The sequence below is a fragment of the Synchiropus splendidus genome, chromosome 14 (genome assembly GCF_027744825.2).
Source record: "Synchiropus splendidus isolate RoL2022-P1 chromosome 14, RoL_Sspl_1.0, whole genome shotgun sequence".
Classification (NCBI taxonomy): domain Eukaryota; kingdom Metazoa; phylum Chordata; class Actinopteri; order Syngnathiformes; family Callionymidae; genus Synchiropus; species Synchiropus splendidus.
Window position 1 is genome coordinate 7,512,423 of NC_071347.1, and position 129,838 is coordinate 7,642,260.

Genomic DNA, 129,838 nt, shown 5'->3' on the forward strand with positions numbered 1-129,838 from the left:
AGAAGTTTTTAAAGGGAAATAGCACTGCTGAGTGAACTTTGATTTACATTGACACATTGTGACATGAAGGCGATGGCATAGAATCAAACGTGGAAGGATGGAAATCATCTATGACTGTGTCAAAGCAGATGGACCCCAACAGTAACAGCCACTGAATGGTCCACAGAGGAGCAGCTCTGAGGAGACGGACTGTTCCATGAAGAGCTCAGTGATGCAGAGACGGCGGCCATAACAGGCTCCATGTTCACTGCCCAGGAATTATCACATCAAACTTGTCTGCTCACCGGTTCTGACAGGACCCGGTCGGAGCCATAACAGCCGGGCACAGCCACGAATAACTGTGCTGACTGTTGTTGTGCACCAGTGATTCACTCCACTTTCACGTTTACCAGCAGAGCTGTTATCAATGACGCCAAAATAGCAAACGCAGCAGCTTGTTTTTTTTTTTTTTCCTAAACTCAGGGAGTTCGAGTCGCAACCCTGTCACAAACAGCACAGTGCGGAAAAAAAGATTTAAATCCTATTAGTTGCATAACTAAGTTAGCTACAACCTAAAGAATAAGAGCGAGGCATCTAAAACAAGTTCAAGCTGGAACGTCAGTGTTCCATTCACATTTGCCTGGTTTAAAGAAGGATGTTATGTCAGAATGAACATCTGGCAATGTGTGCATTATGACAATACATTATTTTGAGGTTAAAAACCAAGTTATACCTGATACGCTGGAGATTCAGCGAAACGATCGCAAGGGTCTACTATTCCTGTGTATGATGCTTTTTTTTTTTTTTTTGCTCAAATGTTTTATGGGACGTGGAAACAGAAGAGCACACAACTTCAAAACTAACAGCTGAAATGCTAATCTGAACTTTTTACCCATTTATGCTCTCTTTGCGTACGATATTGTACCCGTCCGTTTCAAACGTTACCTTCACTGACACATGCTTCCATGTGATCTTTGCGTCGGCATTGCTGTTCACCAATAAATCCACCAGGGGGTGCAGTCCAGCCTCAATAACAAACTCCAAAACCAACATGGCGACTGTGGAAGAAGTATTGATAATGTACCTTGCGCGAAAGAGGAGGCAGCATTGTAAGAGATAGTGGTCGATGTGCTCAGAGAACAGAGAATTTAAGCCATTGTTAAGTCTCATTTGAGCTACATATCTGGTAGTAACCGCAACACGGCCCCGTGGTACTGCTCCATTTGGTCGGTATCCGTAAGCTTTGTGGAAACGTGCAGAAATACGAATGAAATGATCGCAGAGCACAGACAGAAGGCTCCGTCCATATGGATCGATACATACGTGTGAGCGTGAATGGGCCTTAAGAGGTACTGATGGGTAGATGAGGTTTCATGAAACAATGCCTTCATCTTCAGAGGCCACCAGGTGGCGCTGTCTGCTGTAAAATGTCTGGATTTGAACAACTAATTCAATGAAACCTCACATCATTTCTAAACCAATAGCGCCATCTAGTGGCCTCTAAAAATTAGGACACTGTTTCATCAACCCTGCGATACTGTTTCATGATACCTCATCTGCCCATCAGTACTTATAGGTACTTACATAGCATTGTCAGTGTCTGGGACTGATGTGGAATGTATCACGCACAGAAGCTTAAAAATATGAATCATTGCAAGCGTTGCAAAAACACTTTAAAAAATATATAAACTCTGTATGTGAGTCTTCTCTAAATCTGATAAATGATGTATCATCTTTGATTTAACATAATCCATTTATATTCTCACGAAAGCAAGTGCTACTCAATCTGGGTTCAGTGAGACTGTCACTGTTTAGGTATGCAAGGGAGGATAAGAAAGTCCTGTCACCATGGCAACATCGCAGACTCCCTCAGGAACAGTTGGATAAGAGTCACAATAGCAGAGGTTTCATTCTCCAAATCTGCAGTACAATCGGATCAATCAGTAGCTATGGTACGGAAGAGCTGATCTGATGGGATCAGGATTCATCTTCCACAGGTTTTGTGTGTGGAAGTTGTGAGTGAGAAGCAGGCGATCAATAATGTGTTTGGACCTCAAGTATCCAGACAAGAGAAGACAAAAGAAATGGTCAATTTGGGTGACAAAATCTGAAAATGGAGATGAAAATAACTTCATATACATTTGATTTTAATTCTAAAATTAAACATTAAAATAGCGTGGCTATGTTGTTATTCAATAAGAAAATTAAAATGAGAAATGTTTTTTCTTTCTTTTTTCTTTTGAATCTGTGCAAGGACAGAGAGAGGAGCAGGAACTTGGCTTGATGTGAGGAGGAGCGCTGAGGATGAATCCCTAACTATTTTGTCCTCTACATTCCTATTTCGAGACACAGGCTTCTTGTTTACGCTTTTTGTGAAACAGATAGGACCAAGTTCAACATCTCGGTTTCCATCAAAGTTTTCACTCCATGTGCACTGAGGCGAGCGTCTGCACCGCTGCGTGTCTCCAGTGTGGGATAGTGAGAGGCTCCACAAAAGAGGCTGAGGAGAGCAAACATGCAGTATTTATGGCTCGAGGAGCAGAAGTGCTGACCGACCTGATGACTGGTGGAGAAGGACCAGTGATGCAGATGTTCCACTCCACATGGCTCACTCACCGCAGGAGGGTGTAAAAACAACATGCAGCATAGATCGTCCCACGAAGAGCAAAAACTTCATATGAGATAAACGTGAGAAGACAGTAGCTCAGCTCTCACAGGGTTAAACATCATAGGGAATTAACATCTGTCATTGTTCAGATTGTGGAGATATGATACTGAAAAGTATTAAGTTTATGAAGTTATCTATGACAATTATGATTTCAACATTAAAAAGAAACTAAATATTTCACATTACGAATGTTATTTATTGGACCTGAAGTTGCAAGTGCACCACTGAGTTATTGTTATATTACACGCACACAGGTTTGTATTCTTATTTTTTTGGGGTCCGCTCATTGCCATAACCCTTTCCCCAGCCACTCACACAAAACCTTACCATCCAAAACACACACATGGTTAACCAGGACTCTGAACTAAACTTAAACTTACTTATAATGACTTACTAAGTTTTTAACTTGAGGTGTCTGGCAAAAGGTCTCCATAAAAAGGTGTTCCCAAGAATTGGTCCCCTCAAGTATTACGAAGAGGTTAAGAGAGTATTATGGGCAAATATAAAAGAGACTTGGGCTCAGACAGAGGCAGGACTGCAAGATATTCTGTTAGTGTTGCAAGGGCGGCAGTTTCAGACAGCAGGAAATTAGGAAATATTCCTGCGTGGTGGGAATTAAAATGTGGTGTTTTATCTGGTGTGGTGTGAATGATTTATTTACTCTGGGACTTCTGACTTTATAATACACATATTACTGCATCCATCTGGGAACCTCATCAATGGTTGGGCAGTGAACTGGACTGGAAGAAAGAAGAGTTGGACGGCTGAGATGGTGTGACAGCTGAAGTGCCAAGACCAGGCGAGGCACGTGCTGGTGATACAGAGCTCCTGACTTTCTCTTCTCAGGTTCAATTTCAATAAGGTCGGTTGCATCACTCGCTCCTCTCTGTGTGTGTAGCATTGTTTCTCCAGCTCTTGCATCGCTTGCTTTTCATTAAATTTCATTTTCTTTTTGTTGTCACGGTCACATCCGCAGCCTGATGCTGAAGTCATTTCAGATCAGCATTCAGGTGTCGGGTACGTGCAGCTGAGAGGAACTCGGAGCCACAATGGGAGATGAAATGGAGCTACTGCACGTGGAGTGTGAGATGGAGACGGTGTGGCGTCATGTGAGGTGTGAAGCGTGTCAGGGTGACCACTGAAATCCACCTTTACGACTCTGAACTGACCTGAAAATTAAGTTCACACTCTCAGACAGGTGGCGCTTTTAGTACTTTTTTAATACTCACTGAGCTAACTGTATTTTTTCACAACATTTAAGTTTTCATGTTTTATTATACTTCATTTTTTTTTTAATGAGATTTTTTAAAAATGGGCGTGTCCTGAGTGTGAGGCCACCCATGTGACCACCAGAGTGAACTGGCTATCATTGAGGACGTTTACATGACACCTAAAAAACTGAGTTATATCTTAAGTATATTGTCATCGGTGAGCACATTTTTGCCACGATCGTTCCTCATAAACAAACAAACGTGGCATCCCATCTTTTCGAAATATTGCAGTTACACTCTTTTACCTGCGGCGCCGCCAAAAACAAATATTGAGCCTTAGCATTAGAATTAGAATCGTCAGAAATAATTTGATACAAACTGAAGGAATGGATGCGGATTTAATAAATACCAGAAATGTTTTCATATTTCAGCCTTTCAGAAAGAAAACTTAGCTCACGTCTTAGCCAACACTTGTTTTGCTTAAGTAAAGATGAAACAATAAAAACAATTACAAATAAATAAGTAGTTTATTTCATAACAAGCACAATAACATTTTAGGTTGAGAGTTAACAGTTGAGTTACTTCTGATAAAACGAGTAACAACGTTTTATCCTTCATTAACATAAGCCTTTGAATTGGAGAATCTTGCACAGACTTTGTGATATAAAAGTGTGTAAATACATATTAAAAATGCATTCATGCTTTACCTTTAAAGTCCAGTGCAAACAATCAGCAAGTTGAACCAAAGAATAATGAGTGAACATTTCTTTACAAAAGCAAAGTCAGTGCAGCATAATTTCCATCTCAATCTGCCACACTGACATTTAAAAAGTGACTCACAAGTGTGAGCGCCAAGTAAAGTGCAAGTGACGGGTTCTCGTTCATCTTCTTCCGGAAGTAAACAGCGTTTGTACGGCAAGTAGTTTCACCAGCTCCAAAACCAACGTGACTGCGCCATCTGCCGGCAAAGAGCTGTCCCTGCACCTCCCTTTAGATGTCGCTGCAGCCCAGAGGGAACCAGGCCTCCTTGTTCAGCAGCTCGTCCCGCAGCTTGATGCAAGTGGAGGCTAGAAACGACTTCCTGCTCTTCACTGCCACTTCCAGGACTGTACCGTGCAGCACAGGGACGTGGTTGTACTGCAGCTGCCGATCAAGGTAGACATGTTTGATATGGCAAATACACGACAAGGCACACATACTCGAGAGTAGGCTTTCAATTGGTATGATTCTGTTTAGGAAGACTCAGCCACAAACAAGTCAATGACCAGTCTATGATAACATTATGACCGCCTTGCTCCCAGTCTGCACTGATGCCTCCAGCTGTCACAAAAGACTACAGTAGTTCTGGTGGATGAAAAGGTTGAGCAATAGCAAATACTTCTGCTGTAGTCTGGGCCTCACTGACCAGAGAGTTCTGCATCTCTGCTGTAGTTACAACACATGATTCCAGGTGAAATTTAACATCAATTTTGTTCATCACATAAATGTTTTGTTGTATAAGCCCTTTTATCTATTTATTTAACAAATGCAGTGTCCCCAGCTATTGACAGATAAGTACTTGTTTCAGTTAAAACAGAAGTCATAGCTGATGTGACTTAATAGCCAGTGGATTATTATTATTATTATTATTATTAGATAATAAACGTTTTTCCTCACGACAATCGTGACCTGAAAATCTGATATGTAACAGTCCTACTTCCAAGGAAACTGCAGAAAAGCCTCTGTTACAATGGAAAATGTACAATACTGTATAAGTAGCTGGAGATACTTTGTTATGGCTGCTTTGCCTTCATTTATCATGTATGTTTGACATTTACTGCAGACATTCTACTCTTCAAAACAGAGGTGGATCTATACAGGAACACATCACACTCTGGTTCCAGAATCAGATATGATATGAAGCGCGTACCAGCTCATTGAAAGTGGGGTTGTCGTTGTTCCTCACGATTTTGGTCTTCTTCTTGGACAGCTCCTGAGGGTCCAGTCTCAGACGGGTGACCACGTACGCGTCAGGGTTGGAACCGTTAGTGTGTTTCTAGCAGCAAAACTCAGTGATATGTCGGGATGCTTCAGACGGAGGAGAATGCAGAGTGAGACCCAAACTTCCACTTACGATGTCCTTCAGGTGCTTGACCAGGACTGAGAGCTTGGAGTCGGCGTAGGAAATGAAGAGCTGAATCTGAGGTCTGTTTTCTGCACATCACATCAACTCATCTTAGTCTGTAATTCACTCGACATCTCTTCATAGACCTTAGAAGTTACCCCTAGCGGCAGCTTCCTGCTCTTTCTCCGGACCGTCCAAGAACAAGCTGCAGACGTACTCGTTCTGCGGGCGACAGGTTGTGAGACGTTGCTGTTGAGATACATAAACAGAGCTGGACCACACCTACCCCCTTGCACGGTCCCTCAAATAGCTGTTTGAGGTATTTGTTCAGCTGAGACATCCTCTTGCTTTTGGTGATCGAGAATAACTTGCGAGGAAATCTGAAAAGCAGGTCGATAGGATTCATCAGGGAGGCTGAGTCATTCACAAAAGCGAGGCTTGGTGTGTGTTGGGAGCCTTTACTGAGGCAGTGTGGACTCGATAAAGCGCTTCTGCAGCTGCCGATGGATCTGCTCCAGCTGCTCGAAGGTCATCTGGCTGGTGAGGAAGCCGTCGTCAATCGTGACTTTCAAGTCAAAGACCTGTCGAGAACAGAGCGCTTTCACACCCCGAGACTGGAACTGCACCTGTGGTGTGGGCCGTACCCATTTGTCTTGTTTGTCAGTGCTGCAGCCCTGGATGGTCACATCCTGTATGTTGGTGTTGGGCCCCGGAATCCCATTGTGTGCTTTGGACTCTTTCTTCCCCTGAGCTATGCTGTGAGACAGGAAGTTGAGCTTGACTGCGACGCTTTCCATGCTCTTCTTGATCTTCCTGCGAGAGAATCAAATGATTTCCAGTGGCAAAATTGCTTTAATTCATTCAATCATTCATTCACTCTAATCTCCTTAAAGGAATGGTGGGTGAGGGAGGAAACTGGAGAGCACCAGGAGAACATCCAAACTCCACCCAGAAATGTCTACTCACATTATTCCCTATTCTTACGCTCCTGTGTGAGTGCAGGTAACGAAACAAGGAAATTACTTTGTGAAAAAAGACGTTGCCTCCAGGTCCGTGTTGTTGGGTCGGAGGTTGTCCAGAACAAACCGCAGGTCCTGAGAGTCCTTCAGCTCCGGCATTCCGGCGTTAAGCATCTGGAAGTCACACGCACAGAGACGGAGGTGGTTATGTGCACGTCCTCACCCACTGTAGAAAGCATCTCTTGACAGTGTGATGTTTACCAACTCCAGCAGACTGAGGATGAGAGCAGACCGCCCTCGGATGATGTTGTACGCTTCGCAGCAAAGCTCCACAAAGAAATGAAAGTGCTGAGGTTTCTCTCCGCCGGCGGTGATGAAGTGCAGCATCTCTGAGGTGAAGATGAACGGGGCACGGTCCCTGGCGGCGACAGAGATTATTTCAGTAGCACAGAAGCCTGGCGACATTCAAATGAAGAACGTGTTGGTCTTGCCTTTTCACCATCACAAACATCTGCGCGTTTCCCAGAATCTTGCCGAAGTCGATGTGGAACATGTGTCCGCTGTGCTTCAGCATGATGTTGTCGTTGTGACGGTCGCAGATGCCGAGGATGAAGGTGGCGACACACCATCCGGCACATGAGTGGATGAAGTTCATCACAGCCTGAGCAGGGACAAGGTTTGCTAACTCTCACGAACAATGGAAGAAAAACTCTCTGCAACCTTTTCATAGTCATCCTTGGTCCGGTTGTACATGCTGAACCATCTCTTCAGGGTGTCTGCGCGGAGGGTCCCTTCCAGGCCCCACTCTTGCTGGATGTTAGCCAGAGTCACTGCGTCTGGCACCACCTCTATGACGCCTGAGGATCACATGAAATGAGTGAGTGAGCACTAAGATTTACAGAGAGAGGTGAAACTGACCCTGAGCTCTGCCTGTCGACAGACACCTGAACGTGACCATCCGCAGGTCCAGCCCTTCCTGGAGCCACACGCGGTCCATGATTCGGACGATCTGGAGCACGAGCATGTCCTGCCGCAGGTCATCGCTGGTCTGATCAGCAGAAAAAAAGTGCTTCTTGTCCCAAAATTCATGACTTTTGTACATTGCAGGAGGACTTTTAAAGATCATACAGACCGTTTCTGATCAAATTTGAATTCAACTTAATTTAAACGGAATCACAAAACCATTGCGTCATCAATATGTGTTGCAAAATTATTATCACAGTTTCAGTGCTGGGTATTTTGTTTAATGAAATATATATTGGAAACAATAGTTTGAACACATGAATCAATTACAATTGCAGAAAAAATGATTGATATTAATTTTTACCATTCAGTTTAATACCTCGACCGCTTCTAAAAGCTGCCATGAGACCATCAACTATATTCATTTTGCTTTCACGTCATGTCTCTTATAAACATACTTTTGGGGAAAAGCAACTGAAGCCTTTTTTTTAAGTGTCCAGTCAAGCTGGTTTGTCAATCATGGTTTTGTAAATAATTCACAAAACCATATTTTGCCATGATTCATGGATGTTATGCAACTTGTTGGCATCTTTCTGTCAGTTAACTTTATTGTTACTCTCTACGTCGTGAATCACCAAAGTGCATTCTGGGTATGACAGGCCTGGTCATGTGGCCCCCTGACGCCCGACTCGGTTTTTGGATGTTTTTGCGGTGATACTGCGGTGATAATGCTGTTATACCAATATATATATATATATATATATATATATATATATATATATATATACATACATACACACCAATATATCCACCGGGGGGAGCAGCCGAGAGTCGCAAGTTTATGACAATGACAACTCCAAAACAAACATGGCGACTGCGGATGAAGTCTTGAAGATGTCCCTCTTGCACAAAAGATGAAATAGAGGCAGCATTGTAGGAGGCAGGTCTGAGAGGCTGTGAAATATATCGTGACTGAAGGATGGAGAATTTCCACCATTGCTATGTCTTCTTTGTATCTAACTATTGCTACACACCAGGTAGAATGGAGTCGGTCAGTATTCAAATGAAACGTTGAGCATAAACAGGCCTTAATACTGAACACATGTCAGACGTTGGAACTTCAGCTTATCTTGAGAAAGGGCACAAAAGCACTCACTCAATACATTGGGTGAGGTGCATTATCATAGCTGTAATAAAAGGGTAGAACACGTCACCAGACGGAGTGAGCAGACAACTAAGAAAGCCAATGCTTTCGCACCTTGCAGATGATGCTGACGTTCTTGGCCAGAGAGTCGGTGCAGATGAAGGAAACACCAATAGGAGCAGTGTAGGAGCTGTAGACCTTACAGGCCTGAAAACCAGAGTTCAAAGTCAGTGATTACGCTGAAATACCACACGGGTTGTGACGTTTGATCGCACGACCTTAGCATTCTCACCTGCAAATCCACTCCTTGTACGCGGACGGCAGCATCCAGGGGAAGACAACAGTGAGTTCCGCTGCTGAAGAAGTCTTGAATCTTTGACTTTTCTCTGCCCATGATGTTCTGGAGACCAAAAAAACTGCCTTCAGCTTGCTGCTATTAAGAGAGAGGTTGACCAACAGACAACCTTCCGCTTGCTTTTGTCAGCAGTGCGAACAGTCTCAGCCACCTCGACCAGCACTGACACCAGCTTGGATTCGTTGTCCAGCTCCTCCCTCAAAGCCTCCCCACAGCAGAAACGCAGCGCAGCACGGATCTTACTGTACCAGCCGTAGTAGTGATGGTCCACGAGAACATCCTCCAGCAGCCTGAAAGTGCAAGTGTGGCTTGGTAAATGGCTCATATTGAAATGGCTTGGAGAAAAAAAAGTCAGCATCAGCTTCAAAAGCATCAGATGTTGTCACCAGTAAAGTTGTTGGGCAACACGGATGTTCTTCATGGATCTCTCCAACAGCAGCATCACCAGCGGTCCATGAAGTTCCCACTCACTCTTTAGTGCCTGCAGCATCACATGATGAAGATGAAGATGATGAAGAGACGGATAGGCATCACCTATCTAGCGGCTCACTTGAACAAGCTGAGGCAGGAACTGCTCCAGCTCTTCATCGGAATTCTCTTCAAAGTACTGGACCGCAGCTTTCCGCACGGTCTGATCGTGGAAACTGTCACAAGGGAAAACTTGCTGGTCAGAAACGGTCAGAGCTCGCGCCGCTGCGATGTGAGGAACCTGTCGCTGAGCAGGAAAAGAGCCTCTTCTGGTCGACTGATGGTCCAGTTCTTTAAAACAGTGTAGAGCTCTGTGAGGTCTTCAGGCTGCCACCGGGGGGCGACACCTAGCAGCAAGTGCAGGAAAGTGTTGGCTCTATTGCAACAGTGGCGTTTGTCCCACAGAGACTTCCTCTGGTTTGGAGAGAGACTGGGAACAAAGGAGGATTCATCACTTGGCTTGTTAAACAGCGGAAATGTCGGCCTCAGAAGTCCACATAATCGCTGAAGGCATATTTTCTTAATGTCACAGACACAAAAGTGGCCAGTGTTAGGTTCAAACTGAGCTTCTGTTCATTCATAAGATAAGTGGAGCCTTGGCTTAGTCCTGAAAAGTATTTCTAACCATGAAAAATGTCGCTCCAACAAAATCATTTTTTGATTTCTCACTGAACACCTCAGGCCTTTTGTAGGAGCTACTGTTGCCTTCACACACTCACAATCGAGGGCAGTGATGGTTTGAGATCTCCAAAATCTTCCTCTGCGCATCTTCACATGGCGGAGAGAAATCAACCGACCCTGGCAGGGCGATCGGCCTCAGATACCTCCATTGATGTTCGGCCCGAAACTCCAGCTGTAGGAAAGAAGCACAAATAAGAATTATAATATTAAACTTTTTTGGGATCTGTTTATGTCTACACTCACCTGCATGATGACCCCGGAAGCTTGTCTGAGGCCGTCATAGAGGGCAGGAGAAGGAGGCGTGGGGGGCATGGAGGATGAGGACATACCTAGTAGGATGGTTCCGTTCACCAGAGTCCTGGTTAGAAATAAAAAGCACAGAGCGACTTTAGTTTGAGAATAATACTTGTATAAGTCAGTAGTGCTGACAATACAAAATACACTTTTATGGTCATCACATGATGATCTCAAAGAATGCTGTTCTCAAAGTGTTTTTGCAGGCATTGCATGTAGACTTTTGGAGACAATGTCCACGTTGGTAACAACTTAGTTATAACAAGACTTAACTGTAATAAGAGGTAGACTTAACAGCTTCTAGCTAAAGGCCATCCACTCTAATCTAAGTTGTAGTTATGATTCATTGATCAGGACTACATGTTGGACATTGAAAACATTGACTCTTACATTATCTACTGCTCAGGATTTTTTTTTAACAAGGAGCCGTGTAACTTTTGCAGCCATGTTTTGATATACTGTACTTGTTGGTGTAGAGTGGCAGCACCGCCCAGCACAGCAGGTCCGGAGTCTTCCCTCGCTTGCTGCCCAACAGATGGAATGTCAGCATGGTCTCAAACGGCAGCTTGTTCACCTGGACAGGAAACACCATCCTGAAAGGAAGTCACGTCTTAATAACCTCCCTCAAAAGAAGCATGAGCTGAAGGCTCTCACATGCGGTTGCACTGGATCTTGTTTCCTAAAGCCAAGGCGGTGCTGATGTTCTCCGAAACACCCTCCGAGCACATCTCCGTCCTGACGTACGTCACCTTACAGGTCACGGAGAAGGACTCGTAACTTAGAATCAACGAAAACACATTAGAAACATATGCTTGTGTTATGATTTTTTTCAGATCTTCATGACAAGCCCTACGATGTCATCCAGGGGGGCTGCAGTTGGTAGAACGAGGCGATGTTGAACTGGAGGATTTCAGGGTTCTGTTCTATGTCGCAGATTGGCCGGACGTTGACCTCTGTCTGACAACGGAAGTCGGACTGGATGTTGTCAAAAAACACCTGAAGCACTCTTTGAAGAGCCATGTGAAGCACGAGCATCGCTTGCACACAAAACAACAAATTCATGGTCGGACAATGAGGACTTCAAAATTCAACACATTTCCACAGTCATGTGCAGGTGTTAAAATCAGTATCGCACATGTTTAAATATACAATACAATAATAATACAATATACATAAATACAATACAGTTAAGCATAAAGAAGTTGTTGATCATGACTCAAGAGTCAAGTTGAAATTACATTTTAAAATAAGGTTTGAATGATACAAAATATGAATGTGTTAATGCTGCATTCATGCAGACTGAGAAAAGAAATCTTATTTTTAATTTATGAATTACGTCGTAAAAGTACACACCACTAGATGTTGCTGTAATTCAGTCACCACATAATTCTGTACGATAAACGTGTTGCATCAGTTAGGTTAGCAAGGCCAAAATCATTTCTCTTTTTGATAAAAGAGAGAATGAGAACTAGTATCTTCGAAGTGTTGACTTCAAACTATCTGATTTAGTCTCTTTCAACAGCCACTCGCGATGGAAAGATCTCTCTGGACATGAAACCCATGTCACTCCTGAACACCAGAACAATCATATATATGGTGTTTATACTTGCACACAAGTGTCTAAAGCTTTTTTTTTTTTTTTTTTTTAACTTTCCCATGTTATCACACCAGAAGTCTGCTTCGGGTTTGTATTACATAAAAGAGTGAGCCAGTCAGAAGTGTCCAAACACATCACCACATCATGTGTGCTTTCTCATGTAAAGTAATAAAACAGCCTTGCCACTCGGCATCCTAGCGTCTAGCAAGGAGAAATTATTGTAGTAATCCACAGCAAAAAAAAACAGGTTTTGTCTGACAGTGAAACTAAAAACAAACTGATTTGGTCAATGTGTTATGTTAAAAAGAAGCAACTCACCACTCTCACACTGAAACATTTCGTCACGAGACTGTCGAAAAAGAAATGTTTCTTGTTATTATTTTAAGTTTCTACAAACAATTAACTCAATATGATGGAAATCTTTTCATTTAAAAAAATGCAACAATATTACTTTAAAAATACAAATGATGTAGAGCAGTTTCTAATGCAGCATCGTGCTCCTGTTCATCCAGAAGTGTCATGACAAATCAGCTCACCAGAAATAGCGAGTTGACTCTGTTGATGCCTCCAATGGCGTCCTCCAAGTCCTGACACGAGAGTCCACACAGAAGATTACTGATGGTGCGAACCGCCTCCACCAGGGCGCTTATGTTGGCCCCTGACTGCAGATGAGAGGACAGCTGGCTTACTATTTCAGTACCTAATGTGCCACAGCGTATGCTACTGATGCCATGAGATAGAACCAAAGGGGCCACTTCACGTTTGCTGGTCAAACAAAAAGATCCGAAACTGGCGCCCCAAACTGTTCCCAAATCAGCTTGACAGTGCAGAGAGGACCCACTCATCCACAAGAGCGCCCCCTCTCGACATCATGTCCGCTCAGATTTTCAGGATATCAGAAGCCAACCGTGATCCCAGAGACAACAGGCAAGAATGTCATCAGCTATTTGGTGGCGTATCTGCGATCTCATTCCCCTGTGACAGATTGCATAAGCCTCTGCAGCGGAATTGTCGGATCTGATCACCATGTGTTCCCACGGTAGGCGAGGACCAAAGGGATGAAGAACCCGCTGCACTGCCATCAACTCCAAATATAGTATCTGAGGTGAAGTCCCCGACAATGTTCCTCCAGTCCCCCAGAAGCTTGCTGTCACACCACCGAGGAGGCACTCTATGTTCCAAACTGGAGACCACCAAACCACCTATGTGATGTGCTCAAGTGATGAAAACCCAGTTCCACCACTGGAACTGCACAATGGCCCGTGAGCGTGTAAAGGCATTTGCGTTGAGTGGCAGTCCTCATAGTTTCACCTGACTTCTCACAATCTCTGAGGCCTCTTTGTTGTAGCACGCCAACACATTATTCAGGCTCAACCTGAGGGACAAGCACACAGAGTTAGTCGATGATGTGTCTGTTTAATAAGTTGGTCATCTGACCAGTAACAATTTTTAACGCTTCCAGGAAAGTTTGAGTGGACGCACTTGGACACGGAGAAGATGCTGGCAAAACGCAGAAAGTGGTAGAGATGGAACACGGCCATGTCGTCCTTCTCCTGAGAGGAAAGAGTGTTAGTAGACTGTTTCAAATGCCTTCACATGCGATTGCCAAACTGGAACACTCCATGAGTGAATTATTAAGTCTAGCTAGCGGTCTAACAAAAAATAAATCTCCCTGTGTTTGGCATCTTTATTGCTCCACTTGCTTAATACTAATGCAGCAGCCATTTTGTGTGCGTTTATTCATCTGCGTGCACATACAACAGATGATTGACAGCTAACCTGTTCATCTTCTTTCAGAACCCTCACACAACGGGCCAGATTCAGCCACCAGGACAAGTTTCACACGTGGCTTATTCAAAAGCATTGACTTTTCATTGCAACAGTGACTGTGCCCTCGGTGCACTTACTGACATTGTGCTGCCCTGATAACAATGACAAGCTGGCTCACAAGCATGCAGGTATACACACACACACAAGCCGCTCCCTCTGAGTAAATGATCTGCCAATGGGAATTTGGACTCACAATTCTGGAAAGGTGACGAGTGAGGTTGTTGATGTTTAGCAGCCGGAGCGGGAGCACCATGTTGAACTTAGTGTAGTGTTGAACGGTCTCATGTGAACCCAGGATTCTGTCACTGGAACAAAAGAGGGGAAAATGCCAAAAAGCAATGTGACAGCTGAAGATAAATCCCTGTGCTGTTGAAGCAGACGCACTTCTGGAGATACTGCTCTGAGTTGCAAAGCTTCAGCACGTAGTGTCCATCGGTGCTGGGCGGAAGGTCCAGCAGCTCGACCACTTGATCAATCAGAGTCTGGACGCTGACGTCGACTGCATCAGAGAAGAAGGGTTAAAAGCTCTCCGGTCTCACCAGTGGATGTAAACCATGCTCAGGTGTCAGTCGTACTGGTGGTGGGGACAGGGAGCTGGTAGCTGTCATTGTCAGTAACAACAGTGACGTTCAGCGTGACCTGGTGCAGCAGGGCAGGGTGAACCGGGAAGAGTCGACCTCGCACCACACCCGAGTTATGAACCTGGTCCCAGTGTTTGTAGCGTGACATCAGTCTGACGGGAAACACAGACAGGTTACAAAGTGAAAATGAAAGCTCACTCTGACTCTAGAACAGTTTCAATGTACAATGAACAATACAATACTCAATGTTCATTTCTTTATACATAACATTAGCTTCTTCGTCACAAACAATCCAAAGAGATTTTTACACACTGAACATTTAAACCTTTCACACTATAATTTAGGTACACACTTGTTGCCAAAACATATATACATCAACAAAAACTTCCATCCACGCACTGTCTTGCCCTGAGAGTCGGGGGCTGTTTCAGGACTTCTGCTCCATCAAAGGAACCCAACCAGAACACTAAATTCATAGCCATAATCTGAACAGGAAACAGGACCTGATTAAATAAATTTGCAAATTAAATGTTCACATTTTTAGTTTAAACCAAGGATAGTTGAATCAGACTATTAAATGGATATTATTTTAACAATTAACTACCTTAAAATGGCAGATTACATATTAAAAAAGAAAGTATAATATGCTTTACCTACTGTATGGAATACAAATGGAATATTGAGAATATCACATTTTTTTCCTCTTCAGTTTGCAACCTCAGTATTGATTTGAGCTTCAGTTTACAGTCAAATGAAGTGGAAGCAATGGAATCAAAAATGCCACTTACTTAGTCGTGGATTCACAAAACAAAGCCGACTCTCTGGTGCTGCCCTCTGGAGTGTCGATGACCCTGATGGTCCATGGGTCCTTCAAAAGACACTGTTTAGATGCATCCTCTATTGAAGTTCATTTTTCAATTTCATAAAGTGGAAGACTCGACTCACATGACGGCCCACTTCAGTGTTGGAGCGAGTCAGCTGGGGTGCGTGGTCTGGGAGATCGAAGGACGTTGTTTTTTTCCCCAAGTTGCGTGGTCTTGGAGGTAAGGGAGGAGGCTTGCGTCTGACTGGCAAAGCCTCACTGGGAAACCGATGTCTGAGCAGCACAGGGGCAGCATTGGTGGCCTGTCTGGCATCTGCCGAGGCCCCTTCTCCATCAGGTAGAAGTCCAAAAAAACTGCTCTCGTACACAGGGTCCACAGTTTGACGGACAGTTGTTAGTGATTCATATGTGTGCTCCACGTATAGATCCTCTCTCAAAGGCTGAGGAGCATCAGTGTACAAGTCCAGACTCGGGAAGTCAGAAGCGTGGTCATGTGGATCCATTCTATTTCCTGAAAGAGACCTCTTGGATGTTGCAGGGTTCCTCCCTCAGAGTCTGAGCAGGAATACCCAACAAGTCAATCATTAGAACAGGACACCGTGAGGACATGTGCTGCTTTATAACTGACTGATTCAGACGTCTAAAGATCACTGAGCGCTCCAATCTGAGAGGGAAGAGCGAGGCTTGTGACGGTAAACTCTTGATCCTCTGGAGGTCAAAGACAGAGAAACATTCCAGCAGCAGCAAGAGCCTGTTCCGGTCGCATTATAAGCTCGATCAGACTAAACAAGTCTCTTTATGTTTTACACACAGAAGAGTTTATGTCTTTGTTATAGTTACTCACATGCTTCTACCGATGCACCATCAGAGCTCTTTCAGTGCGTCCTCAACACGAGAGCTGACGTCTTGACAGAAGCCAGTTTGACCACTTTCAATCTCCTCAGCCCTCCCACTCTCCTCAGCCCTCCCACTCTCCTCTCTCAGGTCCCAACAGCACTGACAAGCTGCCCTCTGCTGGATAAAAAGAAACTCAGACCTTGCTATTAGAGAGGAAATCTGTCCCAATATCAGTGTGTCATGATCAGGAAAGAGCTAAGGTAGAAGGCAAAGATGAAGCTATGGTCGCAAGCTTGGGTAGCAAGCAGAAGAATAAGTTCGCAGTGGACATCCAGGACAGAGTTTCTGTGTTATAAGTGTGTATAATGTGACCTATGGAACCACACAGATGAGCAGCAAACTTTACAGTCAGTTCATTTCCAGAAACAAGTTACACCTTCTCAGCATGTTTCACTTTGAACGCCGTAACAAACACGTTCCCGAAAGCAGCAGAAGTTATAGCTTCCTGGAATAAAAGCGCCGACATCACTGAACCACTCCTGACACAGGAATGTAATTTGACAGGTTGTATTATGTACACGTTGTGTGTATCCATCCTTCTTTTGCAAACCGAAATGCAGGGCACTGGATGACTTAGCAGAGGTAAGTACATTAGACTAAATACAGTCTGCTTTTAACATTTTAACTTCAGTTGTTATTGATCCAATCCCTTGTCAAGTCTCCAGCTGAGTACAGGAATCTGGTCATTCAAATCAGGTCTATTTCCGACTTGTACTATACTGATGAAGTAATGTTTCTGCTGTAAAAAGTACTTTTAAATAGAACCTCCTTCACACAGAATCTGGTATTTCATTGTTGATGAATGTAGTCATGAGATTATTTGTTTATTTTACTGTTAAGTTTAGTTTTCATTAAATCATTTATATTTTACTGCTTTTTAAATAAATGTCATATTCTTTCATAGTGAGAAGACAGTCCCTTAAAACTGTCTTTATTGGACCTCATTTTCCATTACAAAATTAAAAGCTTCATTTTTACCTTGGAGACTTTTCCCTTACAATCTAAAAAATATTCAGTTCAGAGTTCATTTGAGAGTGCATCTCAAGAGCTCACAGTTTTCTCTCATTGTGTTTCTTTTCTTTGTGCTTCATCATATCTGTCAGACCTCAGTCTGTGTCACAGATTTCTTGTTTAAACTGCTGTGGCCACAGTGGGAGGAGGAGCAGGGATCCTATCCTCCTTTAGCCATGAATCTATATCAGTGTGGATGTACAGTGAATGTGTATCAGTTATTTAGAGTCGAAGCAAATAAGCACCTTAAATATCTACTGCTGTTACACCACAGAAGAATCTTGGGTTGGGAGTCCATCATGGCAGTGGAAACAACAGCAGTGGCTCTGATCCGACTGAGTCAAGCGAGGCAGTGGGTGAGCCTCTGACAGCCAGGGGGCAGAGGAAACCTGGTGGAGGAAAATGAATTCAAATCACACAACTATGCACATTTCAACCCCAAATCCAGCCCGGAGGTATTTCGCTTTCTATACTCTTCTACCTTTCTTGTTCATCACGATGGCGGGATGTGTCGTGGCGATGGTGAGATTCCTCTCTGCTCCTTCTCTCCTCTGCTTCATGGACAGCACATGGTCTGAAATATTTGCTTGGTTGCAGGTGCTCTACATCAAGAGGAGGGTCAGGTAGAGCTGCGACCCTTGTTGTACAATAGGTTTTGTCGTTATTGTGGTGACCGTGTGTGTATTCTGAGCCAGACTGGATGAGCTCCGTCACAGACTGATTCCAATCTACACCTACGATCCATCTGAAGACCAGGACAAGTGGGAGGACATTGAAGGAGAAGACGAGCGGAGACTACTGGTACATTTCATTTGAGTCAAGTCAGGAACATGCACTCAAAAAAACAAACAGAAAAGGTCTTCATTTTGTCTTGCAACAGGAACCTCTATACAAAGAAGGGAAGCTCTCCTTTACCACTAACTATGGGGCATGAAGAAAAACAGAGGAATACAAGAAGTGACAGAAATGAATGTGTAAGAGGAACATGTCAGGTGGAGAAGCTTGTGGACAAAGTTCGGGAGGTCGGATGGTTTCGACACATGCAGAGCACAGATGTGATGGCATGAAGACGTGGGACTCAAAAGAGAAGACGCTATCATAGTCACAAATAAAAAAAATCTATGCTCACCCTCCTTGAAGGATGAAAAAAATGCACTTACCTTTTCTCTACATTTGTCAAATCTTAATGAGTGAATGAAGTTTAATCTAAACATTGTACATTTGTTCCATACAAATTTAGAAAAGGAATGAAATCAATTGACACAAAATTTAATATACCGTTTCAAAGCTACCACTGTTTGATGCATTGACGTTACTCTTAATATTGGAATAAAACGTTATTTATTGACATGTTTGTTTACTATCCTCTTTAAAAAATAGTCAAGTTGGATTATTATAGTCATGCTGGATAATTCTCTCAGGCCTGTGACTCGGGGTTTGATGCCTTTCATCCATCTTTTGCTCCTGATGCCCAGGATTCTGTGGTTATCAGCTGACTGAGACAGATACACTCTTGGGTAGAAGTAAGAGGTAGCATTTAACCTCAGTATGCACTTGAACGGAGGGAGGAAGGCCGAGCGCCCAGAGGAAACCCACTCAAGCTCAGTGAGAACAAACATTACTCATCATGCTGGACTCAAACCAGGGACTCTATGAGACTGAAACACCTGCTAACAACAAAGTAAACATACCATGGGAAAAAGCATGACGCAAATAATGATTACATATGTTATAGGATCAAAAAACGATGCACTATGAGGCAATGAAACATAAATATGCATCATAAATTAGGATAAAGAAAAAGGACACTAAGAATGTGATTTTATTCAATAAAACGAAGATGGCAAAATTAATAATAATGACAATATTGATAGCTAAAAGAATAACTCTCTCTCTCTCTCTCTCTCTCTCTCTCTCTCTCTCTCTCTCTCTCTCTCTCTCACTCTCTCTCTCTCTATATATATATATATATATATATATATATGAAAGTATCTTTGTGCCACCAGAATATTGAAAGTGTTGATATTTAGTAGCGGAATTCATGAATTCATTTTTTTGAATAAATATAATCATTTGAATCTTTTAAATTTCACAATTCAATTTTTTTCACTTTTTAAATTCATTATTTTAAAATTCTGAGCCTTTCAAATTCATGATAAAACATTTGCTATCAGACAATAGCAAGAAGGCTTTCAGCCAATCCTGCATCAGGCCAATGTCACATGATGTCACATGATGCCCTCACATCATCGCATCATTATTGTGAAATTTAAAAACAAAAAAATAATATTTATGTTTAAAACAATTATCGTGTTCAACTATTTAAAAAAATTAATACACATTGCATTTAGTATTATTGGTTGAAATTATTAAAAATTTTGGTTTCAACAATTTAAAAAAACAAATATTGAATTGTATTCAACTACCCAATACTTTGATGTAACAAATATACTTCCATATAAATATAACAAAGAAGAAGAAAAAAAGTGAGTAATTTATGATCAACATATAGTGGTACTGTAGATGTGAGTCCTGTATATAAATATTGTGCGAAGACCTTGAGGTCCAATGTGTTCAAGTTATCAGTGTCTCACATACGTCAGGAAATGTCTTTTTTGAAGAAGAAAAATGCTGCGATTTCACATGTATTGCTTGCCTGAGCTTGGGAGACACACCTGTGGCCTGTTGGTAATCAGCAGTCTGGCTTACATTTGGAGTCTCAGTTGCAGGTACGAGCAACCTTCACTGGCGGCTCTCAGAAGGATGGAAAAACAAAGGTAAAGATCGCCTGAAGGCATAACCACATATGGTTGCATCTCTTACTCACTGCTCTTCACTGTAGCGTGACAGTCCACCCACTGATCCCACTCTGGGCTCTGGCATCCGTCTTGCTGGCTCTGGTCCTGCCTGTCTTCAGCCTGGAGGTCCTGGAGTGTAATTTCTGTCCAATGCAACTGAGGGAAAAGCCTTGTGCTAACTTCACCACCCTCTGTCAGCCAAACCAGCGGTGTGCCAGCTCCAAGGGCTACTACGGCCCGGTCCACATCCTGTCCTCCCAGGGCTGCGTGGACAGCCGCCTCTGCGGAGAGGAAGAAACCACCCTCTATCGCAGGGTGGAGTACAAGGTCCGTCACTCCTGCTGCTGCAGAGACAAGTGCAACAAGACGCCCAAGCCTGAATCGCTGCTGAAGAAGCTGGTGGAGATGATGAGGAACATGGTGGAGTACAAGAACATCACTCAAGCTCTGAGAAAGGAGATGAGGGACTCTTGTGCCAACTATACGTCACCCAGCGAAGTGTAGAGTCAGCAGTTGAGACTGAAGGGGAGGCCTGCTAGCCTCAGGCGCTTTACCCAACCCTCATTTTAGTGTGGTTTCGATGCTCCAGAGAGACGAAGGTGGGCTTGTCAGCCATCCTCCTGGAATATCAGCAAGTATGTCGAATCAAATGTCACAGAATAAACCAGTCATTTCACCTGGCATTGACTCCTCATTCAGAGAAAATGATTTCTACAACTGAAAAGAGTCACCAGTCACTCAAGTCACACATGCGTGCATCGTATTTTTCTCGAATTATCTTTGCTAAATAGACTATGGAAACTCCTTGTTATGTAATAGATTATAGACACACACATCATCCTAAATCACTTCAGAAAGCACAGCTGCCTTGTCTCTCAAAGGCCAATTCATGTGGTCACATTATTATGGTTTATCACCACCAAGACCTGCATCTGTTTTCTCCCAATAATCTGCCTCCTGGTGGACATTAAACTACTGCTGTCATGCCTGAAAACTGAAGTATATTTCCAAACAGTCTGGTCAATGGTCCTGCATTTTGAATGAAGAACATGTTTTGTCAGAAAAAAAAAAAGTTCACCATGTGATTCTCTCATGTGAGTTAATCACCGACAGTCCAGCAGCAGGTGTGTGTTGTCAAGGTGTGGCCTGGCAGGAAGCAACAACTCAGAAGGAGGACGAAGGGCTTCTGCTTGTTTGAGTGAGCTGCGAGTTTGTAAGTATATAAAACTGATATAAATGTTGGGAGAACTCGGAAACGGCCCATTTCATTGAGTCAGTTCTTCTTTACAGAAGCTAGTGTTTCAACATGTGAGAAAGTCACAGCTGCTGGTTGCAAAAACCGAAAAAGTGGTAGAGAAAAACAGATTATTTTAACTGATGGTAAAATAATTTTCTGTCATCATTCCATCCCTGGGCTGAAGTGGAACTATAAAAACAAAACCCTGTTACTGCTCCCCTTCACACCATTTGAGTCTAATAGTATGGAAGAAACTTGAAGGAGTCCAAACTAAAAATAAAGCAGAGTCTTTAACTTGGAAAATCTGGCTGGATTTCATAACTGATGTCAATTGAAAGATGCTGATGGTGAATACAAACCAGGTCTTTGATTTCTGTGACACTGAAAAGCCATGACAGCCTCATGTTCACAGCTCAATAGGTGGAATAGCAACAGTTGTTAGAACAGAACACTAACCCAATCTTCTCTTGTTCTCAGAGCAGACATGTGTCGCCTGCATGTGACCCTACTGTCCGTCTACTTTCTCGTTCCCTCGCTGCTCTGCAAAAACCTACGCTGCTTTTTCACCCCGATTGCGGAGACGCACAAGAAAAATGAGTTTGTGAGGACGGAATGCCGCCCAGACGAGGTGTGCTTCAAGGCCATCGGTCGCTACGGCAAGTTTGAAGCCCTGTCAGGACGAGGGTGTCTGGCAGTGAAGGACTGCGGTCGGGTGGTCCCCTTCACGTACCGCGGGGTGGAATACACTATGACCTATGACTGCTGTGAGGGGTGGTACTGCAACGCGTGTGAGGGCCTGGCAGCTGAAATCTTCTCCATCTGTCTGGTAGTTCTGACTCTGTTCATTTTTAACACCTGACCAATGCTAACCTCCTGGGAGCTTCCTCTGCAGCCCCAGTGTGGAGCTACAGTGAGGGACTGCGACACCCAGTGAGAAGCTACTGAGGTGCTGTTTTAAAGATCTTAGCTGCATATTGTTTTATTGAAATTGTGTATGTCATGAGTGATACAGTGCAATGCAAACTGAACAATTTGTATACCCTCAATGGTGCTGGATCCATCCCAGGTTTCGGGACCAAAATGTTTGACAGAACAACCAACATTGTTTTGAAGACATTTAAAAAATCTATTGTCCTTTGTGTGAATAAAGACATTTTTAAAAACATGCTGCTACACGCAACCTGGAGGAGGCTGAAAAAAAAAGATAACTCTGTGAATATTGGGAGACAAACTAGACCTCCCACAATTCATGCTGCGTCAGCTTCCACAAAGCTTGACCTTTGGTCGACTAGATGGCGGTACTTCACAGTATCAACTACTTACACAAGGCTTTCTTTCAAGGTAAGTAGGCAAGCTGGTACCAATTGACACAGGAACGAAACAATGCACATGTAAATACTGAATTTCCAACTTTATAAGTGAAAAAGACTTGTTTTTCTATGCTATCTGCTTCATGCTTCTGCTTTGAGGCTCATATTTGTTCCAATAAAAACTTTCCTAGCATTATATAGTGTTACCAAACTGCAGGCCAGGTGTTCATTTGGAATGACAAAAAAATTATCAATATATTTTTGCATTTACAAAATAAATTAGCATGATATGCTTCCATTTGGTTGCAAACACTGTTAAAAGCCCATGTGACAACATTATGTGCAACTAAACAAATCTATATTTTATATATATTTTAGGGAAATGTGAAAAAAAAATGTCCATGTTTGTTTTGTTCATCTCAGGTATTGGATTACCATTTGTGAATTCATTTTGTCCAGGAATGATGGATACAAACTGTGATTTTGAAAAGTAATTCATTATGATGAGCATCAATTTCTGGGTCCAATGTCTCTTCAGAAGTTTGTTGACCTTTTGACAGTCACCTCACTGATGGGAAGTCCTGATTCATTTTCATTTTCATTGACATGGATCTGACTTTTGAGTGTCAAATATTTTAACATAATTCATAAATTCTCTGCTACTTCCAGCTGTAAAAATATTGTACATCACTAGTCAAAACACAACCACTCACACTTAATATATTTTTGAGAGAGGAAGCAGGCATTGCGTTTGAAGCTGATATAAAACTATGACAAAAAAAAAAGAAAAGAAAAAGCAGCACGTGCTTGAGGTTTGGACAGTTCTTTATTTCCCTTTTATAAGGCTGCTGGGTCTCCCCATAGTGGATATACATATATATACACAGGAGATTGCTTCACTGGAGTTACACTGAGGGCTGAGGGTCCATATTACACAGACTTCAAAAACGACACTAAAAGAGCCTCACACCTCCAGGTATCAGAAATCAGCAGGGGGTGGGTGGGTCGAGGTGGAGAACAGCACAAGAGAAGGAAAAGGGGGAGATGATGCAGAATGAGAGCCGGACTCGACTGCCTAATAACTTAACACTAGAAAATAACATACATTTCACGCACAGTGCATCTTAAATAGGTCACGTGAAGAACCATTTACCATAAATATCTGTTGTTTTTTTCATCGGGAAACAACATATATATAAAAAAATTCAACAAAATTATTCAGTCTTTCTTTTTTTCCCCTCCTTTCCTCATCGTGCAAATCTTTTGTTCCTTCCCGGAGTGGAAATTGGGCTTTTTTTTCTTCTTCTTCTTCCACTTTTACCTTCAGCAGAGGACAAGGAGACAGAACCCGGCGCCCCCCTCCCCTTCCCTCCCGACACCCACTTCTCAAAAGCTTATGAATTAGTAGAAAACGAACAAACAAATTAACAAAACACCACAGTCAACTCATCACAAAAAGAATGCACAGACACACGGAACACCAAGAACACGGTTTTCTTTGTTGTTTTTTTTTTTGTCTTTTCTCTTTATCTTCGTTTTCCCTTGTCAAGGTCAGCATCATAGTCGTGGTCTATGTTGGTCAGCGGCAGTGGAGCGGTTCCTTCCCCTGACGGCTCAGTAGATCAAGAAGGCCACTCTCCGATCAGCTGGTCAGTTCAGCAGTGATATAGTATCTCTCCATTTCACAGTGTGGTGGGAAACGCGGGGAGGGTGGGTCTGGGAGGACTGGGGAGGGGGGGCCACAAATGGAGACGGGACTCAGAGGAACCACGGCAACAATTAAAAAGAGTTTATGGCGAAAAGGAAACAACGGCTTCACTCCTTTGATCTGAGTTTTGTTCCTGCCATGACGATTTGGTTGATCAGATGACCCGAATATCAAGCACGGGGTTGAGGGCAGTCTGACTGGAATCCACTTCTAACTGGTAAAAATGGAAGTGTGTGTTGGGGACGAGATGTGATTGGCAGGTTAAAGGACGGCTGCTTCAGCGGCAGGTTCAGGCGCGCTGCCGCAGTGCCCGCCTCTTGCGGCTGTAGTAGTGGCGTCCAGCGGTCTGCCTGGCAAAGTTCATCATGTAGTTTTGCTTCCGTGTGCTGCAGGTAAACAAAGACAGTGAAGAAGGGAGGGGAAAAGGGGCGTCTTCATTAGTGACCCGGAGCATCAGGGAAGAACCCACACGTTCTCATGCACACACTTGACTCCATGCACGCTGGGGGAGGGGTCTGACGCTGGTTCTAAACCATCGCACTGTGATTCATGCTGGCGTTTTCATTCAACCTCAAACACTCAACGGCATTTCAGTGTCATGGTTCAGAGAACTAAGAGGGGACTCTGTAAATTTGTTCTGCAGTGATGAGAGGAAGCACACAGTTGAACTACAGATATCACGAGACAAGACAAACCAGCTAGCACGAGCTAGAGACTGAACTCTGAGTGTTTGAGGTCAGAGTTGAGAGCCATCGCTGGGAGGGAAGTAATAACTTTGAATCCTAAGGCAGCAAGAGGGGAGGGAGGGTCGAAATGAAGAGACAAAAGCTGCAGAAGATCGCTCTTGCTTAGCCTGTTCATTGCCTCTTCCATCCAGCAGGGCGGAGCCAGTGAGCCAGGAGAGCAGCCGGGGGGGTAGGCAGGGAGCCTCTGCGAAGCGGGGATGGGGGTTTGTGGTTCTTGGGGGATTAAGGCATGATGAAGGTGCATGATGGCGAGGGTGTCGATGAGGCGAAGCGGTTGAGAGAGTCTTTCTTTTGGTCAGAGATGAAGAGTGATGATGAAGAAGCTCCTGGCTCTGGCGACATCACAGTCACCTGAGGTTCTTTTGGATGAGGATGTCGCAACAGTCGATCAGAAAAGCCATGCAAGGGACTGGGTGGAGGAGGTTAGTCATGGCAACACGCCGACCAAAAGTTTGGGATGAGAAGTCCATGTTTCTCCCACGTCAGATCTGGTGTAGCATAACGCGGCTCATGTTGAGCTGAGCGTTTCATTTCAAACACTCTCGTCTGTCTGAATGAACGTATCAAGGGTTCCAGGACGCCTTCCTACGTCATCCACGCTCAACTTCTGTTATCACGTATGAAGTGTGGATTATGTGTTTGCAGTGGATCGTGTCCACGTCCATTGGAAATTAAAACATAACCATGTCTCGGTTGATGTTTTAACCTTTTTGCTGCCTGTCACCACCAAACTAGGACACACACAGTGTGTTATTTCGGTGAGAGAAACACTAGTTTGTTAAACGGTAATAGCAGAAACAAAACAGTCGTTGCACGAGTGATGGAATACATCACACAAATATACACAAACACAACAGCACAGACATTTGTGTTTAGCTTCGTAACATAAATGTCAGCGCCACATTGAAATTTCATACTGTGAGATATTGTTATTGCTTTGGGCAATTGTTTTATGTGTTTTGGTTTTAGCCTCCGCCTGGACATTGTGAGCAGCTGGCCGACCTGTCTGTGGCTGGAGTTAAAGCAGGGGCATGGAGATGATCGTGGTGATGAAGAGGAGAGCCGAGTGTCTTAAGTGATGGGGAGTGTGTGCCGTGTAGAGGAATAGAAGGGCGGTCAGGAGTGAAGAGAAGTTGGGGGGGGGCTGCATTCAGGAAGAGGCGGACAACTTACCTGACGCTACAGCCATGCCAGAGGGAGCAGAATACAGAAGAGAGCAGAGGTTAGAGCACGAGAGGGGAGAGACAGGAGGAGGGAGCTGCTGTCTCGCACAAAGGTCTGAGGGGGGCTGAGCCCTGGCCTGGGGAGGCAGCGGCCCGAAAAAGAAAGGAAGAGGAGAGAGGAGCGTGAGAGAGCGAGAGAGAGATCCAGAAAGGTATTAAAGAGTGACCAAGAAGGAGACGGAGGGGGAGAGAAGATTCAATAGAAGCAGGGGACAGGTGACAGACAAGTGGAAGGAGGAGTACCGAGCAGAGGTGAAGAGAGATATAGAGCAGTAATCCATCGGTTGTATTCAAGAAACGGACAGAGAAGAAGAAGGGAGGATGGGTTGGTGGAGGAAGAGAAAAATGACATGATGGGCCACAAGCGGAGAAGTGAGAATGAGGACATGTCGGGAACATCGATTAGCAGAGGTAAGCAAAAGAAACAATTGAGGGGAAGCCAGGGAACGATGAGTGAAGGAGTGGAGGTGTGGTCAGCAGAGAGAAATAAAACAACAGAGCACATGTGAGGAACACTTTTTTCAGCAGACACTGTTGAAAACCGTGCGGACAGCGGTTGTGGGAGAGATGGCGGTCACATAGGCCAGGGGGCAGCTCAGGTCAATGAGAGTGCGGGTGCGTGTTACGTATGTGTGTGCTTTTATATGGGGTTGTACGTGTGGACTGCAACACCTGGGACCACACTGCTGTGATGCTCACAGCAACATGCACCAACATAATCACAATGTTAGTCTTAGTAGGAGCATCTTTCAGTGTCGTGCAGAAATGTGTCCTTTTTACTATACACTGCCACCAACTTAAAAATGCATCGTTGTCTTGAAAAAATTGTTTTCTGGTGAAACATCTTCTGTTGTAGACTATTATGCTTGTGCATCAACAAAATTGTAATCGCGTCACTGAAAATAAAATTGACTTCATAACTTCATAACTTCATTGCCACTTTACTCAATGGAAAGACTTTTTGAATTCTATCTTCATTATGTCCATTTTTTTTAACAAAGGGGGGAAATAAACATACATTCATTTTTTATTGGTGGCTTTTTTTATGCCCACTCACTTACTTGTCAGAACAATCCTGCTCTGTTAAACAAGTTTCCTTTTACTGTTTTGGTTCACAGCCCTTCACTTTCTGATAAACAAAATGCTCAGCAGCAGCTAGTGAGTAATCTGTCTCGACCCACCATAGATGCTATGCTATGTAACATATCATCATATTCTCGGAAATATTGCCCAGTGTTGTCGTCAGCATGGACTCGGTTATGGTCTTTGGTGGTGTCGACTTCACAGACATTTTTGACCGATATATGAGCCATTCCATGTGTGAATGCACAACAGAAACATGTATTTTATAAAAGGACACACCAGCAATTTGCTATATCTGGCCATCTGATTTTCCAACATCTCAGAAAATGAAACAAAGGAACCCCAAAAAATAATGCAAACCTATTAGTTATAAAACAGTAAACTGCAAAACTAAAACGAAAGAACGTTTTCCAAATATTGAGCAAGTAAGAAGCACACATTTCTCTTGTTTTTGCATGAACACTGAATATGCGATGACTGGAAATTACCACAGTACAGCCACCAAACATAGCCAAGCACACAGCTCTATCATGCTTGCGTGACATCAGAAGCCCGGACAGGAACACAGACGACTGGCTGCTGCAGCTGAGCTTGCGTGATGAAGTATCTGTGAGTGTGAGCTGAATGTGTGTCAGTGTTTCGGTGGAGGGGCTAGTTCTACAGGTGAAGCCGGAGCGGAGGAAGATACAAGGGCAGATCTGGGCTCTGTTCGGGGGGCCGGGGCCGGCTGGGAATTGGGTACTCACAGAACAACTTCCACATGGTCCAGTGCCCACTGGTCATGTCCGGCACCGTCGTGGCGCGGCTGCCACCATCGCAACATCACACCTTTAACTCTTGCCTCACTGGAGAATCGATAGATAATGTGGTGAGCGAAAATGAGAAACACAAATCTCGAAAAGGTAAATCAGAAATCTTAGGGCATGTAAAAATATATATATCTCATACACGGTCAGTACTCACAGTGGAATGTTGTAGGAGACCCTTTGGGCCTTAATAAAATCTTTGGGCTGATGCTGCGCAATGACGTGCCAGCTGACCCCGTTGTTGACGCTGTACTGAAGGAGCACTGCCCTGTCTACAGTGTCTGCCTGATCAAGAGCAATGTTACAGCTGTCTGTCTGTGCCACGCTGCCGATCTGCAGCACAAACATGATCTTACTGCGGAACACAGAGAGGGGAGTAACGGGTTAATTGCCAGCATCCCAAAAGTTTTTCATTCATGAACAACAACATAGGTGCTGCACAAAAACAGGGTGGTGAGAAGATTGACAGATAAAAGAAAACATTCCCAAACAACCCGGACTGGCTTTACTCTTGAAGAAATGTGTGACATTGGAGTTAAAAACCAGTAAACACATACGTCTTGGTAGTACCTGTACCTGGCTCTAGTGAGGTCTAGTGGTCGTGTAACAGCCTGCCTCATCTTACAGCCATTAAAATAAAGGGAGTCTCCGTGGGCATGGGGTGAGAGTTGCCCACACCCGCTGCCCACTCCACCACCTTGGATCAGCTGCCAGCTCTCCTGAGACACGCTGCCTGACTCAAAGTTATCTTTGATGGAGCTCGGCAGGTCGCTGCTGGAGAGTGAGCAGTCGTCACCTGCAAGAGAGAAAAGGAGCAAAAGTAAATCAGAGAGATGAAATGATGACTGTTGTTGTCTGCAGATTCATGTGTGAGCAAGTGTTGGAATGTTCGGCCCACCGTGGTATCCCTCATCACAGATGCACAACGCTCCGTTTGCGCAGTAACCGTGACCACTGCAGATGCCTGGACAGGCCTCTCCGATGTAAACATGATCGACTCCCCAGCTCTGGCGCTCTCCAGTACCCTCCTTCTGTATCCACCGGAATTGAGTGGCACTAGAAAAGAAAGTGACTTATTTAGCACGACTGAAAATGGATTCTGACGCCAACAGCATCCACACGTACCCCGAGGACACATGATCAGGGAGTTGGACAGTGACTCTGGTCCATGTTGAGCTGTTGACCGGACTGTAGATTGTTGACTCATGGAACTGGAAGGGGGAACAGCCCACGTTGTTGACGGAGGAGGGGAGACACTCTGACTGAACCAGCTGCCATGAGTCAGACCTGACAAGAGACAGAAGGGGGAAAATCGTGCGACCAGAATACACATCGACCCGACAGTTTAAAAGGCCGAGTGATTTATAATGTGAGAAGTGAATTCTGACTTGAAGCCTCCTACTACCTTGCATCCTTCCTGTACTGCAGAAGGACAGAGTGGTGGTCTTCACAAGTGTCGGCCTCGCAGCCAACAACTATCTAAAGATGCAATAGAAGAAAACAACAACATTACAGTCATCGTTGCTTAAAGGAGGCCTATCATGCTCCACCATGTCTGAAGAGTTAGACACAGTCTTGGCAAGATGAAACGTCACCATAACAGGGTTGTGAAAGAATGATGGAGGTGGAAGCGACTCATATTTGTGAATGTGGGGATTTCGTGGGGGGCGGCACATCAGCCATTTTTGTAGTCCTTGCTTTTTAAACCAACTAAACCAAACTAAATAGGACTCAATAAATACAAACTTTTAAATATTTCTGATGCAAAGCCACTTTATAAGTGTGAGAGATCACAAAAGAACCCACTTAAAATGAAAGGGATACCTTAAACTGAAGGACATAGCCAGGTTGAACAATGAGTTCTCGAGTGGCCAGGATGTTGTGCGTCCTGTCCTGGTTCTTGTTTGGCCAGTACAGATGGAATGAAGGATTTCCACAGAAGCCAGCGGTCCTCACAGCGTTCGGATAGAAACTCCAGCTTTCCTCGTGAGACACTCCCTCTGGTGATTTCAAAATGTGTCATCCATCATTGCGCTCAGGTGGTGGGATGAAATTATCTCACCGTCATCAAACGTGTCGAGAAGGGTGGACGGATTGATGTCTGACCCGCCCACCAGGATGTTGTCTATGGCCCACTGGGCTCGCTCCAGGCTCGGGGTCGCCAACCCAGAGGAAATAGTAAACGGCTGCCACCAGCGTAGGCGTGTAGCATTCGTGAGCGCCCCCTCAGGGAGCACAATGTAGTCCCTCCTCACAGACACGTACTTCAAATAGTCCATCTCATGCAGCAGAGTCCAAGACACACCTGATGGGCAGAGAAGGATCAGAAGACTAGGAAATATAAATGAAATACACACTAGGGCGTTGATCTCGCACCTCCATCTGTGGAGTAGTCTAGCAACACACCCTCTTTGCGACAGGTGGGACGATGGCACATGGTCATGTTGTCTTCACTTCCGATTCTGGCCCAGTACTCAACAAATCTGACCACAAACAGTAAACACTTAGTATGTACGGCAAACCAATAAACACACTACGGTATGAGTTCAGGACTGACTTGGCTCCTCGCAGATCCAAATCAGCTGTGATGGCTTGTCTGGCATCAGCACCTCCAAAATACAGAGCGGTTCCCTCCACCAACACACCACAGTCTGTACAAGGTCGCCCCCCTTCCAGGGTCTGCCACTGAGGCCCGGCAGCTCCGTCCCAATCAAAGCGTTCTTTGAGAGATGCCTGCGAGAAAGCGTCACACGCTGCCTACTCTGTCGCTTCAGACAAGAAATATCAGCAACACACCTTCAAAGCTGCGCTAGCATAGCAGTTGGGTCCTGTAAAACCAGGATCACAGAGGCAACGTTGATCCAGACAGTCACCATGCCCCTCGCAGTTGTTCTCACACGCCGGCCCAATGTAGAAGTTCTCCACAGCCCACTGTATGTCTGAGTGCTGCTGGTAAAACCTGAACCGCACTGAGCTACAAAACAGATTTGAAAAAGTGAACAACACACATTTACTCTCAATGATTTATATGAGAACATCATGCATATTTAAATGCAAAAGGTTAGCCGGTGAATAATTGATCACGTAGCAGCAGTGATAAAGCATTAAATATGAAGGAGTGAACATTTAGCAGAGGACGGGGAGTTAGAGACTTACGTGCCGGCCAGGCTGTCAGGCAGTGGATACACCACCCGCTTCCAGCCATCGGCAGGGAAAAAGACGGAGGGTTGGGACACCTGGCCTCCACAGCGAGGGTCAGCAGGCAAACACTGGGGCACCAGGTATTTCCAGGTCACCCCAAAGTCCATGGAAAACTGAACATGGACTTGTCTGTCCGCGTGGCGGTCTGGAACACTGCAGCCAACTGCAATCTGAAGGCCACGGATGAGAGGTGAGCCTTGTATTTTCTTCTCATTATGGAATATATTTCTCTAAGTCATATTACAAGTGTTGTCATTTCCTATCAAGCAACTGCTGGTTACCTTGAACTGCATGACCCAACTCTTCCCAGGAATGATGTCATGGGTGACTGCATAGACCTCTCTCCCATCGGCACTGCCACAGACCATGACTCCATCAGGTGAGCTGCAGAAACGCTGCAGGGAGCAGTCCTCTGAGAACAACCAGTGATCGCTCACTGAGAAAAGAACACAAGCAACTTACATGAATTATTTCTGCGCTTATACCGGCAGGCCACGAGGTCACCTCTGGACCTCACCTATGGGCGCCTCCTCTTGCTCGCTGAGTTGATCCGTCCTGCCTGAGTTCTCGTCGGCAGGAGCTCTCTCGTGGTTCGGGAGAGCAACTCCTCCAAAAGTGTCGGAGATTTGCGCCCGCGGGTCTGAGCCAGCGATGAGCACATTATCTAAAGCCCAGTCACCGTGGTCGGCTCCCTCGTGCTGAGGCTGCCACCAGCGCACGCGCACTCCCTCTTGACGGGCAGCAGGGGGCAGCAAAACATTCACAAATCTGAAACAAGAATCACGACCCCTCTGTTTCCATTGACGGTGGCTGCAAATGCAGGACCTTTAAAAACTCACCCAGGCTTTGTGTACAAATCATAGAAAATCTCTGTCAGCAGATGCCAGTTGATTCCTCCGTTCAGACTGTACTCCAGAAGAACTCCCTGGTTTCTGTTGCTCGGTGGGATCATGCAGCCGTACATGAAGTAGAACTGGATGAACTCGGCGTTCGTCAAGTTTAGGTCCACCGTCACCAACTGACGGCTGCAGCTCTGGGCATGGGAATAAACGTGTCACAATTTAGAGCAGTCAACAGCGATAAACCTTTGTTTTGATTTTTAAAAAGGTGAGAGAATATAGTTTATAGATATGTTTACATATGTCTTGTTCACCTGTGTGTGGAAGGTATGAATTGATAAAGATCAGAACAATAAATTGACTTGTTAGGACTAGTTAAAAAGTGAAGAAAAACAAATAAGGCTTGAACTATAATCCATAAAGAATCTACATATTTTATTGACTCATATTGCTGGAGAAAAACAGTGTCAGACTTTAATTTAAATTTAATTATTGCTCGAGTCTTTCTGTCGCATCAGTGCTGCTGAGTTTGACAAGCGTCAGAGAGTAATATCCACCCAATAACTCTGATGACCACTGGACTCACGCCATCTGTCCCAGAGGTTTTCCAGCACGAGTCTCTTTTCTGATTCGAGCTACTCGGAAACTATCGTTGCTGGTCGTGCTGTCTAATGAGGCTCAGCTCTGGTTTGAGCTGAAGCTAAAACTTGTCTTCATACTGACTGACATTCCATGCATGTTTTTGCAGAAACTGAACAGAGGTCAATGTTTTTATCATCATCGATAAGTCTGTTTGAAGATAAGGCTGAATGCTTTGAGTGACAAAAACCTCTTAGTGAAAGCTCTGATCATCAATAAGGTCTCCATGATAAGACTCTTCAAACTTACAATCTTCTCCTCTGTTCGGGTCCATACACGCCTCATTTCTGTGATGTTTCTGTTTTTCTATTTTTTATTTTTTTTAATACAATCAGTATTGTGAAATAGAAATTGGTTTTATTTCATAAAACCAAGTACTTATATTCAGTCCTTTCATCCTTCCATACATTAAACTATTTTTATATGAAGTGCTCTTTGTGCTGGTAAATATGCTTACAGCACTGCTTTGGAACTTTTTTTTATTCACTTTTTGTGGCTTTTCCCTGTAAATATTCGAGATCATTTAGGGTACGGATTATGACACAAAGAGCAATCGAACAATTGATGATGCCTTGGAGTTTATATAGTAAATTCATGTTCATTCATCACTACTTACACCACTGAAGTGCAGTGCAGATCCTGAAGCCACAGCTCCACATACAGTGCTAAGTTTGCCTCCAGTGAGCATGTGCCAGTGGCCTAGTGACGGCGCTCTGCTGAAACTGTCCTTCAGCTGTGAGGGCAGGGGGGCAACAGGCTCATCACAGTACTCTCCACCCCATTCTGGGTCACATCTGGAAAACAAAAAAATACGTTTTATGACTCTAAAAATATCTTAAGCAAATGAAGAAGTGCATGTGTCTTTAATTCCAAATAATCAACAGTAATCTTTCATGGAAAAATAAATCAATCTTTTTTTAAAAAATGACTCACACGCAGGAGCTCTGCTGGCACCGCCCGTGCCCTGAGCACATATCTGGGCAGCCATCTCCGATGTAGAGGTTGTCCAGAGCCCAAGTCTGCTGCTTATCAAAAGGAGCCTGCTGGAACCAACGGAACCTGGTGGCTGGAGACCTGACAATTTGACAAAAAGACATTCAACAAAAGGAAAATACAGTGACAAGATGATTTCAACATGAATCACATTTCAAACAAAATCTGGTTCTGTTCTTAGAAGGTCTTTGAAGTCATGCTGACCGTGCGTAGGATGGGATTGGCAGAGTAACTCGACCCCACTTGTTGTATGTGTCAGAAACTAGAATTCTCTGCAGCGTGTAAGAAGAACAGTCTGGGCTTGTTGGCAAACAGTCTCTGACCACAGGTTGCCAGGTCAGTCCCAGATCCAGAGAGAACTCCAGCTCTACAGCTGCCGAGACAAATGAAAAGTCACTTCAAACTTCTATATCTTACATCAATTTGATAGTGGTGAGTTATATTTTTGTTGCTTACAGTAGCAGGAGGTGGTGACAGAGCAGGAAGCGGAGAAGTCAAACTGAATGAAGGCATCTTGACCCAGACTGATGTCTGTGGTCACGGCGTAGCGAGTGTTGGACTTCTCAATGAAGGCAAACGCAGGTCCATCAGAGCCACAAACAGGCATTCGTGTTCCTCCAGGGTTGAGGAGCCAAGAGCGCCCATCAATAGCAGAGAAATCATCTTCCAGTGGTCCCCACCCACTGGCACTGCCTCCAACCACCACCTGGTCAATCACCCACGGGCTGTAAAAATGCCCGTTGTCAGAAGGCTGCCACCAGCGTAGACGGGTGGAGGGAGTGCGGGCGCGCAGAGGGATTTCCAGGGCCACGAGGCGAGCTTGATTGCTGTTATTGCTAAAGAGGAATTCCTGAAGGAGACCCCATGTCAGACCTCCATTCACAGAGAACTGCAGCAGAACGGGATGGGAGCGAAGGTCCGGAGCTGCTTTCCCACAGCCGAGACGCAGGAAGAACTGAACAAACCTGTCGATAACATAAAGTATTTACACAAACTATACCAACAATACTGCATAAGAGAAGAGTGAAATCATGTTTGAACTGTGCCTGGCATTGGAGAGATCCATGTCTTTGGTGACCAGCATACGAAGACCATCCTCACTGAAGAAAAGATGGTTACCGCTGGACATTATACCACATTTCCTTGATGGCTTTCCACCACTCAGCTGTCTGAAAAGGTCAGCGTCAACAGCGCCACCTGGAGACACATTGATGATACAGGCCCATGCAAGTGAGTCATACAATAACAAATACGTTCCTAAAACTAATCACAATAACAAAGCTGATTTAACGCTTCCAACACGTCAACTAAATCATCAAAATATCGTTCTATCATTCTTCTATCGTTCATCATTCTAGCAACAGCATAGTTGGCAGTTTTTATACATTACAATAATGTACGGTGTTATGCACAAACGCTGTACAAAAATATATGTTTGGTGAGTTTGGGTGAAAAATAAAAATAAATGTTGAATCAAGGATGAAGAAGAAAGCCATGCATTAGCATTTAGCTTAGCAGTCAGGCTGCTACACCGCAAACCTCCCCCAAACCAGTCATTTGCAACCAGTCTGTGAATACGCGCTATCATTGTCCTGTACATACGTCACCAACATATCCCATGATACACAAAGTGCAATGAGCTCAAATGCATGTATAACAGTAGAAAGTAAACAGACAGTAAGGAGATGCGTTTGCCAAAAAAACAAGTACAGTTATTTAATACCACAGGCTTCTAGCTGAATGAGTGTTCACTAAAAACAACAATAGTTCTAAATAGTTGAGCAAAATGTTCATTCACCTTCAAAGTCCTCCTTAAGGAAATCCGGGTTGGGTGTGTCAGGTACAGAACAGTCATGACCGGAGTAGCCTGGGTCACAGTCACAGTGGGTGCCGCCTGCACAGGTGCCATGTCCACTGCACATGTCCTGACACTGGGGGCCAATGTAGACATTGTCGATCGCCCAAGTTGGCGGAGTGGAACCAGTAGAAAAGAAGCCTTGATACCACCGAAACCTGACAGACCTGCAAGACACAGACAATATTCTGATATGTGCAGGCACATGTAAAATTAAAGATCAAACTGAACACCCACCCACAGAGGCGCAGCTTCCCAAAGTGTATGACCTCTCTCCTCCAGCCCTGAGTTGTCCCAGGGAAGTAAATGCTTGCAGGATGGAGCTCTGTGGAGCAGAGCGAGGATGGTTGTGGCCCACCGGCACAGAGGGGTACCAGCAGGTGCCAGGTGGCTCCAAAGTCCCGTGAGAATTCAAGACGTACGGGGTTGACAGAAGAGCTCTCAGCAGTACAACCCACGTTGATCTGGAAACACAGACGTGTCAATGTGGTCAGCAAATATAGCACATGCAGGAGGAACAAAATATTCTATTGCTGATAAATATGTCTGCAAACAAAGAGAAAAAAAGAGAAATAAATAAATGATTTAGACCAGCGGTGGCCAACCAGTCAGAGGCCAACAGCCATATTTTTTTTTAACTGTGTTGCTGCAAAGAAAAAAATGAAATGAAAAAAATGAAAATGATGTGCACCATTTATCTTATTTTTACTTTTTTCTGCATGGCTCATGCCACCAATAGCTTTGCCCCGGTGTGTGTGTAAGGAACACTGCAGACTGGAGCATCTCATGTTGACTTTTCGCTGATTTAAACTGAGTTAAACTGACTTCACTGCTATCAACGTTGAATAATACGCGAAACACACGGCATACATTTTGTTTATTGTAATGTTAAATGGTGTTGATCATGGATCTGAGGAGGATCCAAGTCTGAAAACGGAAACTCTCATTCTGCATTGAATGGGGGGACTTGGTGCACATGGGGCGAAGAATACTATTTGTGTTTTAAGCCAATCATATTAAAAAATTTCAATAAATAATGCGTGTTTGATTCTTTAAAACGAACTCTCAATTACACGGTAACATACCTCAAACTGAATTATAGTGTTCTCATTCACATCAATGTCTCTGGTGGTAATAGAGTGCTCTCCCAACTCGCTGGAGACAAACACCATGGCTGACTCGTCCTCATCTCTGCATCACAGACACAAACACAATTTAACTTGAGACAACATGAGATTAAAGGGAGTATTACGGAGAATGTTGAATCAAATCTTGATGTTGTTTAAGCTCATACAGTCCGGTCTTTTGGTAGGGGCAGTAGAGGCCGGTGTTTCCGCCAGGGAAGAAGAGCCAGTTGGACTCATTGGGACCATCTTCGAAGCTGTCTATGACCACTGGTGGGTTGTGTAAGGAGCTGCCATCAATGATGAGATCATCGATCACCCACACCTCCTCCTTCTTCCCTGAAAGACAGACAGTCACAGAGAACGTTACAGACTTGCAGCTTGATCACGGCAACAAGTAAAAATGTAAAAATTAGCAAAGTCATCTTACCACTGTTGTACGGCTGCCAGAGTCTAAATCGAGTAGCATTGGTCTGGGCGCTAGCGGGCAGAGCCAAGTGAAGGAATAAAGTGTCTGTGGATGCTGGGAAATAAAACTCATCCAAAAGCAGCCAACTGATTCCTCCGTTCACAGAATACTGCAGCAAAACTGAGTGGGAGCGCTCGGGTATTCCTGTGAAGTGCACGGAAGTCATTTCCATTCCATTCCAGTTTCAGACACAGATGATTCAAAGAGGCTCTCCATACCTTTTGTGATGAATTTGAAGGAGAATTGGATATACAATGTGTTCGTACAATCCAAGTCCCGGGACACAATCATACGCATGCCATCCTGAAAACAGAAACCATGTTGGGTAACGTTTAGATTTGTCAGCTGTGCATTCGAGCTGTGAACAACCCCGGTGGTCCTGTACCCCTTTGAAGATGAGGGCGGTTCCAGATTTTAAAGGCTCTCCGCTCAGAGTTCCCCTCTCTGCGCCGTACACCTCAGGCCAGGTTTCCTGCTGAAGGTTTTCATTAAAGTCCTCCTTCAGTACGGACGGCAGGGGCACTGCAGGCACACAGTGAGCTCCTTCATATCCCTTATCACACCTAAGCATAATAGGAAAGACCAGACATCACATTACAATAACCACTAAGTACTGCTAACTATGGCAGCTTTCGCACTGAAGGAACCTTTTTAGTTCTCAGAAAGACTTTCAGGGCTTTGTTACTACAACTCCCCTCAAGACAGACAACATATTCATATTCCGTAACAATGCTTAATGCATGCGGAGACAGAGAAATCACTATACACCGTGTATATATGTGGAAATTAAGAAGCAAAAATGTTTACCCACAATTTGTTCATCTGTAGATATAAATTACTACAGCTTTTTTCTGGACATTTTTGAAGTGAGTGTTTTTGTCCCTTAAAATAAAATGACAGAAAACTGTGGGGGAAGCCCTGCGGAGCCAGCGGTGTAAGGAAACAGAAACAATAGGCTTCAATGTACGCTGCTTGAATATGACCATTTTTGCATATGTGGTGAAGAACTTCATCATCGAGTAAATAGTTCACACGAAACTCAGTTTACTCGGGTTGTAATTGGGTTCACATCGACAGTAACTGCAAATAACTTCAGTCTTGTCGAAAGAACCATGTGGCACGACTTAAATAAAGTTGCCATTCAAAAAAACAGCAGCAGCACTGTGACTACTGCGAGTGTGTGTTGAGACAAACAAAACAATAAATACATGATGCAAAATACAAAACAGAAGTTTAGTTGATATCAAAAAAATGTTTCACAGTGAACTAATAAACTTCAAATCAAAACTACAAAATCAAAATTTAAAACTACAATCATGACACACTGTCTCCACGCTCTTATGTTTTGGGGTCAGTGTCAAAAAGGCGCGAAGAGCTAAAAAGGTTCCTCGAACCTTTTTCATTACAGAACTAAAAAGGTTCCAGCAATGCGACAGAGGTTCATGCTAAAAAGCAACTTACACGCAGCGCCCGTTGTCACACAGCCCATGTCCAGAGCACATCCATGGACAGCCAGGCGCAAGTAGGACGTTATCGAGCGCCCAACCTTCCGCTCCAGGGGTGAAATGAGTCTGAATCCATCGGAATCGTGTTCTTGGAGAGCTTCAAGCATAAAGACTTTTTTCAGTAAATTTACCAACAACGTATCAAACCTGAGTCACAGAACTGTCCAGCACATACTTGGCAGCGCTGGGGAGATACACAGTGATCCGCCTCCAGCGTTTGTACTGTGTTGAAGTGTAGATGGAACTCTGAGTATAACCAGCACATCCAATGGCTGGAGGAACACACTCTGGCGTGATTAGAGACCAGTGACGGCCACAGTCTGTGGAGTACTCCAGCCGCACGCCGTGGGAAAATGAAGTGGATTTACTGCAGCCCATACTCATCTCAAACTGGAGGAAGGACGAGCCGGACACCTCAAAGTCCCAGCTCTCTGCATACCTGGGCTTCTCTGAAAGCAAATTAGTGAAGAACGTTTTCTTAGATGAGAAGAAAGCAACATTTTGCTCACGCACCGAAGAGAGAGGACATCCAACTGGGTTCGATCCTATCAATAATGCATCAAGCCTCAGAAACCGGAGAGTCAGTGCTTTGCTAATAACGCTGTGTTCTTGCTGACCCGCAGTTTTGTTTTAATGTGAGGGTGACTGTATTACCACCTTTACTGATGTGCAGTTTCATTACAGATCCATTCTCATTCATGCCAGTGAGTTAAGGGCCTTATTTCACTGACACAGTTTGATGTTTTAGCATCTCACCAAGAGGCCACTCGACAGTCGCAGCTGAGTGAGTGATGAGAAACGTTCTCACTAGTCCCACGCATCGTCTTTGTCATGAACTATCATGTCTGCTATGGACATAACCTGCCGCTTTTAAAAATGGAAGCCCTTATACGCTTGTGAACTGAACGCTAAAATATGACTCACTGTCTATTGCCTCAGAGTTGAAGGTCAGCGCCGTGTCCAAGGACAAGCAGTCCACAGTCACCTCTCCGCCTTGAATGCGGTACCAGTTGTGCCTCAAAGGCGTTGTGCCGTCAAACTTGTCGTGAAATCCTGTTCTGGAGCTGTCGTTCATACCAATGAGGACGTCATCAAGAGCCCATTGAGCAGAGTGCTTTCCTGTGGTGACAAACAAGTCAATTATATAGGTGCGTCACTTTTCTATGGATTATCATGGAACTCATGATTCATCTGTCTTGTCAAACTTGTGAATATGTATGATCGTACAAGATATTGAGACCCTGTCATGTTGTTTCATGATACACCTCACTTTCACGATGGCATTTCATGGAGAAGAGCTGAGTAATGGGAGGAGATCAAGAGGAGAGTGCAGACAGGGTGGAACGGGTGGAGCCTGTGATGAAAGACAAGCTCTGTAGGACAGTAAGGCCTGTCTTGATGAGTGGTTTAGTGACAGTACCTCTGACAGAAGGACTCTGGAGTCCCAAAGTAATGTTGTTTGGAGGAAAGAAAGTGAACATGTTGGACAAAGGATATTAGAAATGGAAGTAAAAGAAGGAAGACAACAACTGAGATTCATGTATGTTACAAATGAGAACATGAAAGGGACAGATGTGATCCGTGAGGTTGGTCAAGTTAGGTAAAGAAGCAGTCTGACTTGATGTGGTTATACTATACTATTAGTGGACACACTAACCTTTACCCTGAACTCCACATCCTCCCAAAGTTAATGATATTTTTGAAGGTTACCTTGGAGTGGCTGCCACCAGCGAAATACTGTGTAGGGAGTTTTGGCCTGTGGTGGAAGCTCAATCGTAACAACTTGTGGTTCTAAGAAGGAGCTGAAGTCCATCTCCCGCAGGAACTGCCACTGCACTCCGTTATTGGTCGAGAACTGCACAATGACACCTGTAACCGCGAAAGAGAATTTGTTATGTTTCCTTAAACATGGAGATGAGGATGACACAAGTTGGTTTGGGGGTAGCTGGTGAGGAATTACAGAAGACCCATCATTAACTCAACACATGGGTCTTAAAGCCTACCTTCATTGCGAGAACGTGGTCTTGTACAAGTTGGCCCCAAACTTTTGCTTCCAATTCGAATGTAGAATTGCACCAATCTGATGTCAAGAGAATCATACTTTAAAATGATAGAACAGATAGAACAAAGAGATAAAAAAAGAGGCAAGTAGCAACCTGGTATTGGTGGTGTCAAGCGGCACGGTACGCGCTTCTCTCCTCCCTGGGCTGCTGAAATAAAGAGCCTTGCCCTCACCGATTGTGCCACAGCCACCACCAATTTGTCCTCCACTTAGACTCTGCCAAAGTGGACTCAGCTTGCCCTCGAAGCCCTCAGTGAGCTCAGTGGGGCTCGCAGCTGATGGTACGCAGCTATCTTGTTCCACTGTCAGAGCAAAAAAGATTGTAACGTGTCTGATTCCTTTATCAAACATCTAACTACTTCAGTTACCTGTGTATCCCATGTCACAAAAGCAGACTCCAGATATGCAATCCCCATGACCACCACAGTGATTTGGACAAGGCTCGGAAATGTAGACTCCGTCCAGGGCAAAAGGCGGCGCTTCTCGATACAAGCTGCTCTCCTGGAACCAGCGGAATCTGGTTTTGCTGCAGAATGCAAAGTTCAATTCAATTCCATCACATCAATTCATCACAATGCATTTTAGCTCTGAAAAGCAAATACCTGGCAGCAACGTTGCGTGGAATGACCACCGTGACCCGGGTCCACTGTTCATAGTCACCGATGTTAAAGACTGTGGGCTCTCGCAGCTCACGGCCGCTGCCTTCACATATTCCTGAGCCAGGGGATCCAGGGTAGCAGCCCTCCCGCACCAGAGACCAGGTGCGACCTGCATCATGAGAGTACTGCAGCAACACTGGTGCCGAAGCACTGAACTCGGACTCACATCCAATGTTCAACTGCCAAAAAAAAAGAGTTTGGTTTCACATTCACCTGTCTCGAAGTTCAGCCTTCAATTTGGGGGTACCTTAAACTGAAGTGTGTATCCTGGCCGAAGGGAAAGGTCCCTAGTAACTGCAACCCTGTCACCATCAGAGCGCCCGAACACCATGGCAGACGCAGTTGGAGCACAGAAGCTGTTGTTGCTTTCCCTCTCCATGCCTTCGTTACCAAGCATGAGCCACACGCTCATCTGGTTTAGAGGGTAGTCAAATGCTGGCTTTTCATAGAAGTTCTACGATTAGGGAAAAGGGATAATAATCAGTATACTGTACATAACGTTCATAAATCCACCATTCATTGAAGCCTCCTACTAGGGGCTGATCACGAATGTCATGAAATGTGTTATAACCCTTTCAAAGCAGATTACATTTCTAGTGTTTTGTCAGGTAGCAAAGCGCATTACAATGGCTTCTGACCTGTGGAAGTGTCGGATTGGCCATTGGTATAATGTGCTTCTCCCGTTCAGAGAGAATTATGACATCATCAATGGCCCACTGGTCGTACCCTTCCCCAGAGTGGAGAGGCTGCCACCAGCGGAACCGCGTGGACGGCGTCTTGGATGCCAAGGGAAGCTCATAGTGGACAAACCTTTTGTCACAAAAGAAGCATCAATTATCAGCATGTTTTTTTTCACTTTTAAAAAACAGGATTTTGTGTGGCCCCTTACCGAGGTTTAGTGAAGTCAGTGAAGTACATTTCTGCTATGAGGCCCCAGCTGATGCCTCCATCGTTGCTGTACTGGAGCAGCACTCCCTCCTCCCTGCTGTCGGCCTGGTTGCACTCACCCCAGTCGCCGCCCACACGCAGGTAAAACTGAACAAACTCCGCCCACTCAGTGTCCAGGTCCCAGCTCATCAGCTGCCTCAGCCCAGCCTGACACAGCAGAAGAGTCAAAAGAGTCAGAGTCAAAATTCATTAAAATTAACATTGCTTTCTACTTATACTGTATGTGGAGTATATTGCGTTTCAAAAATAAAGCAGCTAGCGACTGTGAAGTCATAAAAACACAGGTGTCAGTGAAACATGAGAGCAGATTTCTCAGCTGTCTGGGTGCCTGCTCTTAGACCGGTGGACCTGGTCTTGCTCATTACTGATGTCTGCTGTTGCCAAAGCCTCAAAAGCAACACAGCATGGGAAAACTCTGCGGTGAACATTCCGGTAGTAAACGTTCCAATTCCTTTTAAACATTTGGCATCTCTGGCGGTCTGTATATAAAGGAGCTGAGGTTTCTAATTGTGATCAGGCCAAGACACCCCAGTGTAATAAACAAGCTGTCGAGTCAGTGCTGGATGTATTGAAATGTAGGGTAAGAGCCGATGAATGGAGTGCTTAACCAATTTGTGAGCAAAGAAAAAATACTGAGCCGTCCAAAAAAGCAATTACGACGCTTGTATTTTTGAGACATTATAATCGCAATACTCTTTAAATGTCAGCCTGAAGTGATTTTTCCTACCTTACTGAAATATAGTGACGAACCAGATGAGACAACCCCACATCCCATGTCAGGGGTCACCACCTCGCCGCCAATAACTTCCTGCCATGTGGCCAGAAGCGCATCTTGGGATTCAAAGTCTGAAAGGATGCTGGAGGAAAGAGGGGTGGTTGGCTGGCAGTCTGTCCCTGAGAAGCCGTCGTCACACCTGCAAGTGAAGGCCGCATGTAAATGGCTGCTGCCAATGTCCAACGAAAAGACGTAAGAAATGTTCGCAAAAGTCTGACCTGCAGTGACCATGGTCGCACCAGCCATGCCCATGGCACATGTTTGGACACTGCTGTCCGATGTAAATGTCATCCAGAGCCCACTCATCCTGCTCTCCATAGTAATTCTGGATCCAGCGGAACCGGGTGGCGCTGGACCTAATAAGAAATCAGACACACACTTATACTTTTCAAGCATCATTTAATATCTTGATAAATACGGAGGACTCCAAAAGAGCTCATCTATCTTGGGACTTATTATTTTGACTGGGTGCAGCAGAACATGAGTTATTGTTCAATCCGCTGGTGAAACAAAGGTCAGTTTTAATTCTGATGGAATGGTCGAACACAGAAGCCTGAACAAGACTGCTGTTGCGGTTGTGTATAATCATTTTCTGTTGGGTTGCATTCATATTTTCTGAGTGGCGTAAAGGTTATAAACATAACTTTCCCAGACTCTTGTTGTTAGATGTGACAAAGAAAACTAACTTTATCATTTATTATAACAAAATGTATATGTATAACATACATATGTTTCTATCGTATGCATTTTCAATTCCATAATAAACGTCATGATCATACGCATCATTAACAAAATAACTGAGAGCAGATAAGCTCATGATCTCCAGACTGCTTTGCTACGCTCCACATATTTAACTTGATTTTGCTTCCATACATATGAAAATGGAGCAAAATTCATGGCTTCATTCAGACTCCCGACCCCAATTAAAGGAGAATGATCCTTGTAAATGACCATCATCACTGGCGGTTGTGTCAATGTCACACATGTTTAAGCAGTTCACATCACAGAGCAGGAGTAAACATTCTCATGCTACGTTTTTGTAAATGATGTGCTAGCTTTCCATCTGAAGGCGGCTTGGGAGCGGAGTACACACTGGGGTACTATATACTGCTTCGACCCAGTGTGGGGTGTAAATAGATTTCACATGTGCCGGTGCAGTACAGAAACTGAAAAGGTGCAGGAATACATTCCTGCCTGGGCATTTACCATGTCTTCTGAGGCAAAGACAGAGTTATACGCCTCCAGTCTTTGAATTCTGAGGGATGGTAAACACTTGGGGCGGTAAACTCTGAGCAGCTCGGCATGCCCGGCAGACAGGCCTAGGTGAACAAGCGCAACCCGGTTAACAACAACTCATGCAGTTGAACACATTCACACATTCACTAAACACATACAACAATTGTTTATTACAAGATGTTAGCTTGGCTACTACAGATATACAGTATTTTGGGAGAGTTTCAACATAAAAACATCCTGTTAGTTGCTTGTGCCAGATAAAAAAAAAACAATGAACTAAACTACACTTTTAAAAACATCATCATTTCACAATATTTAATTATCAATATCCATACTTCATCAAACATTTCCCAGTAACCTATTAAAATAACATCGGTACTCCACAATAGTGAAGCAGATGGGTGACTCAGGATTTGGCCGACTGTTGAGGGTTCAGTTATTCTACCTTACCTCTTTGACCAGGTGCCATGTGAGGCCATGATTGGTGGAGAACTCGAGGCGAACTTGTGTGTCAATATGAGCTGAAGGATCCCGACCACAGCCCATGACCAACGAGAACTGCAGACTGTAGGAAGCGCCGATCTGCATGGACTGAGTTTCCACGTATCGGATAATGGAGCCCGGGCTGGGCTCGCCAGAGAAGCTAGACCACACACCAAATAGCATTAAGAAACTTTAAAAGGAAACTTTTTCATCTTCAAGTCAATTATATTGTCCTATATCACCTACCTGAGGGTCCAGTCATGCTGACAGTAGGGTTGGACATGACCAAGGTAGAACCCAAGACTCTGAGTGACGTCCAGCACATTGCTGAAGTCAAGACTTATGGCGTTGAACAACACGGAAGCCATGCTGATTTCATCCAGGGCCCACACGTCGTGTCCGCGTCCGGAATGGTACGGCTGCCACCAGCGGAACTGTACCCCAAATCTACGCGCACCAGGAGGGAGTTCCACTGAAACAATCCTGTAGGTGGACACAAGATTTAAGTAAAAAAAAAACAAAAAAACAGAACAATAGTTTAGTGTAGAGTCAAGCTGGTGGACACAGGGATAAATCCCGCCAAATCTAGTTAACTTCAGTTGAAATAAACAGAAAGCAGAGGTGGTTAATGACACAGAGCAGACGGAATGAGAACAGATGTATGTTTGTTCTTCAACCAGTGTTTTTTTGTGTCAAGAGTTGCTGACAATAAAGGATGACACTTCTAAACTAACAAGAGTTAAGAGTAAAGTGTCATGCTAAAATTAACCTCCAAGAATGAAACTGCCTACAGATTTCACATTCTTTCCTGGTACATACTGTAGAATAAATATATTTCAAAGGCCACGTGGCTCTTGGTGGACATCAGTTTCCATTCACATTCACTCAATTTTGAAATATTGCTTTATTAAAAAAAACTATTATGGAAACCCAGCAGCTCTGGTGGAACAGACAAACAATGTAGTTTGACAAAACAAAGGTACCTTGGCTCGTGGAAACCATGGTAGGCATAGTGCTGCAGCAGGGTCCAGGTGATGCCGTTGTCAGAGGAGTAATGCAGCAGGACCCCTTCTCCCGGTTGATCTGGGGCAGGACACGAGCTCAGGGTGCTCCGACTGCCCAACCTAAGGGTAAACTGTAGGTACCTGCAGATATAAGAGTGGTCAGGACAGCAGGAAAGAATACATGATAAAAGACACATAATGAAACCCAGGGAAGAATGATGAATAGATGAAAAGAAATATGGATTAAATATGGAGCAAAAGAAATGCCAAGGTCAAAGATCACTGAGATTTCTGCAATCTCTCCTTGTTCTACAGCTGTTTGTGAACAGTGTCATGTTTCGATTATGGTTTCCAGCATCTGCTTGAGAAGGCTAGTAACCTCCAGTTCCGCCGTCCTTGGCTGAGACGTTTCATTAACAGAGCAGTATCACGTTCAGGCAGCTGTTCACTCAACCAGCCAGCAAACTGGCATTAAATACGGCCATCAGGTGGCAGAGGCAGAAACACAACAGGCGTAATCAATCTCACACAGATGCCACGTCCAGCCTCATCATTCTTTCCCCGTCTTTTACTCTATATTTTATCCCTTCCTGTCAACAGCAGACCTGTTCGAGACTACAAGTCATCTCCCATCAGAACAAGGCCATTTAAAAGAAACTTCAGAAGGTTTTTATGTCTGATAAACATGGTGAGAACTTTTTTGACCTGGTCTCAGTTTCTCAGTTTCCTAATACGTTTAAGCAACATGAACTTGATGTCACTTTCAAAGTTACCTGGCTTGTGAGCTGTCCAGCGGGGCTGTTATCAAATGTCTCCTGCTGTCTCTGTTGAAGACCAGGGCCTTGCCACTGGCCAGCACCCCACAGCCGAAGCTGACCTCTGCTCCACGCAGTGAGGAAAAGCTGTGGTACGAGGAAAGACGGGGGCTGGAGAATCCTTCCGACAGGAACGCTGGGAACGTTTGAGACGCCAGTTCACAAGCTGGTCCACTGAAGCCTGGGTCGCACCTGTATGCAGGGAGAAGACATATGGTAAGACAGCTTTGCTGTGGTGAAAGAAAGTTAAGGAGCACTGTTTTTCATCTGACGCGTGTTTCTCTGGACCAGTGATTGTATCAATATTACTGTTCTTTCTTCATTTTCTATTTTAACATTCCACTTCCTCTCATGAAGACGTTGTACGAAGATTTATGGGAGAACTGATGTCTGAAAGACAACATGAAATAAAGCAGCAATATTATCAAACAAATATGTGTCTAACTTTCCCTGACTGTCAAAGCAGCTCTCTCTGACTGTCAAAATGCTCAATAAACCCGCTGCAACTTCATTGAAATCCAACTCATAACTCCACGGTCTGGTTCAGGAATCAGAAACAAGTGAGAACAGGATCCTCATGGAGACAAAAGTCATAATAACTCAGAAGTAAAGCAGGACCCCGACACACGATCAGAGCTTTGTTTGTCAAAAGGCATTTTATATTTCCCTGTAAGTTTAAAAGCCTGCACATTCCCCAACATAAAACTGAGTTAACAAGAACAAAGTGTGAGAAGGGGAAACTGATGATTCAAATCCATCAATTAATGGTAACAATTATACTGTATATCAAATTACTGCTAAATGAAGAGTGCTGTTGCAACCCATTAGGTGGATTATGAGCGTCTCATTTAGATAATATAGATCCAGTCAGTTGAGTTTGAAGTCCTTACTTGCAGCCAGTGCGGGAACAATGTCCTCTTCCAGAGCAGAATCGAAGGCACGCTGGACCAATATAGACTGACACAAAACACAGACATACACACAGATCACATGAGGTTTTGCTTCCGGAAATGAAGTGCTACAGACTGGGAACATAGAGTGTGAATTGTTTCTAACCATTGTCAATAGCCCACATGTTTTCCGATCCACTGCCATACTGTTTCCAGCGGAATCGCGTCGTCTCGGTCAGAGCAGCATTGGGAAGAGGAATGGAGATGCGGGTCCATCTAATGGGACGCAAAATAAAATAATGGTGGCCTTTGTAAAGGCTGCCTGCCAGCAAAAGTGAGTCCAACAATTCTTACCCGCTGTAGTTGTCTGAGGAATAAATGGTGCTGTGAGGTAGGTGGGAGCCAGCGCAAAGTTCTGGTAGGCACTCAGTATGAAGTAGAGACCAGGAACGTCCCTGATTGGTGGAGAACTCCAAACTGACACTGCAGAAAGGCCGATTACTTGAACACTGAAGAAACTAAAAGCCATAACTGTGCAGTCACAAAGGCTGTTATTTTTGACGTGTCATACCTGTTGGCAGGCTGATAGGATCCACAGCCAAGGTTGATGGAGAATTGAGCCACATGTGTGTGAGTGCCAGGCAGCACAGGGAGCAACTGCATGAAATCGATTGCCCACACATGACGGTTGGCACCACCATGCGACAGCTGCTCCAGACAAAACTGGGTGACTGGTGTTTGTAGCTCAGTGGGCAGAGCCACAGACACCACAGCAGGAGTCTGACAGGAAAAAAAAAATACATGGAGTCAATTAATTCAGGGTTTTCAGCGATATTTAAAAGGTCAGAATTATGGATAATAACTATCTCACCCTGTACGCTGAATAAGGCAGTGTATCCAGTATCACATTATCCCTCCTTCCTACAGACCTTCCAAAAAGAATGACATCATTTTCATGAGACTCTCCGGGATGACAGTCCCCACCACCTGCGGAAAAAAGAATTTCTTCTTTAAAAAGTCCCAATGGAACGTGACAAACACAAAGAAGCCTGGGTTGATGGAGCAACGTTTACCCATGGTGAAGTGGAAGCGAAGGTTTCCATAAGATGTGGTGTCGAGGTAAGGGGTGCACACCAGCCTCCGGCCTTCCTTCTCAAACACAAGGGCTGAGCCAGACTCAATCTCTCCACACTGAATCCCATACACAGCCCCCTCAATGTCCCAGCTGCAAAATAAGATACGCACAACGCTGAAACCTGTGACACACACTTGACTTTCAAAATCTTTAGTCCTTTTTTTATCGCTCAGAAACCCCACACACGAAGATATACCCCACAACGCAATGCTCCATGCACATAAAGATTCTGTGCCAACCAGAACCAAGGCGTGGCAAGGTAGATATCTTAAGAAATCACATGCGATGCGACCCATGCCACCGGAAGGAGAAGACTATACAGAAAGGAATGAGAATTCTCATGATGTGCATAAGTCAAGTTCCAATTCTCAACCAAACACAATTTTTAAAAAATAACATTGGTGTATCTGAGCCCTGGTTTAAGTCTCTGGAAATTGAGTTCCATCCTGGAAACACAAAAACAGTATTGTTTGACCAACAAGCACGCCACAAGTGGCACAACTTACTTCGATGGTGGGCTCTCAAAGTCCTCCTCCCAGTAGCTTCTTCCTTCCTCCCGGTGCAGGTCGATGTCTCTGCTGGTGGCAAAGCTGTGACCGACCCCTTCTCCACCATGGAAATACAAAGCGTTGCCCTCCGACTGGCAGGCGTGCTAGCAAACAAGAAAGGATATTTTGCCGAAAAATGGACGCTCCTACCTTTACAATGAAGCCACCAGCTTACCTTTACAGTAGCTCCTGGGAAGAAGAGCCAGTTAGCTGTGTCCGGGGGATCCAGGTTGTCCTCCATAAGGGGAGGCTTGTGAGCAGCATTGACTAGCAGCACATTATCCAGACCCCAGCAGGACTCATAGCCTTCCGGGCCTTGAGGGGTCACCTGAGACCAGCGCAGGCGAACACTGTCTCCTTTAGAGTGTAATGGCAGAGGGAGCATGTGAAGGACAGTGGTGCTGTTGGAGGGCGCTCTGGAAGAGAAGGTCGACATCGTGGAATTAGGTCACAGCTAAAAAGATGACTATAAAACCAAGATTTTCTTTTGTTAGGAGAAGGAGAGCAAAAGACCTGATTGTTTCTAGTATGAGCCACTCATCTGAGACGTTGGCACTTCCACTTATACTGTAAGACACAGTGATGCTGGGGTCTGAGTAACTGAATCGACAGGAGCCTGAACCTGTGACAGAAAAGAAAGGCATGGGACAATTTAGTGTGACGCCTTAAACTTTGGATGACAAAAATATAGGATAATAGGAGTTATGATAGTAAACTTGGAAAATATTGTTTGCCATATTCATTTAAATTAGCAGGCTGTCTTAAATAAAAGCCAACCACTGCAGATCTTTGCTGCAGACCAAAGACACTCTCCTTTCCAGGGGAAACTGTTTTCATCACAAATAAATAGTTAAAGCCCATCTGTAAGTCTCCTGGCAGATCTCAGCGAGCTCTTAAAATTGTGTCTGGGTGTATTGGGAGCTGGTCAGGTCAAAGGTTGCTAATGGAGAGAGATGGCTATTCACATTTTGCATACTTTATTTTTCTTACTCAGCCTGGGATCAGATTGAAAAAAGATGAATGCAAAGTTGATTTTTGTGTGTGTGTGTGTGTTGATACCAAGGAGAAACATGATGCAGGTCAATAAACCATTAATGAAATAGTTTTTTAGTCTTTTAAATAAGTTCCATTTAGGAAAGAACCGAGAACAAAGTGAAGCACGAGTTTGGCACAGTTGCAAATTCAGCCATGTAAAAATGTATTGGACCGTATTGGACATGCCCTCTAATGATAAACCGATCCAAGTTAAGGTAAAAATAACACCTGACAACACATAGGCATGTAAATGATAACATCTCCAAAACCTGCGTTCTGGTGTCTTTCTGCAACACTGTAAAAGATTTATGAGTCTGAGAGAGGCAGACGGAGCAAAAGACGCAAGGAACAGAACAATAAGGAAGATACAGATTTTCCACAAAGTGAAACAAGCACCTGCCACCCTTGCGTAGATTCCTTTTTGATTTCCATAAATTTCTTACCCAGTGAAAACTGAAGAACCGATGCTGTGCTGGTGTTCAGGGGTACGGTGATCTGAGGTTGAAGGGGCGAGGACACAGATCAGTTTTAGACACACCAAGAGACAAAACATTTGTATGATTACTTTTACTAAATTGAGAGCTCAAATTGAGGACCCCATTGACAGCATGTAAAAAATGTGTGAGTTAGTGTTCCAAGTTGCCAATAAGCAGCTTTGAGTGATGTGAATCTATACTCACAATAAACATCATCACAAACACTATCCATTAAATATGTTTTAAAACTACTGATGCAGCGTGTAATGATCAAAAGGCAACAGCGTGTGTGTGTTTGTGTAAATCCAGCGCACAGCTGAGCTTGTACCTACTCAAGTGGTTGAATATAAAGCAAATGAGCCGTAAAATGTTCAGTGGTTACTATGCGGTCAAACATGGTGGTTACCAGCTCACGCTCTCCAAGGGGCTCACAGAAAGTGACCGCTCTTCCGTGCATCAGGACGCCACATTGCTCACCAAGCACGCAGTTGCTGCACTCAGACCTACAGAGAGAAAATAAATATGAATATTGCAAGACGGCTGTTCATTTGGACTGATGAATAGATGAGTTATCACCTACCAGATGGCAGGGTCCAGCTCCCCTTCGAGGTTGGAGTCGAAGTCATCACGGAATACTGCGTGTTTAGCATGAACGTCCACTGTGCACAGTTTGAACAACAATATGTAAGTAGTTGACGCGGCTATGGACTTTTAACTGTATGTCAATGCAACACATTTGGGTAACAAACAGTGTAACACATTCAGCAGGTGTTTTTAAGCATTAAAGGTCCCATTACTGCTACATTCTTTAAGCCATGACAACAAAAGTGCATTTTGGTTCAGTAGCAAAAAGGTCAAAATGTATTTAAAAGGGTTGGGAGGTGTTGTGAATCACACATTGGGAGTGTCAATCATCATCTTTTTTAGTCAGTTTTACCAAAGACAAGCACATTTCCCCATGTCGGGAAAGTACCACATAGATCAGATTTGGGCAAACTGTTCCATAAAGAGCCGCAGTGGGTGCAGGTTTCTGTTCGAACCACTCACCTTTTCACCAACCAGGTGTCCTAGGAGTGTAATTGTGTGCGCTTGATCAGTTGGAACAAAAACCTGCACCACTCCGCTTTGAGGAAAGACTTGCCACCGCTGACATAGATGGATCGTCTGGTATGTTGATGCAAAATGATCATTTTTAAATAAACCACATTGTAAATAATATCATTGTTAGAAATGTGCCTTGGAAATACGTATCACATGGAGGAGTGGTGAATTCAAATGACACCTGGTTTACAATGAAAGGGATACTATTAGTCAATGCCTCAGTTGGGAAAATATCTTTGCCGGTCATACTGTATGTGTCTTTAATAATGTGAATTCTCCCAGATTTTCTGATGAATCTGAAGGTTCTAACAAAGAGGAGTGAAAATAAGTGTGAATTCCAACTCACCAAGACTTGGTCTGAGCGGTGACTCAGTTGGAGCTGAAACATGGAAAGAAGAATATGGGTCAAATAAAGAAAAAGAAAAGCAAAAGCAAAAGATTTGAGTATGATCTTTCTGAAACTGAAAGTGTTGCTTGCTTTAACAGGGTTGTTGCACATAGCCTGCCATCACTTTAGGAATCAAAATCCTTCTGACACCTGAGGACAAGAAAATCATCTTCTGAAAGTTTGTCACCGAAGGCAACATCCTTGTTAATCACACAGGAATATGGGCGCGCTCCAAAGTTATCAGAGACAGAAACTCTCCCCGGCCGGCCGCTGATGTTAATTCCTTCCAGTAATGACAGGCCGGGTGGTCATGATGAACAGTTCACTGCCAATTAACCACCACTCCCCCTGGAGGTGCCTGCTGGCTGTAATCTGAGGTCGCCGCTCAGCACACACACTCGCCCATTCATCTCTCCGAGGCAATGGCCCTCTGAGTGGGATTTAATGGACCAGGGATGCATATTTATGAAAAATACCAGCCCAACTTTATGAAAAACCAAATGAAATGCAGCCTGCTCTTCTAGTTCAGGAGATCGATCGGATATTTGATCACATTAATATGTAAGAAAATGTCAAACAAAACATATTAGAGCAAAAGCTGATGAAAAATTATGAATTATTTCTGCTTTACAGCTCAATCAGGAGGTTCTTATTTTCTTACTTAAGCTCAAGAATCAAACTTTTATCGGTGTCCCTGACCTTTATCTGATCGACAATAGATGAGCCACCTGGCACGTGATGCCTCTCTGTTAAGTGCATTAGTGTGAAGTATGAACCTCAAGATAAGACGGCGTAAGATGAAACTGCCTTCACTCATTGTTACGTTAAACTCCACAGCTAACACCCTTTTTCATATCTTACATTAGCCCTAAAAATATTCTACAGTGCAGGGGCTTAGTCGTGGGCGACCCAGTTACAAGTACTTCAATTATATCAAAAAAACAATACTGTAATGGCCAAGCTTTCTCTGAATTTCATTTTCAATATGGAAAGCTGTCCTAATTTCCTGGCCAAAAACCGGCCCATTTGGAATGGATTTATTTTTCACAGATTGGTCGTAAACTTTGGTGCTGACTCCAGAAGTCTTAGCTGGGTGGCTGGGATTCTTGACGCTGCTCTGTGGTCTACAAGCGCGGCTCTGTGTCGACGCCTGTAAAAGGCAGATCAAAGAAGCGACTTCCTCCTCGGCTTGCCCCATCAGCTCCGTCTTAATCCTGCATACGGTTCCCTAATATAAAGCATGTTTGTGCCATTAGAGGATCCCGCTGTCATGACAGTCTGCTTGTTAAACGAATGCAAACACGGTACAAGCAACAGTGAAATTGGTAATAGGAAGACTGGTGTCCATGACTTATACGACCCTCAACATCCTTGGCTGCCTCCAAAGTTTCTGTAGCAGCAGGTTAGCAATTACAGACAAGTTCTTTTAGTCCACTCCACTAGAGTCATTTGGTTCGCGGGAGATTTCGCCTGGATAATCCTTTACATCTTTTTTTTTTTTTTTTTTTTAACCAATTTCCATTTTCTTCATGCTACAACCCACTCCCTGCCCTTTTATCGCCACTGCTCAAACCAATCCTTCCAAGCGTTTCCCCTCCGTCTCTCTGCCTCAACCTCCGTGCAGCGGGAGCAGACTGTAACTCTCATTCCACTTGGACTAATCCCCTCTCAATTTCTTAAAGACTTCAATTACAGCCTCCTCTTTTAGAGGCTCAGCTCCTCTAATGCCTATATCTTCCTGGCTGGGACTAATACTCACACATACATGCAGAACACACACTCTTTAGACATACACACAGTTACGCACAACTTACCAAGAAGTTTGACTATTTCTCCAAATAGCAGAAGCTCACAAATATAAAAGGGAAGAGCTTAAATAAATACAACTTTGGGTGGGAGCTGATGAGTTGGGGGTGACACAAGTTTGACTAAATGAGCATAAGCTTTGACAGACTCCGACAAAAAGAGTGGGCCACAAGTCCTGTTAAAACTTCCCCCCGCTCCCTCTCCGCTCTAATCTCCTCCGTCTCTTCTCCTCTTCATAAACTGCTCCCACTCCTCAAACATTCCTTGTTCCATGCGCTCCGATGTCTGACTCACATCCTCGACAAACTTGATGAGGAAAAACGCGTTTGATGTCGAGTTGCTCTAACTAGCGGTTGTAATTACACTCTCACCAGGACTCAGGATGCTCTTGTTTTACAATAAAAATAGAAGAGGTGGTTTGCAGGTCAGAATTCAAACACATTTTGAGAAGCAGGGTCTTTGTGTGGGCTCCAATTGACATCATTAAAATAATCACACTGAGAAAAAGCCAACAGAGAACAAAGCCATGTGTTGTTTCACAACATCGCTAGTAATTCAGGGTGGTACTACTATATTGGACCTCTCCAATATAGTAGTACTGGCCACATGCCCTTCACCGTGGTTAAGTCACAGCCAAATGAAAAAACTGTTTTTTCTGTGTCTTTTTTTTTACATTTATTTATATATTATATATTCTTCCCCAGTTACTACTGAGAGTGAATTGAAATGTTAAATTTGAAGTATTGTTTTTGTTAAACAAAAAACTTTTTCCTCAAAATATCTTCATAAACTATATTGGGATGGAAGCGAGGGTGTTCATTATACTGTAAGGTGCCTTTATTTTGTGTAACCAAGATCTTAAAGATCATCCTACAATCAAGATATATAGAGGATCTTTCAATAATTATACAAAAAATGATATCCAAAAGCATATTTAAAGCACATAATGTTGTAGTGTAGTAAGACCTTTTCCTATTTCGTCTTGTTTTATTGTATTTTAGCAACAAAATGTAATTTAAGAATCTTGTTTCTGTCTGTTTCTGTCTGGCTTGGCAGCCCCCGTATGGTGTTTTGGTATATAATATAGTCACAATGGAAATGTATGTGTCCACCCCTGCACTACACCATCATCCAGTCAATTCCCATAAACTAATCGGACTAAAAGCAGACAAACACAACATCAATAAACAGAGGCATCAAGGTCGATAAAAGGGTGGGAGTAGATTTTGCTGCCTTCCTCAGATCATTTGTAGAATATATTATGTCTAATTTAAACTTTTAAACAGAGTACCATAGAGATGTTGAGAGTTACACTTACTGCATGTGAGTGTTATCATCTTGTTATTGGGATTGTACAATATGTTGAACCCACAGTATATGAACAGACACTGAGTTTATCCAAACTAAATTGATCAAGGGACAAAATTCAACAGAACGAGAACCAACTGATCAATAGATGCAGCTCCAATTTCTATACCTATTTAAAACATCTTGTAAATATTGTTTTAACTGCCTGGCTCTGGGTACTCAAGCAGTAATAGCAATAGAAGGTGTAAATCCAAATGTAAATCCAAGTTTCTCTAACTTAATATACAGTATCACCTTACAAAAAAATATGTACTTTTACAGGGTCTAGTTTTTATCATCAGTACTTAGTCAGTATGTAATAACAACTCGATTATGAACTGATAATAGCCAGACTGCTCTCAAGGTTTAATTCTGGCGAAGAATGAGGAACGGCCAGTGCTGGTAGACTGGGTGGTGAGAGGGTAGGAGGCCACCTATCCGTCCTCTGAAGCAGTGTTATCAGGTGTCCCTCAGGGAGCGATGGCCTCTCTGAGTTATATGTCTGTTTAATAATCCATCTGGGTTGCAATGCACTCGGCCTCGCACATAAAGATCAGATTTATTCCCTCGCTGAAAATGAGAAGACCTCAGGATGCTGAGATGAGAGAACGGAGTGCCGGCAGAGCTGTCAGGACATAGAGCTGATGGACGGCCTGCAGGGTCATTCCACACCCATAACTGCTCCGCCCCTTTGCACTAGCCACCAGACTTCAACATATTCCTCCTTCTACTTCACTGTCTTCTCAGCCTCTGTGAGTATTTTAGTGCCACAGTTCGTCAGTCTTTTCTTACACCCGCCATTATTCAACCCTGTCGCCATTTGCATTTTGCTGTATCACCGCTTGAATCATCTCTAAACACCTGTCCAAACAATTTAGCAACATACTGTCAGAAGGAGTGAATTATAACACTGCGCTTCATATTTTATGCAGTTAAAATGTGCAGCTGAGGTGTCAAACTTCCAATTTGTTGCCTTGAATGACTGCACAAACAACGACAGGCTATCAGGTTTCCTTTTTTGTTCAGAGTGATGATGGGCTGCTGACTGTAGATCAAAGCTAAAGTGAGAACGGGGAACGCAGGAAGAGACTTAAAAAGGATGCTGGCACTGCAGAAAACTAAGTGGGATCCCAACAAAACTACTCAAAATATTCCTCACTGCTGCCACATGCGGATCAGTGTGACAAGTTTTGTCCATCGAAGGACCCGAACACCTTTCATTGTCTTCATCCATCCTTCCGCTTCCTTACAGATATCTATTCAATAGATTCATAAGCCTGCTTTAAACAGCTTTTCAAAGCTTCAATGTTAAGTATATGAACTGTGAGGTGGGACGATCTGGCCTCCATCTTCTTTCTCTTTGGAATGCTAATGTTCAGACGTCGTTGAAAAGCCGACACTTCTTTGGGTATCTTATTTGATCCGGTTGGAAGGAGGACGTCCTTAATAGTGTATGCATATACACTGTACACACTCACATTACGAATAAAACTTGAGAGAAACATTCAGTGATGAACTGTTACCTATTCTAATATCGCCACTTTTTGTCGAAGGTCACATGTTCAAACTGAGAGAAGGAGAAGGTCTCAGACACAGAGATTAGTGCAGCCATTGAGAGTGATGGTCTCGACAATCCACGGGAGAAAATGATCAGAGCCTGTTAAGTCCTTCTGTTCTTCCATCTCTCTGCTCTCTCCTTTAGCCTTCTGTTGCCCACAGCCTGTTCGTTTCTCATTTGCGATTCAAATGTTCTGACACAGTTTAGCAAACCCAACGACCAGTGCCTCATTGGCCATCAGGGAATTAGCCTGCAACAAGGTCAGCTGCCCAATCAAATTTAATCCTTCGTATTTCACATTTTCTATTTTTAAATGGACATTTAATCGCCTGACTATGCGCGCAAAACTTGAATTATCTGCATTTTACGACCTCCGTCTTTCTCATTAACACGATCCTCTTTACTGTCATTGCTGCTAACACTTATTTACAACCCGCCGCTCCACGGCAGCATATCTTCACTAACATGTCACGGCTGTCAACCAGTCAACCACTTCCTATTCCAGTTACCATTTCCAACTCAAAGACCTTGACAAGTCTAAATCCTTTGCCAGCTGTACTTCTGTTAATGTGAGACTGCAGGACCTCGGCATTTTGTCACTGAGCGTCGTTGGCCGCAGACTTCATATTCGGGCACAAAAAGATGGGGCAGTGTGTCAGTAGTGGCGGGAATGAGTTCTCAGGCAAGGAGACCGTGACAAGCAGTGCTGCCGGATTCTCGCTGTCAGCCTCCAGGGCCAAACTGCAGGCTCCGTGATCCATCTTTTTCAAATGGCACTAGGCCATAGACCGGGGCAATGAAATCACACTCATAATGAAAAGTCGTCCAGGATTCTAGAAGCCTCCATGGCAGACGGGAGTAACTATCCACAGCAGGTCGGCCTCCGCTCTCTGCCTCTATGAGGAATATGAACAGAGCAGAGGAGATTTCGGGCAGAGAGGAAGCTTCTTCCCTGTAAACAAGCAATTATACCTCCTCAGCAGCCGAAAAGGGACCGCTCTGTCTGTCAAACGCCACTTTAAGCTGTCACAGAAAGTTGATATGAGCAGCGTTTCCCGTAAAGCACAAATCTTCAGTTGGGGGGAGAGAGTTAAAAAAAAGCAGCTTGGGCTGAAATTAAGCTGAAAATATAGGACATTATTAAACCGCTAACCATAGCTCTAGGGGTGTGGAAGACAGTCTTTAAGGAAGTCAGCATGTGAGTTACGAATGCAGATGGGGAGGTCACTAAAATCTTACTATAGACTATAGAACATTCCAGTGCAGAGCTATAATTGCAAGTGAAGAAAATGAAAATATACATACCTCCCTGCTCACAGAGTTGCTGCGCCAGAGCATCCTTGAAAAGAATCTGTCCTCTGTGTGTTGCTGTCGCTCTGGAAAAGAATAAAAGATGGACAAAGGGTCAATTCTTGCTTTGAAATTATTAGTGGCAGGAAAAGTTAATTACGATTAATTAATTACAACTTCATTACGGTTACTTAATTACAACAATTTTTTTTTTTTTTTCAATAAACAGTTTTCTCTCCAGACAACAGGGAACATTTGTAAGTGCAGGAGTTCCTGGTCCACTGATCACACTGATGCACAAGACACGTGGCAGCTAGGATGATAACAACAACAACAAACATGGAGGAATCCCTGAACAAAAGCAAACAAAAGCATCTGTGTCTTGTGTTCAGGGAGGTTTTTCACTACACAATGGCCAGGGTTTCCACTACTCTGAATGTACTTGAAATTCTTATAAAATTGAAATTCTGATACAGATATTTTCACAACATTAAAAGAGCTTTAGTTTAAATAAGGTGATGTAAAAACTTGAATATAGCCACCATCGTGATTTATTGTGCTATTGTCAAACTGAAGCAAAACAAAAGATATTTTGTTGTTTAAATGTATGTATGGGTCCATCATTTGATTCGGTCATATACCAAATTCATTCAAATTGAAAAATGTGGCTTGACTGAGATTAATTCGTCGTTTTTTGATAGAATCCCACCCCTAAAAATTGTGCAACCAGAATCTCATTTGGAGCGCACTTCTTTGACGGAGATGTCAGCTTTGACACACACAGCTAAATTCACTTCACAAATGTTCTGGAAAATGAGGCAGTCTCTGACGTGCTCGCAGCAACCTTGGGTTGGGTCAGGTCCTTACTATGTGGACTCCCGACGTTACATAGGCTTCTTCCCCCAGTCCAAAAAGTGACAACTATACAGTCTGTTTGTCCAAAGCAACCAAAATAGTAGGAAGTGAAAGAATGCATTTATTCAGAATGCAAAGGTTCAAACCCTGACAAGCACTTCAAAACACTGCAAGTGTACAGTAAACTAGAGATTAGAATGGTAAGATCATTGCATTTGCTGTGGTGAACCTACATTAACTGACCTTTGCAGTTGAACCACAATGGTGTGCATCCGACCCCTTTGCAACACTCCAGCCAAGCATGCAACTTGTTTGCTGGTGCGAAGGCACTTTGCCATTCATCTCGACTCATAAATTACCCACGATAATCTGCTCAATTAGTAAAGAGGAGTTGTTTGTGCACAGAACTTAGGAAAAAACATATTTAATTAAACACTTAGCTCAGAAGTGGTAAAGACAAATTCATCTTTGGTATTTTTGAATAAAACATGGCATCCAACAAACTGTGGACAGTAGTCTGAAATATTTAGACCAAAGCTCATCTAAAAATTATTTCTCCTTTAACAAATTTCAAAAGGAGATAAAGTGAAAAATGAATAAAATCGTTGTAATATTTTTAGCTAATTTTACATTTTTCAGTAACATTTTGGCCATTTAAGACCTTAAAAACTGAATGAACTGTGAACTGAATTTTTGCTGAGTCTGTGCCTAAGTTTGTTCCATCTTCATTTTCTAAGAACCAAACCCAAGTCTGATGCTATCTATCTATGTATATATGATGTAACTGTCATTAATAATCAATCTATGTATATATGATGTAACTGTCATTAATACATGCATTCTACACCAAAGCATGTGAGGAGCTCTTTCACTACTTATCCGCACAATAATGTAAAGTAATATTGATACTTAGGGATGACCACAAGACATCGCACCTGGGAAAGACACAAATCATTTGATAAATCGTCCTTTTGCATGAGCTAGTATTAAAATGGCCTTAACAATCTTTCAATTCATGACTGCGCTTTAAATATTGAACATTTACTTGGGAAGTTTTTGACTGAGTAAATTGCGGACAAATCAAAGCAAAAACTACACAGCACATTCTTAATCTTATTGGTACAAATGCATAATGGTTAGTCAATTCAGAACTGTAAGAAATATGAAAAAAAAAAAAACAAGGACTAAAAGTGATAAATGTTGTAGCAAGGGCAGCGAAGTGAGGGGTTTGGAATTGGTCAGGAGAAAAAATGAGACGAGGTTTAGATGGCCTTGCCCTTCATCCCATACAGTCTGCTGTCAAACATAAATGCATGCAAATAAAAGCAGGAGCTCTCTCTCTCTCTCTCTCTCTCTCACACACACACACACACTCACAGCTTTAACATGTATGCAGATGGACAGGCTGTCACTCAAAGAGCTCCCTAAAGGGCCTAGTGTGGGTAATTACCAAGCATGTCTTCCATGTTAGATTACATGTTGCTGTTGGCTATAAGTATCCCACAGGAACATGTTTGACAGCTCCCTGCTAATACACACACACACACACACACACACACCTATGCAAAGGCCGAATCCCACAGAAACGCGCACAGCATGGGGCCCACCAAGTTAGCTGACTTACCCTTAAGCAGTAAACGCTATTACAAGCTTTTAAGCAAAAAAAAAAAAAGTTTTCAATAGCTTTGTTTTTATCATAGGCTTGAGAACCAAAATCATCCCAAATTTCCATTTAATAAGAGGATAGCGATTCTCTAAAATCCCAATTATGAAGTCAATTTTTCTCCACAGAGCAGAGGAGTAATTATCATTACTCCTATGATTTTCAGCATTTTGCTCGAGCGTCTGAAGCAATACACAGTCATTTGTTGCTTTATCTTCTATGTTGAAAAACCAGCTGTGGTTAGAGAGCTTTTGATCAGGGATGGGGACAAAAGCTTTGATGAAACAGTAGTTAACACAAAACACTACCATGAAAAATCCTTCCACCATTGTTTCAGTCATGTGACGTCAGGATTTCATTGGCTGAAACAGCTGTTTACACCTCAGACCTTGCTTTGTTAGCGATCATCAAATGAATAAGATTGATCACAGAACTTAGAAAAAGATTTATACTCACTTATTTAATGTTGTAATTCAACACAATGAACTTTGTGGGCGATACATGATCATGTCATAGAGCACATTTAAGCAATGTACCAGAGAAATTGAAGCGAGTGTTCTGGACTGATGTGCACAACATGCAGTTTCACACTGGGGTTCTAAATGTTTTCCTGGCGAAATGACCATCATCCGTGCAGGACGGTCAAGATGTCAGTCAGGAAGATATACTCGATGCCTGTGCTGTAGCTAAATGCGGTCAATAATGGATTGACACCCGAACAGGTGATGGCTTCAGTGTATAGACTGCCATTTGCTGTGTGCTTACCAGGTGTAAAATGTACTGTAGAATACAGTGTCTCGAAAGTGCAATTCATGTAATGCATTACATCATTCTAAAATCCAGGCCATGCCTACTTATACTCACCCTGCCATTTATTATTCTCTTTAAATGTCAATACAATGCAGGACAGTTCATATTCATTTGACTCCGTTTTCTTGACTCAACCCTTTGCAATTGATCTCATTGTGATCTTTTGGTGTTTCTTCCATCCATCCATCTTCAGTGAACCCCCACTTCATCCTGCTCAGGGTTGCGAGGAGCGCTGGAGCCTTTCCCAGTGGATTTTTGATGTTGTTGATGATGTCAAATGTATGAAACTAGATGGAAAATCAACTCAAAATACCTGAACTGCTCATGAAAAGCTGTTTGTTATTAACCCCTTGGATGCCAAAATTGCAATGGGCAGCATCGCTGCTTTTAAACAAGTGCATTCACTATTTTGCACAAGTTGATGGCGCACACTTGTTACTTGAGTCTGTGCAACATTTGTGGGTGTGTTTCAAACAAGGTTTCAGAGAAATTAGTTTGAAACCCCAGTCAAGAAGACGATGGAGGCTGAACAAGAGAGTGAATTTTGCTGAATCAGATAGCGAGGATCTGAGGTTCCCTCATGCAGTACGGCAGAGGGTGACACTACTTCTGCATGTCCATCGAGGAATGAGAAATAAAATAAAATGAAATAACGGCAGACACAGTCTGCATGGGAAAAAATACATTGTTCATAGTAGAGGAAGCTGCTCAGTCCATGTTTGCGGTCCAGCCATCATCATCTTCATCATCATTGTTGTTTCATAGGTGAGAAAGGGTGTCTCCAGTGGATCATTTGTAAATGTTATATTGTGCACTATGGCCAGCACCAGGTGACGTCATAATATAAAAATTAAAAGAATAAATATTCTTCCATCCCACACTTTGGGTCACGAAGAAGATTCTGTTTACGGTATGCGGTATATTTTCTTCTATAGCAGTTTTCAAGCTATAGCCTTTTGAAATGGTGATACCAGAGTCAGATATTTCATTGAAAAAAAACTTACGTGGCACCTAACTACACATGCTCTGAAGTACTGAAGAATTTTTACTTACTTAAAAGATAAATGAGAGCAGAGTAAGTCACTTGTGTTTTAAACCAGCTTCGCCTTCCAGGAATAATTGTCTGAAAAGGGTGTGACCGATGTTCTGGAACCACATTACTCCCCCTCCCTATGTCTGTAAATGAATGAACTGAAAACAGCTCTGAAGAACACGCTCATTTAATGAAGCCTAACAGACGAGGGATTTGGGAGTTATTTGGCAAATAACCTGCTGATTAACGCGGCATCGCAGAGAACTGCGACTTGTAATGAACGACGCGCGGCAAGGACTCGTAATTGGAGAGGAGCAATTGACCTTGAGTACTTGGATGGCATGAATGAAACAATATTTCGCTGTAATTGAGGAGAAAGAAGTAATATCTAATAGTTCCTCCAGGCGCACGCTTTGAGAAGCCTTGTCAGACACAAAATACGAAGAAGACGTCGATGTGGTGAGTCTCAGCAGGGGAAGACGTTGAGCCCGACACTCCATAATGTTAGGAGTGGACATCCAGCAGCTGTATTGACTGACTTCTCATCTGCATTTGTCTGCTTGGCCCCAGGTGGATTAAAATAATGAATGGCAACAGCCTTGGGGAAATAAGAAAACATGATGGAGGAGGAGACCTTTGGGTAACCATACTCAAGAATTCAGGAAACACACATCGGCTGGGGGGAAAAAAGAGGCTCTGTTGCGGTGGCATGGGTGAGAAGTTGAAGAGAGGTTAGTGCATAAGAGATATAAGGGCTCCTGTCTCGTAAGAGGGTGTGTGATATATGAAAATTGGAATTATATGGCTGGACTGTGTCAGATTTGCAGCTTGACTTCGCTTGTGGTGGGAAAACTAGATTGGATTTATTCTCCCTGTCATGTTCCATATTCCTCCCTCATATTTCTGCGTTCACATGCCAAAATACGATCACCTAAAACCAATCATTTATATGCATTTTTTGGCTCGGTGCTGGGAGATTCTATAGCGATAGGCCTGGCTCTTTTAATGATGTGGGTTGGTCATTACCAAGTAATTGAGTGTTTAAATAGACAGGAAGATTGACAGGGGCTATAGGAGATCAATAAAAGTAGACTCATACTTGCAGGCATTAGACCTAAATAGGTCACCCGTCAGACGGATGCCTGAACTCTGACCCTTGACCTTAATATTGCATTCTTTCATAATCCTGCAAGTGAAGGTGGTGAGTGATGGAAGCTGCTGCTCTGAATTTGCATTATCTGAGGTTTCCATCTGAGGCACAATAGCAGACAATGGAAAAGAGGCTGGAGCAACATTTGCAGGAGAAATGTGAAAGCAGTGAGTGAATTGTGAAGGCTTTGTCAAGTTGCCACTGTTCCTCTAACAGGTGGTAAAACTATTGTGGATATTTATACTGAGTGCACCTCTGCATCCACGTGGAAGCATCCACAGTTGGCCAGCCAGAGGACTTGAAGTACAAATGTAAGACTACGTTGGTGTTTAGTGTGATTTTGGAACAGCAAGAAAACAGATTATTTTTTAAATTGCTCTGAACGTTTTTTCATCATTTACCTTTCGAGACCAAGATGACAGGAAATTATGAATAGCAATAAATTGCATCATTGTAAATAAATAAATGTATATACATGCATAAAGAGGTGTGTAAACAAGCATAAAAAATGTCAAAGTCAAAAAAATAAATATTTTTGTCAAAGACTGCTGTATATGTATGTATACATTTATATATTTATTTTCACAAATGTGAATATTCATACATAGAAATTCATTGGCAAAATTAAAATCATTTATGTATCACTTCATTTGGACATTTTTACATTTATTTATTTATACATTTATTTATAAATAGGTCACTTATCACCATTCAGACGGAAATAGCAAATTAGCTTGTAAAAAATGTAGAGGCAGTTTTTAACCTAAAACCTGTGACGTCCGTCCATTGCCATACTGCTCTCACAAGCCTCTCATTTCTTAACTTAACCATCCAAAACAAATGGATAACCTTAACCAGGTCTCCGAACCAAACTTACGTCCAATTTTAATGAACTAATTTTTTTAACCCTCTAAACCTTGTGAGTACAGGCCAAAATGTCCTCACAACACAAAATGACAGGACATGTAGAAAATAAAAATAAAAAATTATGAGAAAACAAGTAGTCCGGCGTCCTGCTCCAGTGAGTTCTGACTTCTTAGTTCTGTCTATGATGCATTTAAATAATCGGAATCATTATGACTCTTGTGCCCTATGAAGGATAATCTGTGCTTATCATCAACCTGTTTCCAAGTGACAAGCTGCGTCACTAGACTTCATTGGAAGATGATTTGTAATTTGTTAAACGTCTTGTCCTCACACATCCGACACTCTCTGCTTGTGAGTGTGTGATGCGAGTTGTTTTTACCACCACATATTTTTCTCTGCTTTTACAGAGCAGCCGGTGCACCAACCATGCCCAGCCTCTAGTTTTCATTTTGGACAGTTCTCGCTTGAGATTTTGTTTGCTTGGAGTATGTTTTTTTTTTATTGGTGAAATCGATGAACAGTCCCGTCATAGTCTGCTTTGCTCGTGAACGGTTTCAACTGAGTGGAGTGTAATATTCTCATCATATTTTCGAGGGGAGAAATGCATTGCAGGATAATGACCAGTATCAGACAAATGTAATTTTAAGACTGAGATCCGCGGTAACAGCTGGCAAACGCTTCCCACTCCAATCACAGACAACAGGATAAAACAATCATGTTTAGTCTTTTTTTCAGTATCCAGTTGTATCAAGGAAACTCACAAAGTCTTTCCCACAATTGCACGAACACCTGCATGCCGCTACACACTCATCTGTTTCTCGTGCACTGGCTGTATTCTGTAATTAAAATCTCCAGACCAGCAGCTGCATGGATCCCACAGGGAGACATTATGAAACAAGAGCAAGAAAATGCACACACGTACACAGGCATGCACACAATGGTCATCGTGCTGATGCCTTGAGGCTTAAAGTAACACAGAAAAGGAGCAAAGAATAGAGGGGACTCTTTCCATCCACTGGAGGAAGCTATTAACCATTCTCACCTCTGGTAAGTGCAGCCAGCATTCAGCGCAGTTGAAAGTTCGGGGGAGACATCAGCGGGGACGGAAAATAATAGAAAGTGGGGCACTGTTCGGTGACTTTTCATGTCAAGTCGTCCATCATATAGCCCAGGGCAACTTCAGTCATTATCGGGTGCTATTATTATTATTATTATTATTATTATTATGTGTATTTCAATAGGTTTCTTGTTAAAATAAAATAAATTCATAAATATACATTATCATTTAGTCTTCAATTATTTTAACAGGCCAACCACTCACTCAACCATTTCTCTTCTAATCGCCAGAATATAAATTAAATAGTGAGATCGCTGTGTTCATTATGATGCAGTCTGAGCCTTTCATTGCTTCCCCTTCTCCTTCTCTCCCTCCAAGGCCTCATCTGCTCCTTTAGTGACAATTTACAGCCAGACAGAAAATGAGTTCCCGCGAATGGCCACGTCACGGCTCTCCATTACATTCCTATCGGTGATCTGTTACCAGGAACACTCCCACAATATGGCCATAAAACTGCTCTACCACCCCAAATTATTGTTGGGACGGCGCGTGGCTGTGAAGGACATGGGCTGTCTGAGTCCTTACTTCTTGGACTGAGGGCCACTGTGAGATGTGGAGGAATACTAGTGAATGATTTATCTTTGTGTTCCGCGATGACTACTGCACAGCGCGCCATTCATTTCCATTATTGCAATACAACATTGGTTTTGTTGATTGAACTCCTGAAAGGATTTAGATTTTTATGATGTCCTTGAACACAAGTAAATATCAAGATAACTTTTAAACGTTTAACAGAATCAGAGGCAAATTTGTCGCGACAGAACTAAAGTAATTGAGTCGATTAAAATGATGGCATAAATTTTTTTTTATTTTATTATAAAAAAAATGGAATGACTGTAGGTGGCCGATAAGGTGGTTATTTTGTGTTAGCATTCAAATAAAAAGCTCCACAGAAGTTTTCAAAATAATTTTCATTGCAAGATGAATTCACCAGAAATACAGAGTGGACTTTCAGAGTTGAATCTAGTACAGTCCTGCCATGACACCTGCATTCATCTGGATTATTTTCATATATGTATAAACACTGCACTATACACACCCAAACCACCTCAGTCTTGCTTTATTTGTTATACATTTGTCAGTCTTTTCCTGTCATCGACCGGTGTATCTGACATAGTAGTGTAGCAAAGCGTACCAACACATTCTTAGATGCTTAGAAAACACATAATCCTCATAAGCTGGGATGAATGTATGCGCTTTTAAAGAGAAAATCCTGTAAATCTCTCACTCCAGATGAAACCTTTTTCGTGAACAATATAATAATTGTAAGTCTCAGAAGAGCACACATGCATTTGATCAGACTGGTATCAGTGGGATAATATAATAAATGAGCAAGATATACTGCATAATGTTCATGTCGATCAATTGGGACATCATTATATTATTTTTTTATCGGTCTATATTGAACCATTGGTCAATTCAATGACAAAAAATGTCTCACGGCAACTTAAATATCACTGCACATAAGCAGTTATGACAGCTTTGTTGCATTTTTGCACTGATCATTTCCATAACATAACCATTTTTCTTAAATGAAATTAAGATTAACTGCATGTGGTGGGCTGCGATGGACTGGCAGTGGGTAACTGATGGTGTATACATACATGTCCAGTATGTATGCATGTGGTGGGGAACTGTAAATAAAATAACATGGATGACATGGAGCAGCCGCAGCTCAGTGTGATGTTGATCGGCCACGATATGCAACAGAATTTCCTTTCACCATCTCACAGAAGGATCACTATACTTGTAAATGATTCAAGGTCTTGGCCTTTTAAGGCCGTTCTCCAGTGACTTTGCCCGAGGCCTTTTAATTGGAATCCAGCTTTTCCCTCACTTCTTTTTTTTTCCTGTGCTGACTGCTCTTGAATGATTATCAGCGGCCGGCTGTCCTACATGGGCCGCGTGAGGATACAAGGGAGGAAAATAAGGTGTGTATCAAAGAGATATTCCACATTATATTTTGAGATTTAAATACATATTCAAGTAAAGATAACTGAGAGAGTATGTTTAACTCTTGCTGTTGCTATTTGATATGGAATTAAATTAACAACCAGACAAATCACACTCTGAGATTAATGTGTTTATGATATGTTTTCTATAGAGCTCCAATATCAATTCCAATTGCGATGCATGTGAGCAGATGCGGTAAATATGTTGTAGACAGTGAACTGACTTCCATCTTTGCCACGTGTGAGAGCTGGCTTCGTAATGCAATGTTTGTGTTTTCCTTTTGCAGCAAAATGTAAATGTAAGTGTTTTCAAACAAAGCGTTTTATTATGAAATATTTGAGATCCACCAAACTTTCTACAGAATTTCCAGTCTGAATCTGCAAAGATCACGAGAACAATAATTATCACAATAAATACATTTCATTCTATTATAACTATGGACCAGTCTGGACACATTTCCTAGTTGCTATTGAAGAAATATTAGAAATAATGTGGATAAATGATCATTTAGTCATGTTCTATTCTCCAATTCAGTCCTTTGAGTGAAAAAAAAATCTTTTCACAATTATCTCTACTAAAATGTTTTTGTTTTTTTTTCCATTGGCATGTTTGAAGATTTCATTTGAACTTTTGCAGATGACCGCAAAATAAAACCTGTTAGGATGATTGAATCTCGTAAAACAATACAGAGACTCAGAATCCACCAATGTCATTAGCAGAGGTTTCCCGTATTAAAAATAAGTTTAAAACTAGGAAGGTGAACCAAAGTCCACCGAACTCTGCACAAATCTCATTCGCTGGTGTCGGGTGATGAACGCCGCAGAGCTGGAGAGCATGGCGCACCACCATGGTCTCGCCATATTAATGTATGGAATGCAGCCAGGGTGACGTGTGTTTAGTGAATTTATCGTGAGATGCAGAATTCTCATCACATGGATTGTTTTTGGCGGTAAGTTATCGTCCATCCCTAGCTTTAACTTACTAACATGTATAATAATGATGCTTACAATTCCTTACAATCCCCAATTCCCGACAGATGTGTCGACCAGCCCTCGACAGCAGATCCACAAGGCTTCAAATTTCGCTCCAGCCATACCACAAACACACAAATTCACCTGCGCAAGGTGAGTAGGGAAGGAAGGAGACAGAATAAACCAACCAAACTCCACCATTTGATGACCTTTAAGCCCAAAAGTAGCGAGAGAAATAACTACTTACAAGAAGTTGACGCAGCCTGTGCCAGGCGGTGGGGCGATCCAGACAAAGCTGAAACTGGTGTAAGGTTGATGGCTGACGTGGGAGGCGACAACACTGCAAACAAACTGTGTGCCAGAGAACTGCCGCTCGGGCATCACACCTGTAATGGAGAAGAGGAAACCAAAGTGTTATGAGGAACCATTTCTGGACTGCGCCAAGGTCTGTGGTCTAATATTTATTTATTCTTGGACATATAGTTTTGTTTTTGGAAACCGGAGGCCTCAGACCGAAATTTCATAGCCATAATATAGTGATATGTTTTTGTGCAATGTCAATAAAGAAAGTCTAAGTCTAAGTCTACACACCTCAAAAATGTTGCTTACGTTCAACCTTTACAGGTGCTCTAAAACCTTTATCACTTCTCAGCTAGTTGCCGCTGAGGAAAAATTGTTCCGTGATCCTTTCTGCCTTGAGCAGGCTGACACAAAATCATAATGTCCTCATTAACAAGGCCCATGTTTGACTGCAACAAAGTAATCACCTCATGTCACACGATCTTCATCACACAGAGGGGAAGGGAGAGGACACTGTGGTTTCATCAATCTCCGCAAAGACATTCAGACCTGTTTGCTACATGAGATTTGAGCCTTGTCCAAGTCAAGGCTGCATCTGTGCAGTAAATGATACACTTGTCAAGTGTGTGCAGCGAAGTGGTCGCTGTGGCGTGTTTGTGTCCCACAAGGACAATACTGGTGCAACTGAAGGAAAACATAGTGAGACCGGTGGATCCATACAGAATAGATGTGAGGGCTCATGCATTAAGGTGTGTAACAAAAGGAGATGAGAATCACACTCAAGAAAACATTAATAACGGTGGCACTTTAATTTCCCTTTCATCGACGTGGAGATCATTATGCAAATGTTACGTGCGCACTTGTCTGCGTGGGTGCACATTTGTGAGGGAGTGTTCAAAACAGCTTGTGTCCTCACAAAAATTAGATCATGATTAATAGACCTAAGTAATAAAAATGTTTTTAAAAGAGCTATAGTAAAGTAGTATTAGTTGCTTTGCTGACTGTCAAATCAAACAGCAATGTTATGGTCCAACAACTCCAATGTTATATACACAACATGAGTCGATCTTTCAGAAGTTTTCGTAAAGTAAACAAACACTGCCAGAATTACACACATTAGATCATACGTGAGTAGAAAACTATATTTTAAATAACAATGACTGAAAGAACAGAGCAAAAAATGGAGCGACAGGGACAAGGATTACTGTGCAGAGAGACACGTGGAAATAGGCTGAATGATGTTATGGTATGGCCAAAGAGAAGCAGAGAGCAGACGGGTGGAGATGAAAAGACAGGCTGATGCACTTCAGGACACAGCAGCACCAAGACTCGAAACTGCTCACAGAATTCTTGTTCCCAATTGTAAAATATACTCATGCGCAAAAGGCAAATAACGAAACCAGTCTCTTTCATGTCTGGCTGTTGAGAGTGAAACAGAAAAAAAAACCTCCTAAAATCCAAATCTCAAATGTTCCACCCAAGTAACTAGAAATTGAGAACGTAGAAAAATAAATTGGAGCTTTGAGATTACTGGCTATGTCCAAAGTAGCAAACAAGTGAAACAGGAGTTGGATGTTTCGTCACTGAACATTTCAAATGTCACATCACTAATGTCAAAGATGTTCTTGCAAAGTAAGGGGCCTAAAATAAAATGACTTAACCTTCTCTCTTTCATTGTCAATACAATGTAATTATACATTTCCAAAGAATTTCGCTTCAGTTATCGCTTGAAATATTTTTTATTGAAGAAGCCTTCTTAATAACTGATTTTAGAGTTATGACAAAAATGGTTCACCAGTTCAGATTTAACACCTCTCATTGTCATGATGTCTATCATCTTTGCCCTGTGTGTGTTATACTCCACTGGGATTTCATGAGCCGCTTGTTCACAATCTTATTATCTTATCTTATCTCATTTTTTTTTCCCTAACATGAACTAAATTACTTCACAATCATTTCACAAATAGCGTAACATTGATGCATCTTTACTCACACTTCCTGCACTCTATAAATAAGACGTTCTTCCCTTCCTTTTTAAGTCACTGACAGAGAAAGCACTCGATAGACACATTTAATTTTCCAACATTAAATTAGCTGAAGCTGCACTCACCAGTGTTCTCTCCTGTGTATTTGGCTTTTTAGGAGGTGCCAGCTCACTTGCAAGCTCAGATAAGACTTTAAGGAATTTTCCATTCATCTTGCCAAAGTAAAGAGACAGAGAAAATCTATCTATTTGGCTGCAATCTGGCTGGATTAACTTGTTATTGTCTCCGGGGCTCCAGTAAAAAGTTTCATACCTCACGGGCTGCAGTGTGTTCATCTTCCATACACTGCACCAGGGGATTCCTTTTCCTTATGTCCCTTGCATTCTTAAAGTTCAGTCCATCCCCAGAGAGAAAATATATACAGTCTTTATATTCAGTGTAATTTATATAAACTAACCATCAACAAGTTAATATTGAATATTTAATAATGTCGCTTTATCACATTTCAATTGTTGTTTTGGAGAATGTTTTACAACGCATCCGGTCCAGGTACACCTGGTTGTACAGTGTCCATGATGGAGAAGAGTAGTGAGATTGCACTGGGCCGAAAGTGTAATAAACTTCCAACTTTCACAGGACCGAGACCAGACTAAAGAGTGACCATATCCAGAGATACCAACTGCAGAGATTAGGAGTTAGTTCCAATGAAGGCACTTCAGTACTTGATATATGTGGAAATAAATGACCAGTGTTTCCTTTAGTAGGAAATTAATATGTGTGTCTAAGGGACTAAAAAACTAGTGCTGTATTCTGTATTCAATTTGATCTCACTGATGGGTTTATCACAGCAACTCCCCATCCCCGACTGACCTTGGTCTTGACTTGCTTTTGGCCCTCTAAGGCCCAGTCACTCCCTCTTAAATCTTCCTCATGAAGTGCCCTATAAACAGTCCCAAACATAGTCCCCAAGCCTATGAAAATGGGATACTATTTTCATAGGCTTGGGGTGAATGTAGCGAACATGCTCACATACATCACACACTAAATCTACCCAGCAAACGACCACTTTCAAGCCGGGCATTGTTCTTGCGTTACCTGCTGTCTTGGCTCGGTTTGTTTACCTTTGGCTCAGAAATGGGCAGAAGAGAAATGGAGCGATCAGAAGACATATTCACTGTTTACTTTTGCCTTGTACGTTGGTTAGTTTAAATGTTTTCATGTCATGTTCTTAATCACAGCAGTTGGTACTTTAACGTTAACATTATCGGAACTAGAGATAGTCATTGTCATTGTCATTTAGGGCACTTTCTTCTTCCACTTAATTTTACATCCGCATCCAACCTCACTACATTATAAGGGTTGACTTTCAGGGCAAATTCGGACTCCCCCTTGCTCCCTAGAGTTAGGGGGCACTACGGCAAAACATGAAGGTGCAAAGTAGAGGGTTAAGGGGAAAATCAAGGCTAAGGGCAGGTATTTGGATGCAGCAAAAGTTTTGGTCAGTGTTCACGTTGGTTCCAACTCTATCTTGGGTCACATGGACAACACTGCTGTTGCGTAAAGACATTATTTAAGATCCACTTAGTTTCAAGGTCTGAACGTGAAAACCAAACCTCCCACCCACTCTCACCAACATCTGAAATGTCAGACGAAGCATTGTGTTCTTTGCATTTGTATCTCACACAGCAGAGCAACGGAGCTCTTGACAGCAGAGCACTAAACAAGTCAAATAAATGGAGTGAGAATTCTCTGTGATGAAGCAGATGGGCAATTGGTGGCTCAGCCTGGCAGTGACTTCACACTGTGGGAGCAGCAGGATCCAGTCTCCCTGGCATTCAGAGCAATAGCGATGCTTTGTGGCGGGGATGAGAGGCTAAAAGAGGTTCATGTGCACATTTAACAAAGTAAGTCAAATTAATCTGCACCATTTGACATCTGGCCAGTAACAATAACGCAGTTGTAATGATCTGGGGAGTGTCTCTGTACTGTAGACAGGGGCAGCAAATGTGACATTATGCAACAGAACTTTCCTCCAAATTGTGCGTTGCTGCTGAATTAGTGAGTAGGTTGTTAAAAAGACTTCAGTGCAATGTAATATTATTATCCACCAAGGAGTCATTATGTCTGTCTGTCAGTCTGTGTTCAAGATAACTATAAAGGTTATGGTGGGATGTGGATGAAATGTGAAATGGGACCAGGAAAAAAAATATTACATTTGGGTAGTGATCCAGATCACAGACTGGATCCAGGTATCTTTCAAAAGGAGCCATAACCAATTTTAGCATTTGTGCCAGATTGGCATTTGGATCCAGGATTTTATTTTGAATTACACTTTGTCATTGGGAGACTGTGTTGGGGCTGGACTGAGGTTGCCTGGCGCAGGTCTGCGCTCTCTGAGTGCCTTACCAGTTCTCTATTATTCATTCTTATGGCAACCGTTGAGCATGTACAACCTTTAATGCTTCATAGTCTCTCTCTATGTCTGCTACACAATAGAGGATTGTCTCTGACTGATAGTGAGCAGGTGGAGAGGGAGTCTTTCCAGTTGACAACTGGTTGAGTTCTGTCATCTTTTATTTATTCATGCATTTTGTTGGGAAATGGAAAGCATCTGTATTTGAAAGCGGGAATGCATAAAGCATACGTGTATGACCAACCTCTCAGGACGATTTATGCAAGCCATCATTGGAGTCGTGAAGCCAAAAGACCACATTCGTTTCATGCTACTTGAAGAAGCAACTTTTGTTATCATCATTATCCTGCTAACTCGCCGTATAGCAAGCACCCTGCTCCACAGGTGAGTGAAACCTCACTAGACTTGGGGGTGTTCCACTGAGTGAAAAGGGCGAAACACTGGTAGAATCACTCATCTCTCTGTAAGAGCTTAAACTGTTACAGTGCATTGGTGGACCTGGAAAATGTTTGTCAAGCCACTAAAAGACATTGTGAAATGATGGTGCAACCATTTATATCATGACCAGATTTGCATGAATGCATTTGTCAGTTCATTGAATGTTTGAGTTGTCAATCCTGCAAACTCTCAAGTGATGTTTTGTCATCGAAAATACTAAACCTAATTGGCTCAGGACAACTATAACCAACCCCAGAACGGATGCATTTTCCCTCTTGCCTGCAATTTGTGGAAGAGTCATCAGTGTGTGGTACTGAATTTCATCAACACTTAATGTTTATTACAAATTATAGGGGCCAACAACTACTGGTCCAGTCACATGGTAATATGTGTTTATTTGCACTGGTGAACAAATGATAATTCTGACATTGTTATTAAAGTACGATTTTATATTACTAGAAAAGCATGAATTCATATACACTTTATCAGAAACATTATTTCCAGCATCAATTTTATTTACAGTGTTATGATTATAAATCACCTTTAATAATCAGTATTTTTATTATGTTAAAAAAATAAAAAAAATGTGTGTACTATTTACAGTGCAAACAAACAATTACAAATAAATGATAATTAATAAAAAATATATAAATAATACTACTGAATATTTTAGAATTTACTAGGAGTAGTGGAATAAATATGCTAACACAGAGTGGAATCACGACAAGCAACTGTGTAGAAACAAATGAATTACTGTCCTGCTTTATTTCTCCCTCGTATATCGAGCAAGCATGGCCAGTTAGCATTGTCCCTCATCTGCCACGCACCCTTTCAACAGGGCAGGGTCACACATCAATGATTGACAGGTTTCAGTGAGATGTCAGAAATTCACTCGAATTTGCTTGCGATCTAGAGGCCTTTACTGGAAATGTCGGTACCACAGAAGATCAGTCAAGTTAAATAGTGGCCTCCAGAATGATCAAAATACGATCTGTGTAGCCACAGACTAGGTAGTTCACACATTGACAAATGAACAACAAGCAACAATTTCTTTACTCGCTTGATGCTTACTTCATGACCATATATGCATAATGATAAAAGCAAAAATATGCTCAGTAATTATATGATTGTAAAGCTATATATAGATAATATGTTTGTATATCGTATATATAGTATAAAAAAGCCACCCTTTCAACACTATTGTCAGCAAAGCATCTGTGGATTGATGCGGATTTGTCCATTAAGAAACTGCTGTCAACACATGTCAGGAAAGCGCGACACAATAAAGATATAAATGATACATCAAAGGCATCATGACAGCTAAAGGACCCCATACTTTTTGCATGGCTGAGTGATCCCATGCTATGCATGTTGGTTGTGTCGCAATCACCCCTTCTTCCAAGCTCCATTATTATCCGGGCAGCAGCTTCTCACAGAGCAAAACAACTTGACACTGGATGGAATGGGCATCCATCTCGCGATCTGCCAATCACACTGTCATGGTAACGGCTTGGCAGCATTGTGGCGATGACAGGGGTCTGGCACAGTGAAGCCAGGAGAAATCTGGGCGTTAATATGGGTGCTGAAATACGCCAGTGGTTTCACAGGAGCGAGCTTCGGAGTGGGAAAATGTGAGGGGTAGATGTTTGCCTCAAAATATGTGTGAAGTCAACAGAAATGCTGATCGTGATGGAAGTGCATGTTAACTTTTTACAGTATCACGTTAAAAACGTGGTCTCCCACTGGCTGCTTTTTCAAAATGTATGCACTCCAACTGACCATTTAGTCCATATGAATACATTAGCAAAACAAATGCTCTTTCATTTAGGTTTCTATTATAACTCACAGCATCCATCATCCATCATCTATGAACTCCTGCAGGCAAAGCCACACATACACACACCCACACACTCAAACACACAAAGAGCTGGAGCCTATTGCAAAAGCTGCCATGACGGCTCTAACCAACTGAAACATACAAGCAAGCGTAACATTTCACACATTTTAACCTAATTTAATCATTTTTGTGCTCAAGATTTTTCTTAATATTGTATCCTCCCAGTGATCAACGTGATTCATGAGTGTAAAATTGAAAACTGTGTACTGTACTCTGAAGTAAATGAAGCATGAATTTACAGAATTATGCCAAATTATATAGCTTACTGTGCAAAAATGTTTGGTTTGAAAAAGGCTATTTGAAAACATGTTGTGTATTTATGAATTGAATTACTAGGTTGTTATCATTGCCCAACATGCTCAGGTAAAACTCTACTTTTCCATAAAAATGTATAAATAATACTTATTATTATTATGTTATTACATATAGATAAAGAACTTAGAAAATAAGTAGATATACCTAATCGCTCTTTGACAGAACTGACTAAAATATAAGTCAACTTGAACACATGTCACATTGGGTAACTGTGTTGCTGGCCACCACTCCACAACCATCAGGACTAACAAAAGTCAGAAACAACAATTTTTTGAGCATCTGTGAACATGTGCATACAATTGAGGATAAAAACATTTGACAATCATCAATGAAGTTTTTGTAACTTTATCGAACTGAACTTAATCAAGTTCTAACAGTAGCCATACGTTGAATATCAGAGAGAAGTGGCCCATAAATGATTTCACACTTTAATAAGATATTAGCCACAAAGCAGGGCTGTAAACAAATGAAAGCGAATGCAAATGCTCAGCAATCTTGAGTTGCATAAACAAGTATAGGAGTAGCGCGGTTCTAGAGTGGTAAGCGTTGCTGCCTCACAGCATGAAAGTTGGAGGTACTTTCTCTGCTGCTCAGTTAAGCAACTGGCGTATAACTGGAGCTATATAGAGCTTTAAGACACACGGGCAGCAAATGTGACATTATGCAATAGAACTTTCCTCCAAAACGTGTAGGTAGTTAAAAAGACTTCAGTGCAATGTAATATTATTATCCACCAAGGAGTCGTTTTGTCTGTCTGTCAGTCTGTGTTCAAGATAACTATAAAGGTTATGGTGGGATGTGGATGAAATGTGAAATGGGACCAGGAAAAAAATACTGCATTTGGTGAGTGATCCAGATCACCGACTGGATCCAGGTATCTTTCCAAAGGATTTTTAAGAGCAGACCCAATTTTAGCATTTGTGCCAGATTGGCATTTGGAGCCAGGATTTTATTTTGAATTATACTTTGTCATTGGGAGACTGTGTTGGGGGTGGACTGAGGTTGCCTGGCGCAGGTCTGCGCTCTCTGAGTGCCTTAGCAGTTCTCTATTATTCATTCTTATGGCAACTGTTGAGCATGAACAAGCTTTGATGCTTCATAGTTGGGCTTCCTTCGCTACACAATAGTGGGTTTAGAAGAGAGTTTAGTAGCACAGGAGAAGCAACACGGTGTGACAAAGTCACTCAGCAGTGTCTATTCCCTACCATGCTTCTGTCCACTGGTCCACCACCAGATAGAAGCCATAAGCGCTGCTGTCCGTGGTCATGTGTCATTGCAGCTTGACATACTTAGCGCATCTTAACTTGCCCAGGCCTAATTTGACGTCTAATTCAATGCGACTTCTCCACGAACAGTTTGAGCGCAGGATTAATTAATCTGATTTGACTTGTGCTAATTTCCTGCCTCCACATCCCAGCTCACCCGTTATGGTGCTGGTTAGGCTGCGGTCTCTCAGGCTGTGTCCTGACACACATGTTGGTTGTGAGAGATGAGCATCCTGAGGCGACAGGTGAGGAGCCACTGGTGAGGAAGGCAGGCAGTAGGCATGCTGCCCGCCACGTCGCACATCCCTGTGAATATGCAACGTGAGTCCGTATTGAAAGGCATTTGAGAGATCAGGCTTTGACTGGCTGGATGAAGGAACGCTGAGAGGCAATGCACTGATGATGTCTTTGGCCTGACTTTCAAGGAGAGTCAAACTATTGTTGGAGGCACAATACCAACACATTTGAATCTGGAGGAGTGGCCCACCAAAAAAAAAAGGGCCATGCAGAGGTGCTTTGAACGTTTAATTCCAAGATTCAACCATTCTCAGGGACAAACGCAAAGATGGTTATTGTGGTGGAGCTACAGATAATTCCTTCTATCTATACAGTACAAATCCACACCCAAAACCACAGAAAAGCTACTCTTTGGCATGAAAGATTACTGTGCTAAAACCACCAAAAGCAAATGCACAACATCAAGCTCAAAGATCATTCATTAAAATGGAAAAAAGGTTGCACACAAACCGCAGTAAATATTTGCTTTTATCACCTCAACACTCTGTCTTTGCGGTCAGAGACCGAAATAAACAAGCAGTCTGTGTCAGCTTTCTTTTTCTCTCCATCTTCCTTCATTTTCCCTGGCACCGAACCAGAATCTCAGTATTGAAACAGAAAATAACTGCACAAAAATATCACTCGTGTGAGCCCCAACCCACACCTGCAGCAGGATTGTGAAAACATAAAATAATGGAATAAATTTTCCTCTAATTCAATCACCCTGGTGGGGTTAAGCATATATGAACATCTGCACTGCATATATAGACTTGCACAGAACTGTAATGACACGGATAAATGCACTGAAGGTACAGAGACACATCAGAGAGCAGTGGGAGTTCAGAGAAGGGACTTCTTTCATGGAGACCTGGTGCACACTAAGTGAACCAGTATATTCCCAGCAGCACTTCTTGAGCCGGTCTACAAACACACCTGAGAGGCAAGGCGCAGTTTGTTGGGCTGCATGACACACTAATGCAGAGGTGCGTATATAACGAATCAATAATAGATGGATCTCTTCTGTTTGAGTTCTTTGAAGGTAAGCCTGCTTTTTTTCCCCCCACTCCCAGTGAGGCTAGGCAGCACATGGGTAGAATACATAAATTGTGTTGCATCATCACACGAGCATTTCGCAGGACACTAAGAGCACCCAAATGTTTAGCCACCTGTTAGCAGCCTCTTGCCTCAGTGAGATCCGTGGGGGAGGAAATGCCAGGCGGCCGGGAGGAAAGAAGAGTGGCTCAGTCTGGGCTCGAAGGGTGGGAAGGTCCGGTGCCAGCATATCAGAGCATTGTACAGCAAGCAGACCCAGCTGAGCCCAAGCCACGCATAAAGTGCCACGGAGAACACAAATCACCGGCTGTAAATAACCCCGCCCCTGACAACTCATTCCATCTTTAGCGATAATGAATCCATCATCAGGAGGGGTACGCCTTTGGGCGCCTCTGCCCTTAACAGGGAAGGAGTAATGGCTTTGGTCACCGTTCATCATCACTATTGACATCTCCACCTCCGCTCCCAGCACCGATAATTCAGGCTATTCCCAGTTATTCACTGCACAGGTGCTCAGCTATTGAAACCTCTGCAGTGCAAGGGCCCTGTAATTCCACAGAGGTTCGACGTGTGTGTGTGTGCGTGTCAAAGAGTCTGATTTGGTTGGGGTATAATTGTGGCTCATAAGTCGGTGAGTACGCTCTTACCACAGCAAGCAAGTGAAACGGGGTGTGTGTGACGATGTATAAGCAGCGCAGTCAAGGAGCTGTCAGCAAAGAGCCAGGGCGCAGGCTGATCACAGGAAAGCTGTGTGTTTGAAGTCTCCTAGGGACTGACAGCTTCTCTCCCCATGGGAACTCCTTCCCTCGCCTTTTCACTTCTCCATGCATCATCCTTTTTCTATATCATTCCTCTTTATCCACTTTCTCGCTCTACACACTGTGTCTCAGTTGACAGACGGGGAGAGGGGAGAGTCATGGGATGGGATGTGCGGATGCGCACCGCTGCCCTCCAGGGAATGCTGGAGCTGTGTGCAACAGGAATCACACCTGTGAACTGCAAACATGATCAGCTGCCTCATCTTATTGTTAAAACAATCTGGATGACATTTAATCTTGCTATGTCGCCGGTGGATCCAGATATGTGAAGGTCAATACTTTAAACATCCAATGGAGGCATTCTAAGGGTTTTTTTTAGAATGAATACCATAAATTTCTTGTTATAGTGATGACTGAAAGGTTTAGAGCCCAAGGCCGGGGACCATGTGCCAAACCTCAAACCTCTTCCCATTTGTGCAGTACTTGCATAGCACAGCTGACTTGCTGTGGATACACTTGTTCTTCAACAACAAAGGTTAACGTGTCAGCATTCAGATGTGAATTGCATCTTGTAGTACGGAGATCTGTTTGCCGTCGGTTTAGGTGGAGACATACCATAGTCATGAAACCATGAATGGTCCGAAGAAATGGCAGGTAAACAACAATGACACTGACAATGATACACTGATATTTATCCATAAAACAAAAGGTAAATGTACACGATCAACCCACAAAGCTCGGGTCAGTGAAAACCATTCTCCATCAAAATGGGTCCCATACTATGTTGAAGTCCACAATGTGAAAGCCTCACTACTTTCGGTCTCCATTGTGACAACACCAAACAAATCACTGAGGTGCATCCAACCACTTTGCAAATCCCCAAACTAGGACACAGGCAAGAAGGCTTTAAAAAGCCCAGATGCTAAGCAAGGAACAATGCCTTGAGAAGTGGCAATACAGTGACACATTTCATTCTCAAATGTATCACTGTGGTAAGCAAAGTGGTATATGTTCCAGAAGTGGAAAGCATTTCAACATTCTACCTCACAACAAAGATGACTGTACGTTAGCTAGTGCCATGACCATAACAATGGTCACAGCCCTGTCACATCACAGCGTCAGCCTCAACTCTCAAGACTATGATGAAGTTGGTCACTACAGAGCTGTATCTGCATATGTGTGACTGTGTGGCACAATTGCATGTCAGCCGCATTCCACCCCCTCCCCCCACTAGTCAAAGGGCACCACGATTTCATCTCGCACCAAACTGCGTGTGAGCAAGAGCCCATCCGTCATGGGGTGCAAGTGTCGGACGCACGTCCCTGTCGCTGAGCTGTCTGTTTTGTCAGAAAGCCAAATCCATCATATTGAGATGAGAACAAGATCTTAGCACGCAGGAGTCGGCCATCCCTCATATACATACAAATATGCAAATTAAAAGCAAAATAAACATCACCCTGCAAACCAGCCATCCATCAATGACCAGTCTTAGAAGCTTTGCTGTGGCACAGCAACACCAAGCCGCCTCTCAGGAGTGATGGCATGCCATCCTCTCATCTTCCTCCGCTACACCTCTGGGTTTTTTTCAGTCAAGAGAATACATTCCACTTTTTAGTGCATTGTCTAATATCTCCCTTTCCAGAGCACGCATTTTAATCTGTTAATCTCTACACTTTGACATGTTCCATCCCTCTACTAGCCCCTTTGTCATCGCTCCACCGTTTATTAAAATTGGCAGTTGTTTATGTCAAACAATTTCAAGACCGTATCAAGTGGTTATGAAAAGTAAAATAAAAAACACAGACCAATATCTTAAGTTTTTAAACAGAAAGGTTGGAATGGGAAAAAAAAAGATTTCCTAATGGAACAAAGTCACAAGGAAACACAAGACGCAGTTGGAAATCTGCAGCAGTGGCACAATTCCAGACTCATGTTGCTTCACTGGCGATGGGTACAGACATCCTTCTGTGTGTGTTCCAAACATGCCATTGCACAAACATTTCACTAATTTTGTGGTAAATCCCTCTCTAGCTGTCGACAACAAAATAAACCCAAAGAGAACCTTCAGCCTTACTCCGACATTTGAAGCACACAATTACAAGGTCATTCACTTTAACACGATTGCTGCCTCACCCAGAACTGTTTATCAGACCCTGTGATAAAATGTCTGCCTCGACAACGTTCTATTTACACTCCTTTGTTTTCAGACCCTGTTAGTCAGACTGCCGCTAAACTTCAACCCAAGTCTGTCTGATTCTGCACAAGCGTTGGCAGCCGTCGTAAGAATTTGTGGTTGGCCGCACGGCCACATTTGAGGGTCCTCCTGTCTTTAGGCAGTGAAGGAAGGAGCCGCTGGCAAACAGAGCTTCTGCTCCGCAGCCAAAACTATAGCATTCCCATCTACCCTGACGGCCACCCTAATTACCGCAACTGCTAATTCGACAATGAGTGGGTGTCGAGTTCTCATGACGCAGTAAAAAGGGAGCCACTCCACCTCTCACTTTTATTGCAAATGCCATGCTGCATGTTATAATTCCGCGACTCCACCAATGACTGAGTGCAATGAGTAAAAAGTCACAATAGACCAAAATAGACTTGTGGATGCCTTTACTACACTTGTATCTGGGGACAGACACTTGTTTGACAGGCTGAGGGGACTTTTCTCCACAAAGGCTTCTCCACAGTCACTGTGTCTGCTTGTTCACCACAAAACCACCCAACATCCCATGGAACTGTATAAACACAATCTTCTGTGTCGCCAGATTCCTAATTTGATGTCTCATTATTCTACTCGCCATAGAAACAACAACATGTATTCACATGTGTATGTATCCATTTACTATATATTCAGCATTTTTCCACCACTAAAAGATAAAAGCTTGTTGCTAAAATTCATTGGACTATAAAGGACCTCACGTTTCTTAACTATCTTATGACTTTCCCCTTCAGACGCCACTGTGAATTGACAGGTGACAGTAATGAGGTCTTCTCCACTGTGCCCTCAGGATCATCTTATATCCAACTGGGATACATCTGTCAAGCACCCGGTGCCACCAACATCTGCTGGATTTCACCTGAACACAGTCAGTGAAAGGGAATATTGTATGTTTCACACGGCAGGCTCAAGTCTGACTCTTCTCCTGCTGTGCTGCCTCACACCTCTGTACCTCAGGCTACGTGCAAAATAGCTGATACATGACCAACAAATATGCATGTCTCGAGGAAGTCGCCATCAAACCGGTGACAAGGCCGCGGGTCTGAACACATTCACGAGCCAAACATCAGCTTGACCACATTAGTACCAAACACGAGGAGTCATTGCCAGCCTCCAAACGTATATACCATCTTTCTTACTGTCAGTTTATCCAGAGAGAGGCTGCAACAGACCTCCAGCATGGCTTTAACAGAAAATAAATGTGGTGTTATACACGTTTCACAGCCCAAAGTAAACGGGAGAGCGTGTGTATTTCCACCATGCGCAACAAGAAAACAGTGGAAGGTGAGCAATTTCCTTTGAATTAGATTCTGTAATATACAGTATAAGAATAAAACAGCATTTTCACAAACAATGGCGGGATTCCTTGGTTTTATTCTGTTAGCTGCTTCATCATCTGCACTTTTAAAACATTGTTGAGTGTTTAATTGTGTGAACAATCCACTTGCTAGGAACTAATTTAAGACCAGTATCTTTGTTCTCCATAGACTTCTCTTGTGCATTTGTCTGCTCACAAAGAACACAAGGACTCTTCCTATGAAATCAACCGACAGTGAATATAATCACTTCAGTTGTGTCATCAAACTAAAATGAAATGAAAGCATAAATAATAAGATTGAAGAATTGATATTCATGACTAGATAGGACACTGAGTTAAAAAAAACACATTAAGTTGTACACTATTTTGACATCACTACCACCAGACTCACCAAAATAACATGTTTAACATCAAAATTAGGTCGTCGTTCATTTTCATGTGAAAATGACTGTTGTAGTTCAGTAGCACACCACACATCTCTCAGTGTGAGTCACATTATTTGAATCCTGGCTAAAAACATTACAACAACAGTTAGATATATGTCATCTTCAAATGTTCTACCAGTCACGCCCCTTCAGTGTACCAGGACATTCCCCAGAAGTCTGGATACTCCCCGGACATCTCCATAAATTCCAGTCTGTAATAGCTGATTAATAAAAGATTGCTTCAAAAGAAACCCATTGTTTTGGCGCCATACCATATTGGCCGACTCCTGTGACTGTGCACATGTTCAAGTGGATGTAGATGTTTTGGTGGGAGAAAAAGCTCATGCCAGTCTGGAGTTGAATGATGACAGTACTGTAAAGCTCCATCATAACACACCATCAGCCACTAACTCTAAGCTCACTAAGCTCATGTGGAGTTTAGTTAGAAGCAGCATTGTTCTTTGCAGTTTTGGTACAATTAAATAACTGATCAACAGGTTGGTGGATAGATCTGTGTATGATATCAACCATATCTTTGTCCCACATTGGTGCTACAGACAAACAGCAGGTCATTGAGGGGAGTACCAGCACTTAAAGACCTTGGGTGAACACAGGGGAACAGAAAATTCCATTCTAAACAAGAGCATCACAGAGACTCTCCATAAAGACTTACCAAAGCCAAAAGCAGCAGGAGCTGGAATCGGAGCAGACTGGACAGGAGTGGAGGTGTACAGTCCAGTCACCAGAAGACCATCGAAGGGTACACTTGTCGAGATGGTCACTAGAGAGAGGGAGGCAAAAGGGATATGAAAAACTTTATGCGTCATTAAAATGCATTTTAAATAACACTTTCCCAAAATACAGTACTAATGAAGCACACCATTAGAAATCATTTTTTAAAAGTGCCAAAAAAATTCAAACCTATGTGAACACTGTACGATGAGTAAAAAAAATTCTCAGGCACATAAAGAAAGAAATATGTGCGGTTGAATGAGATAGACCAGGAGAGCAGGTGTAAGAGCAGGTGTCCAAGAATCACCACACGACTGTTTGACAAATGATCAGCTGAATAAAGGCGTATTGACTTTAGCAGTGTAGTACAGTAACACAACGAACCAAAACAATGTCATCAAACCTAAACACCCACGTTCCAACAGCGGAAGCGATTTGTTAGATGCAGCCTTAATGATTTAGCACCACTCTTTTTATTAACGGTGAACACAAACAGGGTAGAACACACTTTCACAGGAAGAAGCTAGATACTTATTGATCCAACCACTGAAAAAGCTGCTAAGTGACAGGACCACAGGGCCGACTGTATCACTGGAGAAATAGAGCCGAGCCGCTGGACTGCTTCCAGTCAGACAGCTCAGCACACAGAGCGACTGTCTGCGGCTTAAAGGGGAATGCATCTCCCCCCCCAAAAAAAGTTGTACACAAAAGAGATCTAAAAGCAGTTGTGGGGGGGAAAGCGTGGGGTGTATTTGTACAACCCTCAAGATCCCCCAATTTTTAGGTCACAAGAAGAAGTGTGTTTATGTGTGTCAGTTCGACGTGGGCGTTGATTTGGGTCGAGTCAGGTTTGTTGTGGGAACCTGGCCAGAGCAAACTGTGTGGCCTCGACTCCCTGCCTGTCTGAGTGGCTCCAGTCACACATCCTCAAGTAAGGCGTGTGAGAGTTTCTGGGGATATTGAGGGGCTACTCCCAGTCACGGGGCCAGGATTACGTATCAAAGCATTAATCATTTACACCACAAAAACACAACCTTTGCCAAACATTACACCCTCAGCAATAAGTTTGTGGTGTTTTACATTAGCAAAATCTCATCCATGCATAATAAAACTCCCACCTTAGAGTGTGAAGAAATGAGAGTTAAAGTTATAATTATTCTACATGCTGTACACATTTTTAAACAAATCTGCACAACCTTTGCAGGTCACTTACCAGATACCCTTGACTAACCCCTAAAATACAAAGCTTTTCTCAAAGCCTCTGCCCATTGACCAGGAGCAGCGTGTCTGTTGCGGCATTCAGTTTTGATCCTTGGCTGCTCTTGACCTGTGCATTCAAGTCATCCTCACTCCCATTGCATTAGCGTTCTATACTGACGGCAAAGGCAGCTCTCTCAGTCGCATATTGACGGATAAAAAAACCCTTTTCTTTCCCAAGTAGCGTTGCAGGCAGAGGGCGTAGATTGCGTGACAGCTAACCCAACGTAACTCTGTGTTCGGGTCTGGAACTCACAGCTCTTTGACAGGCTTTAAGTAGCAATTGACTCGTTGTTAAGCATAAAACAACGGAAAAATATTTTTATACGTGATGCGCTGCCCACGGCATCAGGATATGTTGCGTAAGGACGGAACATGTGCTTCAATTGAAACCCTAAATGCACCAACATGCAATGTGGAAGGCTGCTTTAGGCAGCAGCATAGGACGCAATAGTCCACTTTCCCAACGTCTATATATTGCGCCATGGGCGTGAGGGTGTGTTGCAGAATTGTATACTAAAATAATGTTGAAACAGCAGACTATTTTAGCGTTTTTCTTCCGGGAATCAGAAAACATCTTTCACTGAACTCCCTTCCTTTTGCATAATTTTTTTAGAAGTTTTCCCATGTATTTATTTGAGCCAAAAGTACATATTAAAACCCTTGCAGGCCAACAGAAATTATTTGAGTTTGACACACATGGCAGTCATTGCAATAAAACTGGACGCTTGTTCCGCTTTGTTATCTAATATGGAGATCATTTTACTTAACTTCCTTTTGGCCATAGGTAGATGGTCGCATGAATCAATATTGTTCAAAATTCTACATTGAACAATATGAAATTCAGTCAGGATAAATTGCACAACAAGCAGCTCCATTGTGACAACAGCAGTTATTATCCTTGGCAACACAAGCATTATCATATTTATTCCATGTTGCACCTCTAACACTGCAATACCCCCATGCAAAGAAGCGGCCTATTCATTCAATGCAGTAATTATAATATTTCTCCACTGCAGATGTACAAGCATTTTTCCCTTCCAGAATACATTATCTATTCAACAAATCCATCAGTGCGCAGCACAACTTGTTATCTATGTTTACATTACGTTGATCCAAGGCCATAGCGTGATGTGATGGTTTGATGGAGTAATGGACAGGCTTTAAAGCACTAGGTATGTCTGTAGAATTACCATCCTCCACACACAATGCTTATATTTTTTTGCATTGACATGCATCATTACGGTTTTATGTACCACAAGCTTTTTCACTGACACACAAAAAGAAGATACAGAGAGCACATAAAATATTCTTCCTTCCCTTGATACCTTGCTTTATACACTGCTTACACATTTCTTCCACTCTCCTTACCGTTCTATTTGTGGAATCATGGATAAATAAAAACCCCTTCTAGTCTTTCCCCATCTACTCGCATCTCATGGATTTCGAGCCGTCTACCTGTACTCTGTTTGATGTGGAGGCGGAGGTGTAGGAGTGGGGAAGGAAAGCTGAGGCTACAAGGTTAGAATCAAAAAGTAGAACCGTGTTGATAAGGGATGGAGATATTAGAGGAAGGGAGTGGTCTGGGGGGCGCAGTGTGTGCTGATCGATACGGATCGAAAATCTAAATTATTTAGAAAAACCTCTCACAGTCTTTCTTCGCTCGCCTGCGGTGTGCACCAGATGAATGAGCCAATCAGATCAGATTCAATGACCTGTTGGGATACTTGCACACACACATTCACGCCGCTCTCAGGGAGTCAGCTCGACGCCTTTGATGGTAGCCTTTAACATTCCTGCCCATACCTCATTTTTTAGTTCTGTTCATCTGGCGGAGGCTAGTAAGAAGCCATAAGGTGGGTGCAGGGTTGAGCTATTACCAAACATTTGCGCAACCAGACTGCAAGAAGACCTTTGTCTTCAACAAAACTAGACCTGAAGACGACAAACTATTTCAGTGAGAAGCAAAGCATGGCTGTATCCATCGTAGCCTTCCCTGCCTTTACCTAACCTGTTTTTTTCCCTAACTAGTCCTAAAATCTTGGATGACTCAATGGCTACTCTTCCTATTACATCTTATATTTCTAGTGCACCAGAGAACGTGAGCATGGAATCAACTACTCAAGTTCAACTACAGTACATCAAAACATGTTCAAAAAATGTTGCCATCAACCCAACTATTTGCCAACCAACCATCTCAAACAAATCAGGTATGTCTGAGAATGACATGAAAAGTCATGTCACGTTAAACAAAAAAAAACAATTCTGTTTTCGATATGATCTAAAAAAAAAAAAGTTGTTATGATTAGGTGTAAGTGGAACGGGTGCGTAAAACAGCTTGAGGAAGACAGAGGCCAAAACCAAGAGGAGGAAATGGCACATGCCAGACAGGTAGGTGAGGTACAAACACAAAATACTACAAACCCAAACGCTCCAACACGCACATGGGTTTGCCTTAAGCAACCATGTAATATTGATGACTTGCTCTGCCCCATGACATACACAACATGGCCCTCCTCAATCGTTGATGGGCCTGGAGCTGTCTTTGCCCATTTAAATCTACCAAGAGAATTGTGTAGACACAAAACACAAGCAACAAAAGACATTTCAAGACTGCCTGATCTCTGCAGGTCTTGACACGAGCAGAGATAGGAAACACACACTTGTGCCAGAGTGGCATCCATGGAAAATAATGTTCAGAAACTATTTCTCAAAATTAGGTCATGAACAGTCACCAGCAAAGCATAAAACTTTCCATTCTATTATTATTCATATTATTATTCCTTCAGCTGCCACTCAAGTTTTCCAACAACAGAATCACAGCATCACATTCCTAAGTCTTATCCAACTTCATGAAATAATATGCTCTTGTTTTGCTTGTTTCCTTTATACCTGTTTTTTTTTTTCAATTAAAAAAAAAATCACTCTGCATTAAAGTCATTATTACACACTTCTGTTGCTGACCTGCAACTCATATTTAAGAACACATTTTTTAAAAATACCTTTGAGTCCTTTTGTGTTAAATCACAAGAAACGCACTCAGTGAGTGCAAACCTGAGACAATAAAGAATCCTTTAAAGAACTAGAGCTAATTCCTAGACTGGGTACTGAACCAAAGCCAAGGTGGTGAGAGCTCCTAACCCCTAAATCACCAGGGAGCATGGCGTGTGCACTGCAAGTGTGTACTGGATGTTCTTGCAATGATCCGGATCAGTCACAAAACAGTGGCAAAACTGCACTAAACATCATTTGTTCCTTGTCGTTTCATGCAAATTTCAAAGTTCAAAAGTTATTTTGAACACAGACCAATGAACAAACCAGCTTCCAATTCATATCCTGCTTGATGGAGGTGAAATCATTTTTAAAAATGCTGATAATGCTGATGCTACTGGGATCTCGTCAGCACAGAGGTTGGCAAAGCAGCAGCAAGACATGAGCTCATTCTGAGGAACATTATGCAAAGAAGTGAAATCCTTGCTGGACAGGAAGTCAGGGAGTGTTAGCAGAATCCCCTATTCAAGCTGCAAACTTCTCCGCTTTCATTTTAAGTTTGGCACAGCCTGAACAGACTCATTTAGGTTACTAATACACCCGCACCCACTTCATGACCTTTACTAACATGAGCTAAGCCACTTAAACCAAATGGCAAACCCACAACACCTAATTCAGGTTCCTATGAGAAAATTGAATTTACCATCAAGAGACGACATTGCTGTCCTTTACCATGCAAAAAATCCGAAAGGTTTAAAAATAAACAAATAAAAATGTTTTTTACATGATGGCAGCGTGTTTGAATGAAAACATACGCGGCTAAAATAGTATTTAAAATATGCCTGGCCATCTGACCCATGTCTTGCTGAGAGAGACACGTGCCCCAGTGAGGACCAGGAAATGAAGACTAGACCATGGGGAAGCTATATTTCCATCTGCTTTAATAGTGCCAGTGCCAGAGTGCCACGATTTCCTTGCTTCCTAACATGTTAACAAATGCAGTGTGCCACGGAACTATGAAGAAAATTTTACGCCTTTTAGTCAAAGCTGGCTTGGGAGAAGGCAGATTCCGTTTATTTCACTAAAAACAAGGTTGTTCCGCAGTGTCAGAAGGTTGTGTGGGAAGTGTGCAACGGCACATATATGTGTCATGTTGTGTTCCAATCAGGTCTTCGAGCCATCATTCCATTGCGTAACCTTCTGGCACCATCTTTACCTGCTGGCAGCGCCATCTGCTGCTGTGAAGCTTTTGATGAAAAGAAAACCTCACTTCTCAGCATTCACAAGTTTGCTTCAGTGAGTGATCTTCAAACTTCTGTGAAAAGAGAAAGGCATGGCCAGAAGTTGCAAATGGTCATGAGAATATGTCCTTAGCAGTGAAGTGTTCTGTGTTTTCTTTTTATCATTATTTACTCAAACCTAGCATAAACACTAAAGTAGGAATTGCACTGTGTGAGGGAGAGTAACTTCACCTGCAAGTGTCTAGAGGCCTAAATAAAATCATGTGTGCATCGGTGTTGTACTGAGTAGCTGAGGATGGATTTCTAACCAATAAGCTTGTTGCCACAATGAAATGACTAGATGATCAGTACTTGATCAATGGGGAGCACTTCCCAAGACACCCACAGTCAACAGCTCAGCCTGCCTCGAGCGCTCTTATATGTGTAACTAACAATGTCAGAAACACAGGTCTCCATCTTTTAGCCGAGCCCTCATTCAACTCCACTCTTCTAGTCATCGAAAGCTATTGTCAAAACAGCGTTTATAACTTAAAATTGAGGGCATTCTCTTAGTGTGTTTCTGCAACTAAAAAAATGAAGATGCTATAGTCATTAAAGCAAATATTAAAGACAAATATTGCATGAGTTTGAAATCAATTACAGGTAGGTTTAGAAGGGAATATATTGGAGTTCAAAGGGTGAGAGAGGAAGGCTTCCGTTTTCTTAGATTATTTAAATAAAACTACCAAAATAGTATGATAACTCGAGTTAAAAGCTCTATGTTTTAGTGCTCCAAACCATTGATGCAGTAAGGTAAACATTGAGAGGTGAATCAGAGTTGGTCAAGTTTAAAGTTTCAGCGAACACATTGGCTCAAGCGAAAGCGATATGTTCGCTGGACGGCATGAATTTTTAAATAGAAAGTAAGTCAGGCAGACTGATCGGCCAGATAAACATGGGTTGCTTCTCCAGATTACATGCACGCACACACTGGATGTCTCGGTTGTCATCTACAGCTAGAACAACGTTTTCCGTCGACGGGGGATGCAAACTGATCTTTGCCCAAAACTGCAGCTACATACTAATTGTATACGTCTTATTTGACAGCGCGGATATGTCAAAAGATGCTAATCCTGAGTCAGAGCTGACTGATGACACACATTTGTGGAGGCTGCAAGTATCTCATGTCATAGGTGGGATTTCACAACAGAGCATTAGGGGAATGAAGCATTTTCAGGGTCCCTGCGAACACCAACCCCCTCATCCATGCTGTCACTTTCAGCAGGGATACGTGTGAGCTGTGCATGCAAGAGGCTGTAATCTGTCTTTGCCAGCCTGCTGCGTCTCTGTGAGACAGGCTGGATGTTTGAAGGTGACTGGTGCAATATGGGGGTAGGGCTAGGGCTAATCCGCCTGTGCCACTCTGCATATGCCCAGCACCAGGCTAGCTGCTCCCTGCTACCTCCTCTGTAGTGTGGCCACTGAGGCGCTACAAGGCCCTCAGAATGCTATCAGCACAGACGACACACCGCCCCCCAGCAGGGATTACAGATCTCTCAATAAAGGTGCCAGGAGGAGGATCTTCTAAATAGGAGGAGGCAAAGAGCGCGGAGGACGCACACAATCGTCCAACAGGAGCACCATTCTTCAGTCGGAAGAGGCCATGGACAAAGCTGACACGCCAATCTACAGCGGCTGGGAAACAACCCCGTGAAAATAACAAGTCCAGCACGAGGACGGAGAGGAGGGAGGAAAGGTTTTAGACGGATCCATCATCATTGAAAATCCGGCTTAGAGCCACTTGGTTTTCCTTACGGAAAATGAACACTGGGCTATTGTTGTCAAGCAGATTGGGATGGGCATATTAGCATGTGTTTGCATAGATATACAAAGCCCCGAATGTCATCGGCACACTCATTATCCAAGCATTTTGGCAACCCAGAAAGAAAGTTTTCTTTTTATGTAAGGTGAACTTCAAAAAGTACATTTGTCCAGGGATGATGCGTCACAAAATTGAGCCGTGGCTCGCTCGAAAAGTTACAAATATATAGCAGTACATTGTTTCCACTCACATTTAAGCCCTTAATTATTCATGCATGTACACCCTTGTGAACTCTGGGATGCTACATGTTTTAGAGAGGGGCATGTGAACAGGCTTATGCCGGGGGAATGTGCAAACTACTATGTATTTACTGGCTAGAAGTATTTTTTTTTAAATATTATCCATGTTTTTTATACTGACAAACCATTGCCGATTTGTTTTAGAACAAAAGTGTCGCTATATCTTAAGCAGTACTTTGTGCAGCTGGGCCTGCAACAGAGACACCAACCAATTTTTCCTTTTTTATCTCTGTGGTGAAATAAAGGAGGGCGTAATGATGTGATTTCTGATTGAGCACAGCTATGTTTGCAGGCTAATGGTGAAGGACGAACGCTCTTAGTAGACCATAGAATATGAACTTTAATAGCACTATAATTATCTGGTCATTAAAATGTATCCATAACTATGGTATCCCATCATCTTGTAAGGTACGATCCAGCAGATCTCACAGGTAAAAATTACTCAACAAATGTACCTTAATATTTTGCACACTTAACAATGACACAATAATTTGCCTGTTTTAAGCAACACATTGAAGCAGGCAGCACTTTCTGTCACGTGATGCATTTGTACATATTTACTCCAAATTTTCATTGACTGGTTTATGAGAGTTGCTTTCTTTATTGAATTGATTAAATAAATCGAAAATGCCTGTCAAACCATAACACATTTTACTTAAATACTACAACAAGACATTTGACGACTGACATGATCTTTTCAAGGATAGTAGTAGATCAGCTGACAACACTGTTTTCCACATTTTAGATCATCTAGAAAGCAATAAGATGACGGTATATCTAGCAGAATTAGATGAGATTTTATGATTCAACAGCAGGACTGGAAATGGAGACATTTGTCCAAAACATAAACCTCAAGACAACATCAAGTTAGACAGAGTGGGACCCCTCTAAGCAAATGTAATGCATGGACACTTGGAACACCCTGCCCTGTAATCTTGACAGAGAAGCACTTCAAAACACCTCTCTAATCGACACACACTGAACACGCCCACTGGCCCAGAACCGAAAGCCTAACTTGTAGGTTTTGTGAGGAGTCTTTTGAGTATGAATGGGTGAAAAGAGTAAAAACAAACTGAGGTCCATATGACACTGGAGACACTTGATACAACATCAAGTTTGTGTCTGGCCACCAGAACAACAGGCATGATAAATAACCCTATTCAAGGATGTGTTTCTGCTAATGCAGGAAAACACACATCTATTGGGAATATCCAGAATATCCACATGAACATGCTCTTAAAATCCTTCATTGTGAATGTGTGTAATCGAACACACAAACAGAAATACGCTTGACACACTTCTCTCCACTCTGTGAAGTGACCTATTGAAACGAAACAGCAGGAAGCTGAATGGCTGAAGAGATGGGAAGTAAATGAATGCATGGTTTTGGTCCACTTGTAAGTGCTGGGTTGATGTTCCCTCTCCTTCACTCACTGGAGAGCTCCATTAAACCATTAGCCCCAATTCCCGCCATCCCCTCACACTTACCTCCTTCACAATGTCCCTTGTTACTAGCAACTAGATGTCTACATGCAAACTAGGCCAGTCTTTTTTCGGTTCACTGACCAATGCTCGATTCACCATACAAAATACACTTTGGATTTTTGCTTGCTTTTAAAGCTGACAAATTAAAACTGCTGAGCATAGTCAGGCTGCTGGTAAAGAACAGCAGTCCATGCTATTCCGGCCAAATCTAATCACAGGAATGGAGCTCTAAGCAATGCATCCCTGACAAGAAACTGTCAAAGGTCAGACAACAGACCCTTGACAGGCTCCATGGAGGCAAAGTGTTTCACATTGCAATTACGGTATTCAATTGAGTGCTGAAATTGCAACAGATGACGACAAGCTTCTGAAAAACAAAAGAAGGCCTTTGCTCTTCATGACATTTCACCGTGGTTACAGTGACAGCACCCCGTCTATTGAGAGATAATATCTGTTTTGGACATCTATCTGACACTCTGTGCCTACAACCTCCACCGCTGATGGCAAATATGTTGTTCTTAGCAAACAGAATAACAACCCAGAAATACCCCGGCACTGAGGACAAAAAGGAATATTGGCTACTTCCCTATTGAAAGGCACATCGAGTAGTTTTCTTGTTGCTGCCAGGAAAGCTGCTGAAGTCATTTGCGAGCCCTGATCCACTAGTCCAAGAGTTGACAGCATTCTCAAGTGATGTATTGGTTTTCAAGTTCCAAATTGTAGTGTCACTTTTTAGAACGACGCAAAGCAATTTGAAATGATCATCTTGCAAGCGTTTCCACAAAGGCCATCGCGCACTAACTCCTTGAGTGGCAAATCTGTGCCGCAGAATGATAACTTTGGTTGGATCTTTAAGTGAGATATATCAATTTCATTATTGCTGTAACCATATTCGTATCCTGCCAGGATTTATTTTTGCTGAGAAGTATGAAATGGGGTTTGACGTGTACAATACTGGACACCTTTCATTATTTAATTTAAGCAGGCCATTACAGAAATGTTATTTAAAGGGACTGGCCAAAGTCTATCTATCTATCTATCTATCTATCTATCTATCTATCTATCTATCTATCTATCTATCTATCTGTCTGTCTGTCTGTCTGTCTGTCTGTCCGTCCGTCCGTCCGCCCGTCCGTCTATCTATCTATCTATCTATCTATCTGTCTGTCTGTCTGTCTGTCTGTCTGTCTGTCTATCTATCCATCTATCTATCTATCTACCTACCTATCTATCTATCTATCTATCTATCCATCTATCTATCTATCCATCCATCCATCCATCCATCCATCCATCCATCCATCCATCTATCTGTCTGTCTATCTATCTACTTCTCAATGTGCTCTACTGCTGTTTAACTTCTCATGTTGTTTGCTCCAAGTGTAATGGCGTCACTTGTCTTTCAGCACATTAGAACTTCTTAACTATACAGATAATTTATAAAATACGATCTGTGTTAAGTTTTCCCTTGTTGTACCTAAGTACTGGTAAGAAGAAGATAACATGGCTGTGGTTGCATCAGTTACGGTTCGACCCCGCAGTTTAAAGCATCCAAGTTTCTGCATCTTTTCCTATCTGGAAAACCTTCAGATTAATGTGTTTTTACTGTTTCCCTGGTTTTATTTGTCCACTACGGTATTTCTTCACACCCACCATCATAAACATCTCACTTACTGAGTAACCTCTCTTGGCCACTTCATTCTGATAGCTTAATACAGGATTCTTAACACGTACAAAAACAGACAGATACAAACCAAGTTTGCTGCCCACACACATCTTATCACTGAAAAGCAACAGTGAATCTAGAAGCAGTGGGGTCAGGTCAGAATCCCAATTACTGTGAAAGCATATCTCCCACACAGAGTGATAATACTGCTTGGAACTAAATGCAAAGGTCCTTTTTCCAGACTCTCACCTTGAGTCCGTGTTGTATGAGGTCTTGTTTTTCAGCTTGAACTCCCCCTGCATCTGCTACCAACCTTTTCCCCTTATTTTTTTTTTTTTTCAACGACATCTCCAATGCCCTCCGCCTACAATTTCCACATGCCGCTGTGTGGAAAACATTTCACAATGTAAGTTCTTAACAGATGCAATGATTCATCTACAAAATGCTTTTGGCTGAGATGAACTAACTAAAAAAAAAACTAACATAGATCAGATTGTTTCCTTTTTCACCCAACAACTGTGGAAAACTGATCTTTTTTTTGCTGAATGGGCAAAAAAAATGGTGTCCAAAAAAAAAACAACATATATTTATTTATATAGATATATAAAGTGAGAGTTGACTCATTGGTCAAGCATGAATCATTGATAAAATATGCATGAAGATAAAGCTGACTTGGCTCAGTAGGAGGCTGTAAATGTAGCAAAACACCAGTCACTGGTGAACAGAAAACAATTCTCTACGTATCTTACTAACCTGAGTAGGAAAGGCATGACTTATTAGCATTTGAAATTAACATCAACCTAATTTATTTATGGCACTGACTCATAAATTCACAACATTAAACTTGAAATTTGGTCAGCCTCAAATGAGCTCCTTCAGAACAACCTGCTTTTTAATGTTATCAGACTGTTTTTTTGGTGGATCACAGATATCCAGATGAAAGAAAGGCGCTCGGGGCCACTGTATGAGTTCATCTTGATCGACGCTGTTTATGTTCCATGTAAATATCTCAGTTTTACATCTTAAAACATGTTGCAGAAGACCGGCCCACCATTGATTCATGCATTTCCACGGTTGTGGTAACCTCAGCGCCTACACAAACACGGGCACGAAAGTCAATTTTACCTGTTATAAAATGAAATGCAATTCACACGGAGACGCAAAAAAGAACAGCTTTGAACCTCAAATTCTTCCATTGCAAACCCTAGTGCGGGTCTCTTATCAGCTCAACGCTCACGCCATCATTTAAATCTCTCCGTACTCCATCTGATCCGGACCATGGCCCTATTTAAATCTCTCCCTCCTCCCATTCTCCACATTTCTAATGCTAATTATTTAAACCTCTCTGTGCGTACTATCCCTCCCATCCACCAGCTAGTTATTCAAATCTCTCCACACCCGCTGTCCCCACCAGCCCGGATCCAGTTAAAGGGTGTTTGACTGAAGGCTTGATCCAGGCTTTCATTTTTCATGCAGATAACAGCATCTTTTTTGCATATTTGTCTTACCTTTATTTGTAGACAGACAAGTCATTGACTGTATTTTCAAGAAGATAAATTAGCAAGTAACAATATTCTTATTCTTCATGAGCAAATAAATGACTTATATTAAAATAATAAGTGCTTGCTGACAGTGGCTAAAACCAACCACTTCCCTTTAAGAGAAATAGTTACTGGGAACTTGACCTTTGAGTGCTTCTGCTGGCCTCCGTGGGTCACTGTCCCCTGTGTTAAGACAAGTGACCAGAGCAGGCCAGTTCCTACGGTCATATGGGACCATTTCATCATCTTCATATGCATGCGGTGAGGAGAAGAACAACTTTCGTTTCGGCTCTCAGTAAAAAATGTTCCTGCCGTTCAACAAGCAATGTAATATTTGATCGTACGCGTTTTCATGCTCCAATTTACCAGGATATTTCTGCGAGACCAGGAGAAACCACCTACACATGAAGCACATGGATCAGCTCGGAAAAAGACCAAAGCTGCCCTAAACAGAAGTCCCACTCATCATCACAAGTTACAGTTACATAAATACTGGAGCTGACAACAGCCACCCCACACATACGGCACACTCCTTTGTCAACAAGCATTATGTATGACGTTTACATCACTCTTTCAGAATCATGATCGCTGCTCTCCCTTGTATCGCAACCATATGAAAGGTTACATTTAATGCAGAAAATAGAATCAAAAGGGAGAAACTTTCACCAAAACGTTAAGTTAAACATCATCCCAAAAAGGGAAAAAGGGCACCGAGCAGAGATTTAATCGTGTCATAAGAGGAGTGCTCACCTTGATATTCCTGTCCAGGGGTGTAAGCAGTGGGGTTGCCCGTGATTTGGAGGGTGAGAAGAACCTCTACACCACCTTCTGTGACCCCAAACTCTTCCAGCTCTCCATGGTGCGTGCACAGAAAGAAAAAAGGATTGAACCGAGGGTAGAAATTGGCTGGGGGTGCCCCAAAATCCACACTACTGCTCCCTAGGACTAGGGCCAGCAGGGCACAGCCTAAGGCAGCCCCGAGAGAGGCTGGCACCATGGTCATCTGCCCTCACAAAGCGAGGGTCTTAAGTAGTGGAGGTGGAAGAAAAAGTGATGTTGACGGGAAGCAAAGAGGGCACAAGTAGAGTTCCAGCTTTTGGAGTCCACAGAGTAGTAAAAAGTCCCAAAGAGTGTGCGGCAAAGTGTGTCTGTTGTGCAATATGAAGCGTGTATGTGTGTGGGCTTGTCAGTCAATCAAACTGTGGAGCTCTCCCGCTTCCTCTCCCTGTCCTACCTTCACTCATAGGGAGTTCAGAGCTTCGTCTGCGCTGTCCTGTTCCAGCGCTTAAATACCTCACCCCTCCCTCTCATTCCCTCTCTCCTCCCACCCTTCATGGCTCCCTCCCTCTTTCTGTCTCTCCTTCTCTCAGCAGCTCCATGCGTGCTGTATGATCACTATGAGACGGCCTCCATCATATAATCCAGCTCTTATCAATCACTCTGGTTTCCTACCTTTGCCTAACCCCTTTTCACTCTCGCTAAATCTCTGCTGCGCTTCCCTCGAGAGACTTTGGGGATTTTATCTCTGTGCATCAAATCTGAACAAGCCTATCTGATGTGTCCCCATGTCTCCCCACTATTCTTTGTCTCCTTGCGCTTCCACCAGGCTGCTGCACCCTCCTTCACACTTTCCTCTCCCTCCTAATTTCACTTTCTTCACCTCTCTTTCCAGCTTGGTCCAATTTCAAATTCCATAATTCCCTGTTATTCCTCTCTTCACATCGTACCAAAGCTTCTTCACTGATGTGGTACTCTTGCCTCTTCCTTTCTGTTGCACTTTCCATGAGTTTTCCATCAAAACCTCTTTTCCAAAGGATTCCTAACTTTTTCCTTTGAGCAAACACAGAGGATTTTTCTCCCAGACGAAACTGTTCCACCTAACAAAATGATGAATAAGCATTCTTGCTGGTTCTGGTCACTCGAACCAGGACAAGACAAGATTTGGTGAACAACACATCGTCCACAATATGCTGAATGGCACAAGACACACAAACAGACAATGATCAGGGCTGCAAAGTACAGTGAACAGATGAGCTTTAGGTCGTATTGGTCGACTGTGACAAGTTATGTATAAGCTCTATCACCCTCCTGCTGACTGTTAGTTGATACATTTTCTGAAAGGAATACCACAATCAGAATTAGTGCTGCTTCAGGTGACACTGGCTGTTAGACATCTACTATGTTTACTGGTCAGTCACTTTCACTAAAATGCAAGTCACTGAAAAGCAGTAAGTATTCACCAATCTGTGGTCAAGTTAACTGATATTTCACGCTATGTCATGCGACAGGTAAACGACTTTTAGGAAAATGGTGTTTTGGGCTACAACCGGTCAGTGTCAAATTGGAGCGTCATCCATTGCCAAAAGGCGTCACCCATGGCTGTCTCAATGCCAAAGGTTGACTGAGGGAAAGTGGGCTCTTGTGGATGGTGAAGCTAAACCAGGATCTACAAGGCAAAAATCCAAATTTATTGTCAATAGATTATGTATGTAAATATGAAAATGTATTTAGAAATGACAGTTAATGTACAATCGTGGTGTTGTTGAGGTAGAGATCACTTACTGTAAAGCAAAACACTTCTTCACTTCACAAAACATAACACTTAAATATAATATAATATAATATAATCACCAATTTGAAACCAAATATTTAAAGAATATGTCACTTTTAAAAGAAGGTACACATTTTTAAATGAACTGAGCATGAAGTGTCTGAAGTGCAGTACATCACAGAAGAACATTCAGTTTTACTACTTACGAGGTTTCTTTCCCTATAAAAACTGGAATAGAGGGAAGCCTGTTGGCTTTCATTCATCCAAAGCATGGGAGTTGACTGAATCTCCACTGCAAATAAGACGCAACTTTTCCAAATGTAGCATCCTTCTAGATGGCCGAGTACTTCCTGTAAACTGTCATATATATATAGACAATTCTCCACTGCAGTGTTTGCTATTATGCAGCCCTGTGTTTACTCCCGACCACCTCCAACATGGCGGCGTATCCGGGTCACTGTCCATTCCAAATGGCTAGATTGATGAAATCCCTCTGTGAGGTTTAGGGATGGAGGCACGCTTCTTTTTTCCACACCCACTTCAACCACCTCTGATGAAGGGATCCAAACTTCTTATCCAAGAAATGTATTGAAGCACCAGCACGAGAGTCAGCGATTCTACATAGTTACCTGCTGAGAGGAGCAGACGTTGCTGCCATTATACGCTATATTAACAAAAAACAAAAAAACATTGTATTATACCATGTACTGTATTAATCTGTACACTTGCTAAAACACGCGCTTGCAGTATAATCTTCCGTTACTTCTCTCTCAATCAATAATGCATACTTGCTCTGAGTGCAAGTGATACACAATAATCCCCCTAATATTCTCTCAGCAGACCTTGAGGACACAAACAGATTAATTTTCCGAGTACACCACAACAAACACATAAATATTCCCACTGGCAATTCAATCTGTTCCCTCATGGTACAAGGCCACAGCGAGAGAAAAAAAAAAAAAAAACACAGAAAATTAATTATTGTAGTAAAGGAGTTCTCTGTTAACACCACAGAGAGTGTTTCTCTTCAGTTGCCTGCTGGGTTTGTGTGGTTAAGTGCCTCTTACAGACATAAACACTGCGTAACCAGTGAGCTGCACACACACTCCAGGAGGTGTAATGTTCCAAACAGCCGGACTGAACCACTGCAGGAGAACATAGACACTGTATCACGGCTGAATGTTTTGACAGTCCATACCGTCGATTAGACACCAAAGCTTCACGCGTATCATTCAAATATTCATTTACATGTATTGAAGAATTAAATATATGTAAATTTATGAAATTTGGGCTGCTTAGACACAGCCCAGAAAGTTCTATTTACTGCACATGATCCGTTTCGTAAACCAGTTTAAAATGTCAGACGAATAAAATGTATTTATTATTTTCTTGTATTTATTAAGCACATTCCGAATGCGAGTGCAGATGGTGTACAGTATATGAGTAATCGTGCAGTGGTCAGAAATGAATTAATACAACAAGACAGCATTTTTCAAATACGTTTCGAAATAGTGTTTTTTATTAACTTGTGGCGATACAAAAAACTTGAGTGTAATATGGGCATCAGTGTTGCACTCTGGAGTGTCAGACTCTGGTGTGCCAACAAAAAGCACTCCAGTGTGTGTGTGTGTTTGAGTGTGTGTTCATCACATCAACGTTTTGTTGTTGTCAAATTGATGCGACTAGTTATAAAGCATGACATGGCCATTTGTTATTTTTCACCTTTAAATTGATGTGCCATCTGCATAGTTTCCAGACTGTCCCTGCGAGTAGTGCACACAATTGGTGACCTCAGTAAATGACCTCCACCGGGTGCTAAGAATAATGTACACAATAATAATCTTGAATGGTCAGTACAAAATCCTAAATTGACGTTGAGCACCTTTCAAGCATTTGAAGTGTTAACTCCCGGAAACACAATGTGCCACTGTGTAGTTTTGTTTTCATTCACTAGTTAAAATTAAATCTCAATCTAAATACAGAACAATTGAAAATATTATAGTGTATCTATGATGGTTTTTGGTCATCGAAGGTATCTATGATCAATCATTAGTACATTCATAAGACATCATAATGCATTTCTAAGCATGATAGCAGATGTTAGGAATATTCATAATCATGAATGAAAAGTATTCTAATATACATACAGTACATATCCATACATGAGCATGGGCATCCATTACATCAAGTCTTATGAATGCATTATGATACATGACCAACTTTGGCTTATCTTAAACATTATAAAAGCAAGCAGGAAACTACAAGAATGTCATGAAATTAATATTTTGATTCTACAACTACATCTTCTTTCCAACAGTAACACTGGGTCTAGACACAGTTAGAATATCTCTCAGAAGTGTATTTACTGTCTTTAAATAACTCCCTCTTCCTATACTGCGACACACACTTGCTGAATTCAAGACTCAAGTTTATACATGCGAGTCAGGTGTTGCAAAAACAAGTATATTTTCAAGACAATTTCTCCACTCTTGCACAGACTATTTCCACTTCTGTTACATCAGTTGTCACTTTCTGCCAATGCTAGCTGACAGTGAAAGCACACAAATGCCGTGGAATAATTTAAATGAGGATTTAAACTGCAACTTGAACTTAAAAATTGCATTTGAGTTCTTTCCTTACAGTGAACATTTTCACACAAGGAGCTTTTTAAGCATTAATCATGATGAGGTCATGTTTGCATGTTAACCTTGTTTTCACACCACTAACTAAACATGGATGAATGGTTTCACCATGTCACTTCATTTTAAAGGTTAGTGGAACATTGTTTCCAGACGTCCGCTGCAACTGCGACCTTTGGGACCCTCTACCATCAGACCTCAACACTTGGACGACGTGGAAATTCTGAGAAAACACACATGAAGCAGGTGGAACATGCATTTATGTTTTTCCTTCAAAATGTTTGTGATACGGTTGAAAACAAATAAAGAACTGGGCAATGACCAACTGAACTTGTTTCATAAATGACTACTGACATTAAAAGCAGGATCATCACATCACCAGATCGCAAATACAAAAACACAGGCAACAAATGAATGGATGGTCCTTTCAGCAAGTCAATTAAGTTTTTAAAAAACAAACTTCTATATTACATTGCAAACTATTAACAACAAAATTCCATAGAGCGATAACATCGAAGTCGACCTGCAAATAAATAAATGAATAAAGAAATAAAAACCTGTACTTAAATGCTTTGTATATTATTTTAATGAAAGTGGTGGATAATTGAACTTTATGTTATGTATTATGTTATTCCAGCCCTGTTTATTACCAAATGTGTTATTTTATAATTAGTATTTTGTAATTACAGCAATATCAAAAACTTGGAAAAAAAAAATACACAGTAAAAATAATACTTGGATGAACAACTGAATCAATTTAAAAAATCTTAGGACATTATTTAGTTAGCACAGGTTTCACATGCCATCAACTACGTATATTTAAATGAAAAAAAATAGATTTACTTCTTACCATTTGTAGCCAACAAACTGCTTGGACTCTTCAACGGTTGTCTGTCAAGTGCACCAGCACTCCTGTAAAACAAACAAAACAAATGAGCTTCCAATAGTAACAATGAATTGCAAAACAATTACGGTTTATTGACTACATGTAAAAAAAAAAAAATAAAAAAAAAAAAAAAAAGATTTAGTTAGCTAACGTTTGCTCATATCACCTGTGAGCAAAAGTTAGCTAGCTTAAACTTGCTGTATGACTTACAGCGCGAAGCACGTGACAAATCGATCCATGTAGAGGAACCATGTCTTTAAAAAAAACTGCTGCTGAACATTGTTTACAACAGTAAACAAGTATAAATACAAACCGACTCCAGCGTGTTGACATGTAAGAAATGCTTTAATTCATGAAATGCTTTACGTCACGAGCTGCTCACTGACCAATAAAACGTGGGAAATTGAAATGTTTAAAATCTCAATACACTGTGTTCTGTAATGTAGACAAACATTGAATGGGAACAACTCTTATCTGCCAGCAGCAGTTGAATTACATCAGGATATATTCATTGAGGCAGTGTTGTCTGTCTTGGGATGCGTATCATCTAGGAAACTGTTTATCCCTGGTCACACAGTCTGCAGTAACCTGTCCGTGTCTTTCCACTTGCCAGTGAGTCTTTGACTTCTGCTGGAACTTCTCTGAAGAACATTGTGAGCTCTTGCCATTTCCCTGATGTCAGCTGAGGTTCAGCACTTTTTCTAATGGAGAGGTCGGAGGTTATCACCGTCCTCCTCTGGTGTTCCTGACACGCACACTGACTTCATATTGGTTTAATTAAGGACGTTAATTAAACAACTGCATTAACTCACTGGTGAGACCGGAGGCTGAAGATGAAACAGTTGACGCACCTCTGAAAGAGTTTCTCTCTGAAAGTTAGAGTTATTTACAAAACATCTGTTCTAGAGTCTGTTCCAGACCTCAAATTACAGAAAAAGAAAGAAACATTTGTGTAATATATAACATTATAGAATTATAATTACTTTAATATACATATATAAAGTTTCATTCTGTTTTACTAGTCTCTTATTGTGTTATTTTTTTTCAATATAAGCTTGGTTCTTCACTTGAAAGGGATACTGTAGGCAGGTCAGAGCTGGGCCTCTTTCAGACCTCTTTCACTCATTTATTTGTCATGAAGCAGCTAAATAACGTTCAAACTAATCAAAAACAAATAAATATATTTAAAAAAAACAGCATGACGATTATTGTTCATGTATATTAGATGTACTCTATTAATCACTAATTTATGGTACTTTATTCACTTCATTTCAGTTCTGTGTTTTTATTCTTTTATTTTTTAGTGTCCTATTTATCAATATATATTTCCCTTATAAATTAAGAGAGACATTAGTTTCTATAAAGACAGTATGCATTCATTTATTTCATAATTTATTTTTTTAAAACTATGTATTAAAAACATCACTATTTTATTTAGTCCAAAATACAATTTTTATCGTATTTATGTTTAGACCTGGACACTGTGTGATACAGTGTATGGAGTTCTGGAGTTTTTTGCAACAGACAGACTCTTATTCCTCGTGGAGAAAATGGTAACACAGGTTTGCGTGGCCAAATCCACAAACTTTGTCAGGTTGCTCAACATCTTGGGACACAGACTGAAAGAGTTTCGACTGTGTGTGCAGGTGCCAAAAGAGCCATCTGCTGTATCTTTATGAACAGCAACACACATCCCAGTACCTGATGGCCAGGCTGCTTCTATCATGTCGGTCCTGTCCTACATCCATCCGTGTCACACCACGGCTGTTCTGCAGCCCCCCTACACACATAAACACTTACTTAAACACACACACACACACACACACATACGACGTGCGACTGGGGGCGATCGCTCTCCATTATTAAAACTAGGTCAGGGAGAAGTGGGCAAGGGGAATGGGGCAGTAATTATTTTTATCATTATTAATTTCCACCTCAAGGTTGCGCCAGGGCTTTTTTGTCCGCTTCAATCTTCATTTCAGACCCCCTGCATCCACACACACACCACCAGCGCCACCACTGTCTTTTAAAAGGCTGCGTGCCAAACAAGGCAGAACAGAGGGCGGGGGCACAAAAGTGGAAAGAGCTCAAAGGGATGGAAAGAGTGTGGCAGTGGAGGGTGAAGGGAAAGCGGCGGCAGAGGAGGCAGGAGGGGCTGCATGTGTCGCTTCATCACTCACTGGACCCTAATTTCCACTAACAGGTTGTTTACTCGATATGGCAAATGATAATAAAAGCCTGGGTGTTAGAGGAGGGGGACAAGCCAGCCAAAGAGAAAGAGAGGCCCTCGGGGAGCACTTCAGCAGCGATGGCTTGCACACTCCAATTAGTCCTATGAAAAGCTGAAACGAATAAAGTCGGGGTGCGAGGCTCAGTGTATGAAAGCTGGAGCGATCAGAAGTCACCCCAAAAACTGCTTGGCCTGTCAAAACCCCTGGCTCTTCTGAAGCACGCAGCAAGAGAAGACACTTCACTCACAGACAGTAAGTGTCTGATGACCACAAACCAGACATCAAACCTCTTTTTATTGCTCATTTTGGGTTTTTTTTCACACATTTAATGAAAAGTAAGCCATTTAAGTGGTGGCTGTGGCGACTTTCTCATCCCATAATAACTTTTGTCAGCATGCACGGGATTCCAAAGAGTGATAAAGCAGTTTATTGCTGTGAATTAATAAACATACAGCAGCTATTCCAAAACTCATCAAACTGCGTAAATGAAAAAGGTTGTTTCAAACAATTACAAGACCGAATCTACCACGACATGAACGTCACTCACTAGCGTTTGAAGGACAGCGCAGACAAGAAGAGATAGAATCGCAAATATCAAAGAACATCAAACACTTTGCTTCATTTATTTGCTACATAAAATCCACCCTCGATATCTCGAGGTTCAGCCTTTAACTCCTAGGAAGAGGCCTCTCTGACAAGTTGACAAACGACAGTGTCACAGAGGCCAAGTGCAGCATCATCATTTTAAAAACGGCAGGATCAACATCTGCAGCAATATCTTTCGCGAAAACGTCCCGCCACCAGACTGAAAACAGTTGTTTGGACAATGTAATATAAACTGTCTGACAGCTACAGCCTTTCTGGAACACCAGCTCTTGTGAAGTTGTAATTCCAGGGAAAAGAATATGTGTCCAAGAGTGTATCAACATGAACCCGAATGTTGCTTCAAGATTTATGTCCGGGCTCTTCTCAGAAAATAATCACAATTTGCTGTATAAGCTTAACTGCGCTGCTATTCTGACGCAGCATTCTTCAAGAGGGGAGTCGTGTAAACAGAGGAGCAGATGATCAGTGATCCAGTGAGCCATGGAACTTGGTTGTGGATGAAATAAAAATGAGTAAACATTTGAAAATATTTTGCAGTTGGAAGCCACATCAGAGCATCTGCTGGAGCTTGGATTGTCAACAAGAACATGTTCAACAAGAAAACTGTTGATGGAGCTGAGGCATTCCTTCACTTGCTCACTGGACGCTGTCCATCAATCATGAGACAGTTCTTAACGCTCTGTCACCTGAAGGTTCCACTGCAGATGGAAATTGGAACCAGCTGAGCATAAAATGAAATGTAATCTGTATTCTCGATCTGAGGTTCGACAGTGGTCCTATGTGGGCTTATACACGAGAGGCAGGTCTTCCATTTAAACTCTTATATTTGATTATATAGCATGAAACTACAAGTCTATGGTTGAATTTGTGATGCAGCCCAAACCTTCGCAGGAGAATATCCTTTCAAATGAATTCTGTCTACGCATATTCTGGATCTGTAAATCTCTCTGTAAATGCTCTACGGAAAAGATGATTTGCTTTTATTTTGGTCTCTGTAACTTCCGCTTTGTGTTTCTCTCCTTCCTTGTTAATGGCACACGGCTGGAGTTAATGATCGCATCAGCGTAGAGAGCTTAAAAACTCCTGGACTCCAGCAGCATGTGCCAGATTGTCTCCATTTGTATCCCTGGTAAATTGGCTCTCCTTGCTTGCGATCCTTCTGTAGGTCACTTATCCGTCTGTTAACCTATCTTTTGTTTCACTCTTTCTAAAACCCTGCTGCTCTGAGTTTTGTATTTTGCTACCCTTTGACTACTACTTGACTACTGACTACTTGACTGTGTTGCTTCCTGTTATTTTTTTTGTTGTTGCTTTTCCCTGCTCGTGAGTGTGTTTTAATGTTGATTGTGTTTGTTGTCTTTACAGGCTCCGCTTGCATTTGTCCTCCCGGTTCGGTGACGCATTTTGTTGGATTTTATTCCGTTCGGTGATGTTTTTGGATTTGGCTTATTTCTCCTGGTTCGGTGACGCTTTTTGTTGTATTAAATTATTGTATTTGACCCGCTGTCTGCCTCCTGTGACTCTTACATTACTGCACTTGGGCCCCGCTCCGTGTCTCGAACACAACACCAAAGAGAAGGCCATATTTTCCTGAGAATGTACAACACCTATACAGTAGTCAGTGGACCTTTGACTCGTGTTTTTACTTCCCACAAATAAAGGTGTGGAGATGTTGTTTGTAAACAGCATTACTTAAAAAGGAATGAACAGACTTTGTTGAAACAGGATAAGTGATTTGATTTATTTTTTTACCTGCGGTGTCATGTGGATTTCCATTTTTTTGTCTTTCCTTTAAAAAAGGTGGATGAGGTATCATGAAAGCGTATTGCAGGGTTGATAAAACACTGCCCTAACTTTCAGAGGCCACTTGATGGCGCTCTTGGATGTGAGGTTTCATTGAAGTAGCTGTTGAGGTGCCATCTAGTGGCCTCTGGAAATAAGCACACTGTTTCATGAAACGTCATCAACCCTTCAATACTGTCATGAAAGCTCATCTAGTAGACCCAGTATTAATGTGTGTTGAAAGTGACCAGTGATCAGTCACTTTAGAAGCACAGTTAGCTTAGATGTCCTTTATGACATACTGTCACCCTACAACACAGACTTTACATGATCATTGTCCAGATTTTATGAAGACGTGAGGGAAAATTCATCCAGAAGAATAAAAGGAAGCGAAATTGTAACTGTAGAAATTCACGCCTCACCCAACGGACCATGGTCTAATGGACCCAGAGATGGCAGCATCTTTTTTTTACTTTTAACATAGCAGATAAGGGCTTCCAAACTACATCTCCGATCTGCCATTTTGACGATCTAATAACTTCTGATTTACCTACTTTTTGAAGGCAACCTGAAAGTAGACAGCTGTTTTTCCGCTCGTGTCACCAAGTCATGTTTGACGTGAACGTACAGTATAGTAAGGCTTCATTCAGTGCAACCCTTGCAGCTCAACACACCTTTTGCCGCCTGCTGTCGGACTGAGTGCATTGCGTTCAATAATATTTCAAATGCTAAAAACACTTGTTCAGGATGTCCGCTACAGATGTAGTTGGGAGAGGGACATTAATAAATGACGCAGTTACTCTGATCTGCTCATCAAGTATTTATGTAGGAAGCCAGTCAGAGACCGTTTAAATGGTGCCGGCAAATAAATATCTTCCAACAACTTTCTTCTTTGTCATGCGGTTGTCAAGAGATGTCTCCGACTGTGGGTATAGAGCAGATGCGTGTGTCCGTGTGCCTGTGATTAAATGCCGAAGTCAAATGGCTGGCATCATTTAAGCGTGATGCATTTTTCAATAGCAGTGAGTCACAGTTCCCTTTGAGTTCTGAACATGGCAAAGTGCAGCGCTCAGGGCTGAACTCGCATCTACACACAGTTGGCTTCTAACTTCCCTTGCATTCGCGAGACACAGAGTCTGTTCTCTAAACTCCATGATTTCAGCTCAGCTCGCTCTTTGGATGAAATCACAGTACCCCTCACCCCCCCACCTTCTCTGCAGTCATGGTAACAGAGCTGTGAAAGAAGAAGCCGAGGAATATGAAACATGGGAAATGACAGACACATGGCCACATTGTGACAGAGGGAGGGTGAGTTGACTGTTTTGACACCACAGAATGCCATTTTCCCATCTGAACATCCAGCATGCAAAGCCATTAGGAGGGACGGGGGTGAAAGTTGTGAAGAGCTGCAGCAGTATGGGCAATATGACAGTCCTGATGACAAACTGGGGTCAACTGAGGGCTGCTCTAGCCAAGGAAACCTCGCTCTTAAAGTGGTTGTTAGGGCCTGATTCTGGAATCAAATCGGTTTTCCCCCCCCCAAAAAAACAACTTCATTTCTTGGTGTGACTGACATAAAAGACTTGAGCATGTGGCAGCATTGTTTTTAGGCGGAGAAAAGTTTCATCCGTGTCTCCCTCATAATAAAACAGTTTACATCACATTAGACACCATCATTCCTCAACACGATTCCAAAGATTGCTGCCGTGCGGTGCAGAGATATTTATTTTATTTTATTTTTTTGCTGAAATAGGAATACTTCACGAACCAACGACGCACACACACAGAGATAATATTGACAGTGGAGGTGCAAATGAGCATACACACGCAGACAGATATATTTCCACCAGGAACCATACTTGGGGGAGGGGCACTGAGGCCACGGAGCATACAACAAAAAGCAAGCAGACAGCCTTGAGCAATGAGCTGGAATAAATAAATAAAAAAAATGAGAGAAAATCTCATTTCGAAACAGCAGCTTCACACTTGCTCTTGGAGTCTTTTCCTCCATCCTACTCGTTCTCCTTCTCTTCCTGATATCAATGGCTGTTCCTGAGAAGCATAAAGAACAGCTGCCAGGTATCCAACATTACTTTTCTATCCACCATGCCTGCAACAGGACTCTGGAGACACTGACCAGGAATAATGCGATGGCTTCTTTATTGTCTATTCCCGAGGTAACGTGGGCCAAAACTACTACACTTTCTCTCGCCACACTAAAAATGAGCATAAAGTCACTTTAGGCAGTAACAATAATAATGAAGTAAAGTAAATAAAATGTTGCAGATGAAGCTAACAGCATTTCAAATTGAATATCTCACAATTAGAAATGATCTGATCCCATATTCTGGCTCTGTATTGGGTTCGATAAGAACCAAAATGGCCACCACAGCACACAATCCAATTGTTGCTGCGGCTGTTTCTTGTTGCTCTGAAATTTTAATGAAGCCACAGCCACATTACCATCGGCCATTTTATTTCTTCCTTCACGGGAGAAGAATGTTTGTTGGACAGTGAATAAGGAATTTTTCAAAGCCTCAAATCATCTACAAAGTTGCCTGAAGGTGCACAATGAGGAGATAAACAAGGAAAAATAAACTGAAGAAGTGGCCATATTTATTTCAATTTTAATGTATTTATGTTTCGATTTCTCATATTTCAGATTCTTTTCCTCATTTATTTCCATTTTTATTACTGAATTATGGCACTCCAAATACACAACCAAGTATTCATGACCTGTACGAAGGACCAATGGGGCCATGTATGTCAAACACCTCAGAGATGGTGAGGCAGAATTCCGGGGGGATTTCATGCCTGGAGTTACCTAAAGGGCACGATATCCCTTGTGGGACGGGATAATGCCAATGAGTCAGGTCATGATGTGTCTGCAGGTGCTGACCGGGTCGATGCAAGTCTTCCAAATGAGCATGAAAAGATTGGTAATTGATTGAAATAACATTTCTTTGGTGACAATGATAAAATGCTGCCCTCTTGGCTTGTTTTAGCTTTACTGTCTAAATGCTGCCACACCTCATCTCGAGTGTGCATCCCTTTACTGCTGGTCAGCGTAAACACACAGAAGTGAAATGAGTGTTTGGGTGAGTGGATTCTATTGATGTGTGCTCTGGAGGGATCATGGCTGTTTTGGCATGAGCTCCAGACACAGATGGATGAGCATCCTGCTCAGGGCAGGGCAACAGATTTGGTCAGACGTGACACAATATCTCTCAAACTAGCATCACATCAAAATCCCAACCAACAGACGGGGGGGTTATATGGGACCTTCAGCGAACAGATGATACCAATGATAATGTGCCCTTCATCTTTTTGGTGTCGGGATAGATGGATTTTGACCTTAATTATATGGGTCAACAGATCAGGAGCTGGTGGTGTGTTGACCAAAAGGGGATCAACAAGTCAAACAAATGCACAGGCACACACACAATCAGAGAGGGGTCACAGATGGACAACATAAAGGCTCTTTCGGACTCTATACATTCAGCTGGATGTAAGGACCTCAACTCAGTTCTCACCAAAAGTGTCATTTTCTTGCCAAGAGGCAAGAGTGTGATGGACTACAGATGACAGATGTTTGAAGGAGCATGGTGTGAAGGACAGCGGTATTTATGGTATGCATTGGTGCCATTTCAATATCTCCAGAAAAAGAGGGATCATTGAGATATAACAGCCTTCGTGTGTCTGAGAAAATGGATGATGCCTGGAAAGGTTCTAGTTACCCCCATCACATCACCAAGCTACTCATGTGTCGCATGATAGGAACAGTCTCCAATCTCCTTAGCACATTCCAGACGCCACACATTTAGGAGTAATTTGTTTTTAAAACGACCTTTTTCGAATCCTTAGGGCGGCCATTTTTTTAACTTTAACTAAGTGGCACTCGATAAGTATGTGAAGTTCAGCTATTAAAAAGGGAAACACTACAAGGCCCCTTAAATGTATCTTATTGCTGCTATGGTTGAACACAATTCTCCATTAAAAACCCCTGATCTGGACCATGGTTCGAACGTAATCCATCAACACAAGTACTGTAGCTCCTCAAATTTAAATGAGCACAAACTAGACTCTAGCGCCCCTCATCGTGGCTGCGTACATTCATTGATCCAATTAGAGGCCAAAGGTCACAAGACAGTCCCATTCCAGCATAATATACAATAGGACCTCCCCCACTCACTGCCCCCCCCAAGCACCCAGCATCTCACTCATTCATCCTCATCTCTCCACACCCTCCCGCTCAGCTGTCATCTCTCACTTCGTCTCCTCTAAATGGCTATTGACTGTGCTCACATTGCTTTTTCCTCTTTGTCTCTATCACAAATGTGTCTGCCAATCACGTTCTTTGTAAGATCACCATCGGCCGGACTGAGCCCTCCGTCTAGAACTATCTACAACATCTGTCACTCTCATTTGGTTTGATCTAAAACACTCCATCCAACCGGAGTAGGAACTGGTGTTGCCTTAGAACCACGTTGGCTATTTTCTCCTTGGCTTCCCACTCTCCGCGCTCTCTCTCTCCTACACCCGGCCGCTCCCGCTGTCTCTCTCCTACTCACGTCTTTATTCTTTGCTTTTTTTGTTTCACATCACAACAGTTGTCTATGGCTTCCGCCTGAGGCAAAAATCTCCCTTTAAACTCGTTGGACATGTAGCCAAGAAAACCAAGAAAAATGGACTGCTTCTGGTGCATCGCTGTTTGTTGCAGAACAGAAGTTCATCCTGAATATGGCAGTCACTGTGTCAATGTGTCATTCCCTACAACAGTAGGGCACTGTGTCAGCGGCAACACACAGCATCGCATCAGTATCATTTTGTATTTATTGTGCACTTCATTTATAATGTTTTTAGGAAATGAAAAAATAACCATTACAACATCAGCCATTGAAAAAAGATATATATATTTACATTATAATAAAATATAAACACACAATATGTTTTTCTTTACCACATATCATATACATATCATTATCATATCATTCGCTATCCAGCATTTGCCATGAAAGTGAGTAAAGAATAAGAACACACTGTAATTGACTTTCCAGTGAACAAGAATTACCTATAGAGCGCATCGGAATATGATCCATAACCACTCAATTTTAGGAGGAAAAAAAAGGCTTAAAAAATGCACGAGGATCAGATGTTAACTAGTTTAGAAAATGAGGTCCTCATGAAACATGAAACAAACACTGTACAGTTCTGAACTTGAATCACGAACTTATTTATTCACATTAAAGATCATAATGCGCCGTTTTCGCTCGCGCTTACGAAGTTTCGACACTGCAGTCGGTCTCAGCTGCTCCTTCTTGTCACCAATCCTTCAGGATATCTGCCTTGTTGGCGGAGCTGCGGACACACAGGGTGAGACCGGCACATTTCAAGCACTTGAAGGTAAATAAAATTTAACTTTATGTACTGAATTTAATTCTCAATTAATATTTTGCAGATGTGTTTCTGTTTTGTCGCTGCGCTTTAATTCTTGTAAATGTGATTCTGCTTTTCTTTTTGAAAGTTATTTGCCCATCCTGGCCATTCGTTTGCCTTCTTAAAAGAATCCTAAAAGATACAGGAGACAAAAATTGATCAGAGCCACGATTAAGGTAGAAAAACCCTCCACAGTACATGAAACCGAGTCTGCAGGTCATTGCAGTTTAAGTCGGTTGCCTCTGCTGGGCAGCACTAGTGGGTTTGCACAGTTTGACATGGTTTTGGTTTGTGAAGCTGGTTGAGGTCTCATGGCCTCACCACCACTCAGGTTGTACCTTGCAGGACCTCACTAGGTCCTTTTTTTGAGTGGAGTCAATATGATAACCATGACTCTGGTTGCCTCCCACCTCCTTTTCATTTATAGTGAACAATTACTCTTGTCTTATTGTCTTAGTGGTTGTTAGCACTCTCACTCTATATAGTAAATCCTTCATCTTTTTGTTGCAAAATAGTATTCGTAGTTTACGTTACATCCTTGTGCAATATATTACACTTCCATATGCTTGGAACATGAGTGAATTCAGGCTGTTTAAATGTCTATTTTCTCTATTCAGGGGGTGTGATCGCTGACCTTTTGAAGGCCCTCGTTGCTCCTGATGAGTGGCTTGGCCTGATGCGTGACAGCCTCTTCTGTCTGCATATGGATGAGATGGAACAAATTATGGCATATGATTCAGTTCATTGATTATTCATGATGGTTCTGTGCAGCAAGAGTCTATTTATTTACATGTAAACACCTGTACGCACATAACAAAGCCAGATGATGAATCGCTTTAAGTCAAAGAACCAATCTGGAAGCCGTCCTCTCGGGGAGGTGAGGAGGGGATGAGGGCGAGGATGCGCTCATATATCCTGCTGTTCAGACAAGCGCTCGCCCCACACAGACAAGGCCATGCCTCATTAATCTATCACTCAAACAAGCCCGCCCCCAGACCTGACTCCTCTCCTCAGACGTGCATTTGAAACCATCCATCGCCCTCACCCCAGACAGCAAATAGAAGAGGGGCATTCAGGGGAATTTGAGCGTTATGATATCAGTCGGCTCGAGGAAGACAAACTCTTCACCTGGCTGGGCAACAGCAAAGGTAACTATGACTAATGAAGCGCAGAGTTTTATTGCCTAACAAGAGACTAACGGCAGTTTGTGCTCATCATGGCACGCAGGCAGAGACACACTCTGCTGCGGCGCTGTAAACACCACCCAGACGCGGAGTCAAGGTCACCTCATCAGAGTAGCGCGGCCTGTAAATGAGTTCTATTAAACAAGTTGCTAATGGCCGTCAGCTAATGACCACGTCGTACAATACTGGTGAAACGACATCATAAAGTATATGTCTAATCCAGAACCTGTCCAACCAAATGGCAAGATGAGCGAGTTGCATTTTGGGATTTATAAATATTTTCATCTGAAAACAGAAAAAAAAAACGCATCTTGTGGCTCATAGAGATTCTTTTTAGATGGGTCCTTCTTGAGTTTGACCCAAAAATATAATGGTTTATTATTATTATTATTGTTGTTGTTGTTGTTGTTGTTTTTGTTGTTACGTTTTATATTTGGTCAAGATAATTGTGATGTATGGGTAGGATTTGGGCGTGAAAATATAAAAGAAAAACCATTTATTTTCTTCGACTTACCTGAGGCCAACCTCCTCCGGCACCTGTGGAGCAATAGTGAGGCATCAGAGTGGTCACCTGAGAGGCATCAGCTCTCCTGCATGTCGCTGCAATGATCCATCATGCTGAAGAAAGTGCTGAGCCATACTCTTGATTTCCCAGCTGATACTCGTTCACACCCTCAACTATGGTGGTGAACTTTAGGTTGAAGGTGAAAAAGAATACAGTGGAAAAGAAAGTCATATATAGTCGAGTAAGAGTCCACACCTTTGCCCATAGTTTGGATTTATTTCATCTACATGAAGAAACACCATTGTTAGAATTTGAAATATAATTTCATTTATCATTGGGTCAGTGGACCTCATCAGTACGGATGGACCGGTCTTGACATTGACGTAATACATTACACAAACAGTAATATCTGAAAAACACTGTCTGGACTTCATCACATTCTCAAAGTTATTTTACACCCACCACAAGTAAGCTCACCATTAGGTGGTGAACCTGCCGTCCAAATACTGAACCCAACCCTGTCAGAACTCACATTTTCTCTTTCTTCTTTCTGCCTCTGTTCAGCTCACTACAGGAACTGGTGAATCATACTATTCCATAGGTGTCGAGTCATTTTTTGTCAACTGTACTCCACTGAATTGTATTGTATTGAACCATGCATAGCATGACGTCTTCGACAGACAGCACAGACTTCTAAGGTCGGATACATTCACAATTATTAAAATGTTGTGTAATAAAAAATGCTCTTAGTTTAATTTTAAATGTCATTCAATACATGCTGAGTTGAGCATAACAAAAAAAAAGAAAAATTTTAATTTTAATTAAGTAATACTCCTGTATTTCGCCAATGCTAAGCAAAACATGACCAAAGCAATGTGATGTAAAGTGGATGGATGAGACGATAACATTCAGAACTACAAACATACAGGGCATCTTGGGTGTCCAAACTTTGCAGCTCTTTCGTGGTAAGTGCGATTTTGTTTTGGCATAGTGGTGAGACTGCAGTCCTGAGGTACATAATATAGCAAGTTTGAAATATCAAATTAAATAAAGCGGTCTTTTAGAGTGTTTCTAACAACCAATGAAGAACCCAAATTGTAACATTACATCGTGTTTACCTTTCGCAAGAGCCTTCCATGCGCAGCATGAGGTGGACTGGGATTAGACTGGGTTGAAGGTGGGCTGGTTGCAGACATAAGGTGGGCTAAAATCAAACTAACTCACAAGACCATATAGTGTGTTCAGAATTGATGGCAAACTGTTGACATTGCTGTCATACCCTTCCTGCTCTGGCCTGCATTTGCTTAGGGATGGAAAGAAATGAAGCTGACAACAGACAGTGGCGGGAAAAAAACGAAAAAGCTTGTCATGAGGTTTAACAAATGTGGATGCGGTCAGCTAAATCAATCTGTGATGAGGTGAAGACATCACAACAACAGACAGGGAAAATGATCTGCAGTAATTAAACATGACTAATGAGCCACTGCATAATAAACCTGCGCTGTAATCTACAATCGTGGCTTTAAAGAAGCCGAGGATGAGAGTGCAACAACCGGGCGCAGTACAAATGTTCACGCAAGAGAGTGGTGGACCGCTTCCATCTGCAGGGGCTGGGACGGACACTTTCCATGCAAGTACACGTCACTTCTCATCACGACTTGGGAGAGGGGCTGAGATCATGGTCAGGGGCCGATGGATTACCATCGTGAGTCTGAGCTTCCACAAGACCAGCCGCGCTCACATCCACAGCCCTTCTGCTCACAGTCATTGTCGCCGAGCCATTGAACAAATGGTTCTGCTGTCTCATTAACACGGCGTTTCACCTTAAACAGTGTAGGTCATTGAATGTACAACAACCTCTGAGATATGTAAACAATGATCCATAGTACACAGCAGTATGGCCGGAAGCCACATGTGGCCCTTACCCTGCATTTCTGCGGCCCTCGAGAAGGCAAACGGAAACAACAAAATGGGTCGCGATGCAATGTTTCTGAAAGCTTTAAGCTTATACCCTCTCTATTTTTATTTGATTCTGTTATTCTTTATGATTATTGTTATTATTATATTATATTATATTATATTATATTATATTATATTATATATTTTTTTCATGCTTGTGTTTGTTGTTTCCACATGTTAAATAAATTGCATGGTTTTTATTCCCCATTTAAATCACTCCTACCCCCACCCCACTTTTATTATTTCATTGAAAATAAAATAAATAAATTGTAATAATAATGATAATTTTAAAAATCGTCCTTGTTCTACTGAGTCCTTGTTATCCAAGTATTGTTTAGTTAGTTTTCACGTAAAATTAAAGCTTCTGTGTCTGTCCTTCTGTATTTTTTTAGCTTGTTTGGCCCGCAAAACAGCCACAATTGACCAAGGGACTCCTTGGACAATTTACCTGCCCAGCGCTGATCTTTAGGCTCTGAAATGAACGGAAGAATGGCCAATAAAATAGTGTCAAAATACAGGGACTGTGAGAGGATAGTAGATGTAGAGAAGGAAAACAGACACTCTCTCCACTGAAACAGAACATATAGGACACAGACATTAGAATACGACTCTGAACGAGAACATTTAAAGTCAGGCAAAGTGACAAAGCATTATCACAAGGGAGGGTTGTGGCCAAAGCACCAACAGATGGAGGTGGGGTCAGAGAAAATGTTCTCAAAGAACATGAGTATCTTGGCTGTTCCAGAGGGAGGGGTACCTACCGTCAAGATAGTGGATAGTGGAGACAATAAATAGGGAGAATGTGGGATCCAAGGAGGAGTGTGTGATTTACTGTTCCACCGTCTAGACAGTGCTGTAAGATGTAAGTGATGTAAGAATGCACAGTCTAAACATACAGAAGAGAATGGGGTGCAAGACGTGGTCGCAAGTGAGAGGTCGAATTTGATAAAATCATGAATGAGTTCTATACTCGATATGAATGAGTGAATATTCATTACAATATCTATTTGAATATATTGTAATTACCCTTGACATGTAATACACAGGATAATGCAATACAATATAATGTCATGGACATTGTATTGATGGTTATGCACAATTTCTGGATAAAAATTAATAATAGCAATGCTGGCGAATTACCTCCTCCATCTGTGTTTATCGATCTGCCTGCAAGCAAAAAGATGGACGTGTGGATTTCCATGAAAATCTCAGGACAAGCATAAAGGGACGACTCACTGTTGATAGTTTCGTACTGCTTATTAATGCATAGTTTTAGAGCCTTCTCAATGACTCTACAAGTAATTGAGAGATGCGCTATGTATTTGGAGTCCAGTCCTTAGAGGGGGGGTTGTCATGTGATATCCAGGGTCCCAGCAAGCATGTAACCCCACAAATATTAAAATACCCCCCCACTCCACGTCTTCCACTATAGCAAGTGATCACAATCCACTCTTGTTTACTGAGCCTTAATCGTCTCTGAAAGATGGTGTTGTGTCTTCTCACTTCCTGTGTGTGCGTCTTTCCTTGACTGCTTTTCTAGGCCAGGCCAGGGCTGATGAGCGCTGGCTCAGCAGTGGGCCTCCGTGAAGAAGCAGTAAAACTAACCGGCAGTGGGAGGTTAAGCTACTCCAATGTCACTGACAACCCTCAGTGATGCCGACACACTTCTCGTGCCAAGTTCTGAGGCCAGATCCTGACAAGGACACAAATGTTTCCCAACTCGTCCGCTGGGGTCCGAAAACTCACGACATGGATGAACAGGCAGAATAAATCATGCAAGTATGAGAGTAAGTGGATGAAGCCGCGGAGCCTGAAGGAACAACAGAGTCGGGTCTGAGCTGCTTTCATATTGGCAGACTGTTGGCCGCATGGCTGGGGGAGCTGAGCCCGTCCAAGCGCAGGCTGTTGTGAGAGAGAAACTGAATTATGCATCTGAGAAGGGTAAGGAGATTGGCTGCTGGGTCCACCAGCGCCCCCACTTTACAGTCACTGGGAGACAGATCAGGACTGCCAGTTACAGAGCAGGACTGCAGGACCAGTTGTTGGGGCTCCAGACGTGCCACATCGTGACATCGAGGCAATGGACCTGTTTTCTATCCGACATTGAGGGCTGGATTTAGTGCTTAAAATTGAGCAAAAATACACAAGACTGAGGCTTTAAGCTTCAGGCACCTCCTCGTATCTTTTGCGGTGACACTGTTCCAGCAGGAAGTTCATGTCTTCCTCAGCCACTTGACCTAAACCTGGTTTTGTGCTAGAAAGGTGTCTGACCTCCTGAGTTGCCCCACCACCATAAAGAAGTTGTATTGTGTGCAACAATACAGAACATGCATCTGGCCCTTTATATCAAGGTAAAATCCCAAAGAGCCCCACATGAACCTGTTTACCTCTATTGATTCGGCACAAGTCAGGTCAGTGTCAAACTATAAAATTGACCACATGGAAGTGTTTCATGTATTAGGAGATGTCTGAACAATCCCACTGTTTGTGTTTTATATCTATCGTTCATAAGTATTGCCATGTGTTCAATGATCCTTGAACATAGCATCGTCATATTATGAGATGGCTCTTGAGTTATTTGAGTCATGTTGCACTATTGTTTTGGCTTTATTTTGTGCATTGATGTCCTGTGTTCTCAATAAATTAGAACCGCTGTTCTCCCAGAGGTGACCTGACCCTGAGGTCACTTGGCTTTCTCATGATCTCAGACTTTTTTTTCTTAGTGTTCACTTCCTGATCCATCAGCTTTCATCATTAAACTACCCATGAGTCAGTTTCTATTCCGCCAAGCGCTTTCTGTTTTCCAATCACCTTGTTTCGCTTTATTGAGCCTAGTGTGGCTTTTTCACCACAAGCTCTTTTGGTTTTCATGCCACACACCATGCTGAAATTCTCGAGTTCCATTTATATTTTCTTTTCTGCTTCTTTCAGGTCCAAATTCTTCTTTCCTCTGTCTACAAATGGCACAAAAACAGATCAACTGCTTACAAGTAAATTTCACCATTTTTTAACTTATTTCCAATAAACATTGATAATGGGACAGGGAGGAGATGATCATTCTTTTCTAAAATGTGTCACTTTCTGAGACAGGAGTTCAGCACAAATTCATCTTTCTTCTTGGTTATATTCATTAGGCAAGTTCCAGAACAGCGTATATACACTTGACTATTAATGTTATCGCTGATATTACAAAGTAAAAACAAAACCTACTATACAAATAAAATAAATGGAGGGCAATAAATTGGAGTAGAAATGAGTGGCTTACGGTCTGCACACACATAATTATTTGCATTTTTTTTTATGTGTGAGAGACCACGCACATGAAGACAAATGGTTTTGCCATTCATCATTATGTCTGCGGAAAGAAAACAAACATGGTGATGATGGTCATGGGTGTTTTTAACAGATACATGACCAAAGACAAAAAATAAAAGATAGAACGGACATGGACTTTATAGTTTAATGGGCAAACTTGAGGTGAGTTACAATTACACGGACCCCGCATATATCTTGTTTAAAGTGTCAGCCATAACATGAGGAAAAAAACATAAATGAATAATGCTGTTTCTCTGTTGGATCGCTTCGTGATTGGCTCCATTCCGTTCCACGTCAGAGTTCAGGTCGTGATATATAAAGAGATATAAACATAACATAAACATATAAAGGGATATTTCGGTCGTGAATATCAACCATGTTTAACATTTTTTAGAGATCATTGGGGCAAGCTCACTCTTACCACACTGCAGACAGGAGGATTTTCAATGATCAGGCATTTACCGTCTGAGGTCGGGAAGAAGCAGAATCTTTTTTATCCTTATGTATGTGGCCCGCTTCAGAGGAGGTCAGAGCTTTGTAGTGCTCTTCTCATTGATATTTTCCTGTTTTGTATTTTTTTTATTTTAGCAATCTTGTCCTGAGATTGAATTTATTTAAAGATTTTTCTTTAGTTTCTTCATAAATTGCACATTAAAAAAATGATTTATTTAGGATCTTTTTTTCTGATCAAATTTTAAATATGAGTTTATCTGTATTATATCTTATAGGCCCTTAAACAAATAGACTTCCCACCCATGGTTTCATATAAGCAACTAGACTGTTAGTGGTAAGAGACATTTCGACTTGCTACAGCGTCAAGATTTTCAAAACCTCTGACCAATGTTTCGAGATGCCTCTGTTACTGTTGTTTTCTGCAGCAGGTCACAGAATTCGGGAAGAGGCGGTCTCTATATTGGGGGGGGGGTGTTTGCCTGCAGCGACGACACGTGCTAAACGATAGATTTACGACACATTAAGGTCTCTGTAAAGAGGCGAGAGTGATTATAGGGTCTGCTGCATCGATCCTCAGGATGATGACCTTCTTGTGCCACGCCTCCACTGAGATACGAGGTCAGAGGGTCACCCATTTAGACACTTTCTTTCTCCCTAAAAAAAATCAATGCCTTATTAGAAGTTCATTGCTCTCAGGAATGAAGAGGAATATCGTTTGGTTGAAAATCAGAAATGTTTATAGCTGACCTTTGCTCTTCCTCCTGTTGTTCCAGAGGAATTTCACGTGTTCCGTTCCTGTTTTTATTCGCAGTTTCCTCTCTGTTCCTCCTCTTCATTTGAACCCACTGCTCCGTGTCTCTTGACAGTTCATTGTCAGGCTGTTGGTTCTATTTCTGTCCACTGCTGCAGGCTATACATTGAGCATATTGTGCATGTGCAGATCAGAACCACATATGAAACACCTGCTTCCACACACGCTGAAGTACAGTCATCCTGAAGGTTGTTTTTCCTGCTGCATTATGATGTGTTTCTGCAGCCGCTGGAGCGACTGAAAAACACCTATTAGTGGTCCCTAAAACCTGCCCTACAGTACTGCATTGGGGGTTCATAGGCAGATCATGTGGGGTCCCCTAATGGATCCTCCTTACCTACTCAAGGCCTGTGGCAGAGACATTCTCCTGCCGTCAAATTGACTTGTGAAACTGGAGCAGCGGGCCCCTCCCTGTCCCTGTCCTCCAGACCACCTCGTCGCCTCTGACGGACGACTTGCTGTCTCCACTATGCTCACCAAGGCTGCACGGGACCAATAAACCAGCAATCTGATCAACACCACAGCTCCGGGTCAGTAAAATACACAGAAGGTTGTTTTTCGACGCCACATTTACGCTGTGATATTAGCATCCCAGCACACGTAAACATCAGAACACGCTCATCCGTTCAGTCATTCATTCTTATTTTGGGCTACTCGTGGATTTATTGGACACTATCAACTGCAGACATTCACCTTATTTATGAGCTTCTACATACTGTGGCCAATTTGCCGACACAAACAACTAAATGAGTGCATAAATATAAATGACATATTTCAGGCTAGCGGCAAGAATGTACGAGCGCCTCAGGCTATCGGTCCTCCCTCCGCTTCTTCCCCCCACCTTGAGCTCCGAAATATATATGTATGGAACAGCACCCGAGTGCTAAGAAGGGGGAAGGGAAAGTACCAAAGCTTTTCACTGAGTTGGATTTATGACACGGATAACTAGATGCAGGAAGATCAGCCTGTCGCTTCCACGGAGCTACAGTATATTCTGCAACAAGCTGGCAGCAATGTGATACCTGACGTCTCCACGGCTGCCGCCTGAAGCTTGTTTCTGGTCGACACCCAATAATATCGGCGCATCTCACGATGGAAAGCAAGACCCTATGGTTTCAAATGAATCTAATGCCTCCCCTAATGTGACAGGAAAGTCAGTGTTTCCGATTTGTTTGTTTATGAAACTATGCGCTCCAACCAAGATGGTGTGCGAAGCTCAAAATGATCAGCCTTTTTGAAGTGCAAATTTAAAAACCACGCTGAAGTCAGGGTTAATACTCCATGAAGTGCATGACTCATCTCATAAAAAGGAACAACTGATCTGCTCTGATTGTCGTTTGTCAACATCAGAACGTCATTCCCTTCCTTCAACTGCATCAAGATGTGCACTCATTTCAGCAGGAGGATGCTTCAATAAGTGCTGCACGTCTCCACAGAGTATCCCACGACTTCCACGGCCTCTGTCGCCACCAGATTTGAAGCCCACTGAATGCTTGTGGCATCACACTGACCAACGTCTCTCAGATCACCCCCAAACCAACAACTTTGGAGAACCAGAAACTGCCTCGCAGCAAGATAGGAATGCAGGACTTCAAGACGTTATTCAGAGACTTGAACAAAACTGACTTTCCATTTAAGACACATCTTTATCTTATGGACAGCTGCATTAAAGGGCCCCCATTGCGGAAATCTCACATTCTAGGAGAGTAGCTTTGTTTCATAATAAAATTTAAGTTGGACTGGACAAGATATCAAATATAAAGAAGGAACAACTCACGTAGAAAGGCAGTTAGGAGACAAAGTTGGGGAGGCCAAACTCCAGCATTAACAGGTGACGGGAGAAAAGAAAGACAACAAATGAGATTCAGAGATGTGAGAAATAAGCCCAAGACAGGGGTCACAAGATAGACTGAGGTACAGGAAGTTGACACACGCACACACATTCGTAACTCTATCCAAAACAAATTGCTAAACTTAACCGGAACTCTTAACCCATCGGAAACCCAATTATAATGACCCAGTTATTTTGAAGTTTTAACCCTCAAATTTAGGCTTTGCCTCAGGGGGTCCAGCAAAAGAGCCCCACAAAGAGGTGTTTTCTGTAAAATTTGTCCTCACTAGGCTTAAACACACACACACATCATTGTATCTCTTTCCTTATGAGGACCTCTCATTGCCATCATGCTTTCTCCAGCCTCTCACCCTAAACCTAAGCATCCAAAACACATGGTTGACCTTAACCAGGACACATATGCATACACGATATGACACACTTGAAAGATGATCTTTGGGGTCTAAGACTCACCCGGAAGATATGTCTAAGCTAAAATAGGGAATTTAATTTTAGACCATGACTCAGCCTTTATCACAGACACACCAAAACAATGTTTGCAAGATTTCAAGCAGCTCACTCTGATGACTGGTATTTACTGAGGTCTCTGTTGAGTTTGTTCTGTGTCATGCTGGAACTTTCCTGGGTGTTTCAGAAGATGCCATCCAGATGTACTGTTTGCTCACACAGGTTAATTTAAGACTTTCAAACCTCCGTAGAAAACAATGAGAGCACAATTTGTTCTCTTCACTTGCATGAACAGTCAAAGGGAACGCTCCCTGGTGATGTCAGCGGGATTGTACTTCTGGCGAGGACAATTCGGCATGATCTTCATTACTTAACCAACCATGTTTACTTCCTGTTGTCCTCACCCTCCCAGCCTCTCCGCCTGTCTCGCGCTGTCTCGTGCTTGCAGAGTAGTGTCCTGTAAAAGTTTACCATTTCTTTGAGAAATGACTGATGATATCCATTTTTCATGCCAGACATTAAATATTCAGCAGATCTGTTCTCCTTCTTTATTCTGAGACTCAAGGAAAAAAAACAAGCCTCAATAATGAATGAGAGAAAGGTTTGCTAAGAAAAGAGAGCCAGTGCTGTGTGATTGAGCCGAGGGATGCGAGCGGAGAGATGCGGGTCTCACACCCACAAGTCAGAGCAGAGGAAAAGGTCGACTCGACACCGCAACAAATCAGTGCTGTGAGGCGAAGGCCGGTTTTACTTTGTGCTGTTAACATGGCCACATTGGGCTTTGACCACTGGTGAAACTAGTGCCCTGCTCTTTGCCTTATGATACACACAAATGCTGCGTATCACCCTGGCAGAAGCCTCGCTGCCAAACAGGCTGTGTGCTAGGGAAAGTCAAAACTAGGGGGATTTTCCAATTTCTGACATTCCTGAAGCTCAACTGAGCTATTGTGTGAGCTTCGCTGAGCCATACTGACATGTCAGAGTCAGCCGACCGGCCAAAACCAACATTTGCTTCACAGAGCTTTTTAATATTTGCATGTTTGGTTCTGTAGTGTTTTTCAGTCAAATGTGTCTGCAGGCTTTACTTTTACAAATTTCTCTAAAAATATCTCCAGGCATCAACATGAAGTGTGTAGATTTAACGCACAACAAAAGCTCAAGTCTTACACGTTCAAGTATCGCCAAATTGCAGCAAAAACACAGCATCAAATATGAAAAGGCACCAGAGGCAAACACAATATTGCTATGTTGATAAGTCAGCATAAAAACAGGGGGGGTCGTGTGTGTGCATTTGTGTGAGTGAGTGTGTCACGGGAGGAATACATAACAAACAAAGGCGTAAATGCAGATTAGATTTCTTTAAACTTGCTTTTACTTCATGTTTTCTAATCAAATATGTGGTGACGCCAAGGCCTCGCACAGGCTGCCATCTAGTGGATCATCCGAGAACTGGAAAATTTGCTTTGAAAGGTATATAACAAGTTTCGAGTTTCCCTCTTGACTGAACTCAGTGGTCACAAACCCAAGAAACCACACTCTTGTGTGTCAAATGACCAAGCTAGACCTTTGCAATGGGAGGAACAGTGGAATATTCTCTCCCGAAACATGACATCTGAGGCCCATATTTTAACATTGCTTGGATGATTTGTGAGACTGTTTGACTCGAAGACACTGAGTGATCAGAAAGCCACGTGATCTGCAACTAGAAGCCAGTAGTGGAGCCAGTGCCTTGGAGAAACTAACAGCACGCTCCTGTAATAGTCGAACTCTTCCTAGGTATGATGGTTAGCCACTGGTCGATACGAGTGAAGGGTAGATGAGGTTTCACGAAACGGTGTCCTGATTTTCAGAGGCCACCAGGTGGCACTGTCTGCTGTAAAATGTTTGATCTTGACCAACTAATTCAATGAAACCTCACATCATTTCTAAAACTCGGGCGCCATCTAGAGGTCTCTGAAAATAAGGACACTGTTTCATCAACCCTGCAATACTGTTTCACAATACCTCATCTATCCACCCCTACTGAACACACAGATCCAAAATAAAAATAAGACCAACAATTGATCCAGTTGAAATAAGTGGATGAACACACAGATGAATCCATTGTGTATATTATTAAATGCTGTTTTACTCATTTGACTCACAGAAAGTCTAAATTGTCTTAAATCTGTGGGAAGAAACCCTCGCCAGTACACATGTGTACAAACTACACCAGGTTCACACCAAGAGTTGCCTGTTGGGATTGTACCTACAACCTTCAAGGTTCAGGCTGCGGCACTAACCACTGTCCCACCGTGCTGCCATAGCTAACTTCTGAAAACACTCCTGGTGTCGTTCAACATGGTGTTGACTTAACTCCTGCGTTGGTTTGTGTGCTTTATCTTTTGTTTACCAGTGAGTTTTGCACTCGCAGGCCGAGGGAAGCAAAATGTTGGCAGTGGCTCAGTTTGATCTGGACGAGAAACACCAGCGGGGGTAGAGGAGGGAGGGCGGTGGGAACAAGGGCACTCTCGAAATATGAAGCACTTGTGTGTAATTACAATGCAAATACATAAATGTGATCCTTCCTGACAGCGAGGGAAAATGCCAGTGTCGGCATTGTGATGATAAACAGCCTCCGACCGAGTGTTTGTGGGACGCAGCAGGGGTCACCTCTGCCGTCCTCCAGTTCAAGTTTCATCAAAAACGCTTCCTCGCAATCCAAACAGATGAAAATGATGTTTAGCTGACTCGGGGTCATGGCGCTTTAGTTACACTGCTGGACCAAGAAAATGATCTGAATTGTCTTGAGTCATCAGTCAATCATAATTCAGAGCAATGGAGAATTTATTTTAGAATAAATGGATGTGAGGCCTGAGTGAGTTGTTGACCTCTTTTTGAACATGTGTTTGTCTCTAACATTCATTCACTTCTGTCTGGTTGCGTAACCATAAAATTCCCCGGGACTTTTTCTGTGCCATCTTGAGAAAGCTTTGCAAAAAGACCTTGAACATTTCCATCCCAAGACTCCGCTTCTCCATTTGGTCCTGGTCTATGTAGTTGACCAAACTGGCCATGCAGTGGATCGCAAGTGGAAAGCTTTGTCCCTATGGCAAAACAGCTAGATGCAATTCCCCAGGGTCAAGAACCCTTGCCCTTCAGTTTACATGTCCTCGGGGTGAAGTGAGGATCGGCTGCTTCGCTGTCCAGCGCAGGATCCGTTTCTTGGTCCACAAATCAAAAACCATCCCCCTCAAGACTTTAAGAATACAGTCCAGGAAAACCCTCCACAATACAGGAAAAGCCAACACCAACATTGAACAACTCCCAAATGAGTATCACTTTCAGTGAACAAGAAAGCAGGGACTCAAACTCAATCACACCATGAGGTGAAATCTCAAACGATGCCTCGAGGTGACCAACTGAGCTGTTACTGGCAACATTTTAGTCAGAAATACTATGTCAGTTCTTTGTAGGCACATTTAGTCCTGTGGCAAAACTGAACTTGCACACGTATACGGTAATACGCTGATAATCACGAGGGTCAAGAACCCCAGAGAGGTGTGAATCCATAATCTATGATAATGAAGGAGCATTTATCCCAATGCCAAGAAATTATATTTTTACCTGTGCTCCTCAAAGCTCATCCCAGGAAGAGACAGATGTTTTTTTTAAAAACTATCCAGTTTTTTTAACTACCCCCGTAGATGGGGGTTGGGTAGTCACCCTGTACACTTAAATAAGAGCAGGTTCAGCTGATATCACAAGTTGACATTAGTTAAGTCAATTTCGACATTCCTCATGCTCTTCAGTAGCTTTAGCAAATGTGAGGCAAATCTCTGCGGGAGCATTTTGACACCAGGAAGGAGAGTAATGTGTATGAATTTCAACTAGATTTACATTCTCACTCGCTTCTTACATGAGAAAATAATTGTTTATCAAACAAACACTGTGACCGTAATATCCTCAACATGTTTGTGTTCACACGGATCATTGCTGCTCTTATAATGAAAGAGTAGCAGATGATTTTCACTTGGCGCCAATAGTCTAGTGAGAAGAGAACAGAGTCAAACAGGGCATGGGTGTGGTTTTTCTTTCAGGAGAGAAAACATAGATGTGTTAGCACATTGTGAAACCAAAATTAGCAAATGACAAAAATGAACTTTTTTTCATTGGGCCACAGGCACTATAACAGTAAACAAGAGAAGCAGCATGCGCTTTATTTCATGAGGCACAAACCACTCTTCTATCTTTCAATAAATTACCCTCCATCTGCTCCACTTCTCCAGTTTTCGAAAGTATACTTTTGAACATCGAGGGCTTGCAAGAAAACAACCCGATGACGGTCAAACAACAACTATTGTAGGTCATAATATATTAACCAGTGAAGTGCAGGTGATCGAGCTCTTAAAATGACTGTAACAAGCTCTTCCAACTTTAAGAATCGATCACAGGCCACATACAGTAAATTGATGGACTGGATTTGGCCCCTGGGCCTCGAGTTTGACACGGGGATTGCTGCGTTCTCTGAGCCAAAGTTCTTTTTTTTAAATCTAGCCAAAGCAGTCAGACGGTGATATGGAAACACTGCCATCTAGTGGTAGAGGTGATTCAATTCTCTAGTCACAAAATCTTCTCCCTCTTGAATATCCGGTTTTGTGATATAGTATATAGTTTCTCTTAAATATACATTTCGAACCCTCAAATTTAATACGACCCCAATCGTGTATCTGACATTGCATGTTTTCAGTACAAAATGAAAAACAGAGCTTATTCATAGCGTCATTTCCCAGTCAATTGTCGGTCAAAACAGAGAAAGCAGGAAATAAAGAGGGGAAAACCGACTCTTTTAAAGACTCCCAACTGATTTCCACGAGTCCTGAGACTATCGCACAAACAATGCGCCTGGAACACAACAAGCCCCTGCTTATCTCAACACACGCAGGCATTCTGCGCTTGGCAGTCGCTCCTGCTAACTCACATCTTTCATCCCCAAATTTATGGCGGCAAATCTCTCTCATCCTGCACGAACCATTCTTCCTCTCCAACTCTCGCAGGCACACAAGCCTCCTCTGCCTCAGCATCGCTTCCTGGCACGCAGACCGCATCACTGGGACAAACAAACGGCATCTATTCTTGGTGTCTGCTTTGAAGCAAACGAGGATGGATCCAGCTGCTCTAAATAACGCCCATTAGATAGTGGGAAGCCACTTGAAACACATCTAGATCTGGTCTCAAATATGGCAGAATGGGTCGCACACTTCACCAGTCCGCATCACTTTAGAAATAAAGATAGCATGCCGTCATGATCTGTGCGCATCGATCAGCGCGCGCAAGACGCACCATTGACCACTTCCAAGGCTGTGACTCTGTGAAGGATCAGGCGAACGATTACAGGGGGTTAGTGACGTCAAGTGTGGTTTGTCTTCTAATGGTCACAAGTGGACCATTATCATGAGTCTTCACGACACAGATTGAAACCAGCAGCGAGGAATGTTCTTCAGGCAGTTTGACGCAAGAGCGGAGCAAACCACCGTTGCTCAATTATGGACTAACAGTGACCCCTGCTGGCTCTACTCACTACTACAACCCGTGCAAGTTCATTTGAAATGTAAAATAAACGATATGGAAATAAGAATGTCTTTTAAAATAGCAGCGCGATATCGAAAGCTACAATACTAAGGAATGCAAAGTATTATTTATTAATAATAATAATAATATATATATGCTGTTTTTTTGTTTTTAATTATTGAAATTATCACCCTTTTTTCCGTAGATAAACCTATTATCAGGATACTGAAATCCCGCGAAAACCTTCAACCAGCGACCGACGGACTGGACGTGCGGTCCTCTCTCCTGCCTATATTTAATATATTTGGGAAATCCGGGGAGGAAATAAAAAAATACTTCTTAAAGCAGAAAAATAGAGATTTAAAAGACAGACACTTGTAAATAAAAACAAAGCCAAAAATATATGTTACAAGAAAAGTTTTTTTTCATCAAGTGAGTAAATGCCTTAAAATACATCTTCACGTGTTCAGCGTGTAACAATCAACATTTCTCCACTGAGGGAAGAATAAGGCCACTGCTCTAATCTAGTCTGATGTAATCTGAATTTCTAAAATTGTTATTAACCGCAGCTGCCAGAAGTGGCGCCAAGAACCACCTCATCTTCCTCGAGTTGAGTTGTGAACCAAGACATACAATGATGTCTTCCAAAATTAAAGATTTTATATTATCCCCAAGCACTAATCCACACTCTTTCCCAAATAGCATTTGACTTGAATCTGTTCTCATGGAAGAATACAAGATGATAGCTATCAAGACTGTACAATAAGAGTCTTCGTCTAGCTCCACAGCTCCTGAAGCCGATGGCTGATATCAGGCTCACCTGACAGAAACAATGCTTGTCACTGGGGTTTCAAATCTCACGCAAACCTCCTCAAAGAAATTTCTCC

General features: G+C 42.5%; 2 protein-coding genes and 1 long non-coding RNA gene across 5 annotated transcripts; 1 reads left to right on the forward strand and 2 right to left on the reverse strand.

Moving 5' to 3' along the window:
* Window positions 1-4,389: 4,389 nt before the first annotated feature.
* Window positions 4,390-17,949, reverse strand: pik3c2g (phosphatidylinositol-4-phosphate 3-kinase catalytic subunit type 2 gamma). Of its 3 annotated transcripts, none has more exons than XM_053886443.1 (33): window positions 17,811-17,949; window positions 15,780-16,212; window positions 15,623-15,702; window positions 14,829-14,986; window positions 14,638-14,752; window positions 14,447-14,558; window positions 13,906-13,976; window positions 13,735-13,798; window positions 12,960-13,085; window positions 12,742-12,772; window positions 11,680-11,863; window positions 11,481-11,603; window positions 11,291-11,419; window positions 10,776-10,890; window positions 10,571-10,704; window positions 10,093-10,281; window positions 9,934-10,027; window positions 9,770-9,864; window positions 9,493-9,673; window positions 9,321-9,428; window positions 9,143-9,235; window positions 7,840-7,969; window positions 7,642-7,778; window positions 7,413-7,582; window positions 7,183-7,339; window positions 6,986-7,095; window positions 6,607-6,775; window positions 6,425-6,543; window positions 6,249-6,342; window positions 6,121-6,184; window positions 5,972-6,051; window positions 5,768-5,893; window positions 4,390-5,001 (listed from the first exon to the last, which is right to left on the reverse strand). In XM_053886443.1, the coding sequence occupies exons 2-33, from the start codon at window positions 16,158-16,160 to the stop codon at window positions 4,849-4,851; spliced, it is 4,092 nt and encodes a 1,363-aa protein (XP_053742418.1). In that variant the 5' UTR covers window positions 16,161-16,212; window positions 17,811-17,949; the 3' UTR covers window positions 4,390-4,848. The 3 variants fall into 3 exon arrangements, with proteins under 3 accessions (XP_053742418.1, XP_053742417.1, XP_053742416.1); XM_053886442.1 differs by lacking the exon at window positions 17,811-17,949 and adding an exon at window positions 16,502-16,568; XM_053886441.1 differs by lacking the exon at window positions 17,811-17,949 and having other exon boundaries at window positions 15,780-16,562.
* Window positions 7,455-8,263, forward strand: LOC128771200 (uncharacterized). The gene is made up of 3 exons (XR_008416599.1): window positions 7,455-7,597; window positions 7,693-7,798; window positions 7,862-8,263. It is a non-coding gene; the product is annotated as an uncharacterized LOC128771200 (long non-coding RNA).
* A 5,670-nt stretch (window positions 17,950-23,619) lies between the features above and the next one.
* reln (reelin) lies at window positions 23,620-97,991 on the reverse strand. The gene is made up of 64 exons (XM_053885314.1): window positions 97,495-97,991; window positions 84,408-84,515; window positions 69,324-69,462; window positions 58,673-58,743; window positions 52,615-52,647; window positions 51,748-51,826; window positions 51,574-51,670; window positions 51,135-51,186; window positions 50,170-50,278; window positions 49,832-50,072; window positions 49,615-49,760; window positions 49,047-49,198; window positions 48,845-48,960; window positions 48,545-48,753; window positions 48,328-48,456; window positions 48,140-48,249; window positions 47,974-48,040; window positions 47,042-47,275; window positions 46,248-46,409; window positions 45,511-45,747; window positions 45,232-45,424; window positions 44,752-44,864; window positions 43,764-43,901; window positions 43,498-43,684; window positions 42,712-42,917; window positions 42,461-42,632; window positions 42,070-42,276; window positions 41,766-42,001; window positions 41,532-41,689; window positions 41,258-41,465; window positions 41,105-41,181; window positions 40,812-40,970; window positions 40,026-40,220; window positions 39,277-39,550; window positions 39,058-39,198; window positions 37,982-38,159; window positions 37,815-37,899; window positions 37,558-37,740; window positions 37,298-37,466; window positions 37,089-37,194; window positions 36,241-36,467; window positions 35,947-36,170; window positions 35,195-35,345; window positions 34,605-35,113; window positions 34,353-34,521; window positions 34,089-34,229; window positions 33,772-33,949; window positions 32,517-32,710; window positions 32,195-32,445; window positions 31,959-32,113; window positions 31,633-31,847; window positions 31,273-31,450; window positions 31,034-31,209; window positions 30,853-30,959; window positions 30,539-30,781; window positions 30,301-30,476; window positions 29,882-29,955; window positions 29,602-29,763; window positions 29,375-29,532; window positions 29,053-29,272; window positions 28,634-28,831; window positions 28,417-28,515; window positions 26,538-26,664; window positions 23,620-25,004 (listed from the first exon to the last, which is right to left on the reverse strand). Exons 1-63 carry the CDS (start codon window positions 97,745-97,747, stop codon window positions 26,544-26,546), a joined length of 10,455 nt encoding a protein of 3,484 aa, XP_053741289.1. The 5' UTR covers window positions 97,748-97,991; the 3' UTR covers window positions 23,620-25,004; window positions 26,538-26,543.
* Window positions 97,992-129,838: the final 31,847 nt, after the last annotated feature.

Coding starts and splice junctions, on each gene's coding strand:
- pik3c2g (XM_053886443.1), bottom strand. CDS start 16,160: ATGGATCCACATGACCACGCTTCTGACTTCCCGAGTCTGGACTTGTAC. Junction 13,799..13,905: donor AGCATCTTCTCCGTGTCCAA/GTGCGTCCACTC, acceptor CTTGTCCCTCAG/GTTGAGCCTGAATAATGTGT. Junction 11,864..12,741: donor AATGTTTCAGTGTGAGAGTG/GTGAGTTGCTTC, acceptor TTTGTGTGCAAG/CGATGCTCGTGCTTCACATG.
- reln (XM_053885314.1), bottom strand. CDS start 97,747: ATGACCATGGTGCCAGCCTCTCTCGGGGCTGCCTTAGGCTGTGCCCTG. Junction 48,961..49,046: donor TCGCTTCCACTTCACCATGG/GTAAACGTTGCT, acceptor TTTTTTCCGCAG/GTGGTGGGGACTGTCATCCC. Junction 44,865..45,231: donor CATGGCACCTGGTCAAAGAG/GTAAGGTAGAAT, acceptor TTGTTCACCTAG/GCCTGTCTGCCGGGCATGCC.